This window comes from Buteo buteo, chromosome 2, assembly GCF_964188355.1.
Source record: "Buteo buteo chromosome 2, bButBut1.hap1.1, whole genome shotgun sequence".
Lineage (NCBI taxonomy): Eukaryota > Metazoa > Chordata > Aves > Accipitriformes > Accipitridae > Buteo > Buteo buteo.
In genome coordinates, this window is record NC_134172.1 from 47,595,502 (window position 1) to 47,739,680 (window position 144,179).

General features: G+C 41.9%; 3 protein-coding genes across 12 annotated transcripts; 2 read left to right on the forward strand and 1 right to left on the reverse strand.

Annotated features, from left to right (window-relative positions):
* Positions 1-4,028: 4,028 nt before the first annotated feature.
* Positions 4,029-14,593, forward strand: GGCT (gamma-glutamylcyclotransferase). The gene is made up of 4 exons (XM_075053573.1): positions 4,029-4,221; positions 7,634-7,779; positions 10,989-11,124; positions 13,110-14,593. Exons 1-4 carry the CDS (start codon positions 4,105-4,107, stop codon positions 13,257-13,259), a joined length of 549 nt encoding a protein of 182 aa, XP_074909674.1. The 5' UTR covers positions 4,029-4,104; the 3' UTR covers positions 13,260-14,593.
* A 332-nt stretch (positions 14,594-14,925) lies between these two features.
* Positions 14,926-50,476, forward strand: NOD1 (nucleotide binding oligomerization domain containing 1). Of its 10 annotated transcripts, none has more exons than XM_075053485.1 (13): positions 14,926-15,146; positions 15,490-15,661; positions 23,098-23,436; positions 25,338-25,512; positions 26,737-28,540; positions 30,599-30,682; positions 31,692-31,775; positions 33,256-33,339; positions 35,444-35,527; positions 37,613-37,696; positions 38,312-38,395; positions 40,469-40,552; positions 42,007-44,907. In XM_075053485.1, the coding sequence occupies exons 3-13, from the start codon at positions 23,221-23,223 to the stop codon at positions 42,077-42,079; spliced, it is 2,856 nt and encodes a 951-aa protein (XP_074909586.1). In that variant the 5' UTR covers positions 14,926-15,146; positions 15,490-15,661; positions 23,098-23,220; the 3' UTR covers positions 42,080-44,907. The 10 variants fall into 10 exon arrangements, 8 of the variants coding, with proteins under 8 accessions (XP_074909586.1, XP_074909600.1, XP_074909606.1 ...); XM_075053499.1 differs by having other exon boundaries at positions 15,493-15,661; XR_012653885.1 differs by lacking the exon at positions 14,926-15,146 and adding an exon at positions 49,003-50,476 and having other exon boundaries at positions 15,289-15,661; positions 42,007-42,271.
* A 250-nt stretch (positions 50,477-50,726) lies between these two features.
* Positions 50,727-114,499, reverse strand: ZNRF2 (zinc and ring finger 2). Its single transcript, XM_075053561.1, has 5 exons — positions 113,625-114,499; positions 81,787-81,882; positions 59,238-59,343; positions 58,411-58,488; positions 50,727-57,202 (listed from the first exon to the last, which is right to left on the reverse strand). The coding sequence occupies exons 1-4, from the start codon at positions 114,079-114,081 to the stop codon at positions 58,431-58,433; spliced, it is 717 nt and encodes a 238-aa protein (XP_074909662.1). The 5' UTR covers positions 114,082-114,499; the 3' UTR covers positions 50,727-57,202; positions 58,411-58,430.
* Positions 114,500-144,179: the final 29,680 nt, after the last annotated feature.

A 144,179-nucleotide genomic window follows, 5' to 3' on the forward strand; every position in this document is an offset into this window, starting at 1 on the left:
GCAGACCCGCAGACCTTGCACACTGTATTAAGAAGCTACCACCAACTGTAACCATCTTGCAGCAAAAAAGGTATCATTTCATTGAAATACTAATTGCAGAGCACAGCCTACTAAGGCTCCTCGAGGAGGAGAGAAAAGCTGTGGGGAGGACTGCACACATGGTTCATTTGCATCAGTTGCCCTTGTTATTCCTCCAGGCTCTTTTTTTTTTCTTCAATATCAATTAAAGCTCATGCTGTGACAACCATGGGTCAGAGAGGGAATGATGGGGAGGCACACTGAGTGACTGGCAGACATTCCAGCAGGTTTAACTTATCCCACCATATCTTATTTTTTCCTAATTTCCTCCCTGCCCCCCCCCCCAAAAAAAAAAAAACTAAGTAGGATATGCTCAGGAATATATTGCATCTAGGGACAAAAATCTGATGGAAATAAATTTCAGCTTTCTTTGCATAAATAACCCTGTTGATCTCCTCCATAGACAATGCACAAATAGCTGTGGATATCCAGAGCTTTCCCCCATGTTTGGGAAGCTCCCAAACAGGAGGCATACTCCTGACTGCTTACTCTGCGCAGGTTTTGTAGTTACATCCAAGGGGAAACAATGCCTCCAAATTGTTTGGGGCTTCAAACAGGTTAACACAGGTCTCATGTCAGCTGCTCTGGAGATAGCTATAGACTCCCAAACTAATTTAACTTCAAAAAAAAACAGGGTTTCATTTAACACCCTCCTCTCCAGGAGAGTTAATTTTCATCTGAAAAGGTCATGAACCAGCAGAAGCGTGAAAGGTAGTAGCACCACCAAAGCCCAGCAGGTTTCTACTCAAATTGCTACAGGAAAGGTCCTCCCATCCTCCTCCCTCTTTTTTCAGTTGGAAACTTGGTTTCAAAGCAAGATCTGCCCATAGTGCCCAAGTATTTTCCTATGCCCATACAGCCATTTGGCCATGATTTGGACGTATGTCAGCAGAAAGACTTGCAAAGCTTTCCCTTCAAACTAAACTCACTTCCCTCCTGTGCTGCCTCACCATTAGACTGGCCACGCTGCACTGATGGCACCAGGGAGACTCAGGCTGGGGCCCCTCCAAGGGTCATACTTGCAGCAAGCCTCAGGAGACCTACCCAGGGCTTTCTGTCCCTTTTCTGGCTCATGGCAGAAGTATTCTTCTTCCATCTCAGGCCTGAGAGTATGAAAATAAAGAGCAATCTAAACTGTGCCATGGTAAGAAGCCACAGTGCTATGGTAAGAAGCTACAGACAATTCAGAGGCTGATTCCTAATAAGCATGAACACGGGCCTTTGCATTTTTTTAGCAATGAAAGCCTTTTTTTTTTTTCTGACAGCAGGCTTCAGAGTTAACATTCCCTCTTTAAAGTATGCTTTGCGTGCTCTGTAGACTCAGGTGGCCTCATTTCTATGAGCTGTTCGGTGCTCTGCAGTAGATATTGGCCATCTCACTGCCCGCTGGCTCAGAGCACACAGTGCACATTTGGGTGCTCTATCAGTTATAGTTTTAATAAAGGCTTTAATAAAAAGGGGCTTAATAAAAGCTGTTGTGAATAGAAGTTTATATTTTCTAGATCGTTTGAAGCCAAAGCTTACTGTGACTCTGACCCACACTGGCAGTGTCAGCCCTTCCAATTCAACTCTCATGTCTATCACCCTCATGAATAGTTGAGAGGCTCCATGTGCTGTTTCTAAATTGCCGTGGGCCGTTCTGGGGAAGAAATGGGCTTCAGAAGTGCAAATTGATGGACTCAGTTCAATTAAAAATTAATCTAAACACCATAAATCTAGGTTTTACCTCAACAGAATTTGAATTAGCATCATGCTATATCTAGAATAAGCAAGATCAACTTATACGATGCACACCGAAACCACGCTCCTGGAAATACTGGCTACTGCTCCTTGGTCACAGAATAGGCTTGGTATTCAGTATAGACTATAAAAAAATGGAAACCTCAACAGACTTTAATTTGAAAATGCCTTTTTGAGGGATTAAATACCTAAAACTGCAAGTAGCAGTGTTTTAACCTGAGTGTCCTTCCATGAATTTGACTGTAATTTTGCTAACTGCCCTTGCTAACGAAGGTTTTCACATGCACAAACCCAGCCATGAGATTAGGGACTCGGTCTCCTCATTTATCAATTATCTGACTTTGTAACATTTAAGTTGTGATTTGAATAGCATGACAAAAGACCTAAGTTTCAGGAGAAAACTGTTTCTCCTTGTTCAAGATATACATGCTTTTAGAATGAAAAATCAGCACAATTGTTGCTGAAACTCTGAGTGTTGAGAAAAAAATGGCAATTTTTGTGCAGAACGTCAGAAGTTTCAACAATTTAAAAAGTGTTATGAAAGGCTGGTTGGGGTTTTTTTAGAAGGTTGTTTTGATATTAAAAAGTAACAATTACTACATGCTTCAATATAATTCCTACATAACATTTTTCTGTTTAGAAAGAAATGTCCACCTTGGCTCACAAGAGACAGCTCACAGCAAACCCGAATGGGTAGCGCAGCACACACCACTGCCTGGAAAACCTGCCCTCTCAGAGGCTTGTTCCCTGGGACTTTAGGGGCCCTTCCAGAAGCCTCTCCCGTGGGATCCCCGCCACCTCACAGCCATCTCTGCCACTTTTCATGAGACCAGCAGAAACTTAGTTATCTTTGAAACCTCTTGCTTTCTGGTTGAAATTAGCCAACGGTCCAGAAGCTGCTGAAAGAGGAAGAAGAGACACTTCTCGTGGAGTTTACAGTCCTTTAGGGAAAGGGGACTAAAGGCATATACCAGAAGCAGATTTTCAAAAGATATGTTCGGCTACTAGTTGTTGTAAGGAGTGACGAAGTCTCACTATATAATCCTATGACCTGTGTAACAGGTGAACATGGTCGTTCCCTCTCACCCTAAAATATTTATTCCTACATAAGAAAAAAATCCCTAAAAATGGAAAACTTGCTAGTCAGGAAGGATCAGAACCACGTTTATCACTTCATGTGTCTTATGATGAATCTGACTTTGCCCACACCTGAATTGGGAAAACTAAAGCAGGGATCCAAATGGCGCGCCACACACGTCACTAAGGGAGGGAGCTGCTTCACCCACTCGCTGCTTTCCCCTCTGTATTTCGTGGGCTAGGGTACGCCCAGAGAGGCCGGGCACTGCGCCGCCAGGGTCCCCGCGCCGAATCCTGCACGAGCTGCCTCTGCTCAGGAAGCCGACACGGGCCGAGGGCTGCCGTAACAGCACTGATGAATGGTGCCTCACCATTCATTGTTACGCTATTGCCAGTTACAGCCTTCCGTGGCTGTTTTGCTGCATTATACGTATATATAACGTATATGTATATATATCTTCAGCAGCTTTTGCTTAGTGGCAGCTAGCGACTAGGCCTCCTCCCGTCTCATTCGAGCGCTGCGTGGGGAAGGAGAGGAGCTGCCCCTGTGCGTGGGTCTGCAGTTCCCCCACCTGCGTGCCAGCACCTCCTGGCCTTTTACTCTCGTACGTTCCCAGCTTACTCTGCTCCGACCGCTCCCCGCGGGGAAAAGCCGCACAGGTTCGGAATACGTTTACAATTCGCCACCGTTTACGTTTCCCTCGGAGGCGGCCGGGTTGCTCGCGAGCAAAACGCACGGCCCTGAACGATGAGCAGGGGGGTGCCCCGCCCCCCCGGTCCGGTACGAGGGGCCGCGGGCTCTGCTCGCTGGGCGCGCTCCTCCCCACGGCGGACGCCCCACAGGAGGCGGCTGGCGCGCGGGAACGGGCGTCGCTCCCGCTCCCCGCCACGGCTGACGCAGCCCTGAGCACGCCTGCTGCGCCTCACGCGCCGCCCAGGCCGCGCGGCAGCCCGCTTCCCGCCGCCCGGACCGGAGGCACGCCCCACGTCACGAGCCCGCGTGACATGCACGCCGTGCGCCGCCCGCGACCCCCCACCACCACCACAGCGCCGCCGCCTGGCGGCGGAAGTAGCGAAGTGGGGGCGCGGGCGCGCAGGCGGCCGGCCAATGGCGGGCGGCTCCGCTCGGAGGCCCCGCCCAGGCGGCCGCCGGCGGGACGGGGGGGCGTTAAAGCGGCGGCGGGGCCCGGCCGGGCCGGGTGCGGGCCGATGGAGCCGGCTGGCGGCGGCTGCTTCCTGTACTACGCGTACGGCAGCAACCTGCTGCGGGAGCGGCTGCTGCTGAGCAACCCCTCGGCGGCGCTCTGCGCCCTGGCACGCCTGCAGGTGCGGGGGGGCGGCGTGGGGGTGCCGCGGGTGGGGAGCGGGGGCCGGTGGAAGTCCGGTCACCCTGGTGGAGCCGCGCGTGGGCCTGGCTCTGCTGCACGGAGCCCGGTGCTGCTGCAGGCCGTCCGAGCCCTCCGACCGGTGACGGGGGCGGCCGTAGCGCGGTTCGGGGGGGGGCGGGTCCCGTCGCCCTTAACGTCGCAGCGCGCGCGCGCGTCGTGACGCGTGGGGCTGCCGGCCTCGGCCGCAGGAGCGTTTGCGTTATCCCGCCTCTGCGGGGCTTGTCGCACTGGGTCTAACCAAGTCCGCAAGTCTGCCAGCCAAGACCCCACGCGTGAAGAGTAGTGAAAGCTGTGAACCTGAGAATGCCAGTAGCAGGTGCTCGGTTGGGTTTATGGGACAAGTTTCTGGCAGTTTTAAAAGGGTGATGCTTTGTTAAAAAATCAGAATTCCTCCTTCCCCTTTGCCACGCTGGTTACGAGTGAGGAGCCCCCCCCGTGCTGTGTGCCGGGCGGGATGCAAGCTTTCACCCGGCACCGCATGCCTGCAGCTGATGCCTTCCTACTCCCTGGCAGTTCTCCCCCCACCTGGGGTTATTACACGTTAGTCTATCAGCTCAGCTTTAATGCAGACTTGGAATTAGGAGCTCATGGTCATGAAGCTGTTGAAGTACAGATCCGTACAACTGGAAGGATCCTTGGAGGAGCAGAGCATCAATTGATACCACTTAAGGACGACTTGAAGGTTCTCTTGGGGTAACTGGCAGGAAATTATCTACGTTAGAGTGTATGAAGAAGTCCCCAAACCTTGTCATTAATAAACTCCCTACAGTCAGGTACTTGGTGTCTCTTGGGACTATCAGCCTGGCAACCGAGGCCTGCTCCTGTAAAGTGCAAGGCGCTTACAGATGCCACTGAGGAGCTGCACATGCCGAGAGCCCAGCACCTTGTAGGATCAGACCTTGGAGGAGAGCAGGAAAGCAGTAGTCTTGTGTGCTTGTCTTTGAATAAAAGCAAGCCCTATGCTTCAGCTTTTCCTCGGGGTTTCGGGTAGATTTTCAGGTTACACAGTAAGCGCCTCTTGCCACGCTGCAGGTTAGCTGTTCAAGAGCTGGCGGTCAGGCGCTAGCTTTTCTAGCCGGCCTTTGCCCGATTGCTGCGCTCCCTGCTAACACCGGGTGGCTTTGCTCCCCTTGCTTTGAGCTGGAAAGTTACTGATGCTTGGGAGTGAGGAAGGGCACAAAGGTCGGAGCTGATTTCTGTTAATTGCTCTATGGTAGTACCACTAAGTCACCTTAAAAAAAGGAAAAACAGCCTGTAAACAGAGTACTTTGGATGCTAAAGTGAAGTATTAAATTCGCTTCCCTCTGTTTTTACTTTTAAAGCTTTGTTAATCTTTAGCCAAAAGCTGTAAGAAATGGGATGTATGACAAGCACAGAAGGGGGTATTACACTAGTACTTAGAAGGGCCAAAGACCAAGTTCTTGGCCCAAGAAAGTATCTAGTGTGTTTGTTCCCTCTTCCCTGCAGTGCCCACTGCAGTTGCCTGCATGGCGTAACGTAGGGTTTCCTGCTTCTAGAACTGCAGCTAACCGCGCTATTTCTGTGCAGTGTCCGTTTACCTTCTTGGGTGGTATCTGACTGTTTATACACCTCCTTGCAGGTATTCAGTGCAGGTCAGGTCAAAGAAAATATAACTGGAGGAATAAAATAAAAATTGGTCCATTTGGGTTTTGTGGGGTTTTTTGTTTGGTTGGTTGGTTTTTTTTAAGTAGACTGCTGTGAGCATACTTGACTTGACAGGAGTTTTTCCTTGGACTATTTACTTCCGTGCATATTACTCAGACTTGACTGTCTGGCAGGGTCTAGTCCTGAGTCCTCCTCACACAGTAATCCAGTCACCCGAATATTGCAAAGCCGTTTTGCAGCAGCTTGTTGAATGGTTGATGACTAGTGTGTCTAAGTAAACTGTTTTCTAGTAAAATTAGTTTAATGGGGAACATTTTATGGGGAAAGAAGATGACTCTATTGACAGAGTAAACGGTATGGCTTTGCCAGGCTGCTGATTATTACTTACACACACAAAATTAGCGTTCTGATCAGTGCTGTGTGTAAGCCTCCAAATGCTCAACTTTTGCAGCCTTTTCCCCATATCTATTAGGACACGTTACAAGAAGGTAATGAGTCTCAAAAAGTGAATATTCATATGCACACGCTTATATTTCAAATTAAAATTATCTTATAGCTTAAAGAGGGTGATCATGAGAAATAAGCAAAGTTGTGGGGTTGTACAGGTTTGGGTTTTATTTTTGTTGTTGTTTTTAATCCTTTTTGCTTTTGCCGGACTTCGTTGTTGTGGTTAAGCAGGTAGTCTTCCTTAAAGTTTGGTAGTGGTATTTTTTTTCTTTCCCTTCTCTACTGCTAGGAAAGATCCACAAATTGGCTAACAAGTAGGAGAGGAAACTGAGTGTATGGAGTCAGATGGGAAATTATACTGGAAAGATGCAAGGACCTGTTATTCTCTTTTGCCTATGTAGTAATATTTGATATTACTTGTAAGAAAAAGAGATACTTGATTTCTAAAACAATATTTCAACCTGCAAAAACTTGAATAAGCTCACTCAAGGAGGTGTACACCTTGGCTTAAAATTACCCAAGAATGTTTCAGCTGAGTGATGAGATGGCACAAAACACTGGAAAATACACAGGATGGTATTGGGCAGTTGCATTGGTGCATGAGGACAAGACCCAAAGCTCACCATCTTGTAGGCTTTACCCTTACTGGACCCTGCATGGTAGTATTTAAGTCTTATAACAGCACCAAAAGCTGCAAAGGAATGGGTGTTTGGTAGGCATGTCTTTTGAGGAACGAGAAGGCTGTAGTAGTCAGTTCCCTCCTTCAAGGTACACGTCAGCCGAGGGCCCTTCAGATTGTCTAACGGGAAGCACATCAGCAATCCTGTTACTGCCAACCTGGACAAAAGTCAAGCTGACATTTCTTCAGCACTACTGTGTTTACTGTAGAATTGGGTATGTGTGCTACTTTTGAAATAGGGCTACCTCCACTTTCTTCTCAACAGCTAGAAATTGTTAGCTTATGTTTAGGCCAAACTACTAAGAGGTTTGGATGTTGATCCAGGTCTCCACAGACCAAGACTTTTATCAGTAGTGCTCTCTGCCAGAACTCTCTTCCCTTTGTCCCAAGGTTGCCATTTCTTATGGGGAGGTGGAAAAGGCTGACTTCAGCCCCTCATGAGATGGGAGCTGGATCAGATCCTGCCTGTCCATTCTTCCTTCTGTGGCTCTAGCTGATTACTTGTAGACTTTCCTTTAGGTGCCCCTCTCATGTCAAGAATAGCCAACAGCCCTTATCTGAAGCGGAAATTGATTCTCTGCATTGGTTTCATTTGCAGGATTTTAAGCTCGAGTTTGGCCATCATCAAGGCAGGACAAGTTCTGTCTGGCATGGAGGTACAGCTACCATTGTTGAGAGCCCTGGAGACGAAGTGTGGGGAATAGTGTGGAAAATGAACACTAGCAATTTAAGTTCACTGGATAAGTAGGTGACTTAACTTTTGCTGTCTTCTCCTATTTTAGAGGCCAATTGAAAAGTTGTAGTTAATTTTTGGTAAAGAGCTGTGTGGAAGCTTTGGTGTTGGAATCAAGAAGATGCTTTGGATTTTAATATGTGAATTTCACTTCACAGTACATGTATTGACTTCTAACACATTTGTGATTAAAATGGCTTTGTGTTCAAGCTAAAGTTACTTAGGGGTATTTAGTAAGGTGTGGACCTTGATTTGGAGCTGATATATTGGTCAGGCTCCTTTTTTTTTTTTTTTTTTTTTTAATCCCTGTCCTCACAGTGTCCAGTCCCTTAAATTACCCTAAACTCTGTATTTGTCCTGTGACACATTTCCCATTGCTTTAGGGAGAGTTTCCTTTGAGACTGACGTCAGTTTCTGTCTCTATACATCTGTAGACTCCGATTGTAGTGGAAAAGGAAGGGATGAGGACAAGAATTGCAGAAGAGAAGGAAATCTTTAATACAGGCAAAGGAAATCTTTAATACAGGCAAAGGGACCTTTTGAGGAAGTTATTTTGCATGTCTTCTGAGGATTCAAACTTTTGTGAACTTCAGGTAGATCCAAGCAGGGAGCTGGGGTGGCTTTATTTTTCCCTTTGAATGGAAGAGGCTGCCTGCACCATTCCAATGCATGGTGGAGAATATTCTGCCTGTGCCTGATAATTAAGACAAGTTTAAGGCAACCTGAGCAAGTCATTCCCAGGCTGAAGTCTGGAGGACCACCTGGCTAAACAAATCAAGGAGTAGCATAGCTTCTTGCAGGGTCTAAGGCAGGACTTAAACTTAATCTCCAAAACTTTGGCTGGTGTCATGTGTTTATTGCAGCTTTCAGGATGTGCCTGCACAGCATGGCGCTTCTGGTACAGGAGGATCGTTTGTTTAAAGCAATTCATCACTATCAATTAATTCCAGTAGGAATCTGGGCTAGTGAAGCTAAGGAAGAAGGGCATATTAAACCCACTAAAGGCATTACATTAACACAGTTCTCCTGCCTCTGGTACTGTTGCAATTTTGCTTATGGCTGCACTGTGCTGCACAGACATGTCCTTATAACCTTGGCCATGAAACTTGGAAGTTCCAACTTGCTTTTCATTGCCTACAGTGAACCTGAAACACAACAGAAACTGTTGCCCAAGTTCTGTTAGCACATCATGGGAAAGGGTACTCTCAGCACTCTCAAGTCCTGGTTGGGAGTGTTAGTCCCAAGCAGGAGGGCATCTAGCTGGTATGCTTCTGGTTGGGGAGAGCTTCACATGTCCCTGCTTTATTATCTCCTCAGTTTCCCCTCTGTTGCTTACACTAGCACTTATCTCCTGGTCCCCTTTCTGCTGACCTTTACTGAAATCTCCTGATTTACCATGCTTCCCTAAAGCGTAAACTTCAGAAGTATAAAGATGCTGGCTGGCAGCATCTGCTTTGATAGTAACACTGTGTTACCCCTATGGGGACAGCATTTTGTATTTTAACTTCTAGAAGTGTTGTTTACATACTATAGAATTGCACATCCCTGGCATTTCTTTGACAAACTTTAATGCTGGGTAAGATGCTAGAGAGTTGAGTGCTACACCATCACCAAAACCTGCAGGATGTACACTAGCATTAAAGATTGATTTTTCCCAGCTGCCTCACTGAAGCCATGAAGGTGGACTGGAAATGGAAGGAAACAGGATGTGTTCTTAGCTTTTATAACAATAGTCAATAGTATGCTTCTAAGGATTGCTACTAAACAACTTGAAAGAGCTTGTGTGTGTTCCTGCAGAAGATCTTGGGATTCTTTGGCTGTGTACAAGCAGATATATTTCTAAGCTCTCAACCAGGTTATTTCCTGGAATTTCCATGTATCAAGGAAAAAAAATTTTTCGCTATTTGCCCTGCTCCCCCCCTGCTTTTTCCCCCCCCAGTCTGGATAAAGAAGTCTGTGCTTTGTTATCCAGAAGCAGAGGAGGGAATGTGTAACTGATGCTGCGTGTTGTTGGTTGAAATACTAGTGAAACAACGCAATACATGGAAAACAAATATGGGAGGGGAATCTTTTGCCTAGATGGCTGAACTTTTTGGCTTCAAATGCATTTTGTTGCTGTCTCGTGGTCAGATTTTTTTTTTTTTGTCCTCTGTACTTCACAAATCTGTAAGTTACAGACTAAATAATGACTTTTCCTCATATATCCTAGCTATGGACATTACTTAACTGTAACATTCTTCTTGCTCTCACACACCCATGTGACTTATTTTGCAGTCTGTTGGTCTTGAATCTGCAGTTAGCTTCCAGTCTCCACTTGCACTTAACCTAGTTACTCACCTAACATGGCTCGTGTTATGTATGTTAAATAACTTGAAATGGTAGTATATCTTTGAAAGAAAGATAAGTTGTCAAAATGGTATTTTGATGAGCAGCATTAAAACTCATGTTATCACTCATATCTAAAGCACACCTAAAGTTAATTGTGCTATAAAGTCTGTCTCGTATTGCTTAAGCTTCTCGTTTACTTCTTACTATTTCTTCAGACTTATTGGGGGCTAAATGCTAATGGTTAAAGACAAGAAGTAGCCTTGGTTTTGAGTTTGGTTTTGTTTTCCTAAGACAGCATAGCGTGACTTTGCTAATAAAAAAAAACCAAAACGTTTTTTGCCCTGATCTAACACATTGTTGCTGTACACATCTTGCGCAAATCAAAGGGTCTCTTGGATTATTCATTGGAATGTGCATTGCAAGAGTTGTGTGAGTTTCCCCTTATTCAAGTGTAACACAATGGGCAAGATAAAACTTTGTAATTGTTTCATTATCTGAGTGGAAGGTAATGAATGATGTGTGCCTGGCTCGTTAATTCTGATAATCTTGGTTGTGTTTCTCTTGTAGATTACCAGACGTGCACAGTAATCAATTCACAAGGAATATTCTCTCTCTAACCTTGCAAGTTAACCACTAGTCATCTTTCTTACAGAGCTGAAATGATAAAAGTGAATGCTGCTGCTTCTTTAGAAACTTATTTTTGGATATGAAACAAGTTTGTACAAAGTACTGGAATATGTTTTGCTTTCTTTGTTTTTCTTTGAGTCTGTTAACAGCACAGACCACTGTCCTGCCTTGAATTCTGTTATAATAAATGCATATGTTTAATTGCACAGTTTGTTTGAAAGATGCATCAGTTATTTGGCATGAAAGGAATACATGTCCTTTACAGGCAAGAGGGAGTTGAAGATGGCATTTATGTCCCAATAGAAGTTAATGTCCACACTCAAGCAGGAAAGGTACTGACCTGTCGAAGCTACCAGATGAAGGACTATGTCTGTGGTCCCCCTTCTCCTCAGTATAAAAGGGTAGGTGTTGCATCACTGTAATTTTGGAGAGAATGAACAGAAATATATAATCAGTACTTCTGTCCTGTTTAATAAGTACTGTATTTACAGTGGATGGAAGGCATGACTAACTAACGTAAAGGTATAGCTTAATCCTTGTGCAATGTACTACTGTAATGATGCTCACAGAAGATTGTTAGCTTTTAAAGGCCTACTAAACCAATTTTATTTTTTGGCTCAGTTATGCTTTACGTGAAGCCTCTATTTAACTCGTGAATTAGTTATGACTGACACAAGGATTTCTGAAGGATGTTGTTTACATATATGCAGCAATTCTCTGTTTGAAAAATTAATGTACTCCACTAAAAGGACAGAGGGAAGCTTCTGTGGGGAGAATACAGCGCCTGGTTTGTAGTCTCAAGGACGTGGATTATCCTTATTGTCTTATGAAGTATCTTGCTATCATTTAATACAGGAGTCCACCTGCCTTCTTTTACCAGATACATCATCAGTACATCACAGGACTTCCAGCAACATTGCAGAGCACTGCAGGGTTCCCACTTGATGGCTGGTGAGGCAGAAGTGTTTCAACACTGTTCTGCAACACACTGACTATAGAGACACATGATCCAGTCATGCAGCAGGCCTGACCTGCTTAGCTTGTGAGATCTGATGCAGGCCTAGCCTGGGGTGGCATGACTGCATGTCTGGAATTGTGCAGCTCTTAGCAATTGCAGATAGACATGACTGTAACGTGTTGGCTTTTTCTACTGAAAGCAAAGAAACAGGGCCTGAGCTTGTTAAATCCCCAGTGTGCTGCCTTCTCTTAACTGAGGAACTCGCTGCTGTGAATCAGCTTCCAGGAGCATAGCTAAGGCTGGCTGCTGCAGGACTTCTGAAGAGAAAGCTTGCTTAGAAAGCAGGCTCTGCTACTTCACAAACCTCCTCTCTGTCAACCCTCTTCCTGTCAAGACAGATCTTTAGGGCTTTTTGGGGAGTTAATACGTAGTCTGCTACTGTCTGTCAGCTCTCGCTAGTATGCTGTAAGAGCAGACCTCCAATTTTGGCAACTTCATCTAGCTAAACATTCCCTCTTGCTGTTATCAGGGTCAGTTGTTAGTTCTCTTCTTCCCCCCTGCCCCCAACTTTTATTTAAGTTAACCAGGCAGGAGGGCTAAAAATTTAGTACAGGTGACTCCATTGGCACACAGTGATCTACATCCATCTACTGTTGTGTACTTTCTGTGGCAAAGTTCATCCTTTCTAGATGCCTCATCCTTGAATTTCCTGACTGTTGAATGCATGAAAGAGTATTTACAATAGTGTCAGCTTTTAAAATCTGTGTATTTATCTGTTCATTTCTATATGGGAATTTGCTGGTGTCTCTTTCAAGTCTTGGCTCCTACAGCCTCCTCTTTTCCTCTCACGGTCACTTCTTTTCTCTTGCACCAATACTTAAGTTTATTTTGTATGTAGAAGGAAAGCTGCAGTAACAAACTCTAAGGAATCTGTGCTTTTTCCACTAAGCTAAGTATCTGTTTCTGTTACTCCTATAACCTGTCTAGGTACTCACTGTTATGCTTTGGATTTGAACAGCTTAGTTTTAAAAATAACTTCAATAATATATGCTGCTTCTCACTCAGATGTGATGCTAAGGCTGGCTAAAGAGATAAAAAGTAGTTCTTGTCCTTGCTGGAAGAAAGAATGAAATAACTGAATAGCAGCTTAACTGTAGTCTTGTGCACATTAGTAACATCTCAGTCTTGGGGGTATGCCTTGGTAGTTACAAGCCTTTTCAGAGTAATTTTGTTGATGCTATTAATGTCTTCAGTGGTCTTCCAGATGCCTTTTGCTAACTTTAGGTACAACTAGCTTTATTTGGGATTAATTCTCTTGTTACCTTAAGCGGTTCTTCCCGTACAAGTGAATGTTTGGAGGGGTCTGTCGTTCCTAACACTATTATTGAAGGCTTTTTTTTTTTTTTTTCCTTTCCCTTTTGATTATAGGTTATCTGCATGGGTGCAAAACAGAATGGCTTGCCAGCTGACTATCAGAAGAAATTAGAAGCTATTGAAACTAATAACTATGCAGGGCCGGTGCCAATCATGGAAGAGATTGAAGCTGCTATTAAAGCAAAGAAGATAAATTCTGCATAGAATACCTCTGCACTTCCTTGGCCATTCACCTTGATTTAGATACCTCTCCTCACTGTGCTGATCAGCAGTTTCTTTATTTATCAAGAAAAGATGAGTTTGCTGTGCATCTACAGTAAGCCATTAGACATAATTTGCAGTCTGAAGACACACTGACATTGGTAACTTCTTTGCTTTGTATGTATAACTTGAGTACATGCTGAAGTTTTCGCAGACTTAGAAATTATGTTTCTGTAATTGTCATACAGTGCTGCATGCAAATTGTGCTTTGTATCCTGTTTACTGACCTTTTTAAAAGAAAAAGGCCATCTTGAGTATTGGCATCTGTTGCCTTCTGAGGAGTAAGGGCTGCAGGATTAGGCCCTTTGTTCTTAAATGTTGTATACACAATTATCAAGAATTTCAAATATTTGTTAGATGCAAAGTAGACTCAAAACTCTAAACCAAGACTAAACTTGTTCCTCCACTGCTTCTCTTAATGGCTTAAAGCCCAACTTCTGAAGCTATGGAGTTCCTGTTTCTGTTTACATAGTTAACAAAGAAAGAAAAGTAATATTTTTTTAACTGTCTCCGTGTTTTTAAGCGTTAGTCCAAAAGGCAACCCAGGCGTGAAGACAACATCCAGCAAAGGGTCTCATTCAAAGCATAATGGCCTCATCCTTTCTATGTCTAGTAGGCGAACTGGTTGGCTATAACCAACAGATTTTAAGGAATTCATCTTAGTTAGATAATTCCAAAGTTTTTTAAACTACCTTTCTGACTGGCTTGTTGCTTATCTAGGCCTTGGTCTCATGTCCGGTGAAATCAGGCAGTTCTCCTGTGAGTCCTGGCGCATTTGTTTATTGATTTTGTTTGTTTGTCAAACTCCAGATGAACAGATGTGGCCTCTTTTTTTCTACAGCTTTGACAATCTCCTGCAAAACTGGAAGCTCTTGTAAGGTTTAGAGTATGTATCTTCATGGTACTTGGCAACCCTTGTAGTTAGTTTGTGGGGGACAAGGAAAAATTGACAACCTGGAAAGTGTCAAACAACTGAACTTTGGCTTATCTTCTGTACAGTGTATTTTTTTCTCTTGACATGCAGAGGGGTGTGTGTCACTCTGTGACTGCTTAGATAAACAAATGACAAAGTAACAAACTTACCATGTCTGCTGTGCATAAAATTTTTCTGTAAACTTCTGCCAGGGATGTATAGGTGCTGTCCTAATGTCATATGCCTGTTTCCAGAGCTGGGCACGGTGACTACAGTAGAACATGGTACTTTCTGTATTAGCACCGTCTGGTCTGAAACGGAGTAAATAGAACTGTGATTACCAAACCTTTCCCCTGTCTGTTCAATGCATGCTTCAAGAGCATCAGTGTTGCTTGTGTGAGCAAAAGCTGGTGATGTGGAAATGTCACTGGAACTTCCATTGGCTATTTGTGTTTTATAATGGATGTAATTTCACGATGGGGGGAAGAACTATGCATGAACACACTGAACATCAGCACCACTTCTTTTGCTTTACCCTTACTGCCACGCTCCTTTGGGCTTTTGAACTTTTACATGGGTCATTTTACTCTTGCAAGAAGAAAACAGAAAATAATACCCTGACAGCCTCCCGTTGAGGAAAATGGTGGGAGCTCCTGCGGGCCGGGGGAAGGCCTCCGCCGCACCTCTCTCGGGGGAGCGGGCCTCCCGCCACGCCGGTGTGGGGAGGGAAGAGCGGTGATCGTGAGGGAGAAGAGGCCTTCGGCCATGCCCGCGTGGGGAGGCGCCGCTTCCCGCCGCGCAGGACAGACCGTGCGTGGGGCGGGAGCTCCTTCCCGGCGGGCCGGGCGTGGGGGGAAGCACCCGTGGGCCGGCCGCCGCCCCGCTCCTCCCCTCGTCTCCGTCCCTTCGCCGCCGCGGTGAGTGCCGGGGAAGGGCCGGGAGCGGAGGAGGGTCGCCGGGCCGCCGCCCGCCTCGCTCGCCGCTGGCGGCCGCCATGTCGTGAGGGGCGGGGGGCTCGGGACAGGCGGGGAGAGAGGCGTCGGGCAGCAGCAGGTCAGCGGCTGGCGCTGGGAGAGGGTCGGAGGGCCTACATCAAAGTTTCTGCTTCTTGTAAACCGGAGTTTCTGTGTTGCCGCCTGAAAGGCTGCGAGGTGGAAGGGGAAGGGCTGCTCCCCGGCGGCTCCCGCTGGCGTCTGCCTCTTGGTGAACTTCTCGCGCTCCTGAATTGAAAGTTTTGGGACTTTTTCCGTGTTTCTTCAGCAGGGGCCCCTCCCGCCTCCGGGGAGGAGGCTTCCATGTGGCAGGCGGCGTCAGGCAGAGAGCGAGGAGCGGGGCCAGCAGTGCCCCAGCAGCTCCCCGGCGAGGGAGACGGCGCCTTCGTGCAAAATACAGCAGCGCTACCAGGAATAAATACTGTTACAGATGCTGGCCGGTGAAGTAATTTTCCTGAAGGCCGTTGGGGAAGGGTGCCGAGGGGCGGAGGAGGCGGGAGGGAGCGCCCGGCAGCCCGGGGGTGGCGCCGGGTGGAAGAGGGCATCGCGTACCTGCTGCGGAGCCCGCGCCCGCCTTGCCTTTCCCGTGAGCCGGACGGATAAAACAGGAGAAGAAAGCCATTCGCTTGCCCTGAACCTGACTGAAGATCGTAGCCGTGCGCTGACTCACCCGGGAGTCGTTTGGGCCTCGGTGCTTCGCTCCCTTAGCGCGAAAGAAGCTGAGAGGGAGGCGGGAGCGGGTTTGCCTGGGCAGAGTTGGTGCCCTGTGGCTGTGGGGAGGGCAGGGCAGGGCATGGCGTGGCGTGGCATGGCGGTGGTCTCCCGTGGCATGGCATGGCACGGCGGCGGTCTCCCTCCACGCCAGCGTGCTGCTGGCAAGCAGTTAACTTTGCCTCACCTTAATACTTAGGCAGTCCCCGCTCAGGACCCTTTTTTTGATGGATCGATGGGCACGACCGCGAGGTGATCTTTGGCAGGTGGAGTGGCTGTAGCTAATTAGGTTTGCTGTTAATGACCAGAACAAAGCTTGGGAGGTAGAATTAGGAGAGCTGTGAATATGTGATTCCATCAATTGCAACTTTAATTGTAGAATTCACTGCAGGTTGAATGTGAGAATAATAGATAATAGTAGAAAAGCAGTTACATTTTTTAGATATACCAGTAAATTGTTCCCTTCCTCCTCCATCTCTAAAAAAAAAATATCCCAAAGATTTCTCTAATAGTAGAAAATTTCTTTGCTTCTTAGTAGTGGTTCCTTATCTATTAAATTTTTTCCTGAAAGGAGTTAGCAGGAAGCCACATAAAATCTTTTTGACAGGGACTTGTTAATTCATCTAAACGTTGTATGTAGAGCTCCGTTTGTTTAAAAGTAAGCTGTTTAGGAAATGTAGCAGCAAAACCTGTGAGGGGTATGAATAATTCTGTAAAAGCCTGTGCCTTTTAAACAAAAGCTTGTGAGTGTACCAGGTGGAGGCAGAAATAATTTCTTCTGTGTTCTTATATATCTGTTGCTCTTCAAACAACTCGGGATGGCTACAAAAGCTTATGCTACAGTCAAAGGAGAGAGGGGGGGAGGAGGGAGGGAAAATCACTGGAAGATGCTGATCTCAGTGACCCCAGAGCAATGCAAAATAGCATGAGTTGTAATGGATTTACACTAGTGTGATGTTAATGTATGCCTCCCAAGGCATTTATTGACTTATGTAGCATCGATGGTGATAGTTACACAGAGATTGTAAACTGGGGTATGATGAGTGTGTTTTAACTCAGTACAGGGACTCTGTGCAAGCCATACTGATGCACCATTTCTGCTATAAAAATAAAAGGCCATTTTTTAGTACCTCTGGGAAATACATTGCATCACTTCTCATCAAAACATGCAGACTTTTTGTGTAGTATATGTGCCCATTTGCTTCTAATGGCTACACATTTTTTACTGTTCTTGAACTATGTAAAATAGTTGAAGTTATTTTAAAAGTGAGAGCTGCTGTGTGGAAATACATTCTTAGTCATTTGTTATAGTCAAAAGACTGCCTGCTGCGGCACACATGCAATATGATGTGGAAAATCAGTTTCTTTTCTGTGTCTCCTGGTGATAGCAAAAAGTTGAGTTTAGACAGGCCTGACTAGGTTACCGTTATTAATGAAAAAGCGTGGGAAAGACTCCAGTTCTCCTCTTGCTGTAATGACTCTGCAGTGAGGTGGCTAGCACTGCAAAATAGCTTTTCTCAGGAAACAAATCTGACTTGGAGACACAAAGGGCACAGATTTTCATGTGAAATGGGGCACTACTTTCATACAGCTACCTCTCGAAGACTAATTGCATTTTGAATACTGTGGACAGATGGCTATGCCAACAGGAACTCCACTAGCCCTGAGCTGGGACTGAGGCTTGTGTGTGTGCTTTGCTATTGTCCTGCCAGAGCTGGCTACTAGGTGCTGTGAAAATCCTGAAGATATTCCAGCTACTGGCTGCTGATAGCTAGGTATGTGGCATAGGGCTTTTTCTCACAGGCAATTTAGAGGAACAGTTTTTGTCAGAATAGCAAAACTACAGAAGAAGTAGTATTGACTGAGTTTTCAGCTTTTCAGAAATATTCTAGCTTGGTCTTAAATCAGCTGCTTTAAAGGGCGGTTGTTAATTAATTTGCTCCTTATATTGCCTTTACTGCTTCATCCTGCGCAGTCTGCTTGGAGCAGTCAGCTCAATGAGGAGTGAATTCCCTAGTTCACCCAAAAGTGGTAAAGTTTTTTAGCTATTCTTTAAGATCCTTCAGCCCCTATATCTACAGCTTTTATAGTTGGTAAGACCTTGTTGTGATAAACCAATATATTCTTCACTGCCAGAGGACTTGCAGCACTGATAGTTGAACAGGCATAGAAGAAGAGCAAGGAGATTTTAGTGAAAAGAGGATGTGAGAAGGGCAGGGCCAGGAAACATAAAAATGTATATATGCTTGCACAATGCTGAGAATAGAGGGAAGTCAGAAGTACCACTAGATAAAAGTGCCAGTGTGTTCATGCAGGGGCCATCAGTGCCACTGCAGCTTATTGACATGGTTTATACAAAATCTTGCTGTAAGCACTGGTACTTTCATCGTACCTCTTACTATGACAAATTTCGTTTCCTTTTTTCATTTCCCTCCGTATCCCTGGCCTGATCTCCATCTTGCTTCCTCTTTGTTGTTCTCGGTTATGCAGGCTTATGATATGCATCTCTTGCCACACTTGCTGTTGCTTCTCACATCCCTTCAATCCCCATTGACACTTCATTTGGCCAAGGCCTTGTCTCTCTCTTCTTTGCCTTTACAAGTGATGGGTGAGCACTCTGCTCTCTGGTTCTTTTTAATTCCTGGTGGTCTGTTTTCTGTCATCTTCACTTGACCGAAGCTGCTGTCCTCAAAATGGCTAACTGAATTTCATCTCCAACATCACTGGCAGCCTCATCAGTAAATCATTGGTTTTTATTTTTCCCTCTCAGGAGCAAGAAGTCCATTCTGTTCCCACATAAGAAGCTTTTCCCCATAAGCATCTCTTCTGTTTTCTCCTCATCCTAGACTCCTGCTTTGCCCGGGTATCATCTCTCTTGTCTCTCTCCATTCCTCCTTAGGTGTTCTTTTGTTTCAGCTACTGCATCAAGCTTGCAAATCTTTCCCTTTCTCCTTGTGTACATAGCTTTCTGTGTACAAACCTCAATGATAATGCTCATTTCTCTAAATAGATGTGTTTACAAGCCGTTGCTGTTAGAACAGGTGATCTGTCTTTACCATATCTTAGTAATGTTTTACAAAGGATTGTAAGAGCCTTAAGGTGGCTTTCAGAAAGATTATTTTATTCATTACCCCTTTCAGAAATGGAACAGTTCCAAAAATGAGGCAGCAGTTCTCAACAGTGGATGTTCTTAGACCTTGGTCAGTGCACTGAGGTGTCTCACAGTAATAATGTATGTCTTAGTCTTTTCTAACAGTGTCCCCATGACTGATGCAACATCAGTCACAAAAATTGCACTGGAATTGAGTCCAGCATCTGGAGTGCCCAAGATAAGGCAAAGAACACTATGTGCACTTTAACTATATGCTTTCAATGCATATTTTTAAGTTGCATAAGCATTTATCTTTAAACACACCAGATATGTAACCTAGCATTGTAAAACTAACAGATCCTTGTAACAAGAGACTTAGTGCTTTGTAACCTTGTGATCCCTCACTGAAAGGATGCATGTTAAAGCAGGATGGAAGCTGGGACTCCTTCCAAGAGGTGATGGACTTGTAGATAAGTCAGAGACCTCATGACATCATCACATTGGCCTCGTGTTTAAAAAACAAACAAACAAACAAAAAAACCAACAAAAAAACGCCCAAGCAAAACAGAATCATATACATCAGAATCTTACGTGCTGTGTGTTTCTCTAAGAGAACAAGCATGTTTCTCATGCTGATCAGGACTTTTAGGTGCTGTTGCACCTAGAACTGCTGCTGTAGAAAAATTTTGTGTTTACTTTAGTCTGAGTAGGACCTGAAGTTTCTTCATGTATCTGATACACTTTGCTACAAATGTGCCCATACCTGCCTTGCTCTTAGCTAACATGTGGCAGGAAGTGTTTCTGTTCCAGCACTAAGGTGTTCAGCTGCTCATCTGATGTGGCATTTTCTTATTCTATGGATGGTGGAAATTTCCATTTTTTCTTATTAAGAGACTGATGAAAATTGCTGTTTTCTCCAGTACTGGGTGGTGTGGGTTTTTTGCCTTAAAGTTAATATTGCCACTGAAAAATATCACTGAGTACGTCATCGTGCACAGAATTCATATTGCAAACTGTGACTTCCCTGCTCAGCATTTTTGCTCTTTCTCCTTTTCTCCCCTAATGCTTATCCTTACTTTATATTCTTTTTTGATTGCTTTCTTGTTTCTCTACTCTCTTGCAGGTCACCCTGTGTGAAAGGGAACATGCTTTTTCCTGCAGCATACGTATGCACACCACTTCCAGTACCAACCAGGTTCTGTACTGACTTGGACTTAGTCAGATGCAGGGCAAGCATCTTCGAGACCTTCTGATCTTTCCATGTTTTCCATGTTCTTGTCCTTTTGCTGTATTTCTTCTTTCTTTTCTTATACTCTTTGTAGATGGATCTGGAAGAGTGAAGAAAACTCTTCTCTCTGTTTTGTACACATGACAGCACTTTGGTTCGTTATTATGGTTTCTTGGATGTTTGTCTCAGTTCTTCTCACAAAGTAGAAAGAAAGAAAATGCATTAGGATAATGTGGTCCTAGAATAACCAAAGCAAGCAGAGGACGTTGGGTAGATGCAGTATCTTGAAAGAAAAGGGTTAGTATTTTTATTTCATGTATTTTAAGGTGTCTCTATCTCTTTAACTAAAAGCTCGCAAAAGCTTTAGAGTAAATTATGTTTTCAGCATTGTTTGGTCTTCATGATAGAGTCCATTTATGGAATGAGCTTTCTTGCACAAAGAGATGTGCCAGTGTGGCTTCTAGGAAGCTGAGTGACTCAGAAATCAGCCACTTCATCTGGTGGGTCATGTGAGTGGCATAATGAAAGGTTGATTTGTCTGAGTAGATGCAGTCACTTACTCATGTGGTAAGAAAGTCAGATCACTTGGTTACATTCCCTTTGGCTGAAAGAGTTTTGCAGTTGGCTGTGATCCAAAACAGTTGTGCTGGGGTTTTGTCTGGTCTCAGCCTTTGGAGGGCTTGACTCTTAATGCAGTTATCTGCATCTGTGCAGGTGAGCAACTGTAAGTTAGGACCTGTTGGGTCTCCTGAAATCAGCTAAGCTGGTTTGGCCTGTGGTTCTAAGTGTAGACAGGTAGTATCACTAAAATGCAGTAATATAAACCCTGTCTTTCTCCAGCATCAAGCAGGAGAAGCTACACAGATGCAGACTGCAGCTTCTCATACGGAAAACCCATAGAAGTTAGTTTGGTTTTGTTCCAGTAGCAGGTCACCTAGAAGAATCTGTGAGCCGGCAGGGCTCAGTTACAGCTTGCCAGGGCAGTGCTGGGGAGCATTTGGAAAATTTGCTGGCAATGTAAACGTCTTGGGAAATTGTGAGAGAATTTTGCAGCAGCAGAGCTGGCACCTTTACAGAACTGTTGAAGAAGGGCTTTGTGTTTTGTTTTTATTAATATGACTGTAATCAGAATCTAAGAACATTCTTCCAAATATCACTTGACCTGCTGAAGCAACAGTACATTTTACCTGTTACTGGAGGGTGCCAGTAATTTGTGTAGATCATGCAAATTCTTATTGTCTATGTGGAGGTGATTGAGTTGTGATCTTGCAAAAAAACCTGCTTTTTGCAGGGGAAATTATATGTGCAAGGTTTGTACCTAAATAGTACCTAAATGAACTTATTGTTGAATTGTAATTACGATATAACTTCATGCCTGCTGTATGGTATATTAACTGCAATTAAAAAAACCAAAACCTTAGTAATACAATAGAGAGCAGTCTGATCCTGATTCCTACTGCTTTATGCCCTGTAAAGAAAAATGGGAATAAATGGCCATCTAAAAAGAGCTCTCGAGCTGGTATGGAGAATGAAGGCATACACAGCATATACATTTGTAGACAAGGAGAGAGCATTGATGCTAAAGAGTATAGTTTCTAAACAACATCTCTACAGCAATGAGAGGGTTTCCTGAGCCTGTAGCTATCTGAGTTAATGATCATGTTGTGTCTCTAGGTGTTCATACAGGGGCTGAGGTCAGGCATTCAAGCCTAAGTGTTTGCACAGGCTTTAAATTGGTATCTTCATTACAAGCTGTATTGTATGCAATCTTTTCCCTTTATGAAGTTGGAGGTGGGTTGGATGCCCAATCCAGTATTGAATATGAATTGTGGTGCTATCTTCCAGGCCTAGTTCATCATATGGGGAAGAGTCTGTGAATTTAGTTATTCTGTGCAATTCCTGCTGAAGGAGAGGTACAGATTTTTTTGTGTGAATCACTAGAGATGGGATCATGTATATTTACAAACGCTTATTTCAGTCCTTTCTGTAACATTGTTATTTTTCAGATTCTGAAAAACTGTATTTTTAACTTTTAAGATTACTCACCTGAATTTTATAAGATTAACCAAATTAAACCAATGCAATGATATTTTCCCTGTTTTACGTGCTGTATGAACCAATAGCTTGAGGACATATGAAGTGCTCTGTGCCCCTAAGTGGTGTAGTAGCTCTGAAATCTGCAGCAGCATTTTCACTGTTAGCATAATTTTACTCTTGGCTTTCTTAACAGAAACATTTGATCAGTGGCTTTCCCACAGTCTCAGTACTGCCTCTCAGACCTGGTGCCCTGAAGCTAAATGCTTTTTCCTAGTTTAGCTAAAACTGTCTCAAGAGTTCACAAGGCCTTGCTTACAGGGACAGTTATCATATTGGCAACACTTTATACAGGGTCTGTTGTTGTAACACAGAAAAAACAAAGTGAATTGCTACTATAAATTAATTCCTTATACAAAATTAATTGCTATGAAATATAATTTTATTCCATTTATTTACTTGTCCAGATATGTTTGGACAGATGCCCTGCTTTGTCTACTGAAACATGAAAAGCTAATAAAAAATATTAAATTATGCACTAGGAACAGGCAGTTAAAGCAAATGACAGTGGTGGTGTTTGAGGCAAGCTAGAGGCTAGAGTAAAGTACTGGTACAGAAGGGAGACTGCCTGCTGTAGGTATTTTTTTTCCAAAACCTGAACAAATAAATGGAAGTACCTGAGGAAGAAACTTGTTAATAAGTCGGCCATGATATTATGCAGAGGTTGGAAGTATTCTTTGATGGCTAATTGAAGGATGTCTCTTCATAGAATCAGGTTTAAACTGAGGTTCTATACAATTAACTTCTTATAGGCTCAGTCATGTGAAGGACAGATTGCCTGTTTCCCCGAAGTTAACTCCAAGCTGACTTCTCACTGCAAATGGACAGTTTGTCAAAGATGAGTCTAGGTGGAGCAGCTTCTTGCTATCTCAGCCATGGAAGGTCAACTTTGTGCTAACTTGGAGATTTCTGTGGAAAAACCTCCAGGAGCAAGTCTTCCGTCCTTCATTGCTTTGCTGAAGGTATACCGAGAACTTCTGGTCAGTAGAATCCGAAACACACAGTGTTTGATTGACAACTTGATTAAGAATGACTACTTCTCCGCTGAAGATGCAGAGATTGTTATCCAATTTCCAACTCAAGCAGATAAGGTATTCTTTTTATTTCACTAGCCAGCATAAGCTTTTTGTTACTTTCAATTTACCACTGGGTTTTATGGGTTTATCTGGCAATTTTATGCCTAGTGTCTTTTCTAATCTTTGTTATTTTGGAGTTTCCCCACCCTGTTCCTTCTGGACAAGTGTCTCCAGCACATCTCTTTCCAGGACGGCTGGCACTGCTTGTAAAGCCTGTTGGCAGCTGTAAGAATGAGCAGGGTGATAACTGCTGTTCTGTCCCCACAGCTGCAGCTTTGTCCTCTGATAAGGAGGTGACCACAGTGGCTGTTAGAGTGCAGCTTGCTACATGCAAGCCTTCGTTATTATGCAGAGTATTGCAAGGAAAATCTACTTTAGGATGCTACGGGACAGGTCATCCTGCTTTAGAGAAGGAGAGACAGAAATGAAATATTATTTTAGAAGTTAATGATTGTGTGTTGTCTATGTGCACACCGTCCCTTATCTTTAAAGACCTATGTATGTTGTAAATGTTTGTATGGAAAATTGATATATCCTGACACATTTGGGGTTTTGATTCATCTTTGGACATACATAGCAAAAATTATTTCCTGGTCTTTTGATAGGGGAAAATTATCACATGTACACAGTTGCTCTTTGCATCATGACTTAAACCAAACTCCTTATTTGTTTCCCTGACCAACCAGTCATGCAGCTTCAGAATAGTATCACAGCTAGAGGCAGGCAAACCATAAAAAATTCAGGGACCTTGGACTTCACTAACAGTGCACATTTCATAAAATAATCATTCTTGCTGGCAAGTTGAAACGGTAACACAGTGCTCACTCTGTGTATAGGGTCAAAGCTGAATAAATGTGCACTGTATGTTCATCTCCATTTCTTATTGTTCAGCATAATATATATGATTGTTTTAACAAAGCTGAGGGGGAAGCCATGCATCAGGAGTCTAAGCAGAGACAGAGAGCAGACCACAGTAGTGTAAGTGAAGTGGACTCTGTGGGAGCTTTCTGGAAGGCACAAAATTGCTTTTTAGAGCATACAAATTGTCAAAAAATACCACGTTTTTGCTGTGCTGTGTGTACCTCACCCTGCTTTAAGCTCACAAGAGACCACAGTCTCTAGAAACCCTTTGCCTGGTTTAGAACTGAATTCTTCATTTGTTTCTAGCAAGAGGATCCAGACATTCAAAATGGGCCCCCAGATGATTGCTCTGCCTTGCAGAGGGTTTTGTACTAGCGTTGCTGTGTACTGGTTGCTCAGAGATCAGGCTCTGCCTTGCCTTTCGAGATAACGCTTAGGCTTGAACTGCTCCAGCCACTGCCTGGTAGCCATTAATTTTAGTCACAGTTGCAGGCAGCGAGTCCATTGTACAAAGAGAGCCTACAAAATTGTGTTGCTGTGTTAAAAGGAAGAGTTACAGGTTTTTGGATCTGCATTAAGATCCAGAGAGAGATTCTGCCTACCCTGCTCTGGATCTGGCTAGATCCTGAGGTAAATCTAAACGTGACTAGAGTATTTACAAACCAGAGGGTGAGTTTAGGGCACTGAGAAACCACCCCTTTTTTTTTTTAACCAGCATGGGATTTAAAATATACTATCTAGCCACGCTGAGGAAGTCCTTTGGGTTCCCTCTTGAGGAGCAGTATGTATGCATTTTGTTTCTGATTAGCATGTGATTTAGCTACAAGTTCAGACCTTAACTTGCAGAGCCAACTCTCTTCCAACATCCAAATACAAACAGCAGGTGAGTGTTGTGATGGTTCAAATTCAGAGCTAGATTTTGAATTCAAGTTTTTGAAGCACCAGTTTTGATTTTGATCCTCTGTTCCAGTCCAAAAAGGATCCTAAAGCAGTTCACAAGTGTAACTGTGATAAAATGCTATGTATCAATGATCTTTCATGTGGTGTTTCTTCAGGTTCGCAAAATTCTAGACTTGGTTCAAAGCAAGGGAGAAGAGGTTTCAGAATATTTCATCCATGTCCTGCAGAAAGTCACTGATGCTTACTATGAACTTCAGCCTTGGCTGGATGAAATAGGTTACAAGCCTTCAGAGAATATTTGTAGTAAACCTGTGGTAAATACAGATCCAGGTAAGGCCATGCATCTATATCCCTTCCCTTTGAACTACCCTGCTACATAGGGAGCTCTAACCAGGTGGCATGAGAGTAAGAGAGTCTAGGCAGGCACAGCCAGGGAAGATAATTGTGTGCATGCTGTGCTTGCTAGCAGTGGTAGCCAAATAATTAAAAGGCACGCTGTATAACACAACAGTCATGTTGATATATTACATTCTGTTTTGCTAAAGTCAAGCTCTTTCTGCGTTTGTTTTTGGATATGTAGCATAACAGCATAACCACTTTGTGCCAGCTGTAGTATTTTCTAGGTGTCTACTACAATTTATTAGCAACACTGTGATGTTTTGGCAATGGAATAGCCAATATTTCATTATGAGGACAGTCAAGCAATGAGACAGGTTGCCCAGAGAGGCTGTGCAGTCTCCATACTTGGAGGTTTTCAAGATCCAACTAGATTAAGCCCTGAGTAACCTCATCTGAGTTCATAAATGACCTTGTTCTGAGCAGGAGGTAGCACTAGAGACCTTCTGAAGTCTCTTCCAACCTGAATTATTCTGTGATCCTAAATGATGAGTTATACCAAAAGTCAGAGTTAAAGTATAGCAGAAATAAATGTTTTCTTCTTGAGAGGTTTTTTCATACTATATAAATACAATAATTACTTTGGTCCCATATGAAGTGAAGTTTCTGTTGCAATAAAAACACAAGCCAACATTGCACAATAACTGAGACTCTCTTTTTTTTGTCATCTTAAAAAAAGCTTTTGAGGTGCCTGCCACCCAGTTTCTAAAACACATGCTTTCTATTTACAATAATAAAAATTAACAAGTTAGGAAAGAATAACCACCTACCTCATATAAATCACAGGTAGGATATAAATACAATGAAAAGGCAGATGCCAAAACTAATCAGTGACCAACAACCCCAACAAGCCTTTGCAGAGAGTAAAACAGTCTTTAACAAAGGGTCAGGGGCTTGGCTTTGAGTCTCAGCTGAAGGATAGCAGCCCCTTAAAGCAGTGCAGTGTCAGTACTGGCTTTCAGGAAATGGTGGCTCACACATAACCTTTGATTAGTACCTGAATTTCCCAAGAGAGTGATGATGGCACAAATAGAAGTAATCTGCCAAAGAACCAATTTTACGTTAGAATTACTTTTGTTTATTACCCCCTCTCGGTTCCCAAAGAAGTGGGTCATTGTATACATAGTACTTTTTAATAATAGCTCACTGTCTTTTTAGTTAGCAGGTATTGCCAGAAACTCAGATATGAACTGGGACGGGACTCCAAGTTTGTTATGTCATACGCTCAGAGGGAAGAGATGCTGCTTGAAGAAATCTACTCTGACAATATTATGGAGCTGCTCAGTTTTACCAATGAAAGTCTAGGCAAAGTGTGTCAGTTAGAAGCCCTTTTTGATGATGCAGTTGGGCTAATTAATGAAGATGGAGAGACTATTTATGTCTTTGGTGATGCAGGAATTGGAAAATCCATCTTGGTGCAAAAGATACAAAGCCTTTGGGCCAGAAAAGAATTGGAGATAGGGGCCAAATTTTTCTTCCGTTTCCGATGTAGGATGTTTAGTTGCTTTAAGGAAGATGAAGCCATATGTTTGAAAGACCTACTCTTCAAATATAATTGCTACCCAGACCAGGACCCTGCAGAGGTGTTCCATCACATCTTGCAATTCCCTCATACAGTTCTTTTCACATTTGATGGCTTCGATGAGATCTATTCCAACTTTGATCTCAGTAGTGTGCCTGAGATGTGTTCACCCAATGAACCCATCCACCCCCTGGTGCTGCTGGTAAGCCTTCTCAGAGGAAAGCTTCTTAAGGGATCCAAGAAAATTCTTACAGCGAGGACAGGGACTGAGATCCAAAGAAACATCATTAGAAAGAAAGTGTTGCTCCGTGGTTTCTCCAGCAATAACCTGAAGGAATACACTGCTACATTTTTCAAAGATGAGGGGCAACGAACACTGGTATTGAACCAGTTGGAAGCTAACCCCAGTCTCTGCAGTTTGTGTTCAGTGCCTTTATTTTGCTGGATTATCTTTAAATGCTACGAACACTTCCATTCCATGTTTGACAGCCACGAGCTTCCAGACTGTTCTGTTACATTGACAGATGTATTTTTGCTCATGATTGAAGTCCATCTGAACCGATCTGTGAAAACAAGTTTGCTGAAGAACAACACCAGAAGCCAAGCAGAGATGTTCAAATCAAGAAAGGAAACTCTTCTAGCTTTGGGTAAAATGGCATACAAAGGGATGGAGAACTCTTTCTTTATCTTCGAGCAGGAGGAGGTGTCATCAGTAAACATCTCTGAAGGAGATTTGCAATTGGGCTTTCTCAGGACAGTTAAAGGTTACAGTGGCTGTGACAATCAGTGCACTTATGAGTTCTTGCACTTAACCCTTCAGTCTTTTTTCACAGCTTTGTTCCTGGTTATGGAAGAGAAAGTGGGTGCAAAGGAGTTACTTCAGTTTTTCAATGAATGTTCTTCCACTGAGACTGCCCAGCCTACTTGCCTTCGTATTCCTTGGTTGAAGAAACAACTAGCAGGGAAGGATCCTTTCCGAAATAAGGAACACTTTCATTTTACTAACCTGTTTCTTTGTGGTCTGCTTTCTAGATCCAAGCAGAAACTCTTCAGACATTTAGTTTTGCCTGCAGTTATTAAGAGGAAGAGAAAGACACTCATCACATACCTTGGGGAAAGCATGAAATCCCACCTGAAAGGTGTCACTCGGTCCAGGCTTCCAAACTACAATCAGGTCCAGGTCCAGCCCAACTTTGTTTGGATGCTGAGGTGCCTTTATGAGACTCAGAGTGAGAAAGTGGGGAAGTTGGCCGCCAAACGCATGCATGCCAATTACATCAAGCTCACATACTGCAATGCCTATTCTGCTGACTGCAGTGCTATTTCCTTTGTTGTGCATCACTTTCAAAAGCGCCTGGCTCTGGATTTGGACAACAACAACATCAATGACTATGGAGTAAAACAGCTGCTACCTTGCTTCAGCAAGCTTGCAGTGATCAGGTAGGAGTCTCTGCAAGCAGGTCCTTGCTTATCCTTGGTTTATTCCACAAACTGCTGAGCTGGAGGAATTGGCCTTGAAAGTGGAGAAAGATGAGGATTCTTATGGCTGCTGGATATTAAAATTTCAGATCTTCTGAAATCTTTGTTCAGCCAGTTTCAGGAGCAGGGACAAGCTGTGAGTTTGGAAACCCAAATGGAAAATGTGATAAGAAGTCCTTAGAAGCCAGGACTGTTTAACCCTGTAGGTTTAGTTAGCTTTGTCTCAAATAATTTTGTCTCAAAAGAGGATTTTTATGGGAGAAAGTGCGTAAGGGAAAAGAAAGGAAACAGAAGTGCTTCCTCCATTATCTGAAGATTGCCTGAGCCTATCTCTGCCCTTGGTCATGTGTGGTGAGAGAGGATCTACTATTCACAATAAACCTTGAGCAAAAGCTCTGAATTTCTTGCTTTTACATCCTGCCAAGATGTCTGGCTTTCACAGAACAAAAGCTAACATGTAGTACTCTGTGAAAGGATGTAGATGAAGTCTTTAGATGTGGTGTTTCCCTGAGGTGATGTGGAGGGAGGACATTGCTTGGTGTGATCAGGGAGAACTAAGTCCACGTCTAATATCACAGGCCAGATTGTTCCACCTCCAGTCCTTTGAGGTTGTGCCATGTAGCTCTACCTTATTTGTCCAAACATTTAGGTGCAGAAAACCGGGAACTTCAAATATATCTTTTTTTTTTTTAAAGCTCCTTCAGCCTCATGAGAATTTTTTTTTTATAAATGGATTTATTCCTTCTGGTTGGCCGTGCTCTGCCTTGTTTTTTTCTAGGACTAAATCAAAGCAAGTGACACTAGTTTTTTCTAATTAGTTGCAAATCGGCTGACCTCCCAAGAGAAAGCAATAAGGAAACTTGGGAGGAAAATGCAAAAGTACGTAAGACAAAACAAAGAAGGTAAAGGACAGGCTTTCATTCTTTGTCCCTTCATATGATCATGCCATACACAGTGTGATCTTAACACCATCCCCAGCACCAAACCAGTGTGTTAGGTTGCCTTTTTGTCTTTATGGCTCTTCTGATGTTAGGACTTTCATTTCTAATGACCAATTTCTGCAGGTCAGGAAGCGTTGTTTCGAACAGCTTAACCATCCCTTTCAAAGAAGCAGACTGTTCTGATCTGTAGAAATTGGCTCTGATTTCTGCTATGTGCTAGTGCGTTCCCAAGTGACTAAGTTACTAACTAGCAAGAGCCAGGGAGGCTGTTGGGTGATAAGGGATGCTCAGCAGTGAATGTTCAGCTTCTGAGTTTGTGTAGAAACTAAAGCTGGTCAAAATGTTTCCACAGTGACAGCTTTACCCAGAAAATGTGATTCATCAGAATTGGAATGCTTCACAGGAACCTGTCCATGTAGGCAAGGTGAAAAAGCTTGAGTTGTTTAAAATAAACCACCACCATCACCCCACCACCACCACCACCCCCCCCCCAAACAACTGTGAAAAGAAGTATTTTTATTCTGTGAATGACTGACGTTGATTTGTTTCGTGTCTAGTTGGGACAATAAAATTAGAAACATCAAGCACATGCATGCTAGATCTATTTCCTGGCCAGGGCTTTTCACAACCTTTATTCAGTGAAGCCTGAACGTGTTGTGACTTTCAAGATGCCTGGCTTTCACTAGGTACTCAGAAGGTTGCAAGAAGAGTAGCTTGGAAAGCTGGCTTTTGCTAGGGTGTCAAGCAGAATTTCTTCCTGCAGTCACAATAAGCATGGGAGGAGGATGAGGTGTTTGTCTCTAGTTTCTGACTTACTACATTTTATTGTTTTCAGTTCTGTGGACAGCTTCCAGAGCATAGCCTTGGAGATTTGGGGCTTTTTGTTTTCTGTTGTTTTTGAAATACGCTGTATGAAACTGAGCTCACATTTCCCTTAATGGCTTTTAATATGTGGCATAAGGACCTGTTAAAATATCAGAGGAAAATGCATAGACTTCCAGTCATTCGTTAACTCATGGGTGATGAACACTTGTAATCTATATTGATTCAAACTTTCTTTTCGTTGCCTTCATTCCAGGCTCAGTGTAAATCAGGTCACAGATCATGGAGTAAAGATCTTGTATGAAGAACTCTCCAAGTACCAAATTGTGACTTTCTTAGGGTATGTACCAATTAGGAGCAAAACAATAGATGTTGATACTAGAAAATAAAACTGCAATGCTGACAGTACTGATACAGCAAAGGTGGGATGGAAACCACAGTTACCTCCTCATTTACTGAACATAAGCAAAGCAGCACCTTGTGTCAGAAATTAGTCAACTGCCATCCTGTAACAGTTCACTGGGAAAAGGACCACAGCTTCCACTGCCATTGCACTGCATCACAGGGTGACGTCCACTGACATCAAGCCCTTCTATAACACAGTGCAGACCACTGTCAGGTTACTGAACTGTGTGGGCATGCTAGCTTTATACCTAAAATCTTCTATAGCTGTGGAGGCAGGAGAGAGCGTGAGCAAGAGAGTGTGTGCTTTATAGCTAGAGCCTCCTGGTTTCTCTGCCATAAATTGATTTATTCCAACTATGCAAAGCAGATACAGCTTGGTAGAGACTAATATCGGAAACATAGCTTCAAGTGTTATGTTCATAGTACCAATTTCTTTAAGACCTTAATTAGTTCTTAAATCAAGTTGAAGCTGGAAGGCCTGTTAGCTCTGACTTCCTGCTCTTGGTTAAGTAGCTACATAAAAATAACTTTTTGAGAAGTCAACGTAACACCAAGTATTGCCTCCTTCCTCCAGTGCCCTAATGCAAGTACATCTGCTTAGGTATCTGATCTTCAGTAATATTTGCAAGGGGATTTTATGACTTTTAAAAGACAAAAATACATTCTTCTGATGTTTTCTAACTTCTCTTCTGGCAATATTGTTTCTGTACTAACACAGGAATAAAGGGAAGTTTTGTTTGCTTGGGGAGACCATATATTAAAAAAATTATATAAATATTTTCCCATGATTTATAGTATTTTATATCTAGCCCTTCACAATATGAATTGTATATCAAAATAGAAATACAAGCAACTGCGAATGTGTACAAAGCCATACAAAAAAGATAGAGGTTATGTATAACAGCAGGAATAACCTATTTTTAACAATGTGATTTTTATTTAAGCTTGTACAACAATCAAATCACTGATGTCGGAGCCAAATATGTTGCAAAACTAATTGAAGAGTGTTCAAGCCTTGAATACGTTAAGTATGTTGGATTTTTTTTTTTTCCTTTCTACAGTATCCTAATTAAGGTAAACCAACTTGAAACAGGAGGGGGAGTGGAAAAAAGATAAAAATTACATTTCAAATAAAATATAACTTAAGTTGCAGTTGTATGTTCTTTTACAGTAGTCTAGCAGTGAATGGTAGCAGGTGAAACTCTTGAATCCATAGTCTTTACTGGAATATAGTAGTAAGCAAAAGGAGAGCATGAGACCTGTTCTTTACCTAAATTCAGTCTGAGCACCTGAGTGAGGCTTATGTGGTGCATGAACCTTTCTGCCCCTTGCAATAGGCAAATTCACTTGGATTTAGTACGAAGCTTCTTTGTGTCTTGTCTTTTATGGGCCATTGGAGTCAGGCTGTGCTGGTGTCATACCTCAACTCTGGAATTCCCCAAATTCACTTGGTGAGTTGTTCCCTTTAATTCCTGGAACTTCCCCAGATAAGTGTCCGGCCATGCACAACACTAGTTTAACGTAAAAGTAGATCATTAACCAATGCTTTAATTGTGACCATAGCAGAAAATAGAGGTAACTACAGCAATGTCAGCTGTTGGTATGAATGTAGCAACCAGCAGCCAGGGACTTGTGGGTTCTAGTCCTTGTTCTACCACTAACTTGTTCAGAAACCCCATACTAGCCACATCCTTTCCACTTGAAATATTTGCAGAGTTTTGAAACCCAAGAGCACTTTGGTTCTTTTGCTGCTTTCACACAGTGCTTTGCTTATTTAATCTAACTTTCACAAAAAAGCCCGTTGGGAGATGGTTACTTTCAGGCTGCATAGTAACCCCAGAGTTTATTTTAAGATAGAGTACATATGTAAATGGAGTGGGTTGAGGGGGTTTTGGTTTGTTCTTTTCGTCAATGTATATGTAATTTGGCCACACAGGCCAAAAAAAGAAAAGGTCTTCTGTAGAGTGCCAGCCAGAGACACTGGTCAGACTACACTGACCTATGCCACTACCTACAGCCTATGCTCAGAACACAAAGACTTGAAATTATTACAGTCTGTGCTTATGAGCTGCAGTCTTCTCTGGAGCCACACAATCAAGAAATATTCTGTTCCCTGTGGCATCATGAAACATGCTGCATGTAATTATGTACTCTGTAGCAACTGCTGATACTATGAACTATATTAAAAAGTAGGCAGGGGTCATTGTCTTGAGGATCAGTTCCTCAAGCTCATTTCTGACATACGGAGCACCAAACACAAGACTTTGCAGTATTACTTCTGATTTGGAGGGCTGACATGCAAAATATGTAAAAGACAACATAAAATGATGTCTTTTAATCAAAGAACAAATGCCTGCAGTATTTTTTTACTCTAGGTTAATCTTTGATAACTGTAGTTAGCCTCCAGAGTTAATTAGCCTTAAATACTTGTATTGCTTTCTGAGCTGGTATTCTAATAGCTGTACAGTTGGAAGTGATGTACCTGATCAATTCATGTATTTTGTGCAGAATAGGAGCAAACAAAATAACTAGTGAAGGAGGAAAGTGCCTTGCCCAAGCCATCCAGAAGAGCAAGACAATGTTTGAAATTGGGTAAGTTCAGTATTAAGAAGCAGAGCTCAGGTCTTGATCTTGGCAAAGCATCTGTAAATCCCTTAGGATTCCTTCCTTCATTCTTACTGTCTCTCCTTCTGCTATTCCTCCCCCCCCCCCCCCCCCAATGGTGGCATTAGAACAAACCGGTGCAGAAGCATAGCCGTCTTTTCTACTTGGAGGGAAAAGGAGAGCTGCTTTATTTTTCTCCAGTTAATACAATACTTGGTTTGGGTTTGGGGTTTTTTTTTCCCTGTTCTGACAGAACCTTAAAGGAGAGGCAAACTAGTAAGAGGACATTATGTAAAGATAGCCGCTTTTCTTACGGCAACACAGCTGTTCTAGAGGTATTTGGTCATTTTTAAGTCTGGGTAGTTTTATGACTATTGGCAGTGTACCTAGTTATTGAGTGTCATTGTTATAGTTGTCAAACCTTCTACATCAAGTCTGATAAATTTGCAAGCTGGGAGAATAAAAAGGAATTCCTATCATCCTTCTCTCTAGTCTGTCGCTAACTGAAGAGTCTGCTATTATTGGAGAGAGCTCTGAATGTACTCTAAACCTTTAGTCCCTGTCCTCTTTCTCAGGAGAGGTGCTAGACTTGAGAGTTTGATTTATTATTTTTTTTTCCCCCGCTCTGGCAAATCCCAGTTTCTCTTTCCACTCTACAGGAGAACATTTTTCTCAGAATGTAATACTCAAACACATGGAATTAAAACCTCTGTTTGGCCATTCTGAATATCACAATAACCCTTAAATATGAAAATCAGATTTGAACAATCAGATTTTTGGCCTTGTGAAATGTTGTAGAACAACAAAATTAAAGTACAGTGAACAGCATGCACACTTCCATTGTCGTATAGCTGGATCTGCTGTGCTGTACTTGCTGCAAATTCAGTGAAGGACTCCTGTTTTCTCCTGTGGAGGAAATAACCACTCCAACTGGATTTAGGATAGCTTGGACAGAAATGTTTGAACAGATATATTCAGCATTTACATAACAAACTGCACTGGGTCTGAAGGACAAGGAAGTTCTGGGGAACTTCTTGCTGGAACTAGATGTGTTTAGATACCACAAAGCTCAATTGATTTTAAAAGAGCTGCCAACTAATTACCCATCAAGCTGAGTGTGGCTCTGAGTCATCAAGCCATGATCCCTGTAAAAGAAAAAAACCTTATACTTCATCAGAGGTGCTGTCAAACCTCATAATATAGGGTGAATTTTCAGAGTGGTTGGTCTGCATAGAAAGGATTTGACCAGATACTGCTATTAAATGTTGATCAAATCTCTGCAGCTTTTACCACATCACCTTCTCTTAACCCTTTGTGTTGCCAAGGGTTGTTTTGCCACTGGAAATACTATTCCTTACAAATGTGTGGAAAAGCCCAAGGTCATATTGCCTCTGTGAGATTTTGATCTTTCTCTTGGCAAGAGAGGAGATACCACTTGGGTATAACACTGAAGGAACTGTAACTGTTTTGCTAGACTATTCCGAAGGAGAGGGGGAGCTTGTAGAGCAGTTCACTTCAGAAAGTCACCCATTTGGCTGTGGGTCCCCGTGCAGTTGTGCATCTGGGGAGTCTTTCCCAAGACCTGTACTTTCCACTGTGTTAAGGCCAGTCTGTGCCTAACAGGTAACAGGAAAACCACAGCAGGGGTATGGGGAGGAAATGCTGAGCAGGGAAATGATAGGATTTAGGACTTGGTGTATTTCTCATGGCAGCTCACTGTACAGGACCACAAGACTCCTTTACCCCATAAGGGTACAGGGCTGCAGAGGGTTTGCCCAGTGCAGCAAGGTGATTCCAAAAGCACTCCCACTGCAGCAGGCTAGATCCTAGAGCTGCTTCTGTGCTGTGGCCTTAGGGTACTGGTGAGTCAGCAGAGGCTGGTGATGTGGTGTACAGGGAGTGGAACATGTCTGGCTCAGCAGGGAGGGTACCTGCCAGGTTTCTCACAAGCCTGAAAGACTGTGAAGTAATTGGGGGGGGAGAAGGGAGGAGCGGGGAAGCGGGAGGGGAGGGTAGAGAAAAAGGGAGAATGCAACACCGAGGGGCCGTAGAGCAGCCCACCTGATATGTTCTGGTTTCCTCTCTTCATCAGGATGTGGGGTAATCAAGTTGGAGACGAAGGAGCAAAGGCATTTGCAGAGGCCTTGAGGAACCACCCCACATTAACAAACGTGAGGTAAAACACCAGCAGAGCCAGGCAGCTCAGTGTAGTGCTGGCTTTCCCACTGTGCTTTGAAGCGATGGGTCTTCCCACCAAGCGATAGCTTGGAATGCCATCTGGTATTATTGTGTAACCAACAGGCTCCTGGTGCAAGCAAGAGGCCAGATTTAATCAAAAAGCCCTGTGCAGCCATTAAGCAAGTTAAAAATACTGCAGGGCTGGCATCCTTTCCTCTGCACCTCCTCCCCTCATGCTGCACAGAGTTACTGGCATTTGTGAAAGCACATGGTCAGTGGGTGCCATTTTGATCTGGGAGCATTAGCAGAACAACGCACCAGCTGTCACAGAATAAGGCTCCCAGTAAGCTCAGTGTTAACAGTTTCTGTTGTGAAGATATAGCTGCTTTCACCAAAGTAATTTTTAGACGATGAACTGTTTGGGTAGGGAATGGGGGCATTCTTAAATTCAAGCTCATTCTGTACTCCACTGGAGCTACGACACCATACATTCAGTGCTAATGAGATGTAGTTCTCACTGGAGGTCAGTGATTCATCTCAAACTAGCCTTCTGGCACAAACTAGCACAGGTGAAGTTGGTAGCACAGCACAGGGAGAAGCCAGCAGTGTAAAACAGCCCATCCCCCGCTAGACTTTCAAATGCTGGCTGGGGATTTAAAGATGCATATTGTGGCAACTGCTGCTTTTTTGGAGTCCCTCCACAGACCTGGAGCACTGCGTTCATGGCAATCCTTTCGATTTGTCTCCCAGTTCCACTGGCCTCCTCTGTGAGGGAGCAGACAATGCTCCTTGGTTTCCCCACAAGGTGGCACATGGCACTAGTTTCTTTAGAAATACTGTACTGGAGAGCTTATTGCTGCCACTTCAGATCCAGAGTTTTCAGAGCTGGTGCCTTGTCCTCCTTTCTGCAAGTGGATAGCCGGGCTTAAAAATTAAAAGCTGAACAGGTGCAGTGACCTAGATATATTTAAACTTAAAAGCTATCTGAAATAGCCATCTTCCCATAATTGCAGAATCCATCCATACACATCAGACTTGAAAGAAAACATTGTGAGCCTGACTCAGAGCTGAGGGACTCTCGGGCAGGAGCAAATATGCTGATGAATGTGTTTGCAAAAATGAGGAGGAGTAACTGTGCTGGCTAGAGCTAGGTTTTGCTGGCACCTGTGCAGGGTGAGTCTTCTGCGGTGTACTTGCACTTGGGTTCATTTCTTATCTTCCACTGGTTAATCTTGCTTCATGATTTGACTTCATAGTTAGCACCAGTGGTAGCTTTATGCGAAGATTAAGGGAAGAAAGTCCCTACTGCGTCAGTTTACTTCAGCATATTTGCCATTTTTAGGCCCAGTCATGATGGACTGAGACTGTCTAGTTTCATCTGAAGCTAGGAGAGACTCATGCTAACATGTTTGTGCCATTGCCCTGCTTGATCCCCCTTTCTACCTTTTTTTGAGGCCTTGCATTATTTTCAGGCTTTTGAGGGGGAAAATGCTTTTTGAACTCTCAAAGCCTGGAGCATAACTTTAACTGGATGATTTTGGTAACGTCTATTCAAACAATGAAGGGCAGACTAAGAAATGTTTGTGGTTTGTAATGGAAAGCACGCGTTTACAAGCTTATCTCTCCATACATGACAGAAAGTGTTGTGTTTGGAAGAAGAATCAGATATTCAGGCATCTGAATGACTTAAAGGACAAAGTGCCAGGTTTGTACAGGAACTTGGGATGACAAATGCATGTAAAAACTTGCGTACAGCTAAGTACAACTCTTTGTCCTTGTTAAAAGCCTTGACTCTCAAAATCACTGGTTGCAACTCTGCTGGCAGTCCCAAGAGTACAACTAACTGACAGCAAACCTTATGGCCTGTATGATAGACCTGCACTCAGGCTGTGCCTGTGAACTGTTCTCACTAGTAAAAGTCATAAGGACTTACTGGTTTGCAAAGTATGTGAGCCTTTGAAACACCCGAATGCTGAACTGTACAACTGGGAAACAGGTCATCCAGGATATTCACTAGTATTTGGCAGTGGAAGGGCCAAGTGATGGTGGCTGTTTCTTACACATTTGTATCTTTACTTCGCAGTCTCGCATTCAATGGCATCACAACAGAGGGAGGCAAAAGTATTGCTGAAGCTATGCAACACAACAACTCTGTGAAAATATTCTGGTAATTGACAGTGTGGTCTACTTCTCCTTTCTCCAGAGAAAGCTGCAGCCTAATTTATTTCTTCCAATCCCATCGCCTCCTCCTACTCTCCCATCGTCCTTCTCTCCCTCCCCTCATCCCCCTATGCTTTCACTACCAGCAAGCTATAAGATACATCCCTTTGGAAGAATGTGGACATGAGTAATGAATCAGCAGCATGTGTCCTTATGTCCCAATGTCATGCTTCGCTCTGCTCCCTGCATCTTGCTTTCCCCATCTTCTCTCACTTCCATCATCTGAAGTCAAGTTCTTTGTCCTCAGTTTTTGCACCTCTTCAGTGTTGTCTCTATTCTCTACCTTTTTCCATTACACCTCATCCACCTTTTAGACACTAAAACATCATGAGAAAGTATCATTAGATCACTGCTCTGAGAAATAAAGATCTGATACTCTTGCCTCTTTTACCTCCAGGGCTTCTCTTCAGTATCTCTTTGTGTCCAGCCTTTAGAAATTGCTCAGGGCAGGAACAGCACATCCTCCTTTGGGTGTTTAAAGCTAAGTCACAGACAAGCTGGAAAAACAGGGGGCTGAAAAATAATGATAGCATCATGAGTGAACATTTTCTCTCCCACTTAGGTTGACTAAAAATGAGCTGGATGATGAGGCAGCAATGAGTTTTGCAGAGATGCTGAAGGTCAACAAGAAACTGGTGCATTTATGGTGAGTTACATTCCACAGAGGCACAGGCTCTTTGGCAGTCACTGCATTAAAGCTTCACCTTCCAAGTCTATGTAGGTCACAGTGAGCTTTCTGTGCATGGTCTGGATGCAGTTGACTGGTTGTAGACAGTTCTAATGGAAAGTTAATAAAGCTGCTGTCTAGCATTTTGAACTAGCTTTCATACAGGGAAAAGTTTAAGCTGTTTCTGTGTCCTGGTAACTTGTGAACTACTAATTGATTTCATCTCTCCTTAGGGGAACAGTACTGGCCTCAAATGCAAAAGTTGAAAAAAAAAAAATACAAGCAGACAGCTAGAATAGAATAACCTTATTATGATTCTTACTATTTATCATCATACTATGAAAGTAGCAAGCTCAACTCTTACTCTTCAACCAAGAACCTATATGACAGACACTTAAATACGTGTCCCATTTGCCTGATGTTTTGTTCTAGGGCTAGCACTTTCACTCATGCAAGACACTCATCTATAAGACATAAATCCCCAGGAAACCAGGGATTACTTCTAGCAATCACAAAGAGACTTGTTAAACTTCTAAGAAAACACAGCATTGGCTATTCTAATCTAGAAGTTCACAAGAATTTGTCCATGGATGGGTTGGGCAGGTGTGGTCTGTGAAACAAATAGCCATCCATTCATTCCAAGTGATCAAGAGAACATAATACATGGAGTCCCATTACAAAGATTTTGCTAACCACACTCTAGCATTCCCTGTATTAATCCGAGTTCCCGCCCCTTAGGAAGTGTGCCGGTTGTCAGAGGTGCCAAGTACTTGTAGCCTCTTTTGAAAGCAGTAGAAGCTCTGGTGCCCATCACCCTGAAAATAAAAAGGAGGGGGGAGGTTGGCTTGATTTCTTTGCGCACAGCTGCAGATATGCTTCACTGAGTAGTTTGGGTTGAATTCATAATAAAACTTTCCCCATCCAAAGCAGGCATAGTCATCTAGATACATGTCTTTACCATGGCTCAGTATTGTCCAGGGGTTTCTGCCAGTAGACAAATTTATATCCTACTTTGTTGGTTATACCTGTGGATACCTCCAAAAGGTAGGGACCTATATAGATAGTTGAACTTGAGGCAGAATTAAAGTGTTTTTCCAGTAGTTGAAAGAATCTACTGGCTCCCTTTCCATTTTGATTCATTTACCAAGTGCAGAAAGTCCTTTAATGGGAATGCCTCCCTCCCTCCCTAAGAGATCGTTCAATTCATTCCAATTTTCAGCCTCATCCTGAATTCTGTGGGATTCATGCAGCCAGTCACATGAAATCATACAGCTATGGGGCACCCCATGGTAGACTGAAAGGTAAGTATTGAATTAGGCTAGGCTGATGAGTGTTTTTATACTCATGCAGATTAGGGGGATTTGTTCATTTTTAGCTAGGGGAATGGTCTACAGTGGTTAGTAAGAGTTACCTACTGCTTCATCAGTTGTGCTACTTGAGTATCTTTTGTATCATTTTTTTCCCCTCAGCTCAGATGAGACATACTTTACAGCTGCAAAGGTGGCTTCACTGGGACTTGCACCTGCTCATACCAGTCGAATTCAATGCCTTATTTTTCAAAGATCTTGCTGGTCTGATAAACAAGACAGGAGGATTTGGCAACCTCTAGACTACAACTACTAAGACACTAGGCCTACATAGGTTCTGTGCTCAGAATTTTCTGTACATCACTTAAAAATGTCTCACAGTGTTCTCAATAAGAAAACAGAGCTAAGAGGTTAGTCTGTCTCAAAGAGTCCAAATATCACAATCCCATGCCCGTAGTAAACCGTTCTTAGGAGAAATTTGTCAACTGTGTAATTAAGCTCAGTATCTCCAGAATGCAACCAGATGCAAGATTAAAAGGAAAAGACTAATACTCTGGGCTCTTTTTCTGAAAGTGCATGTGGGGCATTTGACCAATACTGTGTACCATCCTCACAGATAGAAATCACAACTGTCGTCTTGTGGCAAACAGACACCTTTGCTCCTTGACATCAAGCTGAGCGTAGGTTATGCATACACCATAAATTAGTTTGTACGTTAGTCTGACATGAAGTTCTTTCTTTTCAGGCTTATCCAGAATCAGATTACAGCCAAAGGGGTGAAGTACCTCAGCGAAGCTCTCAAGGAGAACACAACTATTAAAGAAGTGTGGTAAAGATCCCTTCCTCAAAGGCTCACTTTGTAAACTTCCTTTCCCTTTAAAACACTCCTGCCATTACTACTTTCCTATAGCCTAAAAAATTCAGAGCAAGTTTCTGTGAGGCAGGGGTCGTAGTTCCAGCTGTGGGTTTCAGATAGGTAAAAAGCCTCTGTCATTGAAACACTTCCCTGTGTGTTATGAATGTCAAGGAGTTTTGTCAGTTCACATCTGTCTGTACCACTGATTCGCAGAACATACGTGTCTGTAGAATTGGGGCCAGAATTTATAGACCAAGTTTTGATTGTCCTGATTTATTTTTAAACTTCTGAACGTGTTTGTGCTTTTCAGGAGCTAAATCCCAACAAGCAGGAGATGGTTACATTTAATTAGCATTACTAATTTGATTGATAGAATTTGTGCTTGGATTTTCTTTGGGTGGTGCTCCAAATACACTGAAAGTAAGTGCTAAGCTACAAGAAGATTAACTTTTTGTAAGATTTGCTTGGTTTGGATTAGGTAGGCATCACAGAGTCACACATGTGCATTGTAAGGCACAAAGCCAAGTACCACATTCCTTCCATTACCTCAAGGAGCTCAGGAGTCAATAGAATTGTGCTGGTTTTAGCACCACTGCTTTATTATTGAACATGAAATTTATTTTTAAATATATATATATTTGTTTTAGTGAAAGGACACTGAATTCTTGCTTAGAAGGATGATGACTCACTATCTGATTAGTGGGTTCCCTAGAGATGTGGAAGAGATGTTTTTTTCAAAGGCCACTGTCAGCTTTCGTCTACAGAAGAGGCATCAATTCCCACTCCAATCATTCTCAATCTTCAGACCAAAATCTGTCTTTTGATTCTTCCCTGAATTTTCATAGGTGTTTATTAACCCCAATAATTTCATAAGTCTAAATGGTTTAATAGATTTGAACATTTCTGAAAGCTACACTTACCCAGCTGCTCATTTTCAGGGGTGTAAATATCAATGTAGATTAACTTTTTGTAGACAGACTTGAAAATTTTGCTGCATATCATTTCACATTAATAATGCTTGAGTACTTAACAGTTTTCTTCCCATGTTGTCATGGAAAACACAAAATGCTCTGAAGACTATTTAACTTTCTTTAAACTAGCCCACTGCATGGTAAGAACCTTTGTCAGCAAAATGCTGCTTGCTGAAATGCAAGCAGCTGGGTATCCCAACACCGATTTTAGTTCAATGAAGTTTAGGTGTTAGTTCAGTTTTTATTTCTGAAGAAGTAGCTTTGTTCCTCATACTTGCAGGGGGAACAGCAGTGCTGTAGCCGGTCTGAGGCCAGTTCCCAACTGTGTGCCCTTGAGAAACTTGCAGCTCACACAACATTACAAAGCTGTGATCTCTGCTCCAAAACCTTGGAAAAAGAGAAGATGGGCAACAGTCACTACCTTATTTTCACATCCCTCTTATTTTTCCCCTCCAGTTTGAATGGGAACCTGATAAGCCAAGAGGAGGCCAAAGCTTTTGAAAATGAAGAACGGATCATTTGCTTTTGAATGAGGAATTTCCTATTGTGACAAGCTTTGTATTACAAAGGTTACTGCTACACTTGGACTACAGAGTTTATAAAGGTGTAAATCTGAAGTGCTCATGGCAGGAGAGAGATACATGATTAGCTGCCTTTTTATGAACATGCTGCGCTCCCTCAGCTCCATCCATTACCCTGCCTGTTACTCTTAATCCTTTTGGTGAGTGGGAAGTTGCCTGGGTAAATAATTAATGCTTGTATGGTGCTTTGAAGATGAAATGCAAAGTGTTAACAGACTAAATCCACTGGCAGGTGTATGTATTTTGATACCTGAGTTTAGGTTTATTCTGTACACTGATGTAAATAATCTCTAACTTATTTATATACATAAATATACACACACATATATATGCAAGAAAGGGTGCAAGATGCACAAGCTCACAGTATTATCTGCCTCTTAACTGAAAATGAACATACATAGCTTTACTGGAAATATAATCCATCTGTAACAGTTGCATGGTACCAATGTTTTCAACATGGAGTACCTTTCTTCTGCCTAGAAATCAGGCCCTTATTTCTCCACTGACTACAGCCAGCTTTGTAGATGCTGCTTTTTTTTTTGCCTTTTTTGGTTTGGTTTTTTTTTTTTTTTGAGAAGTGGATACATCAGGCTCAGATTACTTTCAATTATCTTTTTTTCCATATTGAAGCCAATACATTTTCTTTTATACAACCAGAAATCCTTACTGCCGTCACTGTGAAAGCATAAAACTAGCAGTAAACCACTTTTGCTTAAAATTTCCTGAGGGCTGCACAGAAACTGCCACCTCCTGTTTTCACAGTGTTTGTTCTGGGGAGGGGGTCTGGAGATAAATGTGAAAAATTAATTAGCAGGCTGTTCATTGCCTTGGCTCTTGGCCTAGACACTGTGCTGGTGGCAATACACCAATATTAAGTTGCCTAGCTTCGGTGGGGAGAAAGGGCAATTGAAAATCAATTGCGTCAAGTAGAAATCCCTTCTCCCAGCAACATGTAAGCACAGAGAAGGATTGAGATTTGCTTAGAAAGCTTTTATTCTGTGCTTGAATTAGTGGAAAGTGCAAGGCAAGGGGCAGGTAGCAATGATAAGGACCAGCAAGAAAACATTATCCCTCCCCAAAATAATTAGTGTTTAGGACCAGCTTGGAGTGGGGTATTTGACTTTTTGTGTGTGTGTGCAAATTAGGCATGCTTTATAAAGGTAAACTCAAATTCTACGCCACAGTGTGCACAGAGAACCCAAAATGGAAAAGCATGATCCTTTTTCCTTCCTCCTCCTGTGTTACCACCCCCACCCCCCCCCCAAAACTTGGGAAACAGTTCCGCAGTTGCTGACTAACCCACAAAACCTTGGTAGGCTGGAAGAAGAATCTCCAGTTGAAATGCCAGACCAATGAACCGTCACTTTCCCATCTCCTAAATCTGCCCCATAAAGCAAAACATGAAAAAAGGCATGCTTTGTAGGTCAGAGTTTCTCTGTTTCCTACGTGGTAGCAGACCTTTCCCAGTCCCCAATTCTGTCTACTCCATTTTAAAAAACTCATAACCCTTTTCACAAAACCAGCAGTTTAAAAAAAAATAGAAGAAAAACAACTTAGTGTTCATTATTTTTCAGTGGCTTTTCCTCCCTGTCTGTTGTATCAGCACTGATTTTTCACAGGGAGACAGATGAGGCTTTTGGACTGTGCTGGAAGAAAGCTAACATGAATGATTTGTGCACCTGAGCCATTTGTTTACTGAAGCAAAAGGGCACACAGTTACAGATGAGCTGGATTTCAATTGCAAAAACAGCTGCCAGAGTAAGGCCTTTAAAGACTTCTCAGCAACTTTAACAAATTGGACACCCATGCACCTTGTTAAAATGTTGTTCCTGTTTTGCCAGCCTACCGGTATGGTGTGGAGGGGACACAGCTGCAGGAAGGGCCTTCACCAGAGGTGTCATTTGCCTGTGTTAGAGGGAAGAAGTGTGCTCCCAGTTTGCTCTAATCACTGAATTATTTGCTCATTTACCAGGTAGAAAATAATATAGTGAAGAACTCCAGCTCCTGTCCTCATTTCACTGATGATAGACTAAAGCAGTACAAAATGTCCCTGACAGCTCCCTCCAAGCTTTTCAATGCAAACACTTCTGCCCCTTTTTTTGGTTTAGAGCAGCCTTTGGAGCTATTTGTAGCATGACAATAACCTCAACCCTGTTGCAAATCCTGTTATGGGCCCGGCTGTTACAAGCCAGGCATCCAGGGCAGTGTTTTCAAGGACCGGAGCATCTACGGGGCTGCAGCAGCTAAACACGGCCTCAGAGCGGCTGATTTACACCAATTACAGTGCCAGTGACCGTGCCAGTCATAGCCACTCATTTCAGAGGTGATTTCGGGCTGCAAGCACTCATTTGGGCTGAGCTGAAGGTCTGAGCACAGCTCAGTCTGGCTTTGACAAAACTGAGGGTTTCACAGCATCCTGCCCCCAACGCACCCAGGGCAGAGGGTCTGCGTCAGGCAACATGTCAAAGCTTCGGGAATTGTGCTGGGGAAACTGGTTGCTGCTTTGGGAGCAGCTGGAGTTTCCTTGTTGATTGGCACAGCGTTTCAGACTGCAGTTCTTTCTTCGTAGTCTTATGGGACTATTTGTAGAGCTCATCAGAGCAATGCATTTGCAGCTTGCAGCGAGAGCCTTGTTTACTCGAATTCAGAGACAACTGTAACTTTTTTAAGACTTGTTTGTAATTTGCTAAGACATTCTCTGTACGTGGCATTTTTTCCCACTTCTCCACTGTGATAATAAACAGCTTTTTAAAGAACTTGAACAGGCTGCCTGCAAGTGCTTTGGCTTTGCTGAAGCCCTGTCAAGCAGACACTTGGCTAGATCAAGACAGGACTGTGACAGCCTAACTAACTAATTCTGTCTGCAGACAAGAGCGAGGAGCTGCCCCAGCTGGAGAAGGGCGCTCAGAGCTGCCGCTGTCCATGAGGGACCTTTCCAGCAGTAGGTGCCAACCCAGTTAGGGGCAGTGGGGGGAAACCACAATGGTGGCTCAGGGACACACACTGCTGCCATGTCCCTGTAGTCCTCCTGCCACACTGACTGCCGGAGCTCTCGGCATTTCCACCCACTGCTGGGGGTGAACGAAGTCTTGCTGGCTTGAGGTGCAGCACTTGCATTTGACTGGTCCAAGCTGTGTTGGCTTACTGGTGCCAGATAACACAGTGGCCCTCGAGAGAGCCCTGCTGCAATGCAGTGCTGTCCCATGCTGGTCACACACACCGCCAAGTCTTTGGGAAAGGATGCTTTTCTGAGCCTGGTTTAGTGCTCCTAACTGGGTGTCAGACCTGCATCTCCAGCTGTCAGACCCCAGTTCAAGACTTGCTGGGTGGTGCAAGGCCACTCAGCCTTTGCTCTTCAACCACAGCCAGCACAAGATCCTCATGCCTCCATCCCATGCTGTGGGAGCAGTGCTGATGCCAAAGGGCAGCAAGAGGCTCATGCCTGCTTCTCTGTAGCTTCACTCCATTCCCTTACCTCGGTTTGGCAAACAGGAGCCTATTGCAAAAGGGTATAAATGGCCACTGAGACCAGGGGAGTCAAAAGAATCTCAGTAGACATCCCCTTGTCTCAGCCACAGTTGGGAGCAAAGGTGTCAGAGGCAGGCCAAAGGCAGCAAGGGATGGGTGTGCCATGAGGAAGGAGAGGTCACTGTAGAGGCCGCCCAGTTTTCAACTGATGGGACAAATAATCTTAGCAGCAAAAACCTGCAGCTGCGCACAAAGGACTTTATTGCATTAGTAGGTAGAAACAAAAGAGCAGGATCATGCTAAATTAAAAGGAGGCCAGGTTGGGAGCTGCCTGCTGCACTTGTGGACTCCAAATTTACTCACAGGAGATGGTTTCTTTTCGCTTGCTGGGGGCTCTCGGTTGCCTTGTGGGATGGGTGAAGTTTCTAAGAAACACAACATAGCAACAGTGGTGAGTCCTTCCTCACTTCCCCAGGTAGGGACAAACAGCCAGAGGCTGCAGGGAGTGCCACAGGGGCTGGGGAGTCTTCTCTTTTATACTGGGGAATTCATGTTTGAATCCCATGTGAATCTCGACAGGGCCGGTGTTCATTCTCCACTCCCAGAGGTAAACAAGGTGAGAGCACAAGCTGCAAAGTTTTGACATAACTTGCCTCAGGTACGCAGCGGGACTTGAAAGGGGGGGCTGATGTTTCAGAGAAAACAGCTTCAGCTTCATGAGCATCAAGGCCTGGGAGGTCACAGCAGGCAGGCTAGGCAATAAAAACTGGTCTTGTAGTCAGCCAGGGGCAAAAACTACAGCTATTGCTTTACACTGGGAAAGCGTGGGATGTCCTGCGCCCTCGTACGTCCCCGCTCATGGGGAGTCCCCAGGTGACTGCACCAGAAAGCAGCAGATTTCTGGCAGGGCTGATGCCGCCTCACCCACCTGCGCTCAGCACCTTTAGGGGTCAAGCAACCCATTAAGTGGCGATACATAAATCCTTGTCACGCACGGGGCCTGCAGCTGCTGCTGCCCCCAGGGCTGCTGAACAGGGAGGCTTCCCAACAGCCCCAGGAGGCCGGGACCTTCTGGAGAAATGCAGAAATGGAAGATGGAGAGGTGAGCGCCGGGTACAGGAGAGGAGGAACCAGATATTTCCTTTGCTCTGGCCAACCTGCTGGTAACTGCCACCGCGTCTTCTCTGCCCAGCAGAGCTGCTACGGCAGGGCCGGGGTCCAAGTCCCAGCCCTCCCCCTGGGCTGGCGCCCGGTCCCACATATGGAATAGTTCAGGATCGTTCACAGGAGAGCGGCTCTGTCATTTCACCAGACCCAATTTTCCTGCTCGGTGGCTTCTCTCATTCCTTTGCCCCAGAGCTGCCGGCTTTCACAGCCCCGGCCACCACAGCCCCGCTCGGAGGGCAGCCGCCCCTCTGGGGCAGCGCGGCTTTGGGGGCATCAGCAAGGCGGGGTGGCACACGCTTAACGGGGGCACAACTAAATCGCCGCGCCCTGCTTACACGCAGTCCTTTTTGGCAGCCCAGTGGGACCGAAGAGGGACGGACGGACACTTTCCCCGAGCTTAGCACCCTCGGCCAGTGACCACATTGTGCAGCGCAGGCAAGCCCGGATTTGAGCACTTCACCAAAATGGGTGCCATGCTTCCCCCGCCCCGGCCCCCAGCATGGGCAGCTGGCCCAGGAGGTGGCCGCTGCTGGCACGGCCGATGGGCCGCTTCCACTGCTGCAGCGAGTGGCTGCGCCCAAGAGCAAACCGGCCCCAGTGCAGAAGCATCCCCTTCGCTCCTGCAGGGGAGAGAGACAGAGCTCCAGCTCTAGCAAACCCTTTGCAAACAATTAAATTATGCCCAACCGCTCGCGTCCAGGGAGTCATCCCATACACCAAAGTCAGCAACTTAATTAGCTGCTAAAGCCTCGCAAGCTGGGAGACTTAGACCTCACAGATTGGAGCAAATGAAGCTGTCAAGTTTTCATGCTCCTGTTGCCTGCCAGACTCTTTAATCTGGAGTTTAACAGATGTTAATCCTGGCCCCGGTGACTTGTGAAGAGGAAAGCTGTGTCCGTTAGAAGTCACCTGGGTCCACTGAGGCAGGGAGCAGGTGAGGAGACCCCACTGCCACACAGGGGAAATGGCCCCACGGTGGTCATTCTCCTCAGTGACAAAGCCTGACCAGGCTCAGACAGAGGCTTGGTATTTTCCCTTTCCTTCAGTTTGAAGCCAGCATAAAGAAGCAACTATGAGGGGAAGGGGGGGCGGGGGAGAAAAGGCTCTCTTAAAATTTAAATGTGTGTTCAAACAAAGAAATCTGTAACCAGGATGGAAACAAAAAGCAGGGCAGGAGCTCGACACAAAGCATGACTCAAAAGATAATGGGCCAAATCCAGAGAGGCATCAAGCACCTGCAGTTTCCACCAAGCTCAGCTGAGGACCCATCCCTGTGCTTTTAATATCTGCCTCCTCTACGCGTTTGCCTTTACGAGGAGTGACTCATCTTGCGTCAACTGAGGATGGGCTTTATGCAATTATTTATTTATGTCAAACCCTCCTCCCTGCCCCCACGCATCCCTGATCTCATCCCCCTCAGAAAACAGATGCTTTATTAAACGAGGGCTGGAAAACTCTTTCTCACTTGGCTTTTGCTGAGGCTCTTTGCTGTCCAGTGGCCGGCTGGCGAGGAGAGGGTGGGCACAAGCTGTGCAGCACCTCGCAAGCAATGTCCTCTGTGGCCTTGTTTGGCTTTTTGGACACGGGCACCCGTCTCCCTGCAGGGTGGGATGGAGCTGGGAACCTCCTCAGCTAAACAAACACGCCGGGGGTTGTTCACAGAGACAGCAGGCTCCAGCCTGCACCCCCCCAAGCACTGACATTGCTTGGGTCTCGTAGCCTCGGAAGGAGAACAAGACCTTCCAGCACAAGGCACTCAAAAGCCAGGGGAGAAAACACCCCCATTTAGCTCCAGCTGCTGCAGGGGACTCTCCCCTCCCTCCCTGCTGTCTTTGCCACAGGCTGTGTGCTTTTCTCCCCTTCCTGCTAAAAGCAACGCAGCATCCAGTAGCGGACACAGACCACTGGCTGTACCAAGCAACAGCTTGTGGTAGCAGGGCCAGATGCGCACACACACAAGCAGCATCACCATCTCGCACTGAAAGACTGTGGGAACAGCCTGGGGCTGGCAATGCTGCCCAGTTCACCCCCCAGGGCAAACAACTTGGGGCAGAGGAGGCATGTCCCACGTCCCAGCCGTAGGCAGGAGGGCAGGACATGATACCAACAGATGCCACTAATTTAAATTCCACATATGAAATTGTCTACCTACTGAACTGGAATGATTTCCAGCAGATTTTCCTGATGTGAAGCCAAACACAGCTCTAACTAGTTATCAATTGCTTCCATAATACAGCTCAAGACCAAGGAGGAAAACACAGGAATTACTGGCAGTGAAGGAATTCAGGCTTCCCAGAAGGCAATCGGGGGGGAAAGAAAGTTACACTAGCAAGAAATGCGAACATGTTCCTCAGTAATTACATCCAACTGTCTCTTGGTGCAGACTTGAATAATTCATGCATTAAAACTATCATCTCCCATGGAGAGAATTGCAAAGGCTGTAACTGTCGCTGTGCTTTAGCGACGGGTTCAGCAACCCCCAGCCATAGTAGAAAGCTTTTCTCAAAAGTGGAGCAAGCAAGGACGGACACCCAGCCTCGGAGGAACCTATGCCATAAATCCTTGCATCACATTCCACCAGCAGCTATTACCAGCCTGCCGACAGGCCCCCCTGGCTAGGAGCAGCACCTTGTTGGGCTGAGATGCAACACACCAACATGAAGAGGAGCTTCCTGCCTGGAGAGTGAATTCCTTTCATTTTCCCCTACCTGCACTCCACATAACCTTGGTGAAACGTGCTTTGGTTTTGCTCACAGCACCCGCAGCTCCACTCCCAGCTAGTGTAGGGGAAGGGGTGCAAGATCACCCTCTCCACCCAGCAGACTTACACCGTACGCCATCCAAAACCTGCGTGTCCTCAGTAGCACATGGCTCATCTGTGCCCCTGTCCTCATCTCACTCACTTCTAGCACAAGGGCTGCAGCTCCCTAGCTGCTGCTGGGGCAGGCAGGAAGATGTGGAGCAGTAACGCAGCCAGCTGGGTCTCCTGCACCCACAGCTACCTGCTGCAGGCAGCACTGGAGGCAACCCAATGGGTTTGTTAGCTGCAGCCACTGCCTTGGGAGGAGGTTTCCAGGCAGTCAGCGGTGCAGAGCTCTGCTCTTGCCAGGGAGCTCAACTGGAGAATGATTTAACGCCCTCGGTGGCTCTGGACAAATTCCCTCCTCGAGCAACACATCTCTGTGGGAGCCTGGTGTGGCAACCCCCTCCCAACTGTTTAGGGACAGACAGGAGAGTGTCGGTGACCATCGGAGACAAGGAAATGCATGCATTGCCCAGCCACTGGTATGCTGGCAGGGAGTCAGTTTTAAAGAGGAAACTATGAAGTGGTTTGGGAGGAAGCTAGAGTGGTATTTGGCTAGAGGAAACTGAAGGAATGAGCAGTTGAGGGAACGAGCAGTGTATTGAGCTAGCTTGATGCTTTGATGGAGCTTCCCAGTACCTAGGTGATGAGTAAGGGCTGTTTGCCACCCCTTTCCTCCCCTCTTTTTCCCTTTTAAACCACTCACGAGTTTCCCACCTCCAGACCTGGCAGCTCTAATTTATGCTAACCTTGAAGGCCATCATGTCTGCTGAGGATCACCAGAGGACACGTCAACCAGAGACCCCTCACCTCCAGCCACCGGCCACCTTGGCAAAACAGCAGCTCTGCTCTGCCAAGGCCATCCTTGGCCAGCTGGATAAAAGCCTGTCACATCGCTGCTTTGCAGGAGCGAAAGGGGCTCCGACAGGCTGGCCCAGAGGGTCTGCTCTCCTACCTGCAGAGCTGCAGACAGCCGAGATACCACGCTGCTTTTCTAGCTGTGACTATACACAATGCATTGCTTTTTCTTCCTCTGCTTCAGCTTGGTCTGCAGCACAGACATACAGAATCTCTGCTCCACAGCGATGCCTCTTTCACTAATACTTTAAAAAAAAAAACAAAAAAACAGCCCACCCACCTGGAAGTGTGAAGAAAACTGTGCTTCAAAAGATTTATTACATATATTTGTACATATTTTACATGAATGGAATGTTAAACATACAACCTAAAAATCAATAAAAAAATATTTTCATTCATGATTATGTACTGGCAAACCACTGAAAAGAGTACCTTAGAACAACTTAAGTCAACTTGCAACCATACTGCTCAATTAACAAAAAAATACAAACATGTTTTACATTAGACATTGCAAATTACATTCCCATTTCTGCTCTGGGTAATGAAGGAAGACATCTTGTCCATTACCACTGCACATACGGGTGGCATTTCAGAAGCTAACACAGAGTTCCCTCTAACTCATTGTGGGCAGGGTTAGTTCTGTGGGAAGAGGCATATAAAAAAGGGGAATATACACTCTTCTCCCTACCAGCAGGTACCTGCCAAAGGGTAGGAAAAGCCAGAATGAGATTTGCAATCAAGTGATAAGGTTAATGCTGGATCACCACCCGTTCAGTGTGATGCTGCAGATGATAAAATTGAGTAGTTCATTAAAACATACCCTCTACAGCTAAGCCACCTCCCTTCCTCCTTGAAAGTTACAGTGCTTTGGCAACATCAGCTAAGAGAGAGACTGCACGGTAACAAATACTTCAGCTTCATCTTAGTATAGAACCATAGAATGGTTTGGGTTGGAAGGGACCTTAAAGACCACCTAGTTCCAACCCCCCTGCCATGGGCAGGGACACCTTCCACTAGACCAGGTCGCTCAAAGCCCCATCCAACCTGGCCTGGAGCACTTCCAGGGATGGGGCATCCACAACTTCTCTGGGTAACCTGTTCCAGTGCCTCAACACCCTCACAGTAAAAAACTTCTTCCTTACATCTAAGCTAAATCTACCCTCTTCCAGTTTAAAGCCACTACCCCTTGTCCTATCACTACACTCCCTGATAAAGAGTCCCTCCCCATCTTTCCTGTAGGCTCCCTTTAAGTCCTGGAAGGCTGCTACAGGGTCTCCCTGGAGCCTTCTCTTCTCCAGGCTGAACAACCCCAACTCGCTCAGCCTGTCTTCATAGGGGAGGTGCTCCAGACCCCTGATCATCTTCATGGCCCACCTCTGGACCCCCTCCAAGCAGGTCCGTGTCTTTCTTACGCTGGGGGCCCCAGAGCTGAACACAGTACTCCAGGTTGGGTGTCACGAGAGTGGAGTAGAGGGGCAGAATCACCTCCCTCGACCTGCTGGCCACGCTTCTTTTGATGCAGCCCAGGATACGATTGGCTTTCTGAGCTGCGAGTGCACATTGCTGGGTCATATTCAGTTTTTCATCCACTAATACCCCCAAGTCCTCTGCAGGAAAAGTGGAATTCTATATGCAGGAAGAGCACAGAATCATGCTTTGATGTCTCTTCCGGTTAGCATTTCACACCTTGAGAGCTTGTGACCAGTCATGTTGAGGTGTTTGCTATTAAATGTAACGAATTAGCAATAAAAGGGACAGATTTGAGGGAAAACAAGAGGAACAGGATTCAGCAACAGATTATGTTCTTGCAACGTCGGGTTACTTACACTTGAAACTCTGCCAGAATTAAGCAGATCCTACTTATCTTTGCAAAATCTTTGCCAAAGCACACCCAAGGGCAAAAGTCCCTCAAACAAACATACATAGATTAAAAGCTGCCAGAAAGATCAGCTAGCAGGCTTGCTGCCTTCTACTTCTTGTACACTGGCAACTTACTAGATCAAAGACAGAACTAAGTCCAGCCTTTTTCAGGTGCAGGATATTCCTACAGTGGTTTACCTGAGCAAGTCTTCAGCAACTAATAATGCCCCATGGTGAGGTCATTTACAGTTTATCCCATCATCAGCTCTGATGTACTTAACTGATAAATGACTTCACAGAACACAGTGCAGCAGCTTGGGAAGCCAGCTGAACTGCGTAGTAAGGTAACTAAATGCAACTGGAGACAGCTTGAGAGTAGGGACTGGGTATTTCCCATCCCCACCCCCCAAACAGGCTAAAACATCTTCAACTTGATTTTAGAAGCAGGTTAGTTTATATGGAGAAACATCATAAGTTTTACATTCACGAAACAAATCCTGGACATAGTTCTGTCATGAATTTCTAATGCAGAGTATTTTGAACAACAAGAAGTTAAGTGGCATGAGCTGATGACACTGCTGCAGGAAAAAACACATTTGGCTGGGTCATAGCAAACCCATAACAAGCCCTCCTCTTCCAGCTACAACCTCTTACATTACTTTTGCTGATGCCAATTGAGGGAATATGGCCTAAAATGTGTCATGTCTTCAGCTAGGAAGAGGAGAAGAAATTGATACTAAATGAATTTTAAGCTTGGAAGAGTGGAAAGTGAATCATAAAATATAGCACTCATCAAAAAATGAGATAATTCTCTACTGGCAAAGGTGAGCTGGAAGATCCATACTAGCACTTCGGCACTCCGAGGTATACAGTAGTCTCTCGGCAGGAAACTCCCAACTGTACAGCAAAACTAGTAGGTACAAAACAACAATACCAAATTTGCACACCAATATTCTCTTTCAATAAGGGAAAGCAGCTAAAATTCACAGAAACTCAGAGAGATCATGGCCTATATCAAAACCAACATATGCTTTGTTGCTGTTAACGTAGAGATAGTAGTAACGTTCAAGTGCCAAGTTCTCTGCTTTTGGTGGAACACAGAAGAAATGGAGCAAGTTTCTGAAGCCCTCACATGGAAAAGGTGGCATACTAAAAGCATCCATAAGCACATCTTATGTATCAGACATTATCCATCCAGAAACACCAAAGATCCACATTTCTGAATAAAAATTATCTTTCCCATTTTGCTGAGATTTTAGTCTTTTGGGAGTCAGTTTTACCAGCTCTCCAGCCTTTCAGCAAAGGCTTAATTAAAAAGCCAATGCTCCTACAGTAACAGCTAGGATAAAGGTACAAATCTCGAGATTCAGTCATAAAACTCCCTTTACATCGTAAAGGGGGGAGCATGGAAAAAAAAAAGGTCACAAGTATCCACCCACATCTTCGTACATCACCTACACATTTTCCATTTCAAAATACTGCAGTACACTTACCCTTGAATACAAAAGTTAAATTGATTACAAATAAGACCATCTGTTTTAGGCTTTATTCTTCCAAAAAATAAAATACCACAAATTTGCAGTGTGCTTCATTGTTTTGCTTTTATGTCCCACTGAACTCATCATTGAATGTACATGTTGAAAGAAAATTAACTACCTCCTTCAAAAGGGAAGTGTTATTATAGATATACTGATTTATAAGAGACAGGACAATGGGTGCCCTGTGCTGACAGTAGCATGGCTCTCTTGGTATTGTATGGTATACGGTTATATACAATCCAACTCATAGCCACCTCCACTATGAACTTCAAAACACAAGTTGCTACTCAAGATACATGGGTATGTTACAAGTTCAGAAAAATCTCACATTTCAAGACAGTGTTGAGTCTACTCTTCCCCTTGTGGCAAGCAGCATGTTTATGGCAGACCTGAGTATGGGAATTATTTCACACCCTTACATACTTAGGGAAGATATAGGCCAGATGACAGAAAACACTCTGAAACAGCACAGAATTGGCAATCTCAATATATTTACAGGCAAAGAAGCATATCGCACCGTAATTTAAGTTATTGCTTCTTGTGGACAAGTGTGGTATTCCTTGATCGAGAGACAGGACTTGGTTGATGTTTATTTTCCCCTTCTAAAGCACAATGATTCAGGACCACTGTGAGTATGTTTTTAAAATGAAGGTGTTGCCTCTGACTAGAACTACATCTACAGCATGGTCATCACCAGCTGACCAACACAGCTGGTGATAGAAAGCTTACATAGAATTTCCACAGGCATTTTCAAACCCAAGCACCACTCTCATGCTTCCAGGGTCATTCAAGGCTTGGTCTATATTACAGGTTTTGATACAAGAAAACCTCCCACAGCCTTTCAGAAGAGATTTATGGATACCAAGAATGCCAAACTAGGATCTAAGGCTGACCTCATACCAGTTCCTCAAACAATCCAAGGTTTTTCTGCTCTACCGTGCTGACGGAAGCAGCAATGGACTCTTGCCTGCAAAACCATGCATCAGTGCAATTGCTAGTGGCATGCTTTTCAAACACTGGTCCTAAATGTAGGACAGCAGTGATAACTGCTGGGTCTTTAAACCAGCTATTTGCATCTGAATACAGAAAATTAAGGTTTTTGAAAAAAAACAGTAAATTAACTAGAAATATGAACTAGTTGTAAACAGATTTATGCTTATAATATTTACCTACTTAATCCCCAAGCCAAAGGCTATCTATGACCTCGGAGCACAGGACACCAAAACACTTACCTACCCCCTTTACATTATTACAGGTGAGTTTCTGTAGGCATGAAGCCAACAGTAAATATTAAATCAATGCAAATGCAAAAGCTTTACTTTCAGAAGATAGCAGGAATTTAAAACATTGGAAAAGTGGGCCTGCAGGCAACACCACTGTTTGAGTATTACAGGTGCTGTAATTCCTCATCCCCTCCCTCCCCACCATGATAATACAAGGCAACACAAATATTCTCAGCTAAAAAGGAATCTGTACAGGGAATGACTGTACATTTGATGTGACTACAGAATTGAAAAAGTGTGACAAAACGATTCTGCTCCCACTGAAAAAGAGAATACAACAGGGCCCCATAGTTACAGGTTCAGCTGAAACCAATGATGCAAGCCCAAAAATGTAGAAACTGCACTGGCGATTACGACAATTATCTAGTTTGGACTCCTTTAGATTTGCAGCATAACAAAGGCATTTTACAGAGCAACATTCAGGAGAAAATGTTATCCAGGCAAGAATTGCTCTGCAAGCAAGATAGGAGAGTTTAGTAATATGCACTGCACTTGTTCTCCAGATAGCAGCAATTGCTCCTGTTCTTTGCCCTTTTTGATATGAATCACAGTAGCAACAGAGAGAAATATGTACTTAAACAAAAAAAAAGCAGAATTATTTATGTACAAATGTTCCAAGTGTTGTGCAATATATTTTAACTATCGAAACCCACTAAAAATGCTGTCACTAATATTCATAAACTCTTCCCTGCGCTGTGAAATTCAACAACTACTATGATTGATTCTTGATATAAAAAGTATGCTTCTAAGCCCTGATATCTGTTCCAGTTTATTGTCTTTTTTTCCCCCCCTGACTTTCTTTTTGTGAACCATGATATTTTATGGGAACTAATACTTATCCACAGTTTTACTTGGTGTAACCCACCAGAGACATCCTGCGTTTTGTGAAGCCCTGGTTATACCAATATAATACAGTAAAATAATAATAAATTAAACCAATGCAGGTGCATTAAAAAAAAAAAACAACAAACACAGTCAAATGCTGGTCTGCATGTGAAGAGACCAAGGATTTAGATGCAAAGTACTACAGATCCTGCCATCAAAAAAACATTCAAACAAGGAAACAAAAACTTGCGCATTTTAAAAATTAAACACAAATCCCACCTCAATGTTATCTCACCCATGCCTATAAAAACCTCTTGCTGTGCCCACATTTGCAGTTATTCATTTATACCTCAGGAGGCAGCCTGGAGATGAGAGTAGTAGAATAAAATAATTACCTGAAACATTTTTAAAAAAATACCCGTTAAACAAATTACCTTAACTGTCAGCACTTAAAATTGGTAATTCTTCTTTTTTTTCCTATTTAAAAAAAAGTTGCATAGCTGTAAGATTTTGCTTTGCTGCATTTTTTTTTTGTTGTTTTTACTCACAAGCAGTAAAAGAGAAGTTTTAGTTACTTAAATAGCAACACAATGTGCAGATTTCAACAATCCCTATAGCTTGATCAATATAAATTAGTTACCTGTCTTGGTTTTACTCTTTGGACTGCATTGTGACAAAGGTTTAGTTACAAAATTTTGAAATATAATACTCCTATGCAGAGAAGTTTATGTTTTCTGTTCTTGAAAAAAGTGAAGAATGTAGAACAGGGTGTGAATTCAGTAAATTAAGGTCACACTGTTAGATTATGTTTAGTTTGCCATTTTACTCTTCTTCAGCCAACAAGAAGGTGAAAACGTTCCCACTCAAAACCGGGGCCATCCTCCTGCACGGGTCTCAGATAGCTCGTATCGAACATCTCCACTTCTACTCGAGGCAGTAGGAAACATGTCCAATAACCCGCTTCTTCACAGAACCAGAAGTTAAGCTGAAATTAGGAACTTTGGCCTTCAATACAAAATAGTGTCAGTAATGTTTGTGGGGAGTCGATTGTTACAGAATGTGCAGCATTTTCAAAATCCCTGTGTGTCCTTTGCATGAGTGTTTGGTATACCGAGCACTACTGGCAAGTAACCGGTGTCTGCAATGCTTTTTCTATGTCACTGTCCATCTTTGTCTTTTTCAGCCACAAAGAACTATAAGTCTCAAGCCAGGCACGCTGTGTTCAGCAAGGGAACCTTACATCTCCTGTTTTCTGATCAGTGGAAGCAGCTGTTGACAAAGCAGAAGACAAAGTAACATCATTTCAGCTATTTCAGTATATAACACACTCAAACAGCATGAGCACAACCACCATGTTTTCCTTCCCCTTTTCCCTAAGCCCCCAGTTATTACCATCTCTGCTGTGAAAAAAAGGAAGCAGAATTTAACATGAGGTTAGACATCCATGAGCATGTACAGAGACAAATGTGTTCATAAACAGCATGCTGGCTTCTTCCACAGTTCAGTTGTTGGGGGCAATATAAGAAATGTGTTTGTTTATTAATTTTGGCTAACACTGCCCTGAGGTTAAAACAATTATCCCTGTAGCAGGATACCTTCCTTCAGGTTTTCTCTGCTACCCCTGCAACAACCATAGCATTGCAATGTGACCTGCAATGGAGACTCATGAAGCAAGATGAAACAAATGAGCAAATAAATGCAATCATGAAGTCTTCAGGTGTTTTGTTTGTTTGTTTTGGTTTTGTTTTTTTAATTTCCATCAGAACAACAAAACCAAATCCTCAGTTACCAGCCAGAATTTCAGGTATCTCCGTTTCTCTAAGAATTATGATGATTGTTGGTATGTTTTGCAATGCTTAAGGGTAGCAGTTTAATGCAAGATAAAGTTTTCGAACTAGTCAACTAAAAGAATAAACCTATCCTTTAAACCGTTGACACTGACTGCAGATCTACAATCATTAACACAAAACACAAGCTGGAAAAATGTGAACCTCTGTGAGATGGGATGGATAGAAACATGCTTATTTATTTATTTATATATTTTAAGCATTCTGGAATGCATTAACATGCAAGTGAGTTTGAAAATACCTAGTTTCAACTTTTTCTTATGATTCCAAAAGCTTTCCGTCAGAAATAAATGCCAGTACTCATGGAATAATCCAAAATTACACAACTGTATTATTTTAATTTTGTTTCATTTCCATGGAAAAAAATACCCTTTAAAAATTAATGCTAAAGCTTTATTGGCACTGACTTGCCACTTTCCAGTACCAAAACTGGAATACATCATTTTGGACCATGCCATATAAGGATGCAGAAACCTTTTACATATTGCAATATACGTCAATATTTATTAATTAATACTGCAGTTCTGAGACACAGTAGCAAATTCACAAATTCAAAAATAGCATAAAGAATTATTTCAGATAATCAAGATATTTATTATTGAAATGTGCATGTCTAAAAATAAATATTACCTAAAACCATGAATCTCGTCTTAATCTGATGGATGCTCAGGGCAAGATCTATTTACTTCAAACCATTCATCTATGCAGCTGTTGGATGCAAGACAAAAATTAAAACAATTGAGTATCTCAGTAACATTTAGCAATAAGGTATGAATATAAATTGGTTTCTCATAATTTCAATGACTAGTAGGACTTTATATTATACAAAGAAATATATGTATACACACACATCATTGGAAAATTTAATAACCCCAAACCACAGTAATGTTTGGATATCAAACACTTGAAAAACTATATTTCTGAAGTGTTAAAATTTTCTAAGCAAGCTTTTTACAAGTTACTATCCAGCTTTTATACACAGGTTACTTCACTACTAACGCTATCATCTTGCTTATATCATTCACTGACATTTTACGTCCTGTAGTTACAGACACTTGTGAAAACAAATATGAAACAGGTTTAAAAAGTGTTCTCCCCTCTCCCCGCCAAGTCTATTAGTATTTGACAAAACTTACAGTATGCACAACCTAAGCTCCCTAGCCATGATGTGCACTCCTTCCCCATACAGGTGATTTTGCCTTATTTTTCCTGTGCGCTTTTCATGCAAGCATGAGAAGACTATAGTAGGGAAAACTGACTTCAAATACATTGGTGGAGATGCAGAAAGATACCATTTTAAAAACATCTTTAGGGTTGCTGCCGTTGTTTCTTTGTTGTTTGTTTGTTTTTTAAATGTAAAAAGCAACTAAGTTTTAGTGCTCCTTTAAGCAGCCCTTAGAGGAGTTACCCAATAAATGTAACCATCTCAAATTTTATGCATCCTGAGGAATACTTGCCCTTTATGATATATGCAGAGGCAAGGCAGCCGTGCTATAGTATCTCCTTGCTGCAGCTCTTCCAGGCATATTGCACACTCCCCAGCATCTTTACTCAGCACATCCTCTGAAGAAAGAGCACAAGGTTAAATGGTTAAAAAGCAGGCTACTACAAGCAAAATGTTCTTTATTCAGAATTTCAAGGACAGCTACAGAAGATACTGCTTGTCCTGCAGAAAGCCCTGTCAAGGTGAGGATCAGTCACACACCAGCTGACTGAAGATTCCTGATGAGAGACCTCTTGGCAGCTCAAATTAAAATATGGTTATGATTCAGTTTCTTGCCTGAACAACACTGCTGTAGCTCAAAATGAAGTCCTGTAGGAAGACACCCATGTGGAGAAGAGGGGTAGCCATAATCAACAGCTAGTATCCCTTTGGAGTTTATACTCTCCCAGCTGAACCATGCTCCACCACACAGGCTGCTCTGATCTGACCTCAGAAACTTGCACTCTGAACCACGCAGCCACAGCAGACACACACTGTGCTGATGACCCCAAGAGCTAAGATTGGAGAAGTTGGGTTCTTCATACAGATGGTATGTAATGCTTCCAGGGCTTTGAGGATTCATGCTGGGTGGGTTTTTCCTAGCTGTACCTTCTTCCCCATGCTCAGTTTTCACTATGTAGGTTAGGTTCAAGCTTGAACATAACATTTCTCTGGACACAACACTGCACATAATTAACTAGGTAAAGATCTTCTTAACTTCTAAACAGCCTATTATTTGCTTTTTCTACTCTCCTACTCATCTCTCTTCTATACATCTGGCTTTCTTTTACCAGCCTTGCCAGTACTCATATTTCACACCTTCAACCTCCCTCTTCTCACCATGTCAGCATGTTCTACCACATCCCATCCACCTTTTCCTAAATGTAAAGTATGCAACTGTTATCAATAGGAGTGGGAGGGAAAGATCAGCACTGTATAGCTCTAACTCTCCCTAAATTCCTGGAGATACTGAATTTTCTGCAGCATTACCAAGTCCCATAACAAAGGAGGAGAAAGTAAGTTACTAGGAATGCACAAGAGGTGGCTTTCACACAGAAGTTTCTGGGGAAATATACTATTTTTAATAAAAACCTTCTCTCTTGGATACTTCTCTTAGCCAGAATGTGGGATACAGAATTCAGTCCTAGCACAAAGCAAAACAGGAGATCATGGAAGGCCCCATTTGCCAGAAGCAGGTTAAAAGTCCCAGTTCGATGTGACCTCACACAGTGCACAGAGCATTCCCAACAAGGGACCATGTAGCAATGAAGGTGGCAAACTCTGGCAGATCAGAAAGGTGCACGCTTGGCTAAGTAAAGTCTGCATGTTCAAATTTCCACAGTTTCGTGAGAACAGCTTCCCCTTTTTAACCAAAAGGAGCCTAAAGGGACTGTTTATGGAGGATACAGTTCCCAGGTTCGACTGAGAAACCACCAGCTCTATGCTATTCTCTCCAGTGGCTCCAATACTTATCACTATGGCATTCCAAACACACAGAAAATGACAAGGAGACAACTAAAAAAGCTCTCATGGCACCAAAAAGTAAAATTAAATTAGGTCTACCTTGTTTCGCTTAGAATGACAGCAAGCTGTCTTGCAGGTGCTTGAGTTTCTAAAACAGTGCTTATTTCAGTCTCTGCTATATTCATTGGTTATGCTAAAAATACTGTATAACATCACGTGTGTAGCATCTTCATAAGGCTATGTGAAGAATATCTAACATGACGTGAACTGTTATAAAGAAAAATATTTTTTAAAGAAAAACACCAATATATATCTACCACAATGAAGAAAATTAAAAAATGTATTTTACACACGGTAACTTTATTGGTAGGCATTTATTAAAAAATTGTTTCTGTTGTTCTATCAGAAGCTGTGAGCTTCCAAGAACATCAGAGGTACCTAAGAGACAAAGCAATTTAAACAATACAAAAGATCTTAAGAACTCTTCTTATCTGTCATTACAAAATCCTGACACTAAGAACTTGCCCAGAAGAGGGTGCTAAGGATAAATTCTTGAGGTTGTTGGTTTGCATTTGTTTTGTTTTTTTTAATAAAAAGATACTACCCTCCCAGACCACATCTTTGCACAAGTACTTTGCCAAAAGTCCTATGAGCAGATCTACGCTCTTCCCACAGTTAGGTTGCAGGAAGAAGCGCCATTAGAAATTCAAGCATGTAGCATATACACAGAGCATACTTAATAAAAGTCATTTTTTTCCATGAAGTCACTCTATCAGATCAGCAGCTGGTACCCAAAACAAAATGGCACTAAGATACCTCCAGTGAATTAAACCCCAGCCTCCCTCCCTCAGCACTCTCAAGAGGAAAGCATTTAGTCAAGCTTTTGTGACAAAAATTAAAATGCCGTCCAATAAAAATACAATTTATAAAAGAAAACATTCCTGTGAACTGCTTTCTCATCATTCCCTATTGTACATGTCTGGCTTATTGTTCACTCCCAAGACTGAACAACGCCTGGGTCTGAACTCCCACCGAGCAATTTAACAAGGTTCTGCACCTTTTGGCTAACATTAGGACAAGATGCCAATTTAAACATTTGTATCTCCCACCAGCCCTGGCATAAGTGTCTGAGACTCCTTTTCTTCCCTCCAGTACTCCCATACTCTCCCCAACTGCCATTAGTCTCCCTCTTGCCAATACCAGCCCTACTGCACAAGTCCCAGGCAGACAGCTTGCCACCCTCCCTGGCTTCACCCCAGGCTGAGCCACCGGGAACACATCAGGCTTTGCCTATTCATGCCAGAGGGAGCTGGTGTGAACACTGACGACAGCTGGCATGGACGGGGCCTCAGAAACACCGTGGAGTTCTACCACCCCTGCAGAAGAGGGTTTGTTAGCAGGTTTCAGTGCTCCTCTTCCTCCGAAATGACGAGGACTTGGCATTCCCTACTTCTTATGTTAACCTTACGAATCCTGCAGCCCGTGGTGAGACAGCAGGCTGTGCCCCCCCAGCCCATGGAGGGGAGCGGGGGAGCAGATGCCCACCTGCAGCCCATGGAGGACCCCACACCGGAGCAGGGGGGTGCCCCCAAAGATGGCCGTGACTCCATGGGAAAGCCCACACTGGAGCAGTCTGTGACTGAAGGACTGCAGCCCATGGGAGGGACCCACGCTGGAGCAGGGGAAGAGTGAGGAGTCCTCTGCCTGGAGGAAGAAGGAGCAGCAGAGACAACGTGTGATGAACTGACCCCAACCCCCATTCCCCACCACCCTGCACCGCTGGGGGGGGGAGGAGGTAGAGAAAACCGGGAGCAGAGTTGAACTGGGAATGAGGGAGGCGTGGGGGAAGGTGTTTTAAGATTTGGTTTTATTTCTCACTATCCTTGTTTTCATTTGATTGGTAGTAAATTAAATTGATTTTGTTTTTTTATCCAAGTTGAGGCTGTCTTTTGCCTGTGACCATAACTGGTGAGTGATCCCTCCCTGTCCTTGTCTTGACCCACAAGCTTTTCTTTATATTTTCTCCTCCTCATCCCACCAGGGCCAGGGTGGTGGGGAGGAGTGAGCAAGCAGCTTCGTGCTGGGCTTAAACCACAACACTCCCTTTTGACCATTTTAGGTGATTTGCACCATCAATCTGAGATAAAGAAAAAGGAGTGAAAAAACCTGTTAGACCTGGATCCGGTCAGAATTTGTTCTCTACTCGTTTCATACAGCACTCTCCTGTACCAACACTGGCTTATACCAGATGGAAGTCAGTTTAAGGGCCATTTAACACTGACTTTGAAATGTATCTGTTACGGAAAAATGTGTAAATCCTTTTGCACAGAACCACTGCAGTCCGAACAATTTTATTGTTTTCATATTTTCCTGCAGCGGAGTGATTCAGCAGATATATATTATTCTTCTTATTTTTCTCTTTTCTCTTAAAAAAAAAAAAAAAGAACAGTTTGAGATTTCATCAATGTTATGATTAAAACATTTATATGTGTACTACCTAAATGAAAGTGGGAAGAGGAAATAAGCAGAGGCCACATTTTTCCATTTCGCCCACACGTGGGTGCATACACAAACACTCACCACACCCCCACATCCATCTGTCTTGCACCAAATAGGAGGTAAACACTCCTCCACTTTCCCAGCTATTTGAACAAGTACTCACTAGCCAAAGACTGGTGTCAAAGATGAAATCTGGCAAAAGAGCATAGTATTTCCTTCCTGTGTCTGCTCACATACTTCTTCCTCCTCTATCCCTGGTTAATCCTACTACTGTTTTAACCTGGTTGTCAGTAATTTTTCCTCCTAAAATTCTGCTTTTTTCTTAACTAATAAATTCTACTCCACTCCTGCCTTTATAAGCAAAATAGGTAGTACTGAATTAAAATACAATCATCCTGGCAATTTTGCACATACTTTACCAATTTAAAACTTCTTCTAGAACTTTTGAAAAATATATCCAACAACTATCAAAGCCACCAACTCAGCCATGGTTAAAATCATAGGCAATACCTGTGATGAAATAGTCTGTCTTTAAACTGAAGATTGCAAAAGCACATGCAATACATACCTTATCGATTAAGTCATTAAAATCTGTGCTACTGCTTTTTGTTTTTCTTTTTAAAACACAGGTAGATATAGCCCTAGGCTCAGGAAAACCCAAGTCACAAATCATGGAGACGGCAATAGTATTTTGGGAAGATATCACTTTATAGCTGCAGCATTTTATTTCTCTTTAGGCATTCACTGGAAACAGAACACCAAGTTAGAAAGACCTTTGATCTAATCCAGCATGACAATTTTTCAAAATATCTATATTTCCTCTAAAACTTGAAAGCTTAAGTGTCTGTGGAAGCTGCCACTGCAGCCAGCTTAACAGTGAAGGACACCACAAAAGTGCACTCTTTCAGGAATATGACTGAAACTTAATCAGAACATACCTTCTGAACAGTATCTTATCAGCACTAAAATTGGTAAAACAAGAGCCATAAGAGGTTAAAAAATATTGGTGAAACTTCATTAAATAGTACATATTACTATATATCTGCTACACATTCATTAATTTTTGTTGCCAATTACTAAAAATTCTCTCAGTTAAGTACTAGAGAGTGTTTTTGTTTTTAAATGGAGTACATCAAGCTCTAGACATCTAGAAGCCAACATATTGCTTCACACTGTGGTGGGTTGACCCTGGCTGGACGCCAGGTGCCCACCAAAGCCATTCCATCACTCCCCCTCCTCAGCTGGACAGGGGAGAGAAAAATATAACAAAGGGCTGGTGGGTCGAGATAAGGACAGGAGAGATCACTCACCAATTACCGTCACGGGCAAAACAGACTTAGCTTGGGGAAAATTAACTCAATTTATTAAAAATCAACCAGAGGAGGGTAATGAGAAATAAAACCAAATCTCAGAACACCTTCCCTCCACCCCTCCCTTCTTCCCGAGCACAACTTCACTCCCGGATTCTCTACCAACCCCTCCCAGCAGCACAGGGGGACGTGGAATGGGGTTTACAGTCAGTTCATCACACATTATTTTCTGCCGCTTCATCATCCTCAGGGGCAGGACTCATCACACTCTTCCCCTGCTCCATGAACTTCTCCAGCGTGGGTCCTTCCCACAGGCTGCAGTTCTTCATGAACTGCTCCAGCATGGGTCCCTTCCATGGCGTGCAGTCCTTCAGGAGCACACTGCTCCAGCGTGGGTCCCCCACGGGGTCACAAGTCCTGCCAGAAAACCTGCTCCATGGGCTCCTCTCTCCACAGATCCGCAGGTCCTGCCAGGAGCCTGCTCCAGGGTGGGCTTCCCACAGGGTCACAGCCTCCTTTGGGCACCCACCTGCTCTGGCGTGGGGTCCTCCATGGATATCTGGTGGATATCTGCTCCACCGTGGACCTCCATGGACTGCAGGGGGACAGCCTGCCCCACCAGGGTCTTCACCAGGGGCTGCAGGGGAATCTCTGCTTCGGCACCTGGAGCATCTCCTCCCCTCCTTCTTCACTGACCTGGGTGCCTGCAGGGCTGTTTCTCTTACATGTTCTCACTCCTCTCTCCGGCTGCCGTTTCTGTCTGTCCCAACTTTTTTTCCCTTCCTAAAATTGTTATCACAGAGGTGTTACCACTATCACTGATTGGCTCGGCCTTGGCTGGTGGTGGGTCCGTCTTAGAGCCGGCTCGTGTTGGTTCTCTCGGACACAGGGGAAGCTTCCAGCAGCTTCTTACAGAAGCCACCCCTGTAACCCACCCCGCTACCAAAACCTTGCCACACAAAGCCAATACACACATGTATAGCATGAATTCATCCACTTTGCGGAATTTATTCTATACTTTTACTGGTATCACCTTCTGGGACGATCCAAAGTTTTTCCTTACACTGTTACAAAAACAAGTAGACAAGAAGGACCTGCATGTTCCACAGGTAACTTATTCAGTAGCAGCAAGTATGTGTGTATGTGATCAACATACTCTTATCAAATGTTACTGACTTGATTTACTAAATCTTTCCAGTTTTGGCCGCATCTCTTTTTCTCCCTCTCCATTCCTTTCCAACTATTTCCTACTATGCTTTTGTCTTCTTCACACCCATTTTTCCCAAAATACCATTCTCTCTAGATCTACTTTTTCTACCACTCCTCCTAACCCCCATCATCTCATTTCATTTACTGTTCAATGCAGGCATTGGAGAAAGGAGGAAGAGATTAACATTATTAGCCACTATGTGATACAAGTAATATGGACAGCCTTCTTATTTGGGGTTAATATCCTTGGGAGAAGTAGACATTGGAATGGAAGTAAAAGGGACCATTATGCAGGGTGTGCTTCTCTCATGTAGCTCAGTAACTGTCTCTGCAACCTGGTACTGGCTGCAAGCAAAACCTTTCTCTCCTACTCCATCCTAAGCACTAGGAGAGCAAGCAGTTTCTTTGGCATTCCACCTGTTTTTCAGTATTCTGGCTGCCACAAAAGGAACATCCTTGATTCAGCATGCTGCAGCTAGGGATCATTCTTTGATGACCAGTTCAGCCCTCCGCAGCTGCTCAGAAATTGAGGCAGAAAGACACTGAAAGAGAACTGATTCGTTAGTGCTCAGAGGCCTCAATATCAGGAGGAAGATCATTCAGTTGTCACTGCAGAAGATGCTTATTTTGCCACTCAGAGCTTTCCAAGCTACAGGGTCTATCAGCAGATTAAGCAAGGCAGAGCTAAAGCCATTAGCTTGGTTCACCTATGAAGACTTCGCCTTCACAGCCAGAAGCTAAAATTGCACTGCCCTCAGTGAGGAACATACCTTCTGAAGAAGCAGTGGGTTTCTGACCAGAAATATATCTTATTGCTCTAATACAAGCAACCTCCTCTAGATCAGATGCAAAAGGGAAGATTTTTAACATCTAGTGTTTTTACCTGAACCACAGCTAAGTGGTTTTCAGGATTCACAATACAAGAAAGTTGAGCATTTGAATATTAAGAATTCAGCTCTCCTGACTAACTTCAATCCAAAGTCCCTTTTATACTGCTGAAAAAAACTAATATCTGTATGCTAATCAAACAAGCACATGTTGCAACTTTTCGCACACTTCCAACAGGCACAATAACCCCAAACACCATTGGACGACTTGCGTGGTAATACCTAGAACTTAAGCAATCTAAAAACACCTTTCCCACCACAATACATAAAAACATAACCTCTCTAAAGCAAACTAACCAGCTACAACAAATGTGACGCTTCCTCAAATAATGACAAAGCATTTGATGAATTGGGGGTGGTGGTGTTTGGCATCTCACTCTTCACCCCTTGCAACACAACACAGCAGCCCGTTACAATTTCCTATTCAAAGTCCAAGCAGTATCCTTGTTCTCCCCTTCCCTCTCACCTTGCTCAGTGTTGGTCCAAGACTGAGAGATCTATATACAAACAGATACCCATCATGAAAGACTTCCTGCACAAACATTACCTACAGTCTTTGGTGCTCCCTCCTCTTAAAACACAAAGGTAAAGGAGAGGGAGCTCACAAAACAAAGTGAAAGTCACAGAGGAAAAACACTGGCAGAATAAGGCCTAAGTGGCAATACTTGTATCGCAACACTGGGCTGCAGAAGTTTCATTGTTTCTCAGCTAACCCAACATTTGAAGAACTGGATTTAGATTTTTGTGGGACATTCTCAGCTTTCAGAAGCTAATTCTGAGAAATAGCTAGAAGCTTCCTGTTCAGATAGATAATGATCGGGTGTATGGTAGAGAAAAAATACTCGCTTTTTGTTGAATAAAGGTAAAAACTGAAATAGTAGCGATACAATTACATTTTAGGGAGCAGGATGAGTATAAAAGCCTGTATAGTCCTAGCTACCTGGATACCGTTCTAATTAGGTAAACTAAACAATGCAGAGGAGAGAGGGATTTGTGCACTGAGGGAAACAGTTCTTTTGTAAAGAGGTCTGCTTCAGTAGCCACAATGGACATCTATCTGCAACTTTAAGATACATGGTGTTAATACAAGCTACAGTTCTGAAAAAAAGAAAAAAAAAAATTAAATCCCAAGTTTAAGTAACACAGCTTTCATACAATGACCAATTAAGATACCTTGCTTATAGACAAAGTCAAGTTTGCATCCCAGGACTCCCAGGGAAGAGCTAGGCTTTGAAAAAAAGGCTAAGTAACCTCAGAAATAAAGCTCTTCACTTCTGAGCAACAATATCCATAGCCACTCGTATGCTATAGTGATCAGCGTACCAACTTTCTCAGTCTGTATTTATGCTTCTGGTAGACAGCATTGGGGTGAAATAGGTACTCATACAAGATAAATTTTATCAACCCAATTGGACATGAAACATCTTGTGCTGCTGTCTTGAGATTTATTGCCAGAGTGACTATGCGTTTCCACAGTGATTCAAGATTTGCTCTCGATAGAGACAATTATCTGATTAACTCTGAAACTTCTGCTTAGGCTACAGTCTTTCCAACTTGTTTAATCAGTCTGCTTGCAGTTTGAGATGCCCTTGAATGTTAAATCACCTCAAGATAGCTAAACAACTTTCTCCTGTTGCACAGACTTCTAAAGATGAGTTCCATTCACCACATCTGTAAGTACCATGTCCTTAAACTGCCAAATTTTAGTCTAAATACAGGCCAAAGAGCTGCACCTGTTCACAAATGAACCACAAATAAACAGTCTTGTCCTCCAGAACATAATGCAAAGAGACTTCGTGCCAGCCTTACCCACCCTGTACTAATCATTCCAATTGAACTGATGTATATTTGTGTTTTGAATGACCCAGGGGGTAACTTGTTCTTGAATAGTCTTCCTTAGCATGCTGTGTTTGTCCCAAGGCTTCTCCCCTTCCTTCAGAAACACAGTTCCTGGGAGATGAAAATACTTCTAAATATTGTCTCATTAGGAGGCAACTGGGTGAAAAAGCCTTGAATGCAGCAGCACCAGACTAGCACCCCACCGTAAAACCACATCATGAATGGTATACCCCAGCACATACCATCTGAAACAAAAGCTGCTTATTGCAGCACATGAAACAAGGAAGCTGCATTTAGGCTGTTTTCTTGGTTTTTAATCAATATTACATGACCTTTCAGGTTATCAGGTATTAATCTTGAATGTCAGGAGTTAAATCAAAAGTAGCATGCAAGGGGGCAAACCCACAAGAAACAAAACAGCAGCAAAATAAGACTCCTTAGGAAACAGTGTAAGGAACTATCACTTGGGGAATACCTCCCCTTGGTTCCATGGATAAGAATGATTTACACTTCTCAAGGCTGAGTTTACCATCAAAGAGGATCTTACACCACAAATATGCTACAAAAGAAGTAGTGGTTGAGTAAATGGCCAGGGGCAACCAGCACCTATTGCTGATAGAGTCTACTGCAGTTAGAGAGAATTGTTTCTTACAGGGAGCTGGAGATAGCTGTGATGAAGGAAACTTACAGAAACAGGCAAGAAAGAAGAATACCAGCGTGGGATCCACACATGCAGCTCTTTTATCATTTTTATTCTTTGCTAAACAATGCTTCTTATCTTCGAGGAGTAAAAGAAAGCAAAATATTTAAGGGCTACTTATACGTACCTGCCAATCTGTACCAGCACTAAGAAACTGCAATGATAGATGAAAAATCAATTTAGGCCTGTTGAGAACTTGGGATTGCAATCCAGAGATCCAGTCCAAAGGTGGCTGAACCATACAGTTTCCCCCTGAGCAATGAGCAGACATTAAGTCTCGTCATCAAGAGGGGCACACTCAAGAAAAATGAGAAAGGCCTGAAGTCCAGCTTGCCTTGCGTAGCAGATGACTTCTTTACCAAAGGTAAAAAAATAAACAAAGCAAAAAAACCCAAAACAAACAAAAAACCCCCACCACAACTAACCAGGCATAAAACCCCAAGAGTATTTATTTATCTACAGAAGCTTCTTCTGGTATTAAATTACTTGGGAATTTGAGTTAATGATTTAATGAGGAAAAGATACCACTGTATCAGGAGGAAGGTGAAGAATTCCTTTCATATACTGTGCAGAGACAGTTCTTTTCAAATTGCTTTACGGTCAGAAGGAAGACTTAACTATGATGCTGCAAGTCTGTTAAAATAAGCAACTTTTCCAAATCAACAGTGGATGTTACCACCAACAGTGTTCACAAAGACTGGGAAAGTAAAGGAGAGCATGAATGTGGAAGAGTAGGTACAACAGAAGATGGTTGTCTCCGATCAAGCTGAAGGAAAGACCTAAATTGGAAAAGAACTTGCAAGTGCAGGATTTTGATGTGACTGTACAAAAGGATCCTTACTGAGGTTAGGAAATCCCTCTTGCTTTGGCAGCTTTTTGAAGTGACTAAGCTTATTTTATCCCCAACATGAAAGGAGACCAAAAAGATTGCAGAACACAGTTTTTCCAAATGGCAAGGCTTCAACCATTGACCATCACTGAAACCATAGTCAGAAGCCAGAGAAATTGCTTTGTAATAATTTTCAATTAAGAAGTTTCATTCTAGTAATGGTCTGCAATGAATTGAGAGTGTGATGGGGACATGCTGGCCTAATGAAATCTATGAGAACTCTCACCTAACACAATGTATGTGAAGCAGGTGCATTAGAAACCTTCATGGAAGGAAAGGGTAGGGCAATAGTGACCCTGAAGAGCAGAGGCAGAGAGGGAATGAAGAGAAGCAGCTCAGACGCAGTTAGCTATCCTATTACTCTGGACAACATGGGTTACTTTAATGGTGATTTTGTTTTGAAGTTGGATGTAGGATTTGCTTCAGCGTTTTGTTCACTTTGTCCTTTTTCAAGTTCCTATTCCAGGCTTCCTACAGGTGCCCTGAGCACAATGAGTTTTGCCAAGTCTTTTTTCCAGTCTTTTAACACTGGCTGAATAACTGACTCATTTCTTCGCAAGCTTGCAGAGGAGTTTTGTTTGATCTGATGCAAAATGAATGCATAGGGAGCACTAAGGAAGATGGCATGAAAGATGAATCTATAAGCCTAAGCTCAAAACAGAAGGAGGGGAGGAAAACAGGTGTGTCTGACTAAGATACTATTCTTAGGGAAGACACGATGCATTACTGAGCAACACACAATGAAAACACTGGTGCCAAAACTCAGTGTGCATTAAGTCTGGCTTATTAACCCCAGTGCCAGGTGCTAGGCCTACAGGGTGCTTTTCCCAGCAGGCTCAAGATCAGCCTTCTCCAAGTTTAAACTGAATGTCTGGTGTCAACATGCATACACAGGACAGAGATATAAATCACTGCATAATTTTTACTTGTCTGTCTTTTCTGCTCACAGCAGACAGACTGCTTTTTACAAGCTATTCCTATTTTAAATGCGATTATCCTTGCAATATAGATGGAATGCAAAACATATCTGAATGCAAAAAGTTCTGACAACTCTGAAAACTCCAACTCAATTTGATGGTATCTCAATTTTTCTGCTCTACACTAACCCATAATCCAGTATTGTAATTTGTTCCAGCAAGCATAGAGATAGAGTATTTCTGGCGCTAACAGATATCTACAGGTTTTTACTATCCCAGTAAGATACTGAGTATATGGGTCTTTAATTTCAAGAGGGAAAAAAAAACCCCAAACAATGCCCACCAATAAACCTTCCTTTAAGTTTTAAAGCAAATGGCATCAATTTCTAGATCCTAGCAATTAAGTCAAGTAAAAGACACCCATATAATTTCAATAATATTCAGCAATCATGACCATTCACAAATAATAATACAAAAAGATAACACAGGAGATGTGTTTAAAAAAAAATGAAAGTCCCCAAAGACAATTCTCCAGTATTTGTTCAAAGTTTTATGCACATAATCTAGCAGTATATTTCTATAACCATATTAAAGTTTTATTTCTCTCCTCATTTTTTAAATCTACAGGCTAGCAAAACTATTGGACACCATCATGACAATAAGGCATTTCAGCTAATAAAGGCATAGATTGAAAGAGACTTCCTTGGAACTGGGGAGAAAAAAAAAAACAAAACACAAAAGTGTTAACCAAACAATTCCTCCCCCCATCTCTTCATCCAAACAAATAAACATTATTTACAGGCTAAAAATTATCAATGAATACCACATTATTGCTTAGCTACATGAAGGCTATCCAATACCCACTGTTATACATGAAGACTATCAAATTAAACTTCACACAAGAAAGGAGGGGATAAGAAACATGGACAAAATGAAGAAAATTTGATACGGCATTAAATTACTGTCGTGGTTTAACCCCAGCCAGCAACTAAGCACCACGCAGCTGCTCACTCACTCCCCCCCCATCCAGTGGGATGGGGGAGAAAATCAGGAAAAGAAGTAAAACTCCTGGGTTGAGATAAGAACGGTTTAATAGAACAGAAAAGAAGAAACTAATAATGATAATGATAACACTAATAAAATGACAACAGTAAGTAATAAAAGGATTGAAATGTACAAATGATGCACAGGGCAATTGCTCACCACCCGCCGACCGACACCCAGCCAGTCCCCGAGCGGCCAAAAACAAAAACTGCCTCCCCCCCCTTCCCAGTTCCTAAACTAGATGGGACGTCACATGGTATGGAATACACCGTTGGCCAGTTTGGGTCAGGTGCCCTGGCTGGGCATGAGAAGCCGAAAATCCCTGACTATAGTCTAAACACTACTGAGCAACAACTGAAAACATCAGTGTTATCAACATTCTTCACATACTGAACTCAAAACATAGCACTGTACCAGCTACTAGGAAGACAGTTAACTCCATCCCGGCTGAAACCAGGACAATTACAGATAGCTATTAGTGCAGGGTTAAAATGGAAGTTATCTGAGGTTTTTATGAGGAAACTTGAAACTTTAACAAGGTTTCATAAGCGTTAACATAGTTAAGCACTAGCTATAGTGTAGTTCTTCGTGTTTCAGCTGTGTGTTAAAACTTTGGGTTGTTTCTGCAGCTGAACAAGTCTGTAGCCACGTGAGACAAAGTTATGCAAACTTCAGGGAGCGAGGAGGTTCCTCCAGGAAGGATACAATATGCAAGTCTAGTATTTTTTACCTATGCCAGTATATAATCTATGTAATTCCTGTCAATAGGCAATTTACAGCCTGTTCCAGAATCACTGTTTTTTGTTAAAAATACTAAAAACTGGTAATCTTTTCTCCTGTCTAAGCAGTGATAATAATCCCCAGCTTAGAAGTGAGAGTACTCTATCATATTAACAGTGTTTTCATCCAGCTTGCTTCTGAAGAGCTAGGCTTGTTCTACCACTGAAGCCCCCTGCAAAAGCTGGACTGGCTTCTTTTGTCATTGAAGGGTTGGGTCTGCAACTCAGAAGAGCAAGACTGTTTAAGTAATCAAAGAGTAGCAGATTTTAAAGCAAGATTTTAACCTGAAGAAAAAAATAAATCACAAGTGACATTTCAGGCAATACTTTCAATTGATCTGCCCTTGGGGCAGTTTCTGAGCAAAAAGGAGTGCCTCTTATTCTTCTGTATTTCTTTAGAAAAAAATCCTGATCTGCAAATAATCTGTTCTAGTTCCTGCAAAACAGTGAGGAATTGAGGGAAGGAAATACCATGAAATTCCTACAGACAACACTCAATCTCAGCGAGATAGCATTTATTTTTAAAAACCTAAAGATTTCAAGTAGTTTTATTTCAAAATCCAGCCAATGAAACCTATTCTCTAAGATTAGGAAAAGCTGTGTATTTTCAAGTGTTTCATTTCCACAGAGCAGCTACAAAACATAAGCCAGTTTGCTGCTAACAAACGAGTAAAATCTCAAGGTTTTAGAGGTATCAGCTTTAAAGACTGCAGAATTACCATACAAAACTAGGAACATTATTTCCCCTGAAGCTAAATTCCCAGCAGTCACAAGACTGCAGCAGTTGCAGACACGATTTATGACATCCTCTGAATGACCTCTCAAAGCTAAAGACTGATTAAGTGTAAGACATGGAAGGTAGCTCCTGTCTGCCCGCATCACATGATGTGGAGTCACGGCACAGTGAGCGTTTGCTACCGAGCGAACAAAACTGTCCCTTAGCTTTCTACTGCATGCAGCACTGCGCTGCCATTATATAAGAGAAACACAATGACATACAGCACAATATATCGGGTCCTCTTCTAACCCGATCTGAATCGCTCCTCATGTCACCTGCAGATGTTCTTTGCACTGGTTCACAGATGTATCTGTAATTTTCTAGGGCAAGAATTGTCATTGGACCTTAGCAGCGCTGTCAGTACGAAAGGAAGACAACGAGGTTAGGAGTAGCTTATAAGGAAAAGAAACAACTTGAGCTATTCAGCACATGAATGACCCTATTTTCTCTATCTCTTCCAGAAACAAGAAGGCTTGTTCTATAGCTGTCCAAAGCTTACTGTATTTATCCAGTGCTGCATATAAAATACTCCCATGGCACATGCATGCATTTATGTAAAGGTGATTCCAATGTACTGAGAAAATGTTGTCCCACTCTCAAGAACTGAATTAAGTATGAAGTGACATTGCAACTATTTTGGCTAGGAGTGATTTGCAATGGCTCCATCACAGGAATTCAGTCTAGCAGACTTAAGCCTGGCTCAAGGCAAAGTATGCAGAGGAGCACCCACCAAATATTCTTCTTCTCCCCAAATGTTCATTAAAAGAGTAAGCTGCATTCACAACAAATCAGAGAAAAGTTTAAGATCTGAATGGGTGTGATCTCTGCTGTGCGTGTGCAGGAACCAAGTATGTCGGCTTCACTTCATTACAGCAAGAAAATTCAGCATAATCTATTGAGCATCCCCAACCTGAACCATGTAAGTGAGCTGTCATAGCTTCTTTAAAAACCTATGCCTCCCTTTCTTTTACATGAAAAGTAAAATAATAAGCAATATTGATACCTCAACCACTAAACCTCCAAGATTATGTCTTACCAAGATAAATGGGGCAGCCTGCAGTTCTGGGAACTGCTGTTCCAGACATTCGAAGCACTTCCCTCTCAGTTACACTAAGTTCCCATTTCAGGAGCTTTCTTCACAGCTACACCATTAGAAATATACAGCTTACTTTTTTGACTCTGTAGCAAAGGGTTGACAGTTTCTGGGTTTGGAGGAAAGATAAGAGACTGCAGCCTCCAGAAGTGCTGCAACTCCAAAGTATCACAGACTGACCCAATTCATCCACTGATCTGAGGCTGAAATAGGGTCACCGAAACAGGTGTCCCCCCCGCCCCTTTATGAAGTAGGTACACATTGAACTTGAGTGTGGTTTTATTTAGTGACATTTGTCAGCATTACTCTTTAAAATTAAAAAACTCCCTCCCAAAAACCTGAACTGTAACAGGCTGCTTTTGCAGTGATGCTTTTCTGTGAGGTACCAAAAACTGCTGAAGAAGTGATTTGGGATGGTTGGAAGGAAATACAGCTTCACTGAACAAAAGGGAAGAAGAGCTAGAGTTTGCCACTGTTCTTCTTGGCAGTCTGGTTTGGACAAGTAGCTATCCATGGCCTACACTGGTGAACACCAGTGAAAGCTTCCTCCTTGTTCAAACGTTACCAATTCCCAAAGGGAGAAAGTACAAACTAATCAATACGTTTTAATCAAGTTCTTCAAACACCATTTCCCTCCTTAAAATTGTAACAATGATTTGCAAGACAAGCTATAAAAAGTCTGAGCTAATATTCTACCAATTCACAGAATAACAGCTGTGCAAATGTCTGAGATTAAAATTTTGTTTACTATAGTCATGTTCTACCATCACTACATTAAGCAAAATCTCAAAGTTGAACAGATGTTCAATAGTTCTAATTCTTTTCAAGAACTACTGAAGAAAACCGTTTTAAAGCATCAGGGAAACGGAATGAACCTCCTACATACTCTGGAGGATGTTCATGAGTACACAAGATCAAAACAAGTAAATGTCAGTATTTTAACTGCAAGCAGAGACTATGTGTCTCTTTATGTGTCCTCTTAAACTACCTTATAAAGTATGCTCTTCTCCCTCCACAGCACCCCTCAAGACAGAGCACAGAACCATCTAGGGCAGAGCAAGAAGCTAGAAACTTTTAGCCAAGAATCTTGTTAAACTCCAAAAATGGAAGAACTGAGAAATTCTGTGGAGAATTTTATACCTCGGATGAAGTAGAATGAAAGAACTGATTTGCCTTAGTATTATTTTGTACTGCTTTGCTGAAAGTCTAGTCCTATTAAAGGATGAGAACAAGGAGGAAGGCTTAAGCTTTTCCAGGCAGACTGGCAAGATGCCCTTTTGCAAGGTCTTTTAGGGTATGATCTCAGGAACCGTGGCAGAGAAGTGAGCTTGAAGTTAGCAATTCTTTTCATTCCAGACTGAAGTTTTGAGTGCATCAGTCAAAACAGTTGATGGCATCAACCCTGCTGAGTAAAATACTTTCCCTTTTTTTGTGCACAGAAGTGACAAAGAAAATCAAGTCACTGCAGTGGGCAGAACTGCCAAAATCATGTATTTCAGTGGTCCAAATGTTAGGTCAGGGTGTGCTATTTTTCTTCCCTTCTACTGAGCAATATAAACTGAGTAAGTTCTAGCACAAGTAGCTTGCCCCAAAGATGTTGAAACAGTCACTAGTCAACAAAGCCTGTAACTTGTGTTAGAAAAAATTAGGTCAGTCCCTTTCACAAAGAATGCTTCCAAAACATTTTTTAGTCCTTTAGGTGACTCACACCAATCTTCTCTACTTTTGATCAGAATGAATATGTTAGGGCTGTCATTTAGATGTTGACAACTCCTTTAGCAGGATTATTGCTTATACAGATTCCAGCTCAGGATTCTGACACTCACTTACATGCAGGCCTCAGCATGTGGCAGTACCAGCATTTCTCTTTCCTCACAAGAAAAAAAAAATTAACCCAATACTTCAAACTGATTTAGAATAAACAGTGTATTTATATCCTCGTGACAAAACTCTGCTTTGCATCCTTGCTAATCTCAATCAGCTGCACTACTGTGGCCCAAGTCACTTTGAATTTGGTTATATGACACGGGAATATTTGGCTAGCTGTGCATGGTGTTACATTTGAACACCCCAGAAGACAAAGTACATTGCCGGACAGGAAGATCACATCAAGTTTCACTCATGTTTTCCTTCCAGTACATGTACCTAGTCCACATACTAATCCTCCATTCAAAACAGAGCTGGATAAACGTTAAATATAAAATTATATATGTAATCCCTGCTATCTGTGATGTTTGAACCCCTGCTCTTTTTTCGTGTGACAGGGCTAAAAAATTCACTTACTGTAATTTAAAAAGAATAATTGTAAAGTCATTACCTTTACTAAAGAAAAAAACCTCTGCCAGCTCACACACTGGATGTCTCAACGTTCTCCCTCTCTGAAATTACACTAGCAAAAACTTTTCCCCTTAAAATGAACCTCAGTAAGTATATTGGCCAATAATCAGACTCACTGCCGTATCCGAATTAAATGCAGAGCGGTCTGAGTGAAAGCAGCACTGATGTCAAAGCAGCACCACCCCTGAGCAAGCAGCTTTGAGGAGACCCGCTTAGAAAGTTTCCAGTAGAACCGCGTTCCAACACAAAGTGCTGACTTGATGAAACCCAAAATATTCCACAGGAATGTGCTAATTCAATCAAAACTTTTGAAAGAGGACAGGCCGGCTCGCCAAGCCAGCCAACCAGTCTACTGAGCTGACTGGCTCTCTCCAGCTCTCCGGGGTCACTGGCTTCCCCATCTGGCCAGGTGCCAGGCTGCTAGTCCCTGCTCTCAGAGGGGCCCTTTAAGAATAATAATAATAATAAAGTCTTACAAAGTGTCCTGAGAAACAAAGGAATTTTAAAATGAAAAACAGAATTACTTCAGAACCAACTGCAAGGTTTCTTCAAGAGGAATCGTTTGGATTTGTTGCAAAGTATCTAAAACTAGTGCCCCTAAAGACACAAGTCTCTCCTATGTCTTCTCAATTTTTATAGAACACATTCCAGTGGAAAAAAGCATCAATACTGTAACAACACAAAATGAACAATAATTATATTCAAAACCTAAACTTCACTAGATAGGTCTAATCATCAGCAGGGAGTTAAAGGCAAGTTGCTTCCAAAGCACTGTTATTCAATTAAATGCCCCTGCCTGACCAAAACACAGGGCTACCTAGTAAGCAACACCTTTTTCAGAGTAGCCCCTAAGTGGGCTCCCTGCATAACTCACCATGGCAAACTTGAACAAGATGGTGCAAGGGGCCTCATTTTATACTTTGGAGAAGCTCAAAGGAATAGGTATGACTATATAATATTTTAGCAGTGGTTTTCAAAACAAACAAACAAACAAAAAATCTGTCAACTAGCAAGCAACCCACTTTCTTCATAAAACTGGCTTTTAGCAACCTGTAGCTAACCCGTGCATGGGACCTATTCTGGCTTCTCAGCAACTCAGCAAGTAACAGTATGAAGACAGTTTTTAATTGCTAAAAAAAGCAAAGCTATTTAAGACAGTAACTTGAAACACCATAATGTTTTTTGCACAATTCCACTCATTTAACCAGCTTTTGTATCAAAATGCCTAGATATTGGTTCATGTGTGAGCACCACAAGTAGTTTAAGAGATACTTGGAAAAAAGTTCCACAGAAAAAAGAAAGAGCTCTTTTTACATGCCAAATTGAGTCAGCAATGAGATCTCTGTTGTAGGCAAGTCACATGATTTTGAAAGAATAAGGCTAATAAAATGTACTGATTTATTTATATGAAAATCAGCACAACTTCCAGCATAGAACTGGGACAAATTTGTGACCACTCTCTTTCAGAAAACACGTGTAAATCAGACAGCTGCCAGAGTTTGCTGTTCACTGACCCTTCCTACTGCCAAATGCAATGCACAAAGGTAGCTCAGAAAGCAATTAGAGATTGGCTGGAAGGACTCATTAATTTTTTTAAACTTCAAATCACAGCTAAACAGTCTTGTAGCATTTTTCTGGGGAAGACTGTATGTCTCAGACTCACATTTAAAAAGAAAGGTTTGTCTTCTCAGAATGACAAAATACAATTTGCTCCCTGTTGTTTCTTAGAAAGAGCAACTAATACATTTACAGTATCATGAGGAAACACATTTAGAACAGAACTAGACATAAGCACAGGTCAATCCAACTGCTCAATTTTTAAACATCTCACCACCTACAAAGTCTAAGGCTCCCTTCAATTACTTGCAACACAAAATTCAGAGAGAAAAGAAGGTAAAGGGGAAAAAAAAAGGAAAAAAAATATTTTCCCTGCTAGTGGTAATAGGACTGGGAAACCGCCAGTGGCAAACACAAGCAAATGATGCCTACTTGGCTCCATTTCAGTATGTACAGCATAAGGCCAAGATAACAATGAGAAAGTAAACCATAAAGAGATGCCTTCCATTTTGGAAGAAGGTTTCAAAAGTTGATATCAGCATGTTTTCTTCTCTCAAGCAAAACTTGAGATGCCCTTCTTATGACTTATGACAAAAAGGCAGATCCATCACTGATGTCCTCATCATGGCAAACAGCAAAATATACAAGAAAAAAAAAAGCATGCATATACATATGCAATTCTGGGCCTGTAATCATGGCAGCATTAAGTTACCAATCTGCTAGTTAATTCTCTTTCATTAGCCTCATTAAAGGGATCACAGTCATACCACAAAGTAACAACTGAGTGCTGCACAACTCCGCAGCCATATTCTCAATTTCTTTGTGCTACAGTAATTTAAATAACCAGCTATAGACTATAAGATTTAGTCCATGACTCCAGGAGCTAACCAACTGGAGCTACAAGGATCAATTCACAGTTCTATTAAGCGTTTATAAGAAGGAGCCCATACTTAGAAGTAAGTGTCTCTCTCAAACCAGTCTATAATTTAGTAGTTTTGTCCCTTCAAGCTTATATTACCATTTCCTAGAATGAGTTTCTGAGGCTCTCTATACAGCAGAAACACTCCTAAATTGAGAAATTACATGTTGCTGGTAATAACTCATATTGCATTGTCCACAACTGCTTTTGTCGGGTTGCAGATTATCCAGAGAGTAGCTTCAGATGCCACTCACAGGTTTTACTTCTGCTCATTTATATGGACGTTTGTTGACTTAACGGACTGCGCAAAGGTAACAAGATGGCCCAAAGGAGCTGCAATCAGCAGCGTGCCAGCTGAAAGAAACAGTGCGGGGGGGGGGGGGGGGGGGGGGGGGGGGGGGGGGGGGAGTTGAATAGGGCACTATTGTGATGCAAATGAACATCACAAACAATACTGAGAGGTTACATTATGTAATTGCCATTTCTTTGAAAGAAATTAGTCAGCTGAGTACACTCATATGTACATGTAGGGAGCAGCAGGGGCAAAGGATTTCAGTCAGTCAACTGGTAACTTGTGGATATCCCATCTGTTGGATTACTGCTAGAACTTGCTCTCTGCCAGCTTGCCTTCTCCTGCTCTACCCTAACTGATCCCAAGAGCATTATCCCTCCCCGAGTGGGGTGACTAGCCTGCTTCTCCCTGATGTTCAACATCCCTCAGCACACAGATTTCTAACAACTTTTCTTGGAAAATGCTTAGTCCTAATTTACAAAAGGCAAAACAAAGAGAAACAAAGCCCCCTCTGTTCCATGAAGTCAACCTTCTAAAATATATATGTGGCAACACCAGGAGAAAAAAAAAAAAATTTACTTTTCCTGAGTGCTGTGCTTTGAAATGGATTTCACAACTATAAGTATATGATTTCAATTTATGTTTGCAATTAAGGCCAAGCATTATTGCTGTCCAGACAAAGAATAAGGTGGGCCCAACCACCCTTTAAGACTTGTTCCAATTAAAAAAAAAAAAAAAAAAAAAAAAAAAAAGGCAAGCAGTGTAGGATACCATAACAGCAAGGGTACAAGGAGGGTCAAGGAGCCCATAACACTGCAGGTTATTTATATAATAACTAACTTCTGTTGGAAGGGACCTCTGGAGGTCTTCTGATCCAGCCCCTCACTCAAAGCAGGGCCAAGTTAAAGTAAGTTGCTCAGGGCTTTGTTCAGTCAATTTCTGATCATCTCCAAGGATGGAGATTGCACAACCTCTTCAGGTGCCTGCTACTGTGTTTGACCACCCTCATTACACGGCATTTCTACCTTACATTGAATTAGATTTTTCCCTGATGTAACTTGTAACCACTGACTCTCAACTTTTTGCTCTGCCCCTCCAAAAAGAATCCGACTTCCTCTCCCCTACAACTTCTTTCTAATTGCAGTCTGCTCTCACATATTCCACATCTGGTGACCGGCGTGCAATAAGCTCATTCAGGAGGCACTGTAAGATTTGCTGATGGTAGGGCAGCTCTGCCAAAGTAGGCACTAGGATTTCAGTAACATTTTCTAATTTCTAGTTCTCGGAAACCTTTTGGTGTGCTTTCCACAGAACTGAGTGTCAGTCTAAGCCACGGCAATAGAAAGGTTTGATCCCAGCAGTGGCAAAAGTCCTGTTTGCCATGCATCAAAGGTTGTCTACAAGGAGAGCTTAGTGGTATGGGGAAAAAGATAGAGCTACAACAGGTGATTCATTTGACATTGGCAAAAGTCTCACTAAACCCACAAAAAATGAAGGTAAGACATAAATATCTACCAGTCCTTATGAAGTATCACATATGCAACCAGCTGAAGAAAGAGAAAGTTCTTTAGCTCCTTCAAGAAAGGGTAATTTTCTTGAATAAGGTGCAAATGCACAGTGCTTCAGGTAACAGTCCTTAATAATGTCCCCGGAATGAGACTTGATTGACCTACCTCACTACTTGAGGTCATTAGATGAGAGGACGCTTAAACTACATATCTCAAGTGGGCACTAAATGGACACTGACCAATATCTGATCTTGTGGCCAAAAAAACCCAGAATACATACAATGAAATAAGAATAATTTTATATTCATAGAACAAGTCAACAGTGTAAATTATATTAGCATAAAAAAGACCAAGTTCTTAGGAATTATTTTCAAAAAATAAACAAGCAAAAAACAGACACTATTTCTGAGTCCACTGAATGAGTTACTAGAGTATTTAATAGAGTTATTATCACACTAATGTTTAAAATTAATAAATAATTTTCAGCTTATTTCTTTCTTACCATTGTAGGTTATCCTTGGTTTTGTCAAACACATCACAAGATGTAAATCCATCTCATCGGAAGATACAAATTTTGAACATACAGGGCACTTGAATCCTATGGAAAATAAAAATATGTAAGCATGAGTACAATCGACCATGTTGCAAATATGTCTATTCAAGCTAAAAAACTATTCTGCACGCATTAAAAGAAAGAAAAAAAAACCTGGCAGCTTTTCAGTTTTGACCTGACATTTCTTACATGAGTATAATCCCCTTGATTTCAAAAGATCTCAAAATGGACCATTGTTTCTGCAAATTGATCTGTTACCAATTGTAAACACGTCACCACCTCTGGAACAGAAAGGTTCCCCTCAACTCTAAGAGCAGTTTAAGACAAGTGCAAGAGGATAATGTGACACTACTAAAACAGAAATTAGAAATGTATAGAGAACATAGCCATTAAAATCTGAACTTGGGCAGGAGCCCTGAATTAACATCTGCGCTTTTACCAGTAATAGCATTGAAACTTTAACAAAGGATCTCAGTTTTACATCTCATCATGCAAGTTGCAGCATCTTTTACCAGTTTGGGGCACAGGGAAAACATTAACTCAGGGGTGTTGCCTCACCTACTGAGTCACTAATATTTCCTGTAGCGCTGAATTTGTTTGACTTCTCTCATCCTAGCCAAGCATGACCTTGTTTAGCTTGTGAGGTCACAGCCTGAGGCAATATGGGGTAAAGAATAATTAAGACAGTCTGGATTGTAATGCAACTGCATCATAGTGCATGACAAAACTGCTTAACACTTTAATTTATGTTATTACCAAAGACAGCAGTCTTCCAGTTAAAGGAAAAGATTGGCTGTACAAGTTTTACGGTCCACAGAAAAGTCTGACTGATTTTGACCTGCTGAATAATTAACACACAAGTGAGAGACAAAAAGCCACCACAGGGATCTTGATACGTAACAGCTGTTAAGAAGTATACCTACAGGACAACATATGGCAAAAATATCTAAATCCATGCCCACTGCATTGATGCTGTTGAAAAGTAATGATGCAGGCATGCATAAAAGGCCACTGCACCTTCCACCAACATCCACATCTGGGCCTGCTCCCACATGTTTCAGTTTGTTGCCCCTTACTTTTGTACTTCTAACCTTGGGAATCCACAATGAACCAAGTCAGTCAAGGATGACAAGTGACTTGATGCTGCACTTTCAAGTTACTGATGCCTGAGAAATTTAATCCTTACTGTTAATTATTATCCAGATGTAGATCAAACAACTAATCTGAAGCATTAGCACTTGATAGAAGTAATGCACTTCATTTATCAAGACAATGATTTTTATTTCTTTAGTGCAGCTAATAGGAAGCAAGTCAAAGCAGACAACTGGTAACACCCATGAGGAACTCTGAGCAGCAGCTGAACATGTACTGGAAACCACTTCCTCAGATAAAGTACAGTTCTGATTCTTCCCATTTTAGTCATAAGCAGTTCATATCTATTTCTTCTTGTGTCAATCTTACACTTCAGTTTAAATATTGCTCTTCTCTCCTTATTTTTAACCCCTCCCCCCCATCTTTACAAACAACAGTCACAACCACAGCTTAATAAGCATACAATAGCCAAACACATCTTTTGGAAAAAAAACAAGTTGAAAGGATTACTTTACTTCTAGAAAGCTTTGTTAGTGACCCTTCAGCTACTGTGTAGCCTCCTTCCCCCAGGCTGCATCTCAACATGACTAAAATCGAAACTAGTTATCTCAGTCCTCCAAACACCCAAAACCACCCATAACTGTTTTGTTACAGTTTTCTTCAAAAACTGACCTGGGGTAAATTTTCTCTCAAGCTATAAGGCATAACTGAAAACATATTTTGATGTGAAAAGGCACATAACTTCCTTATACACTGCAGACTGAGTCCTGCTGTGCCAGAAGGGAGTGTTTGCATTGCAGCAAGTTAACATTTATATTCATGGCTAGTTAAGCACCGGGATGGTCATTAACACGTTCCCTCCTCTTTCTGGACAGAACCCTCCTAGATCATTCCCTAGGGTCATCAGCATGTGTAATTGGGAGTGACAGGGGCAGGAAAAACCACCAATAGCTCTTTAGAACTATTGCTAAAATTAACAGTTATTAACAAGGTACATATCCCAGGAATGCTTGGAGGGAATATTTAAATACAAATAAAACAGTAGGGAGACTTTGGGTAAATAATGATTATGATAATAATAATGCTTTTGTCTAAATCCAAGCTTGAAGATAGGCAGCTGTGAAAAATCTTTCTGGTCATCCACCTAGAGTATTCAGCTGAATGTGCCTATACTACCATGCACCTACCCCTAAACCTAGTAAACAGTCTGCATTCCAGCAACACAGTATTTTAACAATACAGTATCTTGTGGCTTGTCTAGTGTCAAGGGGGATCTGAAGGTAATAGTTGAACAACTACAAATATTCTCCTGACACAGCAAGTCTGGGATATCTGACTACTGTAGCTCTACGCAGTGCGCAGAACAGTACTCTGCAGAACCCAAGAAGTAGCGGACATCACACTTAACTAAGCCTTATGGACCAACTTAGCTGCCAGTGGTAAAGGTATCTTTGTGGAAAAGATGTTTTTCCAGTGACCAGCATCATCTGCATGCCAGAGACTACCATAAGAGCAGAAAAAGAGCCTTGAGCCGCAACACTTGCTGAAACACTTTTCAAATACAAGTGAAATCGGACTTCTCATTCTTTCACAACATTCTGCTGCAATAACCAGCTCCTGGATTTAGCCACCTTCCCCAAGAGATGCACCGTGTATGTTTTGTGTGAAGGAAATCAGCATTTCCAACTCCTTTAGTAACCCCAAAGAACAAATTATTTTGACTGTGGACACAATATTTACTTTTTTTTAAACTGTATTTGAAAAATATAAATAAGTGAACAATCAACACTGTCCACAAGCCAGTTAAAGGTCCTTTAAAAAGCTGGTATTTTCCCACCTTTCCTCAAATCAGAAGGCAATAGTTTCATGACCCAGTTTACAATTAAGTACTCCGTAAGAACAAAGACTCTATTGTACTGCTGCCCAGCAGGCTAACAACATTTATAGCCTATGTTTGTTCTTACCACCAGTCTCAAGGAACAACTCCAATAACTTGAAGAAAGTTTCACATGACTTTAACAATCAGCAACAGGTCAAAAATAACTTGCTCTCTACATGACTTGTTTTACTGAGTTTTGCAGATAAACAATGCATTCACAGACATGTGGACAAAAAAGTGGAAGTAGTTATCAGATGAGGTGGCATCACATGAAGTGTCCTCTAAAAACTATGAAACTCAATTAACTACTTTCTCCCTTTCTTTACAAGGAGAGTGCAAGAGATAACGTATAGTTCTAGGTAAAAATCCAGTTCTTATGAAGGTGTTGGTTTCACAGCATCCCTTATCCTCATCCAAGATGAGGAACTATCACCTTTGTATTAGAGTCATCACTGTTTGTCAGCATATCACTGCAAAGCTGTCCTTCCTCCTCCCATAGTAGAGAGGACATTGCCTGAGATACAACTGAAGTCAGGGGAAGAACCACCTCTCACCCCATTCTCTTTCTGTACAGCAGGAAAGAACTGAGCACCAAAACTGAGCAAGCACACGCCTCTAGCTGACTTTTACAACTGCATGCTTAAGAGGCAGGGAGATAAATTCTTGAAAGCTCCCATCATCTAGTTTCACAACCTTGACTACAATACTGAAAGTAACACGTTACCTAAACCAAAACCATAACCCTGGAAAAAAGTACAATTACAAGAAAAGAGAGACAGAACAGAAAGTTGCAGTACAGCTGCTAGAAAATCCCAAGGTGACACAGGAAGTCTGAGATAACTAAACCTGCTTAAGTAGCAGGACTTAAATAGTTGGAGGTGAATTCTCTCTCTCATTCTCTCTTGAATGTATCACCTTCTTCAGACTCCACCACCTTTTGCAAATGAACCTCCAGTTAGCCAAGAAATCCCACCTTCTCTCACATCCATCTACCAAACTTTCATCGCTGGCAGGCTTGGAAACTATCCACAGGGACAGGTCGATGGGTGGCCACTCACTCTATCCATACCAATTTCAACCTCTTACCGATATCTTACTGTGTTTGCCTTGCTTTGCAAACATCAGACTGTTTAACTTCCAGTTCAGTGCATAGCGAAGCAAAAAAAAAAAAAAAACCCATCCAACAAATAACAAAACTCGTGGACCTCTATAATTTTTGTAAAATCATCGTGGCAGTCATTCTGGAATATCTACTTCGTGGTGCAAAAAAAGAAGACAATACAGTGCACTGTCACAGAATTGCACATAAAGGAAACACATTGAAGCAGTACTAGACCTGCACAGAAAAATGGATGATCCTTTTGGTCAATATCAAACAGTTGTAGCAAGAAGTAACCACAAATAAAATCTGCACCAATGCAAAAGACTGCATCAGCCTGATCAGAGTAGCCTTTCAGCAGAAAACATCTCAACTGGAACACTGCCAAAACCAAACTGAAAGTATAATGAGACCAGCTGTTCTTTTAAAATAAGTATGCAAGGTATTAGTTGGGGTTTTTTTGTATCCTTGTGTTTTCAAACAAGATGGATAAATCTGTCTTGGTTTACATTTAAAGAAGTCATAAGAAAAGAGAAATCCTTCAATACACATACTTTTCTAAAACGTATTTGACAATAAGCAGCCTGACAAAAGTTACTTATGTACTTGCACTTGTTCTTCAGTACTTAGAAAAATAACTATAGACAATCTAGAAGCAGAGCATCCAGTAAATATGATGGTATGACAGTGGTATGCAAGATTAATGTCACACAAATAAAGTTTGCATAATGATGCCAAAACAAAACAACACAAATAATTCCCTCCCCCCAATAAACAGAATAGACCTCACGTAATCAGAAAAACATGTTAGAAAGGACCTCAAGAGGTCACCAAGTCTACCCCATACTGGGAAACTGGGTTAAACATACTTAGAGGATTTAATCTGCCCTTAAAAATCAAGTTGTGAAAAGTTTTACAGACATTCTAGACAACCTACAATGTTGATCAGCTATTCTTAAGGGAGTTAGAAAAATTGTCCCGTATCTCTAAACTAGCAGCCTTCGTTTACAAAAAAGGCTGATTACTTCTTATGTGTTCAGTAGACATGGAAAACAGTTGGTAACTGTCCTCAATATAAAAAACATGTTCACACTGGAAAATGTGTGCCCTTCACCTTTTTCCTCCAGCCTGAAAAAAAAGAGTTACTCTAATCTTTCCTCACAGGCCCTAATGCCTAAACCTTTTATTCCTATTGCTGTCTCTGGACTCTCTCCAAGCTTAGCATATTGCGTTGCCAAGAACTGGGCAGAGCTTTCCGGCTAAGACTTCACAAGTCCTAAGCAGAAATTAATAGCTACCTATCACATCATTCTGTTACACTAGGTGTTGAATCTCTTTATATAGATGTATCTATGCATAGATATATCTCCCTTATGTGTGTGTATAAAGGTACATACAGGTACACTTTAAACAAACCAACAGATTATTGGCTCATTCCTCTCATGACCCATAACAGTCCCTTCAGCAGAACTGTTACTAGCCAGGTCCCATTTTGCAGTGGTACAGAATTATTTCTCTTCACATTTAGTAATTCTCATTTGTCTTTTTTACTCAATTTTGAACAGTTTTTTAAGATGTTAAAAACAATTATGAACTCCAATTTTGCCCTCCATAGTGCTTTCAGATCTTACAAGTTTGGCATTATAATTCCTTTTTTAAGGTGTCCACCCGCCAAAAAAAGATGATTGAAAATGGACCTGAAGTAGACCACTGTGACACTTGATTTGAATTGCTCTCCTAGCGCAGCTACAGGATTTTTTTCCCCAACTATTTCAGTATCCACCTACTTTTTCACCTAGACCATATTCTCTAAGTTTGCTAATGAGAATATAAAGCAGAATAGCATAAACATTTTATTAAAGTCAAAGTATAATGCCTCTACTTCCTCCACGTCCTTTTACATTAAAGTGTGTAGAGGACTATGCAGTGATATTGTAAGAACAGCAGAAAAATAGATGGAAATAATTCAGATTCTCAGTGAAATAACAACAGTCCTGGTCAAGTCAAACTTCTGTTACTCCCTTCTTCTGTAAACAAATTTGTAAAACTTAATGAAGAAAAGAAAAAGCTAGCTCCAGAAAAGACTACATGGACTATCAGAGTTATGTGGCCACAGAATTCTCTCTTCTCCTCAGACAGCTGAAATGGAAAGACAGAATGAGTAATTCCTTAAGCTCAAAACCATGAAGCTTTGTACATAAAAGCATATTGCTTTAACACAGCTAACTTCTTACCTGGCGACTTTACCCTTATCAAAGAGAATATGAAGATTATTTCACACTAAATTCAAGAACAGAGAGGTGACATTGTAAAAATGTCTTTAAGTTAGAAGGTAAAAGAAAAGAGAGCATTACCAATTCCCAGGGAACCCTCTACAGAAGAATTTCTGGATGCTGTAGCTCCCAATACAAGTTGTTACTCAGAGAAAGTTTACCGTTTTCTGTACAGAAGTTTTTTATTAAGGGAGAAAGTGTCTTGGTGAAAAGATACATCTAGCTCTCTAGTTTCCACCCTTCTTTGTGCTGTCAATGGCCTAAGTCGAGAGAACACAGCACCATCTGGAAAGACTTCTGAAGATGAAAAGAAATAAAGAAATAGTCCCCTCAGTTTGGGAGAGAATAAGAAATCAAATACAAATAAGGAACACAATACAAACATTCCAAACCCTGTCTTTTCTAGAAAACTGAACCAGGATAAGCACAAATAATTTCTTCTTCTCAGCACTTACTGATCTTGTGCTCATAATCTAGAGGGGTTTTCTTCCCCACTTTTGTGTCATAAAACTGAAGTAAACACACTTGTGAATTCCTTGAGGGAAACGAGGGATTTTCTCTTGTATTTTCCGATTTAAAGCTCCCACAGAACTCAGTGGGAAAGGGGGGATATATAAAATGGGGAATAAAAACAAACCTGAAACTTATTTTAGTTAAAGGAGCCTGTGGAATAATTAGAGAAGATATGTTTAGATAATACATCATCTCCTAAGCAAACACTTATGAAAGACAGACTCCTACTACATAACTGTAGCTCCCTTCATCTTGGGAATTGGGAAAGTGAGATCTTCAGTAGCAATCACTGAAAAATAACGCAGAACAAGATGAAAAAGAGAAATTGAACAAGACACATTTTCTTATGCATAAATAAAGCCATTATCAACGGCAAAACTTCAGGTGTCTAATACTAATGTAAAAGTAACAAGTGATGATGATTATAGTTGACAGCTGCACATTTTTAGAAACTGAAGAACAATAAATACAACCATTAAAAGAGAGGGGGGAAAAAGCCCCATGCTAAAATATGTTGCAAACCAGAAGATGAAATTACAGGTGGGAAAGACCTGGGGAAAGATTGATTTCACCTCTTAATACAAAAATAAGAACAGCTGTTATTAGAGGAACAGCTTCTTGAGAGTGACATTTTAGATCGATGCAAGCACCCAACAAAGGGAGGAGGAAAGACCTTCTCAGCTCCACCTGTGTTTGTGGGTGGGTGTTAGCCCCATGTTGGATCCCATCATCCATAGGGATCTGTAGTCAAGGTAGATGAGAGACTGCTCAAGTCTCCTTCATACAAACTCCTAGAGTCTTTGCACTTTCAAATTGACAAGCACACAAATAAGAACAGTTTTTAAAGTGACTTGCAAGCTATTAATTCACTCTTTAACTTCATTAACTGCATTTCAGACATGTCATTCCCCCAGCACAGATCCATATCATAAGTTTCTCAATGGAACAGAAGCAGCTGCAGACAGACAAGTGTGAATATAAACTTATGGTGGGAGTTGCATTTGGTAGATTTAAAGGTAAAAGCAAGCCTCAGTTTTCATGTAAAAAAGGCTCCACCCACACCCTCAATCCAGATGATTTTAGATTTTAGCTTACTGTGTTTGAGAAGTATATTTTCAACTAGCAACCAAAAACTCCACTTATCAACCAGACTTTATTCCAAAACCAGAATCAAGGGCAACAAAGGAAAGAAACTTTTCCTCTCTCATGTCTATTCATCATCAGATCTCTGGCAAGCAGAGATAAGAGCAAGGTCCCCTCCTAGCCACATCGGCAGAGTAACACCAGAAGTATGGGAAGAAATTAGCCCTATTGCCATTTCAGAGGCTTCTGTACACAAGTGGGGCTCTTGCCACTTTGGAGAAATCTTGTGGAGCTGTGTGAATGACAACAAAGTTGTCTGAATACACAGTTAAGCCAGGTTGGACACATTTTGGACTCAAATCAATGACCTCATTCAGAAAGCAAGTAGCCAGAAAGCATGGTCAGTGGTTTGGGGCACAAATGTATTTTATTTACACACAGCAGGCAAGATTAACCTGTCAAGCAAGCTTAGTTCTTGCATTACCAGATGATGACAAATAACTCACTGCATGTCAGCTTGGAGGTCCAAAACATTTATGCAAATGAAATGCCTTAAAACTCTTACTTTAGAGATATTACATATTCCCATTGGGTTTTTTCTTCTTAACTCATCAATCACAGTTCAAAGAGGAAGAATTTTTCTCTCTCATTCCTAGTCTCTCCTGAACCTAGAAATTTTTTTTTCTTCCTTAATTTTCCTACTCCCTCAATTTTCTCTCATTGCCTGGAGCAATATTTTCCTCAAACACCTGAAAAATGTCTTTCCACTCATTATTTCACAATGAAAGTTGGAGAAGACAGACAGGATAACGGTGTTCTACTGCCAAAAGTAGGCTCTTCTGGAGTAATTGTGTAATTTGGCAAGACTACTACAAATTTTTAAGCACAGGGAACAGTTTGTCTACACTCCCTGCCCCTTCTTCACACTGTCAATAAAGTCACTACTTTCAAAAATACACTAAGGTTAAAAAGTTTCCATTAGAAATCACATCATTTAAAGGAAGTATAGGAAGAGCTGCTCCAAGATCAGAAGAAAGAATGAAGACCTACTTTTTGAAAATGCACAGACATAAATATCTTGAAAACTTGTACTGTACAATGCAACAAATGCGATTAAAATTCCATGAAGCATGATAATAAGAGAGGAGAGGGTGGCTATACCATGCTGAGAGTATATTTAATGATAGCTAAAAGGGAAGAGGTATGATGTGAAAAAGGCTGAACAATGGTTGACAAGTATGACTAAGCTGAACATGTGAAACAGAGCATCTTGTCGGATGCAGAGAAGTCTTCTGAGCAAACTGGCCAAAATGCATACGAGGTCTTATGAAAAAAGAAATGGGAGAGACAAAGTAAACACTGCACTTGAAACGCAGCAGACAGGAACGAAGGAGCAAGCCCCAGGAGAAGGCAGCATCTTAGAAGACAGCACAGATAATGATGCTGCTTGAAAGCATGCAGAAGACAAAGTCTCTTGGAGAATCTGAAAACTATTACTCTACTACACAAACAAGGTGATAATGGAGACCTGAGAAAGCACAGCATTTACAGACAATTGGTCTGTTGTCTACAAAGTTTTTACCAAAGTAAGTGAGGGTAAAAAAAGAAGTCCTCACTAAGGCAAAACTTTGTAAAGTCTGATTTAGTTGAAATACTTACCAATAACCTACTTGTTCCTGCAGAAATAGAGGTAGCAGTGACAAAGAAAAAAAGGGGAAAACCAATCAATGACAAAAAAGTCAGAGTACAAATTATTAAAGACTACAACTGGGAAGAATATATGTAAATAAGAAGTTAAATTATTATGTGGGATGTTCTCAGGAGTTTAAATATTAATTCTAAACATAATAACGTTTCATTTTCCGACAGCAATGTTAAGCTATATATAAAAAGTAGTTACAATTATACTTATCAATCAGTATAACAGAAAAATTATACCTATTAAAAGTACAGTTTCAAGAAAGTCAAGAAAAAATGTTTCAAAGCATACTTGTTTTCTTGTGCTTTTCATCTCATTTTTTAATCACACATACAAGAATTTTTATTACCTGAGCACAACAGCAGACTTTCCTGCGTTATTATACTCTGTATTTTCCCTCTTTAGCTCTCAAAATAGCAGTCCTCGACAGAGGGCACCAATTTCTTAATTCTGCAGGGAAACACCTAACCTATGGACTAATTTACTTTCATTCACTTGAAACTGGTGAGAGTAGAACAAGTATGGTTACTTGATTATTTATTTGCTTTTGGGTTTTTTTTCCCAGAGTAAAGGTATGACTTATGAGTAAGGACTGAGCTTAGTAGAAAAGTTCAGGCTGATAAAACATCATTCATGCTCAGCACAAAGGAATTTTGCTTAAGGAATAACTTTTTAAAAGTACTGACATCTCTGCTTATCATAAAGCACCCTTTTGTTTTTAAATGGAAAGTTCAACTAAGAGAAGTTCACTCTGCATTGACCCATCTATTCTTCCAACTTGGAAAATATTTACCTTAGTGTATGGACTATTGCAGAAACTAGGATATAAGTTCGTAAGAAGCCAGACTTTTAACAGAATAATGAAAGAGAATCTTACAAAATGGGGAGAAGACCAAAGGTGACAAAACACATAATTTCAGAAAGGTATACACTGGAATTAGATCATTAAATCCTTCAGTATTAACAGAATTCAAGTGTTTAACATGAATTATGTACAAATTTTGATAAAATGTGAGAGCAGTTTCTTAAGTTTGAATGATATGCATTTATGTATTTTAATGACTAGTTTTGCAAAAGTTCCTATTTCTAAGACAGAACCTTTTAATAAAATTTGGGAATGTACCACAGTGAAGAAAGCATGCAAAATGCCTAATAAGAGGAATAGTAAAGAAGATGCATAACTGGTTCGGAAAAAGATAGAACTGCACCCATAAAGAAATAATCCCCAACCAAGTTTTCTTAACTATTGTCAGTAAAAGCTGAAGAAAATCAAGCTATTGACTGACTTACTTTAAACCTATCAATCATGACAGATTCATCTATATTTAGTCTTTTACTTCTATTAAGAGAGTACATAGCATCCATACCATATTCTGCAAAATCTTACAGAACATCCATAAATCACAAACCAACCAAACTTTCAAATGACATCCCACATCATTCCTACCACAGCAACTAAGTCAGCAATGTAATTCTTGCTTTTTCATGGTTAAGATGCCACTGTCTACTTTGCGTATTGCTCACATTTTAAATGATCTTTGTAGAGAATGCTACTGAGCATTTTCTATTTTTCTCTGTTTACAACTGCTGCATTGGTCTATCAGTCAAATAGTTGAGAAATTTGATTAGTTACCTACATTAAACATCTACACTTAGAAGAGAAACATCTTGTTTACATTAACCAGATCATACTAATAAGATGCACATATGCATGCATACACACACACAGAGCATAGACTGTAAGTAAGTTTTAACAGGGATGTGCAGTTGGAACAAATTAGTTTAAATGATATTTTGACTTTTCAGCCATTTGAAAAGTGACATGGTAACTCAAATGCTTTTATTTATCCAATTACAGCTTTTATGTAAAGAAGTATATGCTTTCATTGCTTTACTCATCCATAACACTACTGAAGATAAAAGAACCTGCAACTATTTAAGAAGTATGTTTTGTTCTTCACTGTTCAAACAAAATCATGATCTGTCATTTGATATATACATAAGCATTATATATGAAAAAGGAGACAATGTCTTGAGTTTGAATACTGAGATAGCATGAAACCACAACATGCTAGTAAGTTATATTTTAATAAGAAGGGGTGATGGGGTTTTTTTTAGCATGAAACTGCAACATGCTAATAAATTATATTTTAATAAGAAAGGGGTGTTGGGTTTTGTTTGGGTTTTTTTGGAGGGTTTTTGTTGTTTTTTGTTTTTTAAACAACTGACTAAAGAGCAATCATAGTACTCATATTTCAGGAACACCCTTGTAAGATCAGGATCATAGTGCACCAAGTACTGCAAATATGTTTGTTCACATACATGTATGCATCTCTCCTCCGAAGAGCTTACACTCTAAAATAGACAAGAAAAAGCAATGGTTACAAGGGGAGCAATGCCTCCATTATATACTTTAGAAAGTCAGTAAGAAACCTGCCCTAGCTTACACAGAAAGTCAAACAATTCTTGTAAGTCTCTACGTGTCACCTTATATAAAAATGCCTATTTGCCCACAATGACATTGAGACAAGGGTCATGGAAAAAGTAAATCATGACAGAAATTTGGTCTGCCTTTCCATGTAGCACTGCCTTCTTAACCACAGCCTTAGCAAGGCTGTACCACAGATCCCTAAAATCAGTGACTGAGCAGTTAAAATATAAATAATAAAATGCTCAAACAAAAAAAAATCTGGTTTTGAATGAAGAAAGCTCTTTAGAACAGATCTTGAAGGGCAGCATAAAGAATGCCAGAGTTTGAGCCTGCACCCCTCTCGGCTCGCTCATGTGTTCATCCCTTCACCTTCCTTCTGTCTCTTGGCAGCACTACCTCCTTTGCTCTTGCTGTCCTTTCCTGCATGTGCATGTCAGCTGGTAGGGACCACCCCAAACAAGCAGGAGCCTGAGCTTTCCCAGTGGTACACCAGAGCACCCCACTGCACCTTGCTGTATTAGTTAGCCTGCCAGCAGCGTATAGAACAATTGAGAGACTGATAGGATCAAAACAGCAGCTAGAGGACAAAGACCAGTAAGGTGTTTTTAAGTAAATCCTTCCATGATATAAACAAAACAAATTAAAAAAACAAAAAACTGTGAACTTCTAGAACAAGAGACAAGTTAATGAAGGATGCACGCCAAATGTGTACTATATACATACTTCAGCAGCAAATAACTTATTTAAAGGAAAAAAAACCACCTTCTCATCCAATTCCTACTTTTTTAAAGTGTAAGGCACTCATTAAAAAATAATGTACAAATCTTCCATCACTTTAGACATCTAAAGTTCTGAAGTAAGACTACTCAGCACTACAACTAACCCAAAATCATTAGAGACACAGATTTCTAACTATTTTCCCATTGTAGCCTTTCATTCTAGGTTGCAAAAAATTCACAACTTCCCAAAATCTTCTGCAAAAGAAACAATAATTCTCAAAAGGCACTTTCAGTTAAACAAACCATTCTCCACGCAAGGAAGATTTTATACTGCTAAGTATTTGGGTACTGAATTGTCACATTGTTACTTTTCACAGACCAGGTTTTAAGAACTGCAAAGAACTAACATCATTTATAGGCATTTTTCTATTTCAAATTAGATCTCCTCCTTTATCTAAGAGGAGCATTAGTCCCTCAAAAAGATTTATGTTTCAGTAGACATAAGATGTATTTTCAATGTCTTACAAAATAAAAATCTCCATGATGGTCTTGAAGGAGAACTCACACTTAAACCTTGTTACCAGTTTTCTAGAAGGCCGCCTTATTCTGGATTTTAGGAGAGATCGAAGTAGCTGTTTCCCACATGGACACCAGCTTAAATCCACTCCTTTCACTGTAGGAGAAGCCCTCAGAAGGCAAGTCCATTGCACACTGGTGAGTGCAGTAACAGCAACTGTGATAAATTTCACAGTATGGCCACCAACAAATTAGTGAGATTAAGCCGGGCATAAGTCATCAGCTCTGGTGAAAAGACAGACTTGGTCTTCCATAGTAAACTCTATCCATATTAAAGACTACTGAGAAGTAAGCCACAGGCATGTAAAGGACAGCCTCTGCCTCCAGGCTTTGTTGTTTTATCACGTAACTTTTTTTTAAATTTGCCTTTAACTACCATTTTTAGGACCACCTAATAAAAGCTCCCAAAAGAAGCCTGACATTCCTGTTGGTCATTACAAAAGGACACTCTTCCTCTCTCTAGCAGATGTCTTGCCATACCTGTCCTTTACAGCAGTTGTATCAAATCAGAAATCAGTAAACTGGGAGTTGTGCCAAAAAGAGAAATCTACTTTTATTGTTTTTTCCTTGACAAGAAGCAATACCCAATACAATTCCTGGCTTTGTGCAGCGAGAATGCCATTTAAACACCTAAACTTATGTCTTTGTTTTCCAGAACCCTGTAGACATTGTACCATTCATTCTATTAATCCTATAATCTTACAACAGCAGTTTCCAGTTTGGAAGACATCTCCGCAGGGCAGTAGGCAGGCTACAAAAGACTAACAGCTGTCTAATCTTTCAGGGAGATCCTCCAGCTCTAGGTTGAAAAATGAGTGAATGCTGAACTTGTTTTGCGAACAGAAAATTTTGGCCTGACATGCTCTCTGTCTGGTACTTTCCACAGAATGTGGTAGGACAGACTGAAATTCTGCTCTTGGTGTAAAACCACTCCTTAGCTAAAACTGTATCAAAACTGTCCGGAAGCTGGCCTAAAGGGAAAAAACCAGATGCAGTTGGAAGGGTTATGTCGTACATATGGTAAGATAAATATTTTACACGCGAGAATATGTTTTTGGGTAGAAGTCAACATAAACTGAAAACTGCCCTTCTCACTATTGTGTAGGTAGGACAATTTTTACCGACATCAGAGACATTCAAAACAATACTGAAAATTAAGCTTTTAGTTAAGGAAGGGAGTTCACAGCACTTAACATCTACACGATGACTTCCAGAAAGTAAAATAAAAACTTCAACTCATTTACCAGGTTTCTACCTGCAACAAAATTCATACAAATTGCACTAAATCTTGAGACAGACTAATCTTGTTACACCGTCACCTAGTTTACTCTAGAACCATACAGTGACAGCCTCAAGGGGAAAGAAGGTCATTTAGGTTCTTAAAAAAAAATAAATGTTTCAGATGCATTTATATCAATTCAGCATGTTACTCAACGTACAACATAGGCGGGATTATAAATCCTGCAGTATGCTATTGTTGCTCTTGACCTAGTGTGGTATCTCACAAAGTTGAGGGTAATTCCATCCAGCAAAATAAAATAGCAAGCCTTCTAGAATAAATTCAAAGTACTAAAAGGACAATACAGTCTTCTAATCTATTAATATTCTGGCAAGAACATGTATACACAAATCCGAGTCTTTAAAAGCAATTTAGGCAAAAATTCTGATCTCACATGTATTAATATGGACAGCTAAAGCTTTTTGTTTTTTTTTTTTAATAGACAAATGGCTTGTATGCGAGTCATTTATAAAAGACAGAGAAACATCTTCTAAAGTACCAGCTATGACAACTTTTATTATCAACTCCTATTCCCTTGGGGACAGTTTTACAGAAAGAAATTGAAAGTGAGGCAAGGAAAAAAACCCTCTTATAAAACTACCAGCTTTTGTCTTGCACTGGCTAATCTGTTAAAGTAGGCTTTAAATTTATTTAAATGTAAATGTACATGGTGGGTTCCACCCCCAACTGTGTTCCCCCCATCCAAGCAAATATGAATAGTCTTTCATTCACTATCCAACCTCTGTATGTTTCTGTAACTACTCACGGAACAAACCATCCTTATACCAAACTTAAGAAATCAGAATACCAGGGAAATAACTTTCTGAATGTGACTTCAATAAAATCCTTCAACTTATAAATAAAATCATGTTATATATCATCTCTCCAATGAAGCAAGTTTAAGGGGAGAAAAAAAAAATAGTAATATTGAAAAGTAGAATGCAACCCTGGCAATTACCCAAGAGCTTGCCACAGTTCCCAGATATATGGCAGAGGTCCAACCTAAACAAAGCAAAGTTACCCATAAGTTAGGGACAACTGATTTGGAAACACAGCTTTTCCAGGACATTGAAGAAAGTCTAGTACTAATTTTGTTTAATGATGGTATTTCCATTTTTCATTTAGAGGTTGAAATGCATGTACTCCAACAACTGAAATACCAAAATCAGTTTCTTTTCTTTTCCTCCTGAAATTCACTTTATTTCTTCCAGTAGGGAGGGAGTGTAAGAAATGCATGTGGCTTCCTTTTTTATTTGTTTAGTAGCAAACTGAATAAAGCTGCTGATGTTCTTACAGAAGTTAGCGCAATGGTATGGTAGTACACTGAAAGGTCTTTAGCATAAAAAGGAAATAATATTTACTTAGGATTCCCATCCCTAAGGAAAATCCTGCAAGACATTGTAAAAAGATAACAGTAAGTAGGAAAAAAAGTACATACTATCTTAAATAAACTGCACTTAACAATAGGGAAAAAATATTCAAACCACATAGCTCTCTGCAGCAGGGCCATAAAAAGAAAGGAAAAAGGTCACTTAAGTATTTACAAACCCTGTTTTCACACGTGAATCAAAGTATTACTGTGTTTTCCATCTTGGCTTTGAAAGCCATTAAGTGAAATTAAATATTTATGCGTTTTGTTCTTTTTTCTCCAAACAAAAGATGGACTTTATCTTGTTACCTCAGCATTACTGGACGCAAAACTATCCCCTTTCAAATGTAAATGTTTCAGAATACCACCTTCTAGATTTTAACATCTCATCAAGAAAAACTAATGTTATTTCAAAAGGTTAATCTTTCAGTGAGCCTCCTAGTGCTCAAGGTGTCTTTCTAATACTAATACAAAACATATCAGAGGCTTCTCCAGGTTTTTAAACATTTAAGGTCAAATTTTTTAATCATCTCATTTTAAAAAAGTGGTGTTACACAGCATCAAAGAAAACTGAACAGACAGTGGGATAACAGAAAGAATCTGTATAACCTGCTTTTTCTTTTTCTGCTTCCACTTACTGGAAGGAATCAAGCAGGGAGGTCCAGTTGAAACCACAAGACTAACAAAACTTTTAGCAGAAAATGAGAACTAGCTCATGAAAGTCCTTAAACCAAGTGAAAAACAAACAGCAGAGATGAAACTAAGAACAAGGAAGCTAGTTTACCAATGTTTGGGAAAGCTGTGGCAGGAAATGTATTTTCTAGAATAAAAGTGAACAAATGGATGAAGATTGAACTTCTGAAACCCAAACAAGACTTAAAACAAACAAACAAAAAACAAACCAACCACCAAAAAACCCACAAAACCCATGACACATAGGAACTGTATGCGAGCCAGACTTAGGAAGAGTTACAAAAAGCCTTCTGGGGAAGTCTATCTGGTCTACTCTCAAGGCTGCCAAAGCTGTTTTCTGTACCACAGGGAACTGGGGCAAACAAGAGTCTATCACAAAACTCTTGGTCTTTTAAATACAATTCAGTAGTCCAGCCAGAAAGCTTTGGGCCAGCATGAAACGTACAATTCTGGCAAGGTACCTTGTCTCACCTCCCGGCTGAAGAACGCGGCGCATCTCCCCGGGCAGCAGGCGCACCTGGAGGGGAGCGGCCGCCTGGAAGAAGCTTCGCTTGAGCTGTCCAGGGCGCGGGTGCTGAACAGGGCTCTGGCCTGGGAGGGGCTCGCCTGGGCTTTGGGGTTTTCCTCCTCTGGCTTCTACAGAGTGTGTATTAAACCCTGAACAATTTGTCCTTGATTACTAGTCTTTTGTTAATCCTGCTATTAACTGCAGCTAGCCAAATACCACAACAATGACACAAACAGTTATATTAATACATGAGGTCTGTCTTCTGCAGCCAGGCCAGAATCAAGCCCTTTTAAAGGGTTTTACTCTTGGTCTTTAGGCAAGAGTCATGGCTTAAAGATACTAATTTCAGTTTGTGTAAAGGATGATGAGGTATACGCAAGCATAAAAAAACCCTGAAATCCCCCTCTATTTATACAGCACTAGTGCCAATTTGTACACAGAGTCACAATTGTACTATTGTCCGTGTTATGGAAAGGTTTTTCACAGCCAAATCGGATGCTTTAAGCTTTAAAGAATAATTGCAGCTGGCTTTCTTTTTTATACAGAAAGAATCAGCTTCAAGTTTACTTAGCTAACACAAATAGAAATAGCAAATAAGTCTCTACATAAGTCTGTTTTTAATGAATTCTCTTATCAATCTGTCCTCTTGAATCGGGCTAGGCAGACAGTCACTGACAGAAACAGCAACTTAAGTTTTTTAAGACAGTTGCTTTATTGTTAAATGTTGTCTGCTTCATTACTGCCTTGGTTCTTTTTTGTCAGACACATCTAGCAAATTAGAGCTTTCTACAAGCCTAATTCAAAGTAAGCGAACATAAAAATTGAGAGATACTAAAGTGTAACACTGTAACAAATGCCCCTTCCGTTATATTTCAAGGCTATATACATTGTTGACGTTGTATCTAATAGCTAGAAAGAGTGAAGTACAATAAAAAAGGAAAAAAAGAGCCTTCGCATTTGTAATGAAGAAAGAACTACCCGTTAATAAAAATGCATCAATTGCAAATTTCTAAATTGGGAATCAATTGTGAAAGACTAATTTGCTTATTAGGAAGTCTTCCAATGGTAAAATTAGTTGTCAAAATAAAATACCCAGGGAAATAGACAGTTTTCCATTCAGAAATTAAGAAAGAATAGATAAACATCATCTGCTTGGAATGGGCTAAACCCAGCTAATCCCACATTCCAGTGCCAGGAAGGAACTATTAATCTCAAGGTCCACTCAAGTGCTATGATCATCAACGAAGAGACTTTCACCCACACATCACTCATTAGAATTAAATCTGTTCTTGCACCCACTTTTGTGTAAAATTTGGAGGAAAAAGAAATTGTATGCCTACTAACGTAAAAATAATCATGAAAATTCATTTATAATGTCAAGAGGAAGGCCTGTTGTTTTCCAACAGACTGTGTGATAAAGGAAAATGCAATGTTTAAGTATTGCATACAACAATAACTGACTGTAATAGTATCTTTCTTCTCTATTTTCCCCTTTATGGACAAGTACTTGTGGTGATATTCCTAATCCTCAGTTATAGGGTTCAACTGTCATACTATTCACTGACTTTCAGGGTTAGGAAAGCACCATTAAAATTAGCTTGCAGTTTAGGAGTTTCTGCAGAGGGCTATAAATCTAACAATTTGAAGATGTGAATACTGAGATGACAGAAAGAGCTCCTTTCCTTCAGCAGAGGAAGGCATCCTTGTCAGTTATATACAACAATTCCTGACAAACGGGATTATGCTCTTCAAGGCAGAGTTGTGAGTATACCAAACGTTCTGCATGTGCAAGACTCACTGACTTCAGTAAAGTTGTCCTCATAGTGTTTTAGCTGTACCAGTAGCTTAAAAACATTGTACCTAGTTCATTTATCATCACTGCCTGAAGAGGCATAAAGCTAAATATGTCAGAGAGAAATTACAGTAGGGAAAATGCAAGAAAAAGAAAGTACTGACTTGAAGGTTTTCTTCCTTTCCTATTTCTATATGAAATTTGACATGTCTGAAATTGAATTACAAATGTGTAATTTTGTAAATTTACAAATCTGTAAGGCATAAACAGAAAACTGACAGGATTAGAATTTAGTATGTTGACATCTAAGTTCCAGGCTTTAATGCCTTGTGCTATATATGCAGCACATTTACCCAGTTAGATCTCTGAGGAAGGAAGTTTAACCAGTTTTAACGTGTGCGCACTTCAAAATACTGCTAAAGAAAAGAAAAATTGACATCACAATTTTTAAGTTTGGAGAAATGTAAGTTAGAAAAACTAGAGACAAAAAAATACCTAAAAAATAGATGCCCTAAAATAAAGAAGTCCATCAAAATGGCCTCTCTTCTCTTTGATATAGAGCTAATTATCTATTTTCAGTGTGTTTCTCTTCAGTGTTACTCCTCCAATAACACTACAGATATAACTATTGCCAGATAAAATTAGGATAACTAAATTAAAATCCAAATTAATAGCCAAAATTATGTCTTTCTAGGAAGAAAAAAGCCTTAAACTAAGACACTGATTTTTTTTTATAGGAATATTTTCAAGACCCAGCTAAATCAGTGTTTCTGCAATTTATTTTTGCTTCCAATAGCACTTCAGTTACTAATACAGGTGTTGTGAATAAGATGAGTCAACTGCACAGAACACAGCAAGAGGGCAGAGAAAAGGACGAAAAAAGGAGATGCTCTCAATAAGCTGTACACACACAGAGCTTTAGTGTGTCACAGGATCACATTTTAAGAGATTGGAAAACAACTGTATCAGCGCACACATATCTGTGCATTCTGATACCCTCTGAGTAGGAGTAATTCAACAAACACCACCATTCCATACAGATTTTTCTTCCTCCCCTCTCTTGCTTACAAATTTGACATCCCTTTCAGAGGACTTCCTTTGGGGTTAACATTTCCTGGGGTGCTTATGTTTTTCACTCATTTTTATTCATCTTTGTGGATAGTGTCGGGCCAGCCACATGTTGAATAAAAACATATGGTTTTAAACATATTTCAAAGAACACTTGCAAGCTACAGCTAACAAAGTTTTACAATTAAGAATAGACTGCCATGGGACACAGCTGTTAAACAGCCCAGAAATAGTCAAAATCCATGATGGGAAAAGGAAGAAAAATAAGAGCCTCTAGAGGTGCATTTTACAATTAGTACTTTGCAGCACTTTGTAAAATGCAGAACACTTTAAAAATATTACAGCTAAATAAAAGCAGGCATTTAACTAATTGTAAGCTTTTAAAAGCTTTCCTCATATTGACAAATTATGATCACTTTTGCATACTTAACCTGCAAGCAAAGGTATTTGTTGAACCAAACAAGGGGAAAATGAGAATAATCCCCAAATTGATATCATCTCATCTAGACCAGCATACCTTCAGGTCTCCCATTCTCAGCTCATTATATCAGAGCTGTAGCTAGAGTTATTTCCATTATTAAAAGGTAGTATAACTACATTAGGCCAGCACCCTGTTTCTCAGCATAGTTAACAATCCAGACACACCACCAAACCAACAACATGGCTGTATAGCTTTTCAGCCTCAAAAAGCCAACATTCAATATCATGCCACACCCTCATTTAATATCATACTACACCCTACACCTGCCATTTTCATTAGTTAACTAATGAACAATTGGTGGAATGGCAGAGATGGAAGGAACAACCTGTAGATAGCAAAATACAAGAATCACTTCTCCAGCACACTTCAACAGGGGTCCACTTCATTTTTGGATGCTTTTGGCTACTTGTAGGTTTGCTAAGTACATGTTTTTCATCAATAAAATACCAGGATAAAATACAACATCTGTATGCCAGTATTTTCATCAGTAAATTAAAGTTCAGCTAAAATGGAGGTCAATACCATTAACCCACTATTAAAAATCAAGCAACAGCCACACATAAGCAAGTATTTTGCAGAGAAAGACTGCCACATCTGTTACAACTATAAGGCAAGTCATACTTAGCATTGATAAAGACTGTTCAGAGTATAATTTTTTCCAAGAGTTGAAAGAAACTACAGAAATTAACTCCTACTGAATTTTCTAGCACTACTAAAAGCAAGGACTGCAGCAGAGGTCCTGGAAATTTTTTTGTTTGTCACTTAATAATAAATAAAATAAATTTTTAAAAAGGTTAAATATTTAACAAGTTTTTAAAAAGATTATTTAGCCAGTGGTCAAAATTACCTTGATCAAAGATTGCAGCTAGCCAATCCCTAAAATAGAATCAATACTGGCCAGAATTTAAAAATGAGAATGCTTCTCACAACTGCTCCATGACCTCAGGTTCCACAACAGTATAAACTTGCCTTATCTGTGTGGATAGGAACAAACAATCTCAACACTGCTGTCAGCCTAAGCGGTCTTCAAAAAGCTTAATACTAACTCACTTTTCACAAATCAACAGATTTCCCCAACATATCAAACCGTTTAATGTCAAGAAATTACATCATCTGAGCTTAAAACTCTTTTGAATGTTCTTCTGAATAAACCCTTAAAGCAAAATGTACAATCATTAAATACATTTAAAAGGTTGGTTGCCTGCACACCTGTAGAGAGAAGTCATATATACCCACCCAGCCCACTAGAAGGAACTCTTGCCCTCCAGCTCCAAATGTGTTCATCATTTCCTTTTGACTTCATCAGCTGAACACAACTGTGTGCTTTACAACTGGAGAGGCACAGTGGAGACACAAAGGAGAATAACCTGGGCTGAACACGTCATGCCCCACACTTGCATAACATAAAACACATTATTTGCATTAGCCTTCTTATTTCTTTGTTTGCAGCAGAACTAGTCCCACATTTGCAAGGAACATTTCCTTCATTCCCTAGCTGTATGCTGTCTTGGTCTTATCAAGTGTGTGAAAACCAAAATTTATTTTAGCATGCAGTTTATTATGCTAGCGATGGAATCCATACGTCCTCCAAACTGGAAGCTATTTCAGTATTGTATTTTACTTCTAAAGCATTTTAGGCACTTTGGTTTTTCACATCCATGGTTACGAAGAAGCCCAGTATCATCTGTCTTTGAAAATGTTATCACTTACAAAACACACAAATTCACAGATATGAGACATTCAGATATAAACTAATCCAAGGCTGAGCTGTAGCAAACATACAATTAAAGCTAACTGAAAAGTAATATAATTCAGTCCTTAAGAAGCGAGGCAATGCCTGTACACTTGTCATGTAGTATCTAAACGTTAGTCACCTAGTATCCAAATGTTAGGACAGGTGAATTAGATATTCAAAGGGTGTTTCTTTGATAGCATGCAACCCTTTTACACATATGAATTTCATGCTGGTTTCATTCACACATTGTTCTAGTCGATCATTTCTCTTCAGCCAGCAACAGCCTTATGGCTCTACTGCACGGGTGGAGCAGGTATTTTACTTCTTTACACAGCACTTTTAAAAAATGGAAGTAGTTTTACAATTATGTTTTATTATTTTGGAATTGTAATTTGTTAATAGAGTGATAGTGCTTTAACAAAAAGTGAGGTCTTTTTTGTTTTGAACTCAAACAATCAACTTGTCACATATTTAGTGCTACTCCCAATACATAAATAAAACAAGCATCTATCCACACTGATCTGACTACCTCTAACAACTATACCCACCTGGTTAGGGAGGAAGAAAACCAAACCAAAACACTCAAACCAACCCTAATTGACCATTAAGGCTGCAAATCTCAACAGTGAAAAATTAAAAAACTCTAGAATAAAGCTACATAGGTAACGCTGTATTTGGGCACTTCACACCTGAACTCAGTAATACTACCTTTCAGGATACTTCATCAAAATCACCTCTGAAGATGAATCATGCTTATCCAATTTAAGAGACTATAGGAGCCCTGAGCCACCTGCTGCACAAGCATAATATGCCTTACAATATTCAGAATGCAGGGGTGTGATTTTAAACTCATTCTCCCCAAAAGACAGCAAAACACCAAAGAAAATGGACAGCAAATCCTCCAATTTGACCTCTTAGGCTACTTCAGCCATCCTTGCTTTAGGCTACTCTAGTCATCCTTGCTGATGCAGCAAGGACAATGAGAAGAAAGAGGACTGCCTCATGGTGAAAGCAGTTAAATGACCATAGAGAACTGCATTTTACTGTTGTCACTGTTCTTTATATTCTGGAGGTTGTCCATCATTATCTCTCTGAAATTTGCTTAACTGATGATGCTCTGCTCTATTTGGTAGAGCCACAGCATTTTCTCAAGACAGGCAAGATTCCTCCCCATACTGGAACTTCAATCCATATGCATGCTCAAGAGTCAAGAAGGACTGATGTTCTTTGGTCCACAAGAAAGAAGTAAAACTTCTGATAGCTGCAGATAGTCAGGATTCAAAAGCAACATGATTTTCAGCGAACTATCTAGGAATCTTGGCAGGAAGACAGTTTATTTTTTAAGTTTTCTGAAAGACTATCACCAGATTGGCCCAGATTTCATTATAAAATAAATTTTTTTAAGATTCTCAAAACACTGTCTGTGTGTTCAGGCAATCTGCAGAAAGCACTTGTAAGCAGACCTTTCTTTTGCTGCACATGGAAAACTTCACCAGTTTTAAACTTCTTTCATGAAGGCCACATCTGTTAGTGTACACTATGACAGTTTTTATTTTAGCAGTACAGAAGAACTGCATTTAGGTTATGCTCAGCACAATTCAGCAAGAACCCTCCCTTCAATTTTGTGTCAAATTCAATACTCAGATGCATCTGTATTTTAATAAGACATGGGTCCTTCCCCTTTTTGCATTCAGTCCTAATAATTTAAAAAATGTGGTAAGTGCCTTAACTATATTTCAACTCAAGCAAATGTATATACACCTATACTTTACAAAAAAAATCCCAGGAGAATCATAACTAAAGCTTCATTTTTCCCCACAGAATAGCCTTTAAGCATTTTCAGGCAACATGCTAGTACTGACATAACAAAGAATGTAATTTACTAGTGTTGATACTATTCCAGATGCTCAACTAACCCCTCGTATCTAAAAACTCCACTTTCAATTTTTAATACCATAATGAAATTGCAGTATAAATCAATCTGACATAGGGACTAATTATGGTAGCCTGACTAGGAAGTGTTTTGGAACACCACTAGTTTTAAAAGCCATTTACAGTTAAAATGTTGCTAAATAATTTTTTTATATAAATGACACTTCATATAGAAAGCCAAATAAATTGTAACAGCTCATTTTTTTCTTGCCATTATTCTTAGGTGAATTCATTATAAGTTACTAGAAGACATGCAAAGTGCATACCAGATGAGAACTCTGTATTTATAGCACACTAAGTCAGTCAGCAAACAGAATCTACTAAAAATATCTGCAATGGTATGCAGCACACCCACCCTTTGGGGACTATTCACAGGCTGTGGTGGTCTGATTTTTAGACAGAGCAGACAAGGAAGAAGAAAACGCCCAGGTAGGTCAGTTCCTAAAAACGACTAAGAGTAACGGAGTCGAATCCCACACAACACTTCATATTCTGTTTGGCAGGCAGTCAGACATCCTGAGCCCTATGAGATTTTCCTGCATGCTTCCTGATCTCTCAGTGTCAATACTATGCAATTTCCATGCAGAAAACAGAAGCGTATCCTGAGTGAAAGTGAGAACCAGCCTCATTCTTTCTAGGGTTTACCCTCCCATTTCTGCAAGCATGAAGAATTTGAAGCCTACCAAAGAACAGACATCGAAGAGCTCTGGATGCACAGTGAGACAACCTTATGAAAGTCACAATGATCATTTACAATGGAAAGGTGGCCTTAGGAACATAGGCACTTGTTTAGGAAATACCTAGCCAGAGAGTAGACAGCAAAACCACTTTCCTGGATGCTTAAGAAGTGCTGTTCTGGTTTTACTCAGGTAATTGTTTTTATACAAATTGTTTTCTTTTAATTAATAAGATATGTGTCCTTAAAGATATTCCAAAATAGAAACTCAGAGCACTCAAAGGTTTATCACTGTTTCTTTTCATGGGTTAAACATCTGCAAGAACAACATGTTCCATTACCACAGTAAATGAACAAATTTGTAGAAACGACCATATGTCTTTGCTGAAACTAATTAAACCATTAATGAGCAGTAGACACACTCCAGAAAAATCTTGAAAATAATATAAATTTGGTTCATGCATCTGCAAATAGCAGGGAAAACCTACTCAAAAATCTTTGTAACATTATTCAAAACTTTAAAGTTTCATGCAAGGCTAAGACAGCAAATCAAGAACAATTACATGATGAAGTTTTCCATGAGCAGCTGGCAAGAACAGGAGAGGACAACTTACCCAGACAGATGAGTAGGCAATGTGTTTTAAAAATAGTCTTGAATTTCTAGCAGTGACAAAAGGCTTTCTTTATAAGACAAAAAAATGACTTGGGAGGTTTTTGGTGACTAGTCTGCAATTATGTGAGAGAACATGAGGAGAGGCACACTGTCAGGATATCAGGGTTGGATAGGTATTCTGAAGACATTAAAGAGGAAGGCCTTTGTTTGAACTGGCACTGCAAAGGCTCAATCACGTATTATCACTGTCTTGACAGCCAAAAGAAATATTTATATATGCCATTACAATTAGGCTGTTCTCTTTTCTTCAGACAATTACCTATTTACATTTCTCCCCTAAATGCAGTGCTGACATTTTTATTATTTGGCTTCTCCTAATGCCTTTTGTTTACCAGGCAGGAGAAGAAAAAGCAGCCCTTCAAAGATTGTCTATCACTCACCTCAGTCTTTACTCCAGTGCCCCAAGTCTCTCATCACCACAGAGACCTGTCTCTAACTGCAGAAAATGAAACATGGCTCCCAGGGGCTTCACTTGCAGTAGCACAGAAGATCCAAACAGTTCTTTTAGCTCATTTGTCCAAATACTCAACATCTGAGACTAAAAGCACTCTCCTGACTGAGCTGGAGCAGGTGAGTCATGGTGTAGGACTTTTTGCTACTTTTTCCTGTCCTCTCCTTAGGAGAGTTTATATCTCTGCTGCCACCCAGGAACTGTATGCTGCCCACTGTACATATGCAGGAACAACAGAAGATCCCACTAAACACAGGAACAGTGAGACCCTGAAAAGGGATCGGATTCCTCAAACCCATCTGTCAGAACTGCTCTTCTGAAACTCCTATCAATAGACTTATCCTTGGACTGCTCTCATAGCACACTGGATTTTTCAACCTACATCTTGGTTAACAGAATGCTAATACATTTCCAAAACCTCCCATGTCTTTAGAGACTGCAAAAGTGATTCTTTTCTCTCACTCTGGAGTCAACTCATCAGTATAACTGAAAAGAAAATGAGGCACACGTCTATCTCCCCCCAATCTGTGGTTGTTGCGAAGTTATGTGTATGTGTACAGACATGTTTGTACTTCCCTCAGCTTTCAGACTGGTCTCCATTTTAACCTTCTTCTACAATCAGCAGACTTCAACCAGCCCCTCACTATTATTGCTCTCATTCTTCCAAAGTGGACAACCATGGATGATTCTGTTTCACTGGTGCAGCAAAGTGAATAGAAACAAATCAAAACACTAAAGCAGAGACAGCCTCTTAGCTTTCACTGTGCTGCACCTTCTAAGACCTATGAGCTGCAAAACCATCTGAAAATGCACACGGGATTTTTTTGTGTTCACAACAGCAAACAGCAGTGTTATCATACCTCCAAAAAAGGCAGAATTTTATGAAAAAGTTACAGTTTTTATTAGACTAAATCCTTACACTCTTTCCTCTTTCTGAATGGTTAGAAAATAATTTAGAGAAATATATATTGTATCAAAGATTCACTGGCCTTCCTCAACCAGCAAAAAAAAAAATTTACAACTGCCAGGAAGTGAAGGTATGTCAAGTGGTACCAAGGCATACAAGCTGAAACTACAACAGCAAGTTTCACTGCTTATAACATGATTCACACACAGAGAATATCCCAACAGTCTCACTGCAAAGCACACTTCCCACACTTCTCCCAAGTCAGGGGCAAAGACTGCAGAGCTACAAATTTGGCTGGCAAAACAGGAGCAGCATTAAAGTCTGAAGTGTTTGAGAGCTTTGCGATTTCTCAAAGTAATAGTACTTGGCTGATACTGGGAGGGAAAGCAAGGAAGTGACCAAAACACAGCCATACTTGCCAAAAAACAGTGTGAGAAAAATGAAGAGAACCTCAAGAATATATTCAAATGTACCATATAACTAAACAGGTCAGATAGAAAACAAAACAATATGCGGCTTTCTAGGCAGTTTGAGAGATATCTAAATTCTTCTACATCATTCTTCTACTGATATCTGCTTCCCACAATCCAACAAATAATTCAGGTTATAACCCACAGCTTTTGTGAACTTTATTCTATAGAATGAAGAATTCATTCATTACTTCCACCAGGTATTATTACAAACAAATGCTACTATAACATACCTATAAGGTTCTACCCATACTATGTTACATACATTCAGTAGCTGGCGATAACTCCTGGAGCGTAGAGTACTTCATAAAAAAGCCTGACCATTATTTGGCTTGAGAAGAACAGAACAAACTTCCTTCTCCTAATAAAGTTGAACAGACACAACTTAATCTCCAAATTACTACTCCAAGTCTTGATATAGGCCTGAAAGCCATCAACAGTTGTATCTGACAACACTATGTATTTAAAAACCTGTCTATAAATACATCATATAAAATTGTATATGACTGTATATAATGCAATCTGAGATTTTGTATAATACTTGTATAGTCTCTGCTCAATCAACTTGAATGAAGAACTGATGGGGATATTTAAAAAACTCAGTATGTAACACATCTGCTATCTTCAGTTGAATTTTTACATATTCTTCCCTAAGAGACTTTTAAAGATAAAAAAATATTTAAAGGCTTTATTCTTGTCTTATAACAACATTCCCAAGAAAAGATTTAAATTTGCACACCAGAAGGATACTTATACTAGGTGTTTTCACCAAGAATTCTCCCTGTTGTGACCACCCAGAAAGAGGATCACAAAAATGAAATGGGTTCTGAGGAGCTGTCAACATTTTAAGTGACGGAAGTAACACATCAGCAGTTACCTAAAGCAAATAAAATTCCGAAAGGCGGTCCATTTTTAGCTGAACCAATTGCTGCAAGTATCATTGACAAAACCAAGCTATTTTGTAACTACAGCAGTAGTTTTACTGCAGTGCTGACAATCTACACAGGAATACTTACTGCCTAAAAACACAGTGGAAAAAAATAACTGTGGATCCCAGGGCCAACTCTTCTACATGCTATTCTTAACAGAAGGTAAGAATATTTACTTTGGGGCTGGGAGAGAGGGGAAGTTCCATTCACTGAGGAACAGAGAGGGAAACTTCTGGTCAAAATTCCTGATAACGGCATTATTGCCTTAAAGAAAGCTGGAACTCGGCGCTGTGTGGCAAAAAAGTGCTTGAACGTCACGTATAGGTTTGGCTTCTGCATCTGAGAGTGCCGTAAGTTCTTATGGAATTTGGGTCTCACTTTGCTTAATGCTCTAAACCTACTCCAGGCATGCTTATAATACAAAGTTAAACACCTTTTTTTTTTTTTTTTTTGGTGAGACCAAGGCCCCAATTATTCAGTAAATTGAACTCTCCCTGAGATGAGATGTAAGGTTACATAGCAGTATTTACTCTGTTATATGTTGATCATAAAGGTGCACCAGCCTGAGGTCAGACAGGAACATCAGACCCTCACAGTCAGAAAAGGCTGTTGTTACTACAGTTCCTATGAGAGGAACATAGAAAATAAGTGATCATACTTTCTAATACATTAACATACAATAACATAATACTTTTTATATTCTTGTTCAAATGGCATATTAACAAGCATAGTGTGGATTTAAGTACGTTACATTAGAGAGTTAGTATTTATATATTACTTCACCACGCAAGGCTGCTCAGTAAAAGTGACAATAGAGTATAATTCACTAATGGCAAATTAATTACAGTAATTTAACAAATGCAACACCCACGTGTCTCTGTTTGATGAAGCCAAGCAGTATGCCTAAAAACATAAATAGTTGGAGATTCAGTTCAACTTATGGAAGTTATTCTTGTTCTTTTTTATTTTAATTTTCATAGAATTGCTATGCTAATCCTCAAAATTAATTTCAGTAGTTTTCACAATAAAAAGAAACAATTTGGCTAATTTGCAAGTTACAAAACAAGGGAGGGGACTTCAAGCATGCTTATGATACACAAGATAAATGCCAGATACCACACCTAGACAAGCTTGAGCTAGTTACCATCAGGACAAAACAATGCTTCAAGTTATTTTTCACCATGCTGATGCTAATATTTGATCTCCAGTGGGGCTACTTCTTCCAAGCATCTAGTTATTACAAGGAACCAAGAAAACACAAAGCATGCAACTAAATAAGGATGCCAACATTCAGTGTGATGTGGAGTAATGTATCACTGATATCACATAATATTTAAATTGAAAAAAAGAATAATGTTTCAAGTGAGGCCTTCTTCACAGATGTTGCAGTATTATGATTAAAGTTATTCATACCTATAAGAAATACTGAGATTTTTAAAAGATAAGCAGCAAGTAGATTCATTAACATCTTCTGACCACATAAGGACAGCGTGTTTTCAAACTTGCTACTCAAACTCCTAACATATGGCATTCCTTATTTATTAGTCAGTAGATAAAGAGAGTGTACCCCTCCTGGCACTTTTCCTGCACCAGAAAAAGCAACAAGCTTTGCGCCATTTCAGCCTATATCCTCTTTAATATATCAATTTCAGAGATTTGCAAAAGACAAAATATGCTGTAGTACAGCAATTAATAGATTATGTGCCATAAAAAAGTACGATCAAATTCAGAGTTATTCTGAAGTGACCTTCCTGCATCTGAATAAACACTTTCCTAGGTTATTGATCCTCACCACTGCATTTACATTTAATCCACTCCCTCCTGGCAGCAAGGCAGGTTGCAAGACATAGTTTAAGCAAGAAGAAAAAAAAAAAGTTTTACCTTGGAGCAACAACTGGCTGCGTGTTTTAATTCCCTTGTGCCTAGCACAAACTGCACAATGCTCCGTGATAGGGCATCCTTTCATCACCAGAGAAATGCATGCACCTTCTTCCACCCGAAGCTACCATGACGGTACAATGAGCATCCTTGCAACAAAGCACTCCTATTGAGCAGCTTGGTACTATGAAAATAGTTATGTTTTCTTTCTTAAGGGCAAATATTCCCTTATTATAATAGGGTTTGACAGCTTTCTGTTAATGTTCAACCACTGAGCTGGGAGGAGGTAGTTTTAGATCTAGGAAGTAACAGCTATGCTATCTTCAGGTCAACAGACATATAGGTGGCAGGCCATGTGACAGAAATCTTGCGCACCCTATGACAGTCAGGCTGAAGACAGCTCTGCTTTGGCTAAAAACAGGTTGCATTACAGAAAAGAAGAAAGCCCAACCTGCTACAAATAGTATTCACAAAGAGATTAACTAGAATACAGAAACATAGAAATCTTACATTAGCCTCCTCTTTTCCAAAAGAAAGCTTTTTGGGAAGCTGGTTAGTATTTAGACAGATTATAATACATACATATATTAGAATTATCAAGAGAATTAATCAATTTAAAAAGTCACCTTGCACCTTAATGCTTGACTTATACGAACAACGACCTTTAGAACAAGCAGTACTGAGAGTAGTCAGCAACTTTGAAAGCAGTTGGCAACTTACAGGCAGATTTTTAAGGTAAAGAACACAGGAAGTAAAATGCAAGTCCTAAACCAGCCCTATTCATCTCAATATCACAGGAGAGACAAAAAACTATGACAACTTGCTCCACATCTAATATGCCTCTTAAAGGGCCTCAGCTTCTTGGTTAATTCAGAGTTTCGCTGTGTGTTTCTTCTGCCTCAAGAGCACATGTGGCCATCCTCAAGACTATACGGTACGGGTGCTGCAAGCCTGTACTTCAGCGGCACGGACAGCTATCCGGCTCTACTCATCTCTCAGGGGGGAAAATAAACAAAGAAACTTACTTTAACTTCTGTTTTTCTTAATCGACTTTCAGAACCGAGAACCCGAGAACTTGGAAAGAGGAACAAGCATCAGCCACATACTAATCAGTACCTAACGAGGGGTTTGGTCCGATTTTAGAATAAACGGCGGAGACACATGATCCAATTAGATTCTAATTATGTAAGCAGCAGGCAAGAGTATTTGCACAGGCACTGATTACAGCTATTAGAGTCTAAAGTCGCCGGCCGGAGAGGCTCTGCTTCCTCTTCGCCGTCCCGACCGCACCGCCGCGGGGTTCGTTTTTAACCTCCCCCTTTCACAGCTCTCCTTACAAACAATAGGAGACGCTGGCCTGAAAACCCCGTCTCCAAACCGTGCCCCCCTACGGCGGACGCGAGCCTGAAAGAGCCGCCGCTCTCCCCAAAGTGATGATTCATTACCCGTCCCACCGCGGGGCCGGGAGCCGGGGAAGGAAACCCCGCGCCCGCCCGGGCCCCCAGCCCCGCAGCAGCGCGACAGGCAGCTAACCGCCCCCCCCCTCCGCCGCGTCGCGCCCGCCCCGCGGGCTGGCCCTTACCTCCGAACAGGTGCGGAGAGAGGTGAGCGGGCAGCGAGCCGATCACTAGCCGGGGCCCGCCGGACGAGCCGCCGCCGCCGCCCCCCGCGGGCCGCTCCCGGCCGCCCTCCTCCGGGGTGCTGTTGACCGAGTCCTGCGAGCCGTAGGGGCCGCTGCTGTGGGGGATGTTGAAGGCGGACTGCGCGGCGCGGGCGCCGGAGGCGCTGGCCCCCCCTAAGGACCTGCTGCGGGGGGCCGACCCCGCGGCACTCCCCGCCGCCGCTCCTCCTGCTGCCGCCGCGCCGCCGGGAGCGGCATGAGGCGCCGCCGCCAGGTGCGCGTACCGCCCGGCAGCGCCCGCCGAGCGCCCGCCGGTCCCGTTAGCGCCGCCGCCGCTGCTGGAGGAAGGTAGATCCCCGCCCGAGTACGCCCGGGTGCGGCCATTGGCGGCGGTGGGGCTGCTCTGCTTCGCGCCCATGGTCCCGCCGCCGCCTGGCGCTGCCCGGTGCCCTTCGCCGCCGCCTTTCCCGCGGCGCCCGGGGGTGGTGGGAGTCCGGCCCCGGCGGGGGAGATCCGAGGCGCGGGTCGCGCTGGGGAGGGGGGAGAGGGCGCGCCGGGGGAGGGTAACGGGTCGCTCGGTGGGTCGGTGTCGAGAGAGGAGAGCCGCCCGCCGGGATCCGGCTCAGCTGGCGGCCCCGGCGCGGCCGCTGCTCGCGGGTCTGGGACGCCACCATGAGCTGCTCGGGACGGTGCTGGCTCCCGCCGCGCGGCCGCTCGGCCCCGCCGCCGCTGCTGCTGCTGCTGCCGCCGCCGCCGCCGCCGCTGCCATGCCCGCCGCCGCCGCGCCCGCCGCCGCCGCCATCCTCCTCCGCCGCTGAGCCCTGTGGGGGGCAACGGCGGCAGCAGCGCCGCCGAGGCCGCTCGCTCGCCCGCGGCGCGCCGTGCCTGTGCCGAGGGAGGCGGGAGGGGGCGGGCGCCCCGGCGCAGCCGCTCCTCTACCGTGTCGCCATACTGGGGGCGGCACCCGCGGGCGGGATGGGGAGCGGTTACGGCGGCAGCGGCCGCCGCCTCTCCTTCCCCTCCCGCCCCGCCTGGCGGGGGACCGGCCCCCGGCGGCGCAGCGCCACGGGCCGGGCCCGCCGCCGCGCCCCGCCTCCTGCCCCTCTCCTCACGCAAGGTGCGGGGCAGCACCAGGTGGGCGGGCGCTGGGCCAGGCTGCCCCCGGGGCCGCCGGCGCTCGCTCCCCTCGGAAGGGCGAGTCCCGGAGCGCGGGGCCGAGGCGAGAACCTGCCGGGGGCGAGGGGGTGTCGCGGCTGCCTGCTCGCCTGGAGGGGAAGCCCGCGGGGTGCGGGAGCGGCCGCCCCGACGAGGAAGGAGTCAAAAGCCCAACCGCCGCCGGCAGCAGGCGAGCTGTGGGGTTTGCGGGCCGGGCGCGCGCGGCGGCCGTTGAGGGCGCCCGTTGGCGGTGCCCGTTGGCGGTGCCCGTTGGCGGTGCCCGCGCGCCGTCCCCGTCCCCCCTCCCCCCCGGCCCTTCCCCGGGTCCCGCTAGGTGAGGGAGAGGAGCGGCTGCAGCGGGAGGCGGCCCGGCGGAGCGGGCAGGACCGGGGTGACTGACTGAGCGCGGGGCGCTGCCCGCCGAGGCGGCGGGTGCCCTCCTGCCGCGCCGCTTCTCGGTTCGCCTTGCCGCTTCGGCAAAGCGCCCGGATGCCCGACCTCCGCGCCCCAGGCTGCGCCGGCCGGGCGCGGCTGCCGGCTGCTCGGCTGGGCCGCGCTCCGGCTGAGGGGCGAAGGGCCCAGCCCGCCGCTCCCCGAGCCCGGGTTTGGCGGGGCGGTTGGCGTAAGGGCCGCTGTCCCCTCCCGTCGGGAGCTTTCCCCGGTAGGGGACTTCGAACCCGGGCGGTTTGCTCTGAGTCTCGGCTCTCGCGGTATATGCGGGGGAGAAGCTGAACAGGAAGGGTGAACATCTCTTGTATCCTTGGTTCACAGGCGGTATAGGAAAATCCTGTAGACCTCAGCCTCTCACTTGGAGAAAACCTCCCATTATTATTGATGAGAGCTTTACGCAAGGATTGACTAACAGCCGAAAATTTTGGCCCTGTGAACGATACCGATGTGGGTAACAAGCTCGATTTGCTCCTGACAAAACGATCAGAGACATAAAATTATTTTGTTCTTTACATGTATGTGATATTGAACGTCAGGTACGTTGAATTTATATGAACGTGATAAACTGCTTGTTTTTATGGATTATCATCTGCTCTAAAATAAGGTTTGTCACCGTGAAACAGTGCTCCACGCCATCTTGGGACTCTCCATCATACCGTCTAGGTAGAGACTCCAACTACATTCATGCCTGTGTCACAGTGGCATACTACCCAAGCTATTTTACAATTAATACAATAAAGCAGATCAAAACTTTAAGTAATATACAAAGTATTATGGAAAATTTGTACTATACGTATTCAATGTACTTGTAATTATTACATGTACATTATTATACGTATATGTAATGTACAAATGTAACATGTACATGTATGGTATCTTTGATGCTCATCCTCAGATGTGAATAAGTGCGAAGGCCTCCCTTTCCCCCCTCCTTTTACTGTCTCTGTTACAACTGCACGCGGCCGTTTTCTGGCATCAGTGTAGTTCACAGTTCAATTAGCAAGAAGAGGTACCATAGCTGGGGATGGCAGAGGAGGTTACCAGCCCTAACTCTTTGTTCCGATGTTGCTTTTCTGGATAGCTGAGACACTGTGAATAGCCTGAACCCCATTTAGAGGATGCTGCTGTAAACTGTTGCCAGTTTCAGTAAGAGGCAGTGATTCCCCAGCTGTCTTATGAACAGCTTGGTCTTTTGTGTGCTGGGTGCTGGGTAGACAGCTGGGGTCAATAATCTGCCGTCCCAAGCTATGCCATCGCCACTTGTGAATTATAAGCTGCGGTCTCTGCTGCCAGTGGTAGATACCCTGAGGTAGATCAAACACGAGCACTTTCTAGTTCAGTTTCCTACAGAAAGAAAATCAGTGTGAATATGCTGTCTGCTCTACCACTGGTTACTTTTGAAACCCTTGGCCAGCTTCAGCCAAATCTCTCAGACACTAACAGTAGAGAAAATAAGCAGTTGTGTAGAAGAGAGAGATCCTATTAATGTTCCCACAGAAGGGAAAGCTACTGTAGGAATTCCTATCTTGCTAGATTCCAAGAATCTGCATGGGCAAAGGATGTTGCAAACATGACTCATAATTTCTGCTGCTCACAGAATGCCTGTGGCGTGTTCAGCCCTATCGGAGCAGGTTTAGAGGACAGCATGCTCAGAGTTTTATGGAGTTTTTAAAATTTCCACTACCAAGTACTAGTGGAGCTGGTCAGCTGCTAGAATAAACAGCATTTTGAAAATAGTACACCGCTACACAGTACCTTAGTACTTTCTGTAATTTCTTTGCAGTGGATCTAAGACTTGAGCAGGTATTAAATACAGATTATATTTGACTGTGAATCACCTTTTATTCAATTTAGGATTAAATAATAAAGTCTATGGGGAAAAAAAAAAAACCTCAAAATATCCAAGCAGTTACTCAGTCTTACAATCAGAAAATTACCTTTAACAGCATAGACTATTTCACAGAAAAGAAGTCACAACAATGGGACAGCCTGTGTTCCCTTCTCAGAGAGCGTGGCAACGTGCTTTTCTTTTTTCTTTTTTGGGGGGGCTTCAGTTTTTGTTTTGCATCTAGGGCATATATTTGCAGCTCTCACTACCGCATATGAGTCTAAACACCTCAAAGAACACCTACATCTTCAAAAAAGCAATGTGACATGCTTCTGAGCCAGCTTTCTCCCCTCCATCCCTCCCAGTCCCTCTTAAAAATGGTTGATTAGAAATTTTTCTACATATGGAAGTTTGCTTTATATAGCCAACAGTACAATTAGGTTTTCAAGCTAACATTTCTTCTAACAAATGACTGTCTACTAGCCGTTAAGTCTTGTAGAGGCAAGTAGCTGGCACTGTAACCTCCACCCATTTGTTCATTAATACACTCCAGAAGTAGTTTGCATAAAAATTTCAGTTTCCTACCCAGCATAACCAGTGACAAGAGGAAACAGTGCAGAGAGAAAGTAGAACATTTTGCTGCTGACCATATTTCCACAAATCTCAGGGACTCAGTGGAAAGCAGATAGTTATATAAAAACTGACTTCTGTAGGCCTATATGGGTGAATGCTGTTATTATTCCTGTAGAAACATATCTAGGGAATCTTACTCGTACTTAAATAAGCACAAAATAGGAACTAGCCTTCTTGTTCCTTGTCCAGGATAGTGGAAAAAAATTGGTTTAGACAGGCAAATATACTCACTGTTCTTTGTTACAAGCTGCATACCTCCACTTCAGTTCTGGTTACGCTACCTTGTCTATCAGCAAGTGAAAATAATCAACTTGTTTCTTGACCAGTTTCCTTGAAAATACCAGGTGGCAGGCATGCCCTAGGCATACAAAATTAGCTGCAAATTCATAATATTGCATGTTTTGGAAAATGTGTGCTGATAAATGGAACAGGGGTCTGAATTTTGCTCGACAGTGAGCTATGCAGACAGATCATCCTCCCTCTCCCCTCCTACCTCCTTCTTTGGTGGCTTTTACAAGGACACTGAAACAAGGTTTCAAGCAAGGTTTCATTTCTGACAAAAGCATCTGACCCTGAACTAATAAAGCCAGCCAGAGGTTTATGTTCTGTTCAGATCTGGTCAGGCACTCCTTTCTAAAGGAGAAGGGTTTAAAAAGTAACGCACACACTCATAACATACAGCTTAATTTTACAAAAGCGAGTGTGGGCTCCAGAGAGAGTTTGGGCAACTAGCTTTTCTGAGCAGATACCAAAATAGAGGTGCACGTTGTGGTTGGAAGAGATCAATGCAGTTTTTACATTTCAGCTGTTTAAAATAAATAGCGCTGCACACCGCTTCTTCACAGATACTGAAAATAGAGACTTATGAAGTGTTCAGTTGCTTTCTCTATGAGAAAGAAAAACATAACTGGTTTATTCCTCTAAAATCAGATCTTTAAAATGTACATGCCTTACACCTGCAGCTAGAGCAAGACATCCAGCAAACAAGACTGCTGTATGTTCACATGTGTAAGCTAAGGGAAATAGGTCCCGTATTATCTCTGTCAGTGTCACAACAAATTATACATAAATGTGTTGTAGGCATCTTTTTAGATACATGTTGGTATCAGTGTATCTCCAGCTGGTAACTGGTATTTTGAGAGGTGTAGGAGACCCTGTTATCCAGTATCTTAGATTTTTATTTGCATTGAATAACTCTTTGTACATATTGACTTTAATCTGATGAAGATTTACGCATATGCTTACAGTGATGTATGAAAAACAGTCCTGCAACATGTTGTGATCTGTCTTCATGGAATAAAAAAAGTAAGCAGCTCATAAAGCTCGAGGTTTGGGTCCTAAAATTATTCTGGAAATGTGTGGTGATGCTTACAAAGATAAGGAAGTTTATCCTTGCTTTATAAAAGTTCTGTTTAAAACCATCTATCTTTTGTTTGATGTTTATGCTTTTCTGAAGTTTCTATCACACTGTAAACAGTATGCTTTATTTTGTACGCTGGAGTTACCCATAGAGAAAACTGGTGTTCACAGAAAAGATAACACAGTCTTAAAAATAAACTGACATTTTGGCTGGACTTATTGATTGACCATTTTGTACAGGAAGAAATATTTGGAAATAAGTTACTTGAAGAAATGGCAATTTGTGCTGTGCACTCCATTACCACATGCTATAAAGTAGTACTGTAAGAAATATACTTTAGTCTAACAATTCTAATAGAAAAGAGTATTCACCATAATAATGTCTAAGCTGTTCTACATGCACAGTTGTATTATTGTAGCCACTGAGTACCTTTGTAGGTAACCAGCTGCGACACCAAATGCCATTGATATGAATTTGCTATTTTAGTGCATAACCAGGCCAGTGTCATTACTGGTTCTCCAATACACTGTGTTGGTTTTACTTGGTGTTTTTTTTGTTACCAGCTTTGCATGAATTATCCCATTGTGTAGCTTCCTGACCTTTCATGCAGCTATAGCCCCCCCAGTGCTATCTTTCTTCAGAAGCTACTGTGCAGACCATTTTTGTTATATTCTCAAGGAACAACAGAAGGCAAACAGTTGTTTAGACTATGCCCATATCTACACTAAAGGCATTTGCACCAATTCCTAAATGAAGAGACATCAATACGTGTTTATCTGGGCAAGGCGTGGTATACAGATCTGTGGGTATGGGAGTCCGGGGTAGATGACTTGACATGTACAGGTCCCATCCAGCTAATTTTTCTGTGTCTGTGATTTCTAAGAAGAGGGGGTGGCCGACAAACTAACACATGGGAAGTATGTTTACTCACTCTTGTTTTCAGATCTCATATATCAGCACCCAGTAATGCCAGCTGAATGTGGGTTCAAGAGCTGGGGGAGGACTCTTGATCACCTCACCTCCCTTTACTTCTGCAGAGGGAAATAACGATAGTCTTTCAAGGTATATTCCTGAATTACAGTTTTGCCTTGCAATGTAGGGTGTGAGATCACAAAACCCTTCTGCACCTAGAGAGGCAGCTGGCTTTACAGAGAGCCTTATCTGAACAATTCATGATAGTTAATAAAGAAGGCACTTAAAGTCTTGACACAGTGAATATTACACAGGTAAATCAGTCTTCAGAAGCTGATTGCAGAGAAGCTCTTTTACAGGATACACCTTTCATTAGCAGTACTAATTGCTTGAATGCTAGACATCTGTAGAAAGAGGTGAGTAAATGGAAAACAGTATTACAGAAACAACAACAAGGTGAAATATGTAGGAATGACAGCAGGTGGTAGAGCCATGTGACATTAGATTTGCCAAGTACAATTTGTATTCTCTCAGGTTCTGTATTATCTGCCAAATATTACCTTAACTTCTCAGAAGCCAGGAGAAAAAATACGTTTGTCCTTATTTTTGCACAGTATTTGCTAATATTTTCAGTTGATAGTTTTAAGCACTATTCTTTTAATATTCTATAGCCTCCTACTTACAGTCTGCTACTGGTAAGCCTAATAATGAGAAACAAAACCACACTAGGTAGTTACTCATAGGGCTTTTAAGCACAGCTGCTTGGGCAATCACGCATGTGTTGCAGTAGCTTCATGCAACAGAAGTCAAAGGGACAGTAACAACCTTAAAATATAATAAAAGCAAGGCTTAATAGTGTATGTATCAGGGTAATACTTTATTAACTAATGCATAGTGAAGAATACAAAAACATGTAACTGGATTTTTCTGAAGGCCTAGATCACAGCTGCAACTATACCAAGTCGGGAGGAATGTCAGAGCACTCCACTTTGCGTTCTCTGCCAGAAGCACTTTCTGCCTCGGCTTCTGTGCATCACGCCTGGTGTAAACCAAGCACGAGGGTGGTGTAAAAGGCTCCATCTGTCGTGTTGGCTCAGATCCACTTGACAGAAGCCGGAACCCGTGTAAGTAAGAGATGAGAAATCAGAACTGTGAACCCGCTTCCTCCTCTCCCCGCTCATCTCTTCCCCGGTTTGTACTTCTCCAGGAGCAAGAGGAGCAGTGTCTCGTTCTAGATTGCTGCTTGCAAAATGAGGGGAGTCGGGGTCCTTCATGCATCTTCCTCAGCCCTCCCATAACAGCACAGGGACCACTCACGATTTAGACTCAGGGACTTAAATTTCTTAAAGAAACAAAATGTTTTCCAAAGAGTGATAGAAACCAGTCATTTCACCGCTTCAGAAAGCCAGCATACACTTCCTAGCTGGTTGCTCTGCCCCAAGCTGGGTTCAGTTCAGTACTTAGAAAATGCCAGGCAAATAATAAATCAGGTTCAAATTAGAAGAGTCCTTGTAACAGTCTAGGGTAGCAAACCATTTCTAGATGATGCTGTAGCAAAACATTTCTAGATGATGCAATGTCTTTCTAGACATTAGGAATGCTAAGACTCAGTCTTGTCAGTAGGTTCTTATTGAGGTGAGTACTGTTAGTTACAGGATTAACCATCCCTGTGGAGCACCTGTGCAATGCTACCTTAGCAGGGTCACAATTTACCAAGATAATTCGGAACCATTTCTTTTTCTCTATTATTTTCTAAACAAAGCTTTTCCTCTGGAGTCATGGTAGCTCATCTTTAACTCAGACATAATATGATCACAAAATGGATAGGGCCCTTTTACAGCCATATTAATCCCAGTCAAGGACAGAATGCAGCTCTACACTTTCCACATGGACTTTGAACAGTAAAGAAAAGACCTGTTTTGTAGGAAGCACATCATGAGGCTGGAGAGATTTGCTTTCATTCTGGATGGCAATTCTTCTCTTGTTAAAGGCAAAATACAGAGCAATCTGGTATTGCAAGTCCACACTGACATCTAGTGCTGAAAAAATTGCACTAGCCAGTGAGGAAACAAAGAAAAAAGTGTTGGGACTGGAATGAAAATAAAAAAAATATAACAAAGCATCCCTCCTCCTTTATGAAGGCAACTGGCAGTTTGTGGATCTCTCCGGTGGGTAGGAGGTGCTCTGGCTCCATGAACTTGGGTGCTGTGGGGACATCCCTTGGAGAACTGCACGGGGTTCCGGGTCTGACAGTCAAATACTCAGAGTAGCAACCCCTGGCTGCCCCTGAAAACTGGTCTTCAGGACACAAGGAATCTTGAGTTGTGACTTATTTTAAGTTTGGTTTGTAGCCACCATTAACCGTAGGACTTGGTCCAGAGCAGCATAACTAGTAGAGCACTGCTGCCAATGGCCCAGTAATCTTGATTTTACAAGCGAAGACTTCACAAGAATGAAATGTTCTCACCTTCCAATGTGAGAAGAGAATTCCCTGGTACATCAGAAAGATTCCCTCTCTAAGCTTCTCTTAGGGAAAGGGGTCATTTGTTTAGCAGTGGCTTTTAATTTAGCAGTAGCTTTTAGTTGTTAATGTTCTCTTACCTCCCATTTTGATAAAAAACATTCTCATTTTTACACACACACAAAAATTTGCACTTTGTAATATTTTACTGTGCCTTTAAGGGCAGGCAAAGACTGTAAAACAAAATATTTGTGATTTTTCATTGTAATTTCTACTTTCCATGGGGAAGTAAAAAAAACCCTAATGTACAAAATAATGAGTGTTTTTCAGTGTCTTAGCTGCCAGCACACTGCCTTCCCTGTCACCAGGGAAATGGTGAGATTAAAACCATGTGCTCTGTGTGCTTCAGAAGTGAGATATGCATGTCAGTGTTGTATAAATCATCAAAGGAGATGAGCAAAAGGACAGATCCAAAGCCACCGAGATCAATGGACTTTTTTTCCCATTGAATCCCAGGAGTTTTGGATCAGGTCCCGGTAGATGTCAGAGCTCTGCCAGCCCCGCTGAGAAACTGTAGTCCAAATGCTGGCCTGCTGTTTGGCAAGTCGCAACCATAAGGTTAAGCAGAGTTTGGCAGATGTATCCTCCATGGAGGGAATCCTGGTGTTGGCGAGAGGGATTTCACAGCAGGACCCAGCACTTCTTGTTTCTCTGCATGGAGGCAAAGCAGGTCCGAACCTACTAGCTGTTGCTACCTGTGAGGACATCCTCTTCCTCCAGAAACTCTGTGCTGTGCACTGGGGCACGTCAGCAAGCTGTATCTCCTACCATTTGGTACTACCTGGGAATAGCTCTTACCTCTTCCTCTTTCACAGCACAGCAAGCAACAAATGGCAGGATTTAGCCCTTAGTGCCTTGCGAGTGTGAAAGCCTCAGAAGAAAATGTGGCTTTCATCCTGTCCGTAGTACCCTTCCTCCCCTTATAGTCAGAAAGCCCAAGTACTCAGGTGTAATTTCTTCATTTAATTTTTGCAGTTCTTTATTTTTCTGAACAATAATGACATAGAAGTAAGCATGTTGTCACATCTAGGCTGTAATTCCCCCCCCCCCCCCCCATCTCTTGTAATCAACAACCATATGCAGATTTTAAAAACGTTTCAGACTCTTGTGTCTGGGCTGGACAGATTGGGACATACAGGAAGGATTGGCAGGCCCAATTAGACAATAAGTAGCATAAGTAGCTGTCAAAAAATAAGGCTAGAGCAGGAGAAAGCATGTGGCATCTCTCACTAGATAAGCTAGAATGATTGGCATACTCAGTCAGAATCACTCATTTCCTGATTTAATGGAGGCTTAAGACAAATTGTCTCACAGCTGAGACCATGCAAATCAATCATTAAAATGTAGGGTTAGAGTCTGATGTCAGTTTAAATTCCATTAAAATCAGTGGAATTGCACCAAATTTATCCACCCATATTTATAGGGTGCAAAATCTGACCCATAATTATTATTAGAAGCAAAAGCATGCAAAACTGTATCACATGTCTAGAATTTTCTTGAAATAAAAAGTAATAGAATAGTAAACCCAAAAATGTAGAATAGATTAGAGTAGAATAGAAAAACAAGGAAAAAAAGGAGAAGGAAAAGAAGGGGAAAAGGAGAGGAAGGGGACAAAGGAAAGAAGAAAGGAAAAGGGAAAGAAAATGAAAGACTGAAAGAAATGGCAAGAAAAGAATGCAGGGATTTAGGAAAATTCCCCGATGAAATTTAAAAACATGGGGGAAAAAATTCCAAATGTATAGTAATAACATTGAATTAAAATCACTTCAACATTGGTGTCATCATATCATGTTCCTGTCCCTCCTTTTCTTTTCAACTTTCAAGAGGACCCAAAGGACATGCAATCTGGTGGTAGCGAATTATTCAAGAAGGTACCACTATCATTTCAAAGGTGACTAGTTTGCAGAGTGTATTTGGTGCAGTGATCGAACATCCACTATGAATATATTCAGCTGACAGTTCCCAAGCCTTTAGGAATGTTGCAGAGTGTATTAAAATCAATGATTTTTCAGTACAGTACTAGGCAATAATGGGTATAATCCCAACCAAGAGCACTGACTTGCTTTGTGCAGAACATGATCTACTTCAATGAAATTTCAAATATATTTTGGGAGCAGGAAGTTAGGTTGAATGGTAATAATTTAGTGTTCTGCACTTAATATTAAATTGCCCACTTGATCCTTTGTCTTGTGTTTAGGAGTGCGGTTCAGTGAAGGGAATGCTCCTGTTCATACAAACAGCATGAGTCAGGGCTACTTTTCAGCCAGGGCTGCGGGACCACAACCCAAGTCAGAGAGCCTCTGTGGGGACTTTAAGTTACTCAGTGACTCAGGACTTTGTCAGATTCCCAAGTTGGGGTGAAGGCGTAACTTTTGTAAAGTGGTAGACTGGGTTTACAAACAATTGCTGCCCCATGAGACAGGAATGACAGAGTTTTGGCAGTGTGCGCACGCATGCAGCAGCAGATTAAGCTGGGGCAGCTGACACAACTACCAACCTTGCCTGATCATGCTGCCCTTATCTTAGAGACTGGCATCCTTCCCTGGAGCTGACAGAGGGATACAGACAGCTTGACGTGTTAGAGTAAATCAAAAAATATGTCAATCAGGAACAGTGGCAGTTCAGGAGCTGCTGCGTGGCCCTTCAACCCCCTCCCCTGCAAGGCTAGGAGGAGGGGTGGACCAGCCCTGCTTTAATCTATTGCCACATCTGAATTAATATCCGGATACTTTGGAATTTGGCTATGAACAGCTTCTAATTCAAGCTGGCTGTCCTCAGCAACAAAGAAAATTGTAAATGCATGACAACAGTTACGGAGTGCAGTGTTTTAGACAATGACAGTGGAGGAAAATAATGCTTTAGAAAATTCACAGATACATAAAACCTGAACTGAAAAAACTGAAGAGCCTTTTTTTCTTGCAGCTCCCTCCTTATATTTTGAGTAATTCTCCTTGCCTTTATCTGAAAATGGTTCTTTCCAGAAACCTTTCAGACTTCATACTTCATTTAAAATTGTATTCGATGATTTGATGCTCTGTCTGAAAAAAATTACAACGCAGTTTTCATCATCTGTAACTCACCTGGTCTGATGTGCCTCTACTAATAGTGCTCAAAACAGGTCTTTGATTCAGGTCCTTATTTGCAAGGGAGACTGAAGGAAAGAAATCTTAATGCACTTCCATTTTTATGAAGGACATTTTGCAAAGGGAAGAGAAAATGTAAAACTGAATAAGGATGCTAAAAACTATTTTAAAAGTGTCCTTAAGTCCAAAATTATTTACCTGAAGAATTCTTTCCCAGTGGAAAAAACTGCAATGCTTGGAGAGCAGCAGCGTAGGTCAGAAGGAAACTTGTCCTTGTTTTTCAGCTATCTGGCTTGATTATTTGAGCAACTTATAAGTCACTTTGTCTCTTTTTTATTCAGTTCCTCCCTTTCTACTCTCTACCTCTTTATCATTTTGTCAGGATAAAACACATTACAAATTGCAAGAAGCTCAAACAGTAAGTAAAAGGAAGTTAAAAAGCACAGAAGGTCAATACATTTTATACTAGATCCCTATGATAAGAACAACCTTGGAAATACAGAACTTTTACAGAAGTCATGGTATCCAAGTTATGCAAATGCCAGTCACAAAAAAAATTGCCCCTGATGCTAGCCTACTAAGCAGAGCCATGAAGCACAGAACATGCAATAAATATTTCTGCAAAAATATCCTGTAAGTTTACATACAGCAGGGTGTATCTTAAAAAATTAATCATGGGAAGACTTCATCATGTAGAGAGATTGTAGTGGCTAGAGAAGCCACTTTTAAATTCACCTGGAGATTTATAGATATGACCTATACTGGAATATAATAAATTAATATTTTGTCAATCAGCAACTGACATAAAATAAATGCATTTACTGTTAATGCTGCTGACACAATTAATCACAAAATCCCAGGAATCAGATGCTACAGCACCTATTTTTCATTAACATCACTGTGCGGTGCATATTAGGGCTTTCTCAGGTAGGAAATTAATTCTTATTAAAATTTCTTGTAGGCGTCAAAACTGAAGTAATGATACATGAACAAGCTGGGAATCCAGAGACAAATGGGGGGGGGGGGTGTATATAAAACAGCTGCTTAATAATCAGTAGGGGGAAACTCATGAGAAAGGAGGAATATGCCAGATGGAAACAGCTTTGCCTGTTGCCTGAATAGAGCCTTTCACCCTATTTTAGAGAGGTAGGGTGAAACATTGTCAAGGCTGATCAGTCCCACAGACAGACAGTAAAGAATTTGGACTGTCTCTCTCTATTACTGTTTGCTAACTGAGCTGACTGCCAACTTGGACCATTGGTAGAAGTTTAATTATCAGCCCTGTTGTTTTCATTAGAAACTGCTGTTCCTTGGGGTTTTATCATTTCAGTTCTTAAGGCCTTTCTGTGCGTGGTTTGGTCACAGAGGTAGTAGAACTAGATTGATCTAGAAACAGATTTCGCCAGACTGGTGCTGAAATTGTGGTTAAACTAGCCTGGCATACCTCTTTACCTCTTTCTGTAACACACATGCTAAAAATCCTGCCATTATATTTACTGGAGTCCAACATAACTGGAACCATGTCAATAGTCTTTGCAGAAAAAGCTCGCTAAGATGCCTTTCTAAGAGGCATACGATTAATCTGGAATCTCTTAATGAGGCTACAGCCTGGCACATGTCCAATCAGCAGGTCAATTGGTCAACATTTGCAAGAAATCCTGAATTATATTCCAAATTTTGGTTCTCACAGAGCTCATAAGATCTTTTCCCTGTCCTCCTCTTCCGGATCTGGGATATGCCAATTTCCCAGTTCTACTGGTTAATAAAGGTCTGAAAGCATAGTTGTTACTGAGAGGCTTACATGTGTTTTACATACCAGCAAATGGGTATGTTTGAAAAGTGAGAACCTGAAAGGACAGAAAGCAGGCTTCTATAGACGGTATGGCCTTATGCTGATTTTCAAAGAAACATGGAGTTTTATGGGGTTTTTTTTCCCCCAAACCAAAGAGGTTCTAGAAAGGGTGATTAGTTCCTCTTTTTCTCCATGGCAGGCAGTGCTTTTGAAGTCCTTCCAGAGTACTTGTCATCTAAGTATTTGTTACCTACCTATTCAGGTCTTTAGAGGGCTACAAAGGATTATTTTGGAAGATGTAGTTATATGGTTACAAATCCAGCATGTTGTGTGGCTAATTCTGTAGGTAGACATTATTAATGCTTCCAGAAAACGTTTCCATGTTGGCAAGAAAGAAGACCGAATTGACGAACCAAGTTTCCCTAGGCCAAATCGTTCAGGTTAAGCCCCTCAGGATCTGTCTCCACTGTAGGTTTAACTCAGGCGAGCAGCAGACCTGTGATAAATTTATTTTATATGTATTTGTTAATCAAACCGGTTCTGTAGGCCTTGCATAGTGTGTTCGTTTTGCAGGGCAGTGTTAGCCAAAAACCAAATTAAATGTATAGAAAGAGCAAGACCGCACCACTTTTCTCAATCTTATATATAGGTCAGTGGATAATAAGTCTGTTATATTAAATAGAATTGTTGGAATGTTATTAAGAAGGCAATGTGAGTACTTGGGGGAGGCCGGGGTTGTTGAGTGAGAAACTCCCAGTCTTTCTCTAACTCGAGAAACTGTAGTTCGGTTTGACCAACAAAATGATGAAAACAAAAAAGGGGGATTGTGATAAATTTATTTTATATGTATTTGTTAATCAAACCGGTTCTGTAGGCCTTGCATAGTGTGTTCGTTTTGCAGGGCAGTGTTAGCCCTTGCAGACAGGTGCGATTGGAAACATGTAACTACAGATGATATGTACATAGTTCCGCTCTCTTTTTGCCAACCCAAAACCGGTTTTGTTGTTAACTCTCCTGGAGGATGTGTGTTTGGCCTCAGGGATTGCAGTGCTTGGGATCTTGATGGGCCATTCGTTGTATGCATTCGTTGAGGGGGAAGTGTCTGTTACACAAAAGAAGACTACAGCCTTCATCCCTCGACTCCCCCAGCAACAGGGCGCGCAATCGCAGAAACAAGCCCACGTGAGCCCGGACCCTAGACTTTAACCTGGCAACAAAAAAAAAACTATAAAAAGGGAACTCTGAGGGAGGGGGGCGCGCGCCGTTGGCAGAGCGGAGACTCCCCGGCCGCCCAGCGCTGTTTTGCCTGTTTGTCGCTTGCTTTAATAAACTTTGATTGGATTATCCGTGGGCTGGCGTACAATTTTTCGTCACCCCTTATAACAAGACCCAGCCAAAACACGCGCAGCTGCGCTGCAGGGCTGCGCTGCAGGGCTGCGCTGCAGGGCTGCGCTGCAGGGCTGCGCTGCAGGGCTGCGCTGCAGGGCTGCGCTGCAGGGCTGCGCTGCAGGGCTGCGCTGCAGGGCTGCGCTGCAGGGCTGCGCTGCAGGGCTGCATCCGAGCGCCACCACCCATCTCCATCCTAGTCCCCCTTCCTGCGAGAGAGGAGGATGGGCAAACAGAGGTGGAAGAACTGTACAAGCACTTTGGTTGTCGTTTGTGTTTAGTGTCGGAGCTGCTGTGGGTATATCCCACAACTCTCAGCATTATACTAACCCAAGCTGCTCTGTCATTCGTTTCCGATGAACCACGGCCCATAACTAGAAAGGCCTCATTTGAAATGGGTTTCCTGCAAAATGTCCCTCCCCAGATTGCCAGTGTGACTGTCGACAGCACAAGGATTTGGGGTTATAACCCAGCCTAGTGCTGTGCGAAGGAAATGCTCAGATGAGCCAGTCCGTGTTTGTGGACACGTCAGGGATTTGGGCATAGCACCCAGCTTGGACCCCGAATGAATCATCGGGGGGGGGGGGGTGGCCTTTGAGCCACACATACACAGACAAATGGGGGATGATCTCGAGTTGCCTGTCCTCATCTGTCTTCTTGTCACGGCTTGCTGGCTTGCTGACATGTTACTGCGCAGATATGTCCACCACGCTTCAGGCAATGCCCCTATCTCAGGAGACATCTATAAACCATTTGCAAATCCTAAGCAAATCCATTTTAGCCTGTATGGATATGTGTTATCCAGCCTATCCAGGATGAATTTTAACTGATGCATAAGCGCTGTGTAATCATTGTTTTGTGTGGTATTTACGGAGGCTTTATAAAGATACCTCCCTCTGCATAGCTAGGGTGTTCCTCCATTTGTATGGTAATGAATCAGTATTCAGGGGGCCTTTTCTGCTCTGCTTCTTACCCGGCTCTGTTCCCTCTGATATCCGAGCAAGGCCCCCAACAGCAGAGCGGCTAATGAAGGTAGGGGAAGATGAGGACAAAGAGCCCCGCCATACCTATTCAGGGAGAAATCTGCATCTGAAAGTGCCAGCTGGAAATGGGCACGGTGCCAAACAGCAGGGAGAAGGGTGACGGTCTAGAATATAAAGGAGGCCATGCTATTATCTTTTTCTGTCTTTAAGTCACTGGGTTTGCAAAAAAAGGAAACAAACAAGGGGAACCTTTTGATTTGGCAGCAGCATGGTTTATATTCATATCCCAGCAAATGCAACACCCCTTCTCTCCCACAGACATGCCTGCTGCTGTGACTCTTCTCCTCATGCTACAACTATTCGCCTGTTTCACCTCTCGGTAACAGAGCCTCTGCCAACAGCTGATGAACGTGCAGGATCTGCAATTGCCCCAGGACACAGCAGTCAAGGCAGCACCTGAGCATGTGGGTGATGTAAGCGCTTGTTTTCAGGGATCGCTGCCTTTTGGGGAGCGCGGGTTATGCAGTTGGACACATGATGCCTACACCTCGGGTCACAGCAACCATCATTGCTCAGCAGCGATCGCTATTCCAGTTGAATGGGGTTTGTTTTACTGTTTCTGAGCAGACATGCTGCCATGATGCTTTTACAGCTCTTCTGCTTTCACCCATTCTTACTTTCCTCTCACGGGGAAGGCGCCTAGACCTTTCCAACTATAGTCCCTCTGCGTGCCCTGCTGCCTCCAAGAAAGTTTCCTCCAAGAGACACTGGCAGCCTTCAGGTCCCAATGTTTAGTATTATCTCCTGCTCAACATAGGTCAAAACTCACAGCTCGCCTCAAAAGAGAAAGCAAGAAGCATCTCAGCAGCAGGCTACAACAGCAGAAAGTTCTTCAGTACTCACACTCACAGGGGATGAACTGCAGCAGCAGTCTTGATGACATGTAGAAACGGCATGCCCAGCTAGCATCAGTGGGTACTATAATGCTGGAGAAGCAGCCTGCGGTATCCTTCTCCTACTCCTTTTTCAGTAGCTAGGCTGGTTAATAGACAACAGCCCTTCTTCTGGAAAAAAAAAAGGACATTATATGTAGGCCCAGAGTGGAAGAGTTCAACTGGGAAAGACAATCTTCCCCCAGCAACACCTAAGTTATGCTTAGCGCTAAAACAGATTTTCAGCAAGGTGGGAGGAAAGTTTCGGGCCGCTCATTGCAAGTTTGATAACAGTGTGTGAGTCACATGCCAGTGGACCTGGGCTGAGAATTTGCTATCTAAATCTCAGCTTCCCCAGTGCCAGAAGCATCCCAGTTGAGGCTCATCCAGATTTAATCTGCAAAGATTAAGAAAAAGAAGGAGCAATGATTGACATGGTAATACGGCATCTCCCATGCAAAAATGCCCTCACTCTCTCCAGCATTTTCATAACCAAATACACACCTTGTTTTGCACTATAAAGAGCATGGGAATGAAATGTGAAAATGAGACATAACAAGATGCATGTATAAGACAAGCTGTGGACAGGCAGTGAACATAAAAAGAGATGTGTACATGTGCACGTAGGGAAGAAGTGGCAGATAGGCACTTTCTTATAATCTAGCAACAATAATGATGACAATTAAGTTCATTTTCCATCCTCCATGTGCTTTTGTGTATCTGGAGAAAAGAAGGAAATAACCAGGCTTTCTATTCAGATTCTTGTAACTAGACTCCAGTAAGCTCTGCCAAAAATGTCCACTAATATCCACTTAAATCATTGCGCAGGCTATCAGCTGTTTTCCTGCCCCTTGTATTCCGTGGTTTTTTTTCCTTTATTAACAAGGAGAAAGCTGCATGGAAAGCCTACAAGAATGCATTTTACAGAGAATGTTGGAAAATATCAGTTCGGAATTCACTTTCCACAATCCATGGCACACCCAGCGCTAAAAGCTGCTTTCACCTTATCAGGAATCAGAAGCAATACCAGACCTGCCTCTGTTTCTTACAATTGCAAAATTAATATCAGTAAGCTTCAGATGAGAAGGGACTTGGAGAGATTGTCTGGCAAATATTTTCAAATGGTAAATAATAAGAGGGAAATAAAATTGTCTGGACAGTGCAGCAGCAGAAAAAGAGGCAATATTTGTTCACTAAACTCTCTTCTAATTGTTGACATATTGCAACTAATCAGCATTAGAGGCAAAAAGAAGCTATAATCTATCCATGTGACCCTCTTTTTGGACTGTTCCCAGTACTAATTGCAGCAGAGGAGCATTCTGGACTGGAATCCTCTGGCTTTTCCACTCATTGCTTAGAGGAACTGCAAGCCTTCACAAAACGTTACAGGTTTTCTGACTTTTTTTTGCAGTAACACTTTTGTCCTTTTGCCTTTTTTGTGAGGCCACAGATCCACAGCAACAACCGTTCAGCTGAAAGCCTGTTGTAAGCTGAACCAACAGTAGCAGATGCAGAAACAGATTTCCCTTGGGAAAGAACGTCAAGTCAGTCTGACAGCTGTAGTGGGAAGTACTAGCAATGTTCATTGCCCTTGTAAATCTTGGGGATAAACATCCCTAAAATGTCAAAGACTGGTGGTGGAGATTGAGTAGGGTGTAAGTGTTGTAGTACACAGTATACATTCCTGTGCTCTCATTGCATAAAAATGGCAATGAATGATCATTTATATTGGGCAGGGTGTCATTGCCTAAGCTGTGGCATGGAGCTCGTGGGCAGGCAGTGCTGGGGTGGGTGAAGACGCTTCTACATGAACATGTCATGATGATCAGTGTTCATTGATTCTTTTACTCCCTTATATGTTACTGTCCAGGTGGATGCTTCCTCTTACTGAAGCAGAAATTGTTTATGCATAGTGCAATGGCAAGAGCTGTGCGGACATTAAAATGTGGATATGATTCATTCCTGCTGATGGAAGCAAACCCCCAGCATAAGAGAAGCAAATTATTCCATCTCTCTCCACCGTGGCACGGAGGTCTCTATAACAGGCTTGGGGGATTTCTAGTCTGATTTTGTTCTCTATATGAAAGGAACATTTACTTTGCTTCCCATGCTGCAGCCTTGCAGGAGAAGTTGTGCTGGCTGCACACCTTCTTCTGGACTGGGAAACGTGTCTGCCTTATGACACTGAAGCCAATCTCTAGGCAAATTTTTCCTCTCAGCCATCCTTCCAGATACTATCTTTTTGCCCTTTCACCATAGGGGCGAGGAAATTACTGGTGGGACATCAACAGTGAGGGGAATTTCAATGGCAAAACCAGCAGCCAGGGTACTTCTTACTTTTTACTCATGCCTGGATCATCTTACAGTGGTTTCTATGACAACAGAAAAAATATTTCTTAACATAAATCAAGTTTGTCAGACTTATGCTTGTGCATAGCACTTGCTGAAGGCTAGATAAGCAATTCTGAGACCAAAAGTAGACAAACTGATCCACTCTATGAAAATGGAGCTACCAAGAACCTGAAATAGAAAAGATCCCTTGTTTTGCTAGGGAAATTTGCTTTGAGTATTGAATTGTGGCTGTGCTTTTGTATTTTGAGAAAGAAAAACATGAGAATAGTGAATATCATTAATTAATACACTTGTCTTTTAAATGCAGAGACTTTGGGACAAATCGACTGGGTCTCTAAGAAAAGAAGTGTGAATATTCAGTGCATAAACAACACAGGAAGAGGAAGAAAGGAGAAGATTCATAGAAGCTCCTCTTTAGAAAATGTGAAGGAATTTCTGAAAATCGCATTCTGTGCCAGTTGATGCATGGATAATAATAATAGTTCTTGGTAACCTGGTCCCCAGAGTGCAAAATCTTAAGTTTACCTTTTGCTTGTACATTTTTTCTCATCTTGTCCTCTGGCATCTCTTTATCAGACCCTAAAAATAGAGTTATCATTGGCAGATTGGAAGGAATATTTTGCAGACAGTTCATCCCTATTGCATGTGTTTCTACTGCATAGTGATGAGCTTTTCAAAAAAGTATAAATTTCTTTACAGCCTGAGTGATGAATGGTAACATCCCATACCTGTTTAATCTAGAATGATCATAATTTTTAGTTATGACAAAACCCTTTCAGAAGTTCAGTGCAGTTTGTAACCTTGATATAGCTATTGGGTTTAGGCAGTGGGTTAACCACCTACTCTAAAGTAGGTGGTTAATGGGCTGTTTTAGTTAAGCTGTCTCTGACCGAGGGGGTATCCTGTTCATGTTGAGGAGGAGAACAAACTCCATGCTCGAGTATGGAGGATGGGCTACAGTATGAATACAGGTGAGCCTATTGCCTCTGTCCACAGTGCAACTCCTGCGCATCTCAAAGGAAGCTTCATAGAATGAGCAAAGGCAAAGCATCATCTTTTGCTGCAGAAGGTAATGCAGTGTTTATTATTCTTTCACTCTGTAGTGCTTGATTCAGCAGAGCTCAGTGGGAGTGATTTCTCTTCCTTTCCTTCCCATCTTCCTTTCTCTGCTTCTGCTCTACTTCCTTCTTGGCATCTCTCCTTTTCTTCATCCTCCTCCTTCCAGCAATTCCAAACCCAGCCTCAACTGCATCTTGGCTTCATTTCCATTCCTCTCCATCTGCTAAAGTGTATTACCATATTATGTATCAAATGTTGACATTTATAATAGTGTCAATAAGGTTTTGAGTCAAAGCCTGAATGGAAACAAGCAGTTTGTGCAGTGTTTACCTCTCATCAGTATCGTTTCAGACTATTTTCAGACTCAAGAAAGGAAACGCTACACAGCTGGGTCCTACTAGGAAGATTTCCTGAACAACCATGATGGACAGGAGCATTTTTTGTTCTTTAATAGAAGTTTAAATGCCAAAGAGTAAGGTGGTTCCATGTGGGTAATTCATGAAGCAAGTGGATCCAGTGTTTCAAGAATCCTGTATCAAAGTAAACACGCAACTGCAGTAAAGTGAATGTGTAGGTCTTTTGAAACATCCACATCCACACATATGCATGACTGGGAGTGGAGTTGTGTGCTTAAAGCTCCAATTCCACAGCAGTTTAGTATGATCTAAGGTGGGGTTGCCCTCCACCTCTCCTTAGATGCACTCTCCATTCTTCTCTTCACTGATATTTGTCTGATCATACAGTGAGCCAGCTAAGGGAGAGAAACTAGCAACTCATTTCGGGGCCGGGGGTGGGGGTGGGGGGAGAAGCATTTTCCTCCAATTTAGCTCTCCAAACCAACTCACTGCAGGATTAGGTATGTTTTTGCCAGTGTGAGGGAGAGCCAGAAAATCCAGCCAGCAGCATCATAGGGCAGAGGGACAGGTAGTCAAGAGGTAACAGCAACCTAGGTCAGCTTAGACTCTGACAGAACTGCAGCTTCAGTAGGGATTTTGAAAATCTCAGGCATGACTTTGCTGTATCCATAAAAGCACCAGAGGTCTGTCAAACTTGCTTCAGAAGTATTGTGGCATTAGGGATGCTTAAATTTACAGCCCTATTTTCCATTTCTTGTCTTCAATGTATTGATTGCTACTTTTTTCTCCAAGCTGTTTGCTATGCATCATACTTTCATTTTAGTAGAGGTCTCAGACGCGTTTTGTCAGCTCTGGATATCTGTATAAGACAAATTTCTCCTGCTGTATAGATTTATTAGCTTTATGTTTATGGGATGCCCATATCTGGCTATTTGGATCTGAACTGCATATACACTAGAATAATTTGATCGCCAGTTCCATAGGTCTTCCAATTACAAGACACTATATTCAGATGAAGGCAAAATATGAAATAGGATCAGGCACAGGACCAGCCAATCCTTATTTTTCCTAAAAGGAGAATTTTTTCTATTTTACCCAATACAAGGTTCAGCACTTGGAATAAAGGGAACAAAAAATAATAGAAATCCTTAGGCTTGATTTCCTCTTGGTAAAAACCAATTGAAACAAGCTGAAATTCTGCTCCTTGATTAATGTGATGAAGTAAGTAAGAACTAGACAAGGTAGACTAATGAGTACATGGCTGAGTCTAGAAGGAAACAGAGGTGAAAAGAGGTTAGAGACGAGAAGAGAAAAAACAATGATTTTCTAAAGGCTTCGGATAGTCAAAGCCCTGCACGAATGCCCAGCTAGGTGAACTATGTCCTCTTTACTCTTTGATCTTGGTCTGCAAATGATTCATGGCATTTAGTGATCCGCTACACCAGCTTGCCAGTCAGTTATTAAGGAGTCATAGAAATCAGTCACAGCTCCTCTTTTTGCATCCCAATGTTGGCTTTACTTCATTCAATTAATCTCCCAGCAGCGTATTTGCAAGTGGGAAAGAAGCACAAGTGAAACGGAGAAGAGCTCGCTCTCTGCCACCCCTGCCTTTGTGTTTAAATGTTTTCTTTTGTGTTTGGTTCTTGCTGCTCCTGATCTTTTGCAACATATCTCATTTTCTCTAATCATTTTACAAACACAGACTGAATCAAAGGACACCCTCCAGGGGAGAAACAACTTGTCTCAAGATCAAAATTTCTGCTTTGTTTGCTGTTGGAGGTCACCTACCCTGCACATTACATTCACAATTTGGTTTTGAGTTGATGTTTATTCACTCTAAGTGGTTCAACCCATACATAATATCCTAAAAAAAGCCCTGGTCTTGAAACACTCTGAGGACCATGCAAGAGCTGCTGAACGTTTCCCACTCCTGTGAGAACTGAAGGTTCAAAGTAACTCCCTGTGCTGTGCCTTAGCTCTTCTGGTCAAAGCAGCACTGAAAAGCTTCACCCTGATGGACCTGCTTCCCACCTTTCCTGTTTGCTAACCATCAGCTGATAGGTACTAACCAGAGCAATGCATTTCTTCAGCTATATCTCAAGAGCTCAGCAGCACTTTTTGATAAGTAGAACTTTTTAATATATTTTCTATCCACTCAGTGGTGTCTATAGGAAAAAGTAAATCTGTTACTGCAGTTGTAAGTGATGTGGGAGCCATTAAGAATTGCCTATTCATTCACTGCTCCGTACCATGACACTCTGGGCCTGGGGAGGGAGCTGTGGTTGTTGCCATCCTCTTCCCAGAGGTCAAGAGTTAGCCAAAAAGCAGGCAAGATCACACAGGGAGCAGCAAACAGTACTGACTGAAATTACTAGTAAATGACCTCTTTCAGAAGAGCTGAGGTGGAAGTGGTGTAGCCACACGAAAAAATTGTCTTCTTTCAGGTGAGATAATTGCCTTGTTCGCAAGTCCTTTATGATGGCAGGAAATAATGTCTGATCCAGGAACGATAAGTGGTCTTTGGCAGAAGAGAGCAGTTTTCAGGGATCTGTCTTAGATCACTTTTCTCTCACTCTTGAAATCATTAGTTGACATGTTCTTCCTAAGCAAATATTTTATCTCTGATGAAAGCAAATATCCCTCTAACCTCAGTGCTTGAAGGCTTCAGAACCAAGTCCTGGATGCATCTTTCCTTCCAGCCTAACTGTCCTTCCAGACTTGTGTGCAGAATCCTGGGGGCCATGAGACAAAGCCATGAAGGCCAACTGGTGCAGTCCTGTTAAAAGTCCTGTTGTGGTTTCAGTGGGATGAGTACTCTATACTTAACTGGTTGAGATGGTGTTTATATGTAGTTAGAAAAGCTTTTCCTTTTTCCTTAGTCCACAGAGCTCCAATGAGAACAAGGGAGCTAGTTATGACCCTTTAAAATGGAAAAAGTTAAATCTGATGTAATTTTTCACCGGAATCTGGTGCCCTTGATTGCTGCAAAGGGGCTATTAGTTCTTAGGTATTTCTGCTGACATCAGTGGGGCCACTTGTGGAGCAGGTTACCATTCACTCCAAGGGAGGAAGGCTATAATCTAGCATATTTATCAGCCTGAAAGTCCAAAGTCCAAAGCCACTGACTCCTGAGAGAGGTGGACAACCATAAGTGTCCCTGAAGTCAGAGAGAACTGAGGGTGGAAAGCAAGCCCAGGAGATTTCCTGGAGTTCCTCACCTAGACCTTCAGGAACAACTGCCTGTAGCTATCCAGTCAAAGGAAATTAAATGTTGGAATCTTTGCAGGAGAATTCCTAACCCCATCCCCCAGCAGATGAGCACAGGCCTCTCTGGGAGACTGTGTTTTGTATCAATCACAAGAGTTTTCAGTTTAAATGTCTCATTCTGGTGCATGTGACATTCATGACTTTTCATCGGCTACAGTCTGACCCTGTGGTGCCATCACGGGATGATATGTGTCTGTCTTATAATGGAGGCAAAGCTTCTTCTCTCAGGAGGTGAATTCAGAAATGTAGCCAACCTACATGTGACTCACAGGAAGGAGTGTATTATTTAGTTTCCCTTTGTTATTTATAGTCGCCAGGATCCATTAAAGCTATGAAGCTGCACAAATGTTTGCGAAACTGGAGCTGTATTCTTTTAACCCATACTGCACCTGGAAACAGAACACAACATTGCATAATAGATACCTGAGAGTGTTGTCAGGGGGGAAAAGGTAACGTGAAGTGATTTCAAAAGGAATCAGAAGTATTCAGTCATAAAGCTAATATTTGGCAAGGGAAAAGTGACGTGTCTATAGACAACACAAAAGATGTTTTCAGAGGATGGTGAATGGAGAAGGATATAAGAAAGCTGTGCCAGATGGCAGAACCAACAAATGAGAAAATAAACCGTACTACTCACAGGAGTTTTACATGGCAATGCATAGTCTAGTGGGCTGTATTCTCAGCTAGTGTAGGCTGAAATAACTCCATTGAAGTCCATGAAGCCAGCAAGTACAGCTGAGGACATGGAGAAAGATGTTTCTTTACTAAGCCTTTTTGTGTAAGCTGCACTTTGGTCCTTTCCATGCTGTTTGTTTTCCTCTTGTAACACAGTGAGGACTGAATTTGGCTTACAAGGTTGTCAGGCAGCGTGTAAGACCCAACCCTATCAGCATCACTGCTGCCACTGTCAGAACCAACACATGGAGAAGCGCTCCAATGCATAGCAAACAGCACTCTGGGGACTGAAGCAAGATGCCCATGCTGGGCAATTGTAACAAATGGTATACAGACAGGAATAGACTACAGCCTCGAAAACAGCCGTCCGAGCTTGCCTGCTCTCACCAGCATACAGCCCAGGACTGGCAGGACCAGAGGTGCTTGGGCAGTCAGCACTCCTAGAGAGATGTTACGCCTCATCTCTTCTGCATACCAGCTGCTTCCACTCCTCCATTGTTTCCAGAGCAGGCAGGAACAAGCAATTGCAAATCTGCGCACATACTGGCCAATCTGTTGTCATATTACATCCCTAGGTCTGCCCTGACTATGTCTAATGCAGTAGTGAAGCCAGACACAGGGCATTCTGCATTCAAAGCCTGTGAGCAATTTTAAAGGAAAAGCAAAGCCTTTGACAAGAGGGAATTCTGAGGCAACTAAAAATTGTATTCTATAGCATGTAGAATACATGTTTGTGATGAAATGACCAAGTCATATACAACAGATGACTTGCAGAACAACACCAGTGCTAAGCTCAAAGCTGTTTGTAGGGAACGAGAGGGCTCCTGTGAGGTTTTGCATGTTTCACTCATATTTTCCTTTGGCATCATGAATGCAAGAGAATAATACACCACCTGATTTGGTTTTTCCTCCAACTCACTTTCCTGGACCTCTGCAAGTCAGAGTCCTCTGCAAAGTTTTGTAGCAATAGCCAGCTACATCAGACCTCCAGGTAAATGGATAGAGAGAGTCTTGTATTGGCTCGGAAGGTTCACTGTTCTCAAAGTGAGTCACTCTGATATTTCCTGCCTCAAATTGCAAATGGCATTTCTTGAGTTTTCCTCTCTATTTTTTATCCATCATCAAATGCCCTTTAGCCTTGTGGACAAAACTAAATAATATGACGCTGTCATATTATAGGTTAAGAGGAAGAGCCTCAAAGAAAAGTGGGGGTTGACATAAGTACAGCACCAATGAGCTCATGTATTCATCAACTAATCTCAGGCAAGCCTCCTGAGATGTTTATCAAGTTAAATGCTGGGGTTTTTTTTTTTCTTTTTTTCATTTTTTCCTGTTGTCTTTGAGTTTGTTACCTATTCAGAATAGTCATTAATTCTTGTCTTGGTAAATAGGAGTTCTTTAGAACCATGTACTGGCTCTTCTGGGTGACTTTTCCTGAACAGTTCCATTCCTGGGCACTACTGTTCAGTAGCAAAGCATTATGAATTGAAGCTTCGTAAGTCCATTATGCAACTCCTCTCTAGATACAAGATGTCCTAATTTCTGAACAATGTGGACAGTTGCTGAGTTTTTTGGCATGGTGAGGATCTCTCTCGGGTCCTCCTCACTGTGGTTATAACCATAAGAGCACAAATATTAAGGACCTGTTAGTTTTCCGTTGTTTTCCTGCAAACCCCTCAGAGCTCACCAGAGCATCTATTTTCCAATCAAAAGTCACTTGGTGCTGTCAGTAGGGCACTAATGAGTTATTTTTCTGACTTGGCAGTGAAAAGAGACACAGGGATAACCTATAAAGCCAATTTAGGTATTTTTTCCAGTGTTCTTTAGTGCAGCATAGATGAATATTCTCTCTGTCCTCTCCAGGTTGGCTATACTAGTTTGTCTTCATGCTGGAATAGCTAAAGCAGTACAGCTTATGTGTACAAGCCATTTTTTAACTGCTGAGAGAATACAGAAGAGCCTCTGCTGGCAAGTTGTAGCCTGAGCCTCCAACCACCTGCTTGTGAATGTGGCACCAGCAGTAACCTCAGGAGCAGGATGGAAAGCAAGTGGGTTTCAAGAAACCACTTCCCTGTCAGTGTGGAAGTCCATTTTCAGAGCCTATAGAGTAGAATAGGGTTGAGAAGGCTGCTCAGCAATCCTTCTTCATTCCAGAGAAACCTGGGGACCTCATCAATACTTGAAAGTTTGAGTAGAAACTGAAGTTCTTGTGGTTCAGGTGATTTTGAAAGGCTTTGGGTGAGGAGGCCTCTTTTGCAATGTATTCTCTCTTTTCTACATGTGCACTCATCCATGTTGTACTGGCTGGAATTATAAATCCTAGTGAGAAGAGTAGTCTTGTGAATGAGGTTCAGTCCTGGGACTAAGGAGGAAAGGTTGGCATCCTCCACCTAACCTTATCTGATGTAGTTAGTTATGCTCTATTTATAGTCAGTGGTCAAGGATGGGTATTTTCCAAAAGCTGTTCAGCCCACCAAGCTTGCACTCTTTTTTTAGAATGTGATAGTTGCCCCCAGTGGTGGCCAGTCTCCACTGACTATAGAGATAGGCTCTGTACCAAGGTTAGCTTAGATGCTTGATATCTAGAAGACTAAATTTGGGTAAAATGAATGCCCTTCTACATGACAAGTTTTTGTTAGTACTTTAGTCATGATCACCACAGACTGCACCCAGCTTGGCCACTGTAACCCCTCATTTAGTATTGCAACCTCCGTTTCTTGGGCACTGCCATTCTCCACTGACACTGTAAGAAGCCAAAGGCTGGCCATTCTGCAGTGACAGCAGTAAAGACCTGTCTTTCCTTTCTTCCCTTCAAATACCAGGGCTGTCAAACTTTATGTCTGAGATAGCATTTAAACTGCAAAATAGCTTTCCTTTCTTATTTATCCATATATTTCTTTGCCTCTGCTCAAGCTGCCTGAATGTCAGGTTTTGGCAACCAAGGCGCAAAAGAACTGGGTGGGACTTGGACTGGAAGAGGCTGCTGTCTCACAAAAAAAGTCAGGAGTGTCTTGGGGACAAGTCAAACTCCTTGGAGGTAATGAGGAGATTTGATGAACCAGGGTCACTAATTCTGCTGGAATATGGTAAGGCAGCAATGGGTGCTACGAGCACTCGGAGCCAGATTTGCAACTTATATTTAGTTGCAAGACACCCAGGCTTCATTTGCCATTGAGAGGGACCATGCATAGTGGGGAGGACTCTCAACAGGTGATTTTTCATCCATCTTGAAGACTCTATCAGCCTATATTATTTGTGGGTTTGATCTTTATGGCCTAATTATCAGAGACAGCTCTCACTTCCAGCCCCAGTGACTCTAGTGATACTTCGGGGGATTTATTTCCTGTGAATTCTTAACTAACATGAATTGCCCTATTGATTACACAAGGGGAAAATAGTACTGCTGTATATATGAGCTGTGGGATTGGACTCTTGAGGGTTAAGATTCTCCTGGCTATGATCAGCTTCCCCGTTTGGTCAACCTCCAACAAATTGAAGAGAAGCAGAGCATCAGCATACAATATACAATTACATTTCTGACACATTGCATCTTTCTGTGTCATCTCTTCTTAAATCAGAACCTGTTTTCACTCTTATAATTTAATAGAGCATGATATGAAGCCTTGAATAGAAAGCATTTCTTTTAAATTTGACTAAAAATAGCTTTCCTTCCACAGTGAGCTCATGGCTTTTTACTTTATCTTCTGGTCAGTTGGCTTCCCACATACACGTATTTTATGAAGTAGATTCATACAAATGAGATCTCTAAATTATTCATTTACTTTCTGTTTTATTTTAATAGTTTCCTGTTATAAGAGTTCTCAGAAAAGGAGTTGGCTGTTATGCAAATAGACATTTTGCAGACATAGCAACTATTCTTGTACATACTCAAACACAGTCAAGTATATACTCTTATGCTTTTCATTTGAAAAGCAGTAGCTTTAATGGCTGCTGAGGAAGAATTTAATTTGCATACTTTCGTCACCTCTGGGTTTTGTTAATCTCTGTGACTGTAAATTTGCAAAATAAGTTGTATAAATTTGTTGATCAGACATAACATAAGGCCCTGTTCCAAGTAAAAACTGGGCCCTGTTCCTACTGAGTCAGGTACCTGGAACAGGGTTGTGGGAAAAGCTCTATTTTTTATTTTTTCCAGCCCTCTAAGGCAAGACAGAGTAGCTTCAAGGTGGTGCTAGGTTATCTTCTGCTTTCCAAGGTTTTCTGTTAACTCTGGGAAATGGACTTCTGGGAACCACTCTGTACAAATCCTGGTCAGCTGGCTGACCCCTTCAGGCTCCACTTACGTCTTAAATCCCTTTACCCCCATTGCTGGTGTGATTGCTGGGTATGATAATGGTGTTTTCAGCCACTTATTGCATTAATGAAAAAAAGGAAAGAAAAACTGGGTTCTGCATTTTGGTGCTGCGGAGATGTAGTTAATTAGCCCTGTGCAAGTTTTAAGAAGTTGAGTGTAATTCTTTTCTTTGACCCACAATTAACAAAAAACTTCTGCACAATACAGTCCTAATTTTTCAGCCTAGTGGCATCATTCATACGAGTGGAGTTTACTATTTCTCTTCATTTTCTTTTGAGCATTTCTAGCAACAGCAACACTAGGCATAAATAATCCATCAATCACATCTCATGATAGCTTGGTAACTTTTCTTTAGACTGTATAGGTTGGGTCAGAATGAAGTAGCCAGAAGTATTTATTATTTATTGTAACTTTCGTTCGTTTTCCAAAGGGTGCAGGAAATAAAGTTGTCCTTTATAAAATACATGTTAACAGGAAGAGCACACTAAGCAGCAGATAGTTTACGTCATGAGTTAGGATGGTCTGATGTCTTGGCAACTTCACCCATACTTAAAAGTGTGCTTGAGCGCCTTTCTGTATACAGTACAATAAGGTTTCTTGTCCCAGCATGGATTGTCCATTTTTATGCTTACACATTACAGTAGAAAACCCGGGCATTCTGGTAGGCAAATGTTCATGATAAAGTACAGGTAGTATTTTAAAAAGAGCTGTATCTCTGGGCCAGAGGTTCTTTGCCATATCTGCCAAAAACCAAATTGCTTAAGGATGGTGAGAAGGGAATTCACATTCCCAAAGTTCAATCAAATAAGAAAGCCCTGCTCATACTGCCTCATTAGCCTGGCACTGGTTTACAGGACTGTGTGCCACCACAGCCCATGTTCAGGAGAGCTACAGCTGATTACCAACAATGATGTGACTTACTCTGAAGGCCTGAAGAGACTTGCAAGGGGATTAACACTGGAGAACAGAAAATGCTCTTGGAACAAATGACCTCATTAGAATAGATTTATTTATGGAAAGAAGACAAATTTGAAGGTGTCATTTATATTTCAAGGAAAACCTCTTTGTGATAGGTCGCTTCAAGAGCACAACACATTTAACATATTTAGTCTGTTAAGGATATTCAGGACCAATGCATTAAACGTGGTGGTGAAAATTAATAAGGGGATTTGGAGGAAAAAAAGACAAGACAAGTTAGAGCCAAGGTTAGATTGCATGTATGTCAGGAGCTGTGTTTGTTGACTCAAAAAGCTATAACATTGGTTAAGGGGATTCTGAGCTTGTTTGCAGGAAGGTAAAATTTCAATAGACTTTCAGAAGTCTGAAATATTAGACTGACATTAAGACAATTTGATTACACCTCACCAGGTCAATGTGACTTTTCACAAAGCATTTGTTACAATGTCCAGAAATCTGATGAACAACCAAATTCAAATATTTCCTCCCACTACTAGCCC

What these genes read in the sequence shown, in the direction of transcription:
- NOD1 (XM_075053485.1), top strand. Translation starts at nt 23,221, where the DNA reads ATGGAAGGTCAACTTTGTGCTAACTTGGAGATTTCTGTGGAAAAACCT. An exon ending in AAGACAATGTTTGAAATTGG is followed by an intron (nt 33,340 to 35,443) that starts GTAAGTTCAGTA and finishes TCTCTTCATCAG; the next exon opens with GATGTGGGGTAATCAAGTTG. An exon ending in CCCACATTAACAAACGTGAG is followed by an intron (nt 35,528 to 37,612) that starts GTAAAACACCAG and finishes TTTACTTCGCAG; the next exon opens with TCTCGCATTCAATGGCATCA.
- GGCT (XM_075053573.1), top strand. Translation starts at nt 4,105, where the DNA reads ATGGAGCCGGCTGGCGGCGGCTGCTTCCTGTACTACGCGTACGGCAGC. An exon ending in GCGCCCTGGCACGCCTGCAG is followed by an intron (nt 4,222 to 7,633) that starts GTGCGGGGGGGC and finishes TTTCATTTGCAG; the next exon opens with GATTTTAAGCTCGAGTTTGG. An exon ending in AATTTAAGTTCACTGGATAA is followed by an intron (nt 7,780 to 10,988) that starts GTAGGTGACTTA and finishes TGTCCTTTACAG; the next exon opens with GCAAGAGGGAGTTGAAGATG.
- ZNRF2 (XM_075053561.1), bottom strand. Translation starts at nt 114,081, where the DNA reads ATGGGCGCGAAGCAGAGCAGCCCCACCGCCGCCAATGGCCGCACCCGG. An exon ending in CTCTCCGCACCTGTTCGGAG is followed by an intron (nt 81,883 to 113,624) that starts GTAAGGGCCAGC and finishes TATTTTCCATAG; the next exon opens with GATTCAAGTGCCCTGTATGT. An exon ending in CTCTGCATATATCATAAAGG is followed by an intron (nt 58,489 to 59,237) that starts GCAAGTATTCCT and finishes TGCATCCAACAG; the next exon opens with CTGCATAGATGAATGGTTTG.